The sequence below is a fragment of the Clupea harengus genome, chromosome 13, assembly GCF_900700415.2.
Source record: "Clupea harengus chromosome 13, Ch_v2.0.2, whole genome shotgun sequence".
Lineage (NCBI taxonomy): Eukaryota > Metazoa > Chordata > Actinopteri > Clupeiformes > Clupeidae > Clupea > Clupea harengus.
The window spans coordinates 16,354,509-16,498,687 of NC_045164.1; the positions used below are offsets into that span (position 1 = coordinate 16,354,509).

Consider the following 144,179-nt stretch of genomic DNA (forward strand, 5'->3'; position numbering starts at 1 on the left):
AAACACCACCTCCCCTACCAAGCCTTACTTGATGTCCTCAATGCATTCTTCCTGGCCACAATGCATTCAGTTCAAGAGCATGCCGTCATTTGTTTAGCGAGGTGCTTTTAATTAGGGTGTGAACACCTATGGGAACGCTGGGGCGCAGCAAGACTGGGAAGTCCTTTCATATCAAGATATTTTTGCAATAAAAAATCGAGCTAATAATTACTACAAGTGAATGTGTCCATACAGCAGCCTGAGTGTGGCCTGATTCACTACTATGGTTCACTCCCTGGTCAGCATATCTGTTATATTCATTTAGATAAAACATATACAGTAGAAACAAATATCATCATTGGTATACCTGACCTGCTAAATATCCACAATTTGAGTTAAATAGGCCCTAAACAGCAGTCATTGGCTAAATACATTATTTTTGATGTTTTGTTTTAAAATAAAATATATATGTATGTATTGTTATTGGTGGTTATCGGGTTGGGTTGAAATGTTCCCTTCAGGTTTGTATCTTAACTCCATTTACACTGCTACAGGCTATTTCAAGCCTCTTCCTGTCTTACTGAACCTGCACTCCATGTACTTGTCACCTGACATGGCGGGGCTACACAGTTTGGGCTTATCAGACCTTGCGGAAGCTTCATTTTGATCACTGCAGTTAAAACAACACTTTGCTTCTGAACAAAAAAACTAGGATGTTGTTCAGAGATCAATGCCAATGTCTCTAATCCTAACCCATTAACGGCCGTTGAAAACTGAATTTGGAAAATGGATTTTTTTGGATGATCAAAAATAAATTAGGGTGCTAATTCTTTTTCATTAAAACCTTTTATTGTTGTGATGGTCAAAGAGTAGCTGCCAGTATGCTCCACTGTTTACAGGATATACTATACTATACTATACTATACTATACTATACTATACTATACTATACTATACTATACTAGACTATACTAATGAATGCCATTAGTACTGGCATGGTTCCCAGGATTATAGCTCCACTTTATCGTATGATAGTAACCTTATGACTACAATGGGCCCTATGTTGTTGTAAAAGCCCTATTTGGTGCTGGGGTATATAAATGCTTCATCTAAATCTCTGCCTCCTCTCCCTTCTTTCATGCCCCTCCCCCCCTTCTTTCTACCGCTCCTGGGCCAGCCTCAAGCAGATGGGTTTCCCCCTTTTGTGCAGGGCTTAGCGCAAGTTTGCGTCCTGTTAAAAGGCAGATCTTCTTTGCCACAGTCACTTGTGTGCTTGGTGATGAGGCCTTGGGCTCTGTAAATAGCCCCGAGACAATGTCTATTGTTAATGGCACTATATAAATAACTATATAAATGAATCAAATGCTTTTGAATTTAATATCATATATACTATATATATATATATATATTGATTACAATAACTCATAACAGCAACTCATGCATGTTTAGTTTAGATTTAGTAAAATCTTGTAAAATCAATATGAACCTTTCTGGTCATAAATGGAGTATGGCCTATGGCGTGTATTATAATGGAACACACATCAGTTGTACCTGATAGAATTGGCTTTACCATTGCACTCCTTTCTCTGTTCAACTACAGTTATTCCTAGTTATTACATGAGCTGTACATGGAGAACATAAAGCACAAATCCATTAGGTTTGACAGAATGAATGCCTCATGGTGTCCGGTAACCCTTGACTTTGGAAGCTTTCAGCCCAGTTTTGCTTAAGTATACAGCTTCAGTTTGCATTTTGAGATGAGAAATTAAAGATTTAAAAGGGTCACACTTCACAGCTGCATTTGAAAAAAAGCTAGATGATGTCTTTATTTATAGTTTTTATGATGTGTGAGAGGTGTGCTTGTCCATAATACAAACACACAAGCGTATCAAATGTGGGTACCCGTAACACAGCCATCTGAAAGTAACCACTAATAAGGTACGAGGCGATTTTAATTTATTACTGTATTTCAATTATAATTAGAATATTAACAGCCTTGCCCATGAGTCCAAATACCGGTTTAGCTGTCGGCTCATCCAACCCTCTTTATGTTTCAGTCTTCATTAATCAGCAAAACTGGCGTTGAAGGCTCAATGATGAAGTTATATTAGTCATTATCTGTCTAATCTAACTGGGATTGAATGTGTTTGAAAGTATACCATATGTCATTCCCGTGGTCTAGGGGATTCAAAAGCGTTTTATTGGCCTGTACACAGAGCAAAGGGATAAATCCTGCAGTGTTTGTAAACACTGATACAACAAAGTGCTTATAAAAACAGTGCTTTAGATATTATGCAGCCTTGAGTGCAGAGAAGTAATTACAGGTTCTTGTGTTCATCCAAATGTCAGCCATTGTTGTATTTTAACTAGATAAATGATGTTCCAAATATGATCCATTATCACAATCTTATTTGCGATATAAAAAGTCTCGGCAATGTTATGACTGGCATTATCTTACCCCCATGTTCTTGAAGGGTTCCTTGAAGTTTGTCAAAATATCAATGTTGAGGTGAGGAAGCATATAGTCAATCAATTAGTTAGTGATTATTATTACTTCTGTTGTTTTTACTAGTCCCACCAGGCATATTGTTATGGTAACCCTACACAGAGCTTAAGACACTAATCTCTGCCCCTTCCCTAACCCCAACCTTTACACTTTTAATCAAAATCATATTGAGAAGAGAGGGGCAAAATATTTACACGCTATTTCTCAGTCTTTAGTGGGACCCGACCTTCAGTATATGTTGAGACTGCTTTCTCCTTTGCAGAGTAAAAACTTTTCCCTTGGATCGAAGGCACTTCTTCTTGGTTTCTGCCATAGACTTACAAATATATGAAGATAAAAAATATAACATATATGAGTTGTCACCAATATATGAAGATAAAAGATGTAACACATATTTGTTGTCACAAATATATGAAGATAAAAGATATAACATATATGAGTTGTCACAAATATTTGTTTGTAATGATAAATCTCCTAACTGACCCGTTTGGATGAAACTACACAGCTGAGTTATGATGTACAGTATCTTTCTCTTCAGAATGTACCTTTGTAATGTCTATGTGATAACATTGTATTGCTACATTTCTACATTTCCTGTCCTTTGTTTGGAGTAGTCCTATTGTGTCCTTCTGTTACCTAATTTTCATTTACTGTTGGTATGGGCTATAAAGCACTTCTGTTTCTATACTGGATGGATGCTATATACCTCTACTACTACTACTACTACTACTACTACTACTACTAATAATAATAATAATAATACAAATCATTTCATATTTTCTTCTTATTATAGAAGTAGTAGTAGTGGAGGTAGTAGTAGTAGTAGTAGTATATAGCACCTGTTTTTTTGTAAAACAACTTGGGAAAGACGGCAGACTCAAGACATAAAATTCCTATTCAATCTACATGATTCTAAATGAATGAACCACTGTCTGTTCACAAACTAGATTACTGAGGCTTGGTAAGTAGCTACCACCAGGCAATATGATAGCAGTTGCCAGTACATTAGTGTTAGACTACTACAGTCTATCACTATTAATCTAATCAAACAAACAAAAAAACATAAATAATCAATAACATGACATAAGGGATAATACCTAAAATACTGCAACACATTATGTTCAAGATGTAGGATTAGACTTTTTTAGTGTTTTTAAATTCCTCAGGGACAGGGAGTTTTACAAGTCACGGAAGTAAACCTAAGAAAATATGTAATTCAGACATGGTTTCTGGTCTTTACTTTTTTCACATTTGATTCCTGGATTTAACATTAGTTACTGAGTTACTGAGAAGACTTTGCTGTCAGATATTTAACAATAGGAAAATACTCATGGTTTCAATCTTTTCATTGATTCAGAAGCGTTTAGAAGAGAGAGAGAGGGAGAGGAAGAGAGAGAGAGGAAGAGGAAGAGAGTGCAAGGAAATGAAGAAAAGTACTGAACTGTCAGATCACTCAGCAACAATGCTAGCTGTATTTGCTAAAAACCTAAGACAGGAACACATTCACACATAAAACCTGTGATCTTGGTGATCAAAAAGTGTTCAAACATCAAGCATACTAGTTGATCAGATTTTAAAACTTTTAACAACTATTCAGGATGCATCCCATCCCATACTTGAAGGGTTTAAAGGTCATGTAGCTTACTGTCCCAGAAGGGGTTAAAGGTCATATAGCTTACTGTCCCAGAAGCAGAGTGTAGATGTCCTACAGAACCCTATAAAGGCTGCAGAATCAAATAAGGGTGGAACTCACTGCATGTACTTGAAGCCTAAAAGAAAGTCTCTGCACGAGACGAATTGGGAAGTTGGAAAAATAAAATACCATGAGCATGGACTCAAATCTTGTCAAAGGCCCCCTGTTTATGACAGAGGGGTTATTATTATTATTATTATTATTATTATATAATGACATCCAGGTGAAATTATTTTTCAAACATTGCAGCTAGGTGAGCACCTAAAATGAACAACGGTAGCAGGAAAGGTTGATGCCCTAGTGTTACCGTTTTAGGATTGTAAATAGCTCTAGAAGGAAGCTGCAGAGCTTTTTGTCAGTTTGGCGACTTGGATGAAGAGGATGAATACCATTACACACAAAGTACAAGGGTGTAATAACGTTCACAAAACATACCTATTTATTTCAAGTGAACAGCACTTACTGTAAAACCTCCACCAATGGCAAAGACAGCAATGCAACACTATGACACTGTCCGTGGGGTTGGTAAAGGATATCCCAGTGGCTGTCATGCAGCCGCACACATGAGGTCAGAGGCTGAATGCCACACATAATCACAGCTGTGGGGAGATCCTTTAACAACCCCAGAAACACAACTGTCATATTGTCACATTTATACAACACTTCTACTACCAACGTATTGAGTTTGAAGACACCAATTTGTGATTTTGTTTGATTCATTCTCTGCTCCAAAAAATAGTTCCAACTGGGGTATTTGGCGTTGGGTGTTGCCAAGCAACAAATACTGTCGCTCTGCAGCCAATGACTTGTTCATGTTAATGATGCTCAGTTTGGGCACGTTACACAATTGATCAGCTTGATCACAATTGATCATTGCCTGCCATTCTGTTCTCTATCGCTTTTCAAGAATGAATGGAATGTTGATGTGTCATCGCTAGAGGTTAAAGTGTATGAAAAGCGGAGCGATTCGATAGGTGAAGAGTCTGAGTGGGGCTGTGCCAGATATCCCCTCTAAGAGAATGCCTCTTGTCCAATCAGAAATGTGTTCAACTTGAACTAACTGTCGTATGATGGAATTCAAACACTTGTTTTATCAGCTACCTTGCTCACCCCATTATTTAGGTAAAGAAATCTATGTAGTGGTGCAGAATTCTTCTCGTAAATTAGCCTGCTGAATAAGCTATCACCCTCTACCAACCATAATAAACACTCAGATAAACAAAAGCTCAGTGTTTGAGTATTTGAGCGTTGAGATCACATTCATGAGTTGAGACCTGATGTCTCAGTCATCTCTCCCTTTTTTGGTAGTATCAGCAGCAGACTGCAACATCATTACCCTACTGAATTGGCTACATAGAGTAATTGTGTGGTGGAGACCAGTTGGAGAAAGAATGATCTAGAGTATGTATCTCACATAAATTTAGACTGGATGACTGTGACAGATTGTTGCCATATGTAGCACTACACACGCCTGCAGCGATGACAATGATCATTTACAGCACAGGATTTCCAACTTGAAAAGGTAGCATTAAGCAAAGGTAAATCTAAAGACTTCAGAGTACTACCCACGGGGTAGTGCTGGTGCTTTTGTGTTGGCTATATTAATTGCCCATAGTCAAAGATCTGCTAAGCCAGGCCCAGTATGTTTAAGGAATCAGGGGGTATTCCTTCTGTTGTCTTAGCAGATGCACCGAAACACAGGCCTGTTGTTACATGAAGCTGCAATACAAATGAGGCAGAAGCCTTTGAACTGCTTGACCACACAAGGCTGAAAAAGTCACAGGGAGTGCAACATGTGGCAGCAATAAGCAGGCTTCACCAAAACATGTGGGAAAGGCCACATTCCAGCAATACTCATTAAAATTATCAAATAAGCAAACCATTTATAAGCTGTAAACTTGTTAATACTGATAACTCAGACAAGGGCAAAAGGATGTTTTAAAAGTTTAGTTTAGTGGAACTACAATCAAATGGTCTTATGGCTTCATTTATAATGGACACGTATCCACTCAAGACATCTTTCTTGGGAAACAAAGTGGAGTCAATTTCAAATGAGGAAATTACAGTTGTGATGGAACAGAAAAGACAATGTTCCCCAATGTTCCGGTTTGTTATAAGGTTCCTGATTTTTTTCTGTCAAGAGTGGTTTGTGCATTTGTTTAAATTGACCTGGGCTTGAAGATTTATACATATGTAGTAAAAGGAATTTGTATCAATGGATGGCATTGGTTGTCAATGGTGATGGGTATAGGGCCTTTGCATACATACACAATATAGTAAAATAAAAAATCATTTTTGTGGTATAAGAGCAATTTCATCCATTTTTACAAATGGCTGACAGACCACTGCCTATATAAGAATATCCATCAACAATGAAGTGACTCTCTAACCGCCCGAGATGAAGCGCTGCCAAAGAAATGAAGAGAACAAAGAGAGTGGATCAAAGGAGGTGCAACACTCATTCCATGAAAATACTTCAGTGAATTACATAAATAAAATACTTCAGTGAATTACATAAATAAAAACGTGACATTTCCAGCCGCTGACCTTCAAACTATGGCAAAAATCATACATACATAGAAGCAGTCTGTTTTTCAAAATGAAATAATGAATAACGAAATGAATAATACAAGTTCCCAACAATTGGTCTAATGACAGGAGATGACACAAAGGTTAGGTGAGACGACATCCAGAGGCCTTTGCTGGATCAGAAGTGAAGTATGTGAGTGAGGAGGAATGTGGGGTAGGGTAAAGAAGGGCTGACTAACCCAACATCGATATAAAAAACATTTATATATAGATCATTCAAGGGAACATTCAAGCTGGTGCAACTAACAAAATGAATTTGGCCTGCAGTATACTTTACATAATTATATTTGACTTTTCTAATCACCCAGATGGCCAAAGGCCAGTGAACCACTGTAACCCACTAGAGGCAGACCTAGTGAGTTACAGACAACCGCTGGCTTTTTGCTCAATGGTGTTCGAGCGGCCCACTGGTGAGTTACAGACGATTCGTCGCTTGCTTTAAAAACAGTTTTTGTCTTCATTCATTTATGCTTCTTCATTAAGTTTCATCAACCCTCAACATTTATAGATGTTAACTGTGCGTAACATAAGTCTTTTATTGATATAGATGTTAACTGTGCGTAACATAAGTCTTTAATTGATATAGATGTTAACTGTGCGTAACATGTCTTTTATTGATATAGATGTTAACTGTGCGTAACATAAGTCTTTAATTGATATAGATGTTTACTGTGCGTAACATAAGTCTTTTATTGACCTTGTCCCTTTTCACCTTGAGAGTGCCATGTGCCATGACCTGATTCAGAAATTCCAGAAATGGCTTTTTAACAACGAAATGTATGCTTGCTATCTGGGCAGTTTTGTTGAGTTTTTGTTCTACAAAACCATAATAAGCAATTCTGAAATACATTTAAAATGTTTTCAACAAACATACTTTAGTTGAGTGAATCAACTAGAGAAAAGAAGTTGGTGGCCCAGAAGGGATCCTGAGTGGACCTACGTTGTCTCCTTTGGTGCAGTAGAGCTGTTTTACTGAATGTTTAGAAATCATCTAGCTAACGTCTGCTAACCTGCTAACGCAAGCAGTGGGTAGGCTAAGTTACCATTAATGTATTTCAACCAAGAACTTGAAAAGAGAACAAGGTCATTTTCTATTATCCAGAAACTCAGTATATTGACTTACCCATCAAGCTTGCAAGATTAAGTGATAATGTAAGCTGAACTCTGAAACTTGACTAGCAAACTTCTTTATATCAGTAAAACGAAAGTTCATTTGTATTTGCTTGTCGGTGTCACAGTGAACATGCCCTCTCTAGTTGGCTAATGTTAGCTGGATGTTAGCAACATTTGACCACCCTTCACACAATTGAGTGACAAAAAAGGTTGCCGTTGCTCTTGACATATTTGTATCTTAGGTTAGTTAATTAAGGATGGGCAACATTTGGGTTTCTTGTTCATGTAAATGTATCAAGCAAAATGAAATGTTCAGTTGGCTAGCTAGTTTCTGGTTGGGCTCTGAATGGAATTGCTGAGGGTTGCAACAAGGCAGGTTTTTTCGCTCTGTTTCTGCTTTTTTTGTTTGTTTATAGGGCAATTTGTCTTTGCCTGAGGGGTGTCCCACACTCCAATCCATGTTTCTGGAATGGATTATTGTCACGCATGTAGGTCCGGGCAAGCACGGGATGAGTGCAATGAGCACGATGAGTCAGATTGGAGCACAGGTGCTCAATATTCATAATATAAGAAATACATTTTCAATTTGACAATTTTGACTGTCTCAGATCAGACTCTCAAAACTCCTCCACATCAACTACTCACTTGTGCACAACAAAAAAGTAATTTCTCATTCTTTTGAACAAATTGGAAATTGCAAATGAGGAGATATGTTTGGAGGCCTCAAAATAATGGTGATTACTTAAGTTTCATCTATCTTTTCTTCATCTTTCATACTTTTCCATACTGAAATTGTTTTTCAAATGAAGGTGAAAAGTCTATAGTCAGTCTCATGATTAGATAAAATGACTTGGTTCAGAGGGAATGTTTGTGGCATGACATTGTTGTTGTAAACAGGTTGTAAATGTGAATGCTTGTCCCAAGTGATTTTCTACATCCTTCTACTACGTTCTTCTACAATCACCTGGACACTTGTGTCAAAATTTACGTGGATAGCATTACGTTTATACAAAATATTATTTAGTTAGCACATTATATTATTTAGTTCAGTTAGCTATTTATTTAGTTGGTGATTAATCATTGTGAGTGAAAGAGACAGAGATACAAATTTGCCAAAGTGACTGAAACAAACTAACAGCTCACTGAAGTGTCCTTAGTCGTTACTAAGGTTACAGCCTGCCCACCTATCTGTCTGTCCCTCTCCAATACACACTTCCCATGATAAACCAAATGAGTGAGAAAGGTAGAGATTAGGTGACAGCCAATCACAGCTGTTATATTGCAGTATCTGAAACACTGAGTTGGGAAGCATAGCATATGATAAATAATTGCAAACATACATGGCATAACTTCAATGTTTTTCCCCAAAACACACTTCTCAGTGATTCTAGCGTTTTGAAGGTAGTGTATACCTTTGAGGATCCATAGAAATACACAGAAATATTTAGTGAAACATTACATCTATAATCTCTCTGTCTACAGTCTACCACTCATAAATGTTTCGGGTTTCTAAGGATGTGTGCCGCTTATATATTCTTTGGCCTAATTGAAGTACTTACAGTACTATTAACACATTCATCAAAAGATAGAGTTACCTTGTAATATGGCTGGCAGTGAATGCTGTATGGCACGGGTCAAAGGCAGTATTTCAGCCTGCAGGCTTGAATATTATGTGATATTTGTGTAATGTGATCCTTTGTGTCTACCAAAGTCAAGTCAAGGCGTGGGCAGTATTGGTTCATCAAACAGAAGGTGTGTTCAGCCGAGGGCACGTGCATGAGCAATGGACCACACACAGGTCGCCAGTAGTCATCATTAAAAATGAATGTGCATCACAGAGGGAGATCAATGTCACCTTGCACGCGTCCATAGAGGGAGAAAATGACAAATTTACCAGATGGACGATTGGGTGGATGCATTTTAAAAGAGATTCTTAACCTGCCTCTTTAGAAGATGGAAATGAATGAATGTGAGTCCGATGTCATGGGCTACCTCTGACACACAGTCCACCTGTCTGGCCACCCCTTCTGTGGACAGTAAACTAATCTGGACAAGTACTTGCTTTATGACACCTCATGAAAGTAGGTGTCAAATGAGCCTCTCACCACAGAAAAGCCACCGTGTCCCTTTTATGTGTGTCTGATTGCTGCCACGTGTCGGGGATCACATGAACAATGGGCAAATGACATCATGCCAATGGGAGAAGCAAGAGGGGTCAATATGAAAGTCAAAGCTGTCTGTAAAAAGACCATTGAAAGTTCAAGGCCATCCAGGTACTCGCATAGTATTGCAGCATTCCATCTTAAATCAAGTATAATTTACAGTAACAGTGAAGTGCTTGAGTAATTTAGACATTTCTGCTGAAGCTCAAAGCACATTGTGTCTATGTATGCCATATGAAATGTGCCATATAAATAAACTTGACTTGACTTGAAGCAATGAATAATCTTGAAATACTCAGCTTCAATTCTAGCACCATTGGTTCCACATTATGCAAATACATTTCAAAACAGGCAGTACAATACAAGAGTGGCAGCAACAGCTGTGTCAGATGAATAGATGGCTGGACAGGGAAAAACACTGTCTTTTTTTACAAGCATTTCATTGAAACCTTTATTTCTCTTGCTTCCATACTGATTGCATCTTTCTATTATCTTGTAGCATTCTGATAGGTTACAGTTGTCATAGACTATGTGAAATGATATACTTCCAGTGGATAGACGTCAACACCTTCCAGTCTTCACCCCTCAGTTAAAAATGCTCACGTTCACAGTCACACATAATGTGAAATTTTAATATTTAAAAATCAAGTGAAACCTTTAAGGGAAAAAGACTAAAAATCAAAAGTCAGCCTAACTTGTTTGCATAAGTGTTCACCCCCTAAATTATATGTTTTATTAAGGCATCTCTGGATTTGTATTAGTGCTTTCATTCTTGTGCAGTCTTATCAGCTTGTACATCTTGACTTGGCAATATTTCCCTACTCTTCCTTGCAAGAAAGTTCTAGATCCATCAAATTGTGAAGGTATCTTCCGTGCACAGCACCACCTGGCTAGGCCATTCCAATACATTCATCTTCTTTTAGTGAATCCATTCCTTTGTTGATTTGGATGTTTGTTTTGAGCCACTGTCATGCTGAAAGGTGCCATTCTTCTTCACCAACAGCAGTCTCACAGATGCCTCAAGGTTCTGCATCAAAATGTACTGGTATGTGGAGCTATTGATGATGCCCTCCATGTTGACTGAAGCTCACAGTTCTAGCTGAATAAAGGTAACCCTTAAGCATGATGGGAATGGTTTCTTTTGATGATGTGCTTTGTTGTTTCTACGCCAAAACACACCCTTTGGAATTAAGACTGAAAATGCATAACACACCTTGCTTTCCACATGGTTTGTGTTAAATAATTATATGTACAAAATATAGCCAGAATTGGGTTTAAGAAAAGGCTTTTTGTCTTGCCACCCTACACGACAGCCCAGACACATGAAGAATAGAGAGGGTTATTGTCACATACAGCCCAGACACATGAAGAAGAGAGAGGGTTATTGTCACATACAGCCCAGACACATGAAGAAGAGAGAGGGTTATTGTCACATACAGAGGGCAGTCAGTACCTGTCAGAAATACCTGCACTTCCTTTTATGTTTCTGTAGGCCTCTTACTGTAAACAGCCTCCCTGACTAGTGTTCCTCCATGTCTTGTAATAAATTTTGGAGCTATGTCACTGTGTCACATTAACTCCACTTGATTATGATTGTCATTAAATTGTTCCATTTTTATATCTAATGCCTTAGAATTATTTTGTAACCCTCTTCTGATCATTACCTTTCAACAAAGAGATTCTGTTCATGCTTTGCGAGCTCTCGCTCTTGTAAGCACTTGCTTTTGCAGTAGGACGCACAAAGTCAGGAATATCTGAGAGGAACAACTGAATTTTGTTTAGGATTAATCATTAGTCATTTTAGGTAGGTTTACACTAATAACCATTTAAAATGTGATTGAAGCTGCTTGGTGCTTAACATGTGTTTGAAGCCATATCCCCAGTGGAGTAGAGTGCCTTGTGCCTTCAAATTAGAGCCCTTCAGGGAGGCCAAAAGTAGACAAATATGGTATGGTCATTAATTCCATAAAGAATGATGAACATCCCAGAAAATAAAAGTATTTATTTCTCAAAAAAGTACTCATTCTACTCACTTGGCAGTGTCTACTTCTTTGTCTGGTGATTAACAACATTATTATTATTTAAAAATAATCATTCTTTATTTATAAAGTTGATCATCGTCTATCATTGTCTTAAGTCAAATTGGAAATTATATGAGATCTGAGTAATAGTATGAGACTACAGTTGGTAACACTTTATTTGGATAGTCTGCCTACAGAGACTTTACAGATGGTTTGTTGATATTAAACTTCAGTCTTTCTATTTGTTCACAGAACATCACCTTTACAAAACCCAACCCCTAACCTTAACCATGAATTGTAGTTAACAGAGTTTCATATAGTTATAATCTGTAGACCATCAGACCATTAAGGGACCATCCTCATTAAGTGTTACCCTACAGTTTTGTAAAGGCCCCGTCACACCATGACGTTCTGGTCAACGTTCTCTGAACTTTCTAATCGTTCAATTTCGAGCGTTCTAGGGCGATGTGGACACATCTGGCGTGTGATTTAACGAAAGAATAGCGAAAGTTCTCCAGCGTTTAAATGAAACGTTGAAGAACGCTGATCTCCATGAGAACTTTTGTGCATGTTCAAAACTTTTTTTTTGGACCAGCGTTCTCCTCCGATCACCGACGATTACCGACGATTACAGCGTTCACCAGCTTTCACACAAAGCTCTTCTGGCGCAATTCCAGCGACCATGGACGATTACCAACGTTTCCTCTAACATCATAGAACATTGACCAGAACGTCATGGTGTGACGGGGCCTTAAAGGAAGGTAATATTCATGCCAGAATTAATCGTGAAATATTTTCAGACAAAGCCTTATAACAGGCACTGCTAAGGAATCTCTAGTTAATGTGATTGTGTAGCAATGTAAAGTAGCCTAGCCTAATCTCACTATTGTTATTCTCAAATTATAATATTCTTCAGTTTGATTATTATTATTATTATTATTATTATTATTATTATTATTATTATTAACACATGTTTTTAGTGGTGCTTTTCCTCCTAGAGTTTTAAAGGTGTCAGCTATTTCCCAAGCCACCCAATACAAACTCTCCCTATCCACTCTGTCTTTGTTTGCACATTCACATGAATCTTGACTGAGACTGTGAGCTAAATATAACCCAACATCAGCTGGCTTGCTAAAATTGGTTCATTTCTCACAAACCAACATTCTAATCAAATAGGGTGTCTGACAAATGATCCACTTTAACATCTTGCTGCTGTTGCTTGTTCTTGAAGTAGAGGGGAACTTGTTCAGATAAACAATGCATATCATAGCTAAATACAGTACCCATTCACGAACACTGAGCCTGGAAGACATTATGCCTTCGGTGAATATTTACATTGACCATTGAGGTATCACACGAAGAGCAATAGATTGTCAATAGGCCTCAATTATAGATATAGGGGCAATAAAGTCTACGTATCACTAACGATTCCAGTCTGCATGAAGGGGCATGTTGTTCATGTCAAACATGTGATTTCTATATAAATGTTAGGTAATGGGTGTCATCTATGGTCATACTGCTAACAGGTTTATTAACTCCACTCCCTTCACAGAAGTAAAGAAAAAGTTTGGTCAAGGTAGGTCATCAGTGTTTCGTTGAATTAGGCCCACAACACCTCCAGAAGGCTCAACAGTGGTGTCTGGCGTCCCAGACCCACCCCACTCCATACTCATGATGGCTTAGAATTCACTTAAATTAAATTACATTTTATTCATATTGTCACGCCAGAGCGTGATCCTGCACCTGCCACACCCCCTTCACCTGTCACTCCTACATTAAAACCCCTCACTCCCTTCACTCGGTGTCTGGTCTCGTTCAACAACGGACTAACAATCCCACGTCAAGCAAGTTCTGGACATTCCAAGCTCTTCTAACTACTCCTGTCTTTCATCTTAGTCAAGTTCGGTATTATACCCATCTCCTTAGTTCCACGCCCTTGCGCTTTTAGACTCGCTGTTTCTGTTCCTTGCCTCTGTGCCTAGTTAGTTTGTTTTCGTTAGTGCTATTTTGAGTTTGAGTTTTTTCCAGCGCTTAATGCCTGTGATTCTTTGGTTTTGTGATTACAACGATATTTTGAGTTTTCGCAGTTTTGGAAGCATCTCCGTGTTAGCCCTGTTAGTTAGATTGTCATCCTTGTTTATTTTCCATTCCCCTATTCCCCTGGCTGTGTCGTAAATAAACTCTGTTTGTGAATCAAATTCTACCTGAGTTTTGACGTCCCGTGACAGAAGGCCAGACCACAAATAGATCCAGCCAGAGCTTCCTCTCACCCGAGCAACCTATTCCAGGGTCTCTGCAGTTTCGCACCCAGGCTGTGGAGAGCGGCTGGAACGAGGCTGGCCCTGGTTACATCCTTCAGGCAAGGGCTCGAGCGAGCCTGCTCTTTGACTACATCTATTGGGTTATGACGCCTGGATAGGGCTTGAGGGTCAGAGAGCCAGAGCCCATGAACGTGGACACACTGAGGCTTTCCCCTAGAGGAAAGACGCCGTCGCCTCACTCGGGGCCTTTGTTTATACTGTGGAGCAGAGGGGCACGTCGTCACGGCGTGTCCCATCCGACCCCAGCGTTACCGGTGAGTGCATTCCAGGGTCAAGTTTATTTATGTTTCTTTGTCACCTTTACCCTGACTACTTCATTCGCAGCACAAGCCCTCATCGACTCGGGGCCAGCTGGGAACTTCATCTCCGGTCCCCTCTACAAGCGACTAGGCCTGCGTAAGACCCCGAGTCCAAACCCATACTCCGTTTACATCATCACCGGCAACCCACTCATGAAGCGACTGGTACGGTACGTCACGTCTCCGGTCCAGCTCGGGGTGGGTCTTCTCCACAAGGAGGAGATCCAATTTCTCCTCCTTGAAAACTCCACCGTAGAGATCATCCTTGGGTGGCCGTGGTTGGTATTACACTCACCAACGCTGTGCTGGGAAACAGGAGATGGGACCCAGTGGGGGCAGAAATGCTTCTTTCGGTGCCTACCAGTTGCTTTTCCACACCACACTACTGTCCCAGCACGTATCCCAATGCACGTCACCACCATAGAGAGCCCCACCAACCAGATCTGCCACGAAGTCCCACACGGTATCACCACTTCCGTAAGTTTTCTGTCCCCAGCGTGCATCACGCCTTCCACCACACCAACCTGGAGAATGTTCCATGGCCCTGTTGCCTGGTGAGCCAGTGCCCAGGGGGGGATTTACGCCCTCGCCTTGGTGAATTAAAGGCCATGGAGGTGTATGTGAAACAGGCTCTACAGCAGGGCTAGATATGACCCTCCACGTCTCCGGCTGCCTCGAGTTTCTTTTTTGTCAAGAAGAAGAATGGGGGACTTTGGGCCTGCACTGACTACCGTGCACTTAACAAAATCACGGCACAAGAACTGTTATCCTCTTCCCCTCATCCCGTCGGCCATGGAACAGCTGCAAGGAGCACGGGTGTTCACGAAGCTTGACCTGCGCACCGCGTACAACTTGGTTGGCCAACCGTGTTCCAGGGCTTTATGAATGAATCGTTATGTGATTGTGTACATAGATGCAATCCTGGTTTACTCCCAGAACGAGACCGAACACGCCCAACATGTTTCGTCTGCACCAACTTTTCGTCAAGACTGAGAAACACACAGACCACATTAAATTCCCGGGGTACAACATCCCAGCCTCAGGGATTAGTATGGTCGAAGGTAATCAACACCTGGCCGCCACCAAAAACGGTAAAAGAACTTCAGCGATTTCTAGGATTTGCTAACTTTCAACACAGGTTTATTTGGGGTTATAGCCTGATTACGGCACCCTTTACCTCTCTCCTCAGAGGACAGCAGAGGACTCTCCAGTGGAACTCCAAGGCAGCCACAGCCTTCGCCCAGCTGAAGAGAGCCTTCGTGACCACACTCGTCCTCACTCTACCCAATCCCAGTTTCCCGTTCCTCGTGGAGGTTGACGCCGCCAACACCGGGGTGGGTGCGGTACTTTTGTCTTCCTCTCCCAGAGATCCGGCACGCCTCCACGTCTCCATCCATGTGCCTTCTACTCCAAGAAGTTTTCCCCGGCAGAGCAGAATTACGACATCGACAACCGTGAGCTCCTGGCCGTAAAGCTCGCCATGGAAGAGTGGCGCCACTGGCTGGAGGGGGCACGGCATCTGCTCACCGACCTCACAGACCACAAATACCTGGAGTATCTATGTGAGGCACAAAGACTGAACCCCCGGCAGGCTAGGTGGGCCCTCTTCTTCACACGGTTCCACTTTACTATTCCCTATCGTCCAGGGCCCGAGAACATCCAGGCCACCATCACAAGGACATACCTGCATATTAATTGTCGTAGACCGGTTTTCAAAATCTTGTAAACTCCTCCCACTTAAACTTATCCCCACTGCTGCAGTCATCGCCTCTGCCCTGTTTGACCACTTCTTCCATCACTTTGGTCTCCCGGAAGACATGGTTACTGATCGCGGACCACAGTTCATCTCCCAGTTCTGGAAGGCCTTTACTAGTGCCTAGGTGTGTCCGTCAGCCTGTCCTCTGGGTATCATCCACAGACAAATGTGCAGACGGAGAGCAAGGTCCAGGAAATCAGCCGCTTCCTGCAAACCAGCACACCCTCCAGAGGTGCGCGAAGTGGTTCAGGGGGTACGCGGGGAGAAAATTTCCGCGATAACGGAAAACGGACGGAATTCGCAGAATGTACCCTTTGAAACAGAATTGCAACTTTCAGACGGAAACATCATTTTGTGCATCAAAATCGCCCAAATTCCCCTGTATTTTGTCCTGCAAGGCTGAATTTCTTTCTTATAAACACAACAACGATCGCAACGATGAAGAAGCATTAATTAGAAAACAAAACCACTGAGAAAATGTCACGTCTGTGCTGAACTCCGCTCCGGCCACGCCCCCCTATTCAACGGTTGACACACAGACCTCCATAGCCTGTCAAATTAATTCGCTCATCTTCCCAATCGCCTGCAAATAATGATTTTTTAGTCTTCTGTTCTGTTGATGGCTGGCAAACAACAACCTTAGAAGGTTTGGGTCACTTGTGGCACATATTATTCACTCATTTTAAGCCATCAATCTACCTCAAGGTGAACAAAATGAGCCGAAACGGAATACAACGGAATTAAACTAAAAGGTGAAAAGGAAAACTTTTTTTTTTTAAACGGGGGCGGGGGTACGTAGCTGGAGATTAAATGTCTGAAGGGGTACGGGACTGTAATGAAATGAACCCATGATCAGATGGGATTAGTAGGTCATTCAGAACTTCGACTAAGGCCGTTTCAGTGCTGTGATGGGCTCTAAAGCCAGATTAGAGGTCTTCTTGGATATTGTTTTTATGTAGAGAGGAAGTTACTTTGCTATTACTTAAGAAAAAGTAGAAAGGGAGGTTGGAGATTTTGTAGAGATAGGGTCTAGCAGGCACGTTGATGATTTAGATGAATAGATCAAGGAGGTGAGGACAGGGAGGTCAATGGGTATGAAGGATTCTAGGAGTGCACCAGGTTGTAGGGGTGTTACAGAGGTAGTCATAGTGCACCCTGGAAGGGCTATAGGGTCATGGAGGGGGAGAAGATTTCATTTTTTTCTCTTTGTTATAGAAAAAGGTCATAATACTGTTACTGTTACAGGTTATAGGAACAGAATGTTCAATTGCATTGTGGTTCTTCGTTAGTCTTGAAATTGGGTTAAAGAGAAACCTTTTATTGTTTTCCAATAATGAAAAGTAATCGTTAGTGCTTTTTTATAGCTTACAAGGCTATCCTTCAGTGCCTGGAGTTGAGGCAAGTGTGGCTGGTAGTTTTGACATGAATTTTGTTGTAGTCTTGTCAGATCAACAACGGTTGTATAAGTGGGTTAATTCCAATGTTCTAAATGCCTGTTGAATGTAATTAGGTGATGATTGGAAAAGGGCAGTATTTTGAGGTAGAACTATAGGGTGGTCAATTTCTAAGCTAAATAGCAGTCGTAAATCGGCCAGATTGTTCTTAAGGACTGATTTTGTGAGAAATCGTTGGTGATTGCGTTCACATCAATTCTACAGACATCCTCGGATTTAAATAATTATAATAATAATAAATATGAGAATATTTGTATCATTAAAAATTACGTTTCATTTATAGTCATGATTCTACAAGGCATCGTGATGTCCTAAAATAAATAAAAGCACTACACGAACACTGCAAATGTAAGTGAATAAATAAATAAGCACTAAACTCAATCGCGTGGATATAGCCATAGTGGAATAGAATGGACACATCTACATTCTGCGACAGTAATTCCACCTCTGCACCGGTGAAGTTAGGTCTGCGTTTACTGACCTGTGCACCACCGGTGTTTGCTTTCCGCTTTGACATGACTGTCGATTGTGTTGCTTTCGAGTTGCTTTCGCGTGGATTCTGTCAATTCTGACTGCACGCGTCACTACGGTTGCGTGCCCTTATAAGGAGCTGGCGGGGCGTGTATGTACGCAAATCCAGGTGTACGAGAACAGGCGTTCAATTTAAGAATCCTCATTCGGGGTAGCAGAGCTGAGAACACTTCAGCTGTGTAAGAACACATTTCCATGCGTTCATGAATCCGGCAGAGATCTTTTCTTACGATGGTCTTTCGAAGATCGGAAGAAGATATTTAAGAAGACACTTAAGAAAATGTTCGAGAATGAGGCCCAATGTTTGTAGATGGGGGGAACATTTCAAATGTGAAGCCATGTCAAACTACCTCAAAGGTGCCTGACAGTCCTCGGACTCCATAAGGTTAAGCGCTTTGTGATACTCTTTAAATGTAGGCTACCATGGTCACTTGATCGGATAATGAAGAGAGTCTTGATTGCCATCTCTTGCTGTGAAGAGAAGGCAAAGACAATAGACGTTCTTCAGAGGAAAAAGGGGCGAGTTCATAAGGCCCCGTCACACCATAACGTTCTGGTCAACGTTCTATGACGTTAGAGGAAACGTTGGTAATCGTCCATGGTCGCTGGTATAGCGCCAGAAGAGTGTTGTGTGAAAGCTGGTGAACGCTGTAATCGTCGGTGATCGGCGGAGAACGCTGGTCCGAAAACACATTTTTGAACATGCACAAAAGTTCTCATGGAGACCAGCGTTCTTCAACGTTTAATTTAAACGCTGGAGAACCTTCGTGGAACGTTTTACTAGCGTTTTACTACAGTCGTCACCCTAGGATAGATTGAGTACAGTTGAGACATGGGTACAGTTGATACACCCGAAATAACTTGCATGCGCAGCAATCCTGAGACGTGATTTTTAGTTTGCACATGCATACTAACGTCCTCTTTGAGATATCGGCGAAAGTTTTTTTACCTACCTAACATTTAGATTTTATCATGTCCCTTCTACAATGAATATGTTATTAAACATACGTCATCAACAAACGCAACTTACATCATAGCAAACGTTATTCTGTGCACTATAAATCTATATATTCCATGCTATCATGTCATGCAAGGTCATTGCATAATCTAGCGAAAAGCGTAGTGGAGGGTATATATGCTTGCTTGAGCCCAGCATGAAGTAGATGTACTGAACTTGAACATAGCTGAGCACTGTTATAGCTGGTGCTGTTCCATGGCAGATGGATATGATATGAAGACTCTTGTGACATGGACAATGTGTGTGGATGTGTTGATGTTTTCTAATAATAAACATTGAGAAACACAAATTCAGTGTCAAATTTAAATCATTTATTTTAATAACATAAAACCCCAGGAATAACGCCCGTTATTTCGTAAATCACAGTAATAATAACAGTAAATCTTCATCCGAAGACATTGCTAGTGAAAGAGGCTTTGTATTCTTCTTACTTTCAGCAGCATTTATCATCTTCTTACTTGCAGCAGCGCTAGTAGCAGAAGCCCCCCTCACACCTTTTCGTCGTCTTGGCGGCATGATGTTCACTGTTCAGATCAACTGAATCCACTATGTTGTGTGACAGAATGTCAGTAGGACAGAGCTGTAAGAAAATTGCTGCCTTGCACCTTGTTGGATGATATTTATCGCTCATGTGGTAGGTTCATCGCTCATGTGGTTTCTTTCGTACGGCGTGTCAGCATCAACATAACTGTATAGGTCATGGTATGCTGCTGTGGCGCAATCACTTTCGCATTTCTGTGTTGGAATGTATCTCTAGTTAGATCACTATTGATCTTCTTAAGTTTCATTTACTATTTTCTTTATTCCACTCGTTTTTTGGTGCCACTTCTGCTCCTCGCACTTTTGAGATATCGGCATTGCTCCAATTCTGACACATTTGTCTTGATCCCGTGAAGTGGTCTTGTAACCATGGTTGCAATGCCTTGTCGTTCTTTTGTTGTTGTCCTTTTCCTTCCTCCTTTTTACCCATTGAAATAAACGGTAGAATGTTCGCCTGTTGTGAAGTTACTTGCTCTGCCAGCTATAGACTAGGTAGACGGATGGAAGCTGACATAGCTGGCTTTGCGGTATATAATATTCCAACCATATCATCATGTTTACATATATAGCTGCTTTTTAAATTAAAGTTTTTAGAGGGTGAGGCGCGTCTTTATCTGCCTTTTCTATTACATTTACATATCCAGATATCAGAGATTTCCTGATATGTGTCATACCATAGTAAAGGGACAAACTGTTTATGTTCTGGGTCGAAAAAATTACTTTATTTCAGCTACCTGTCAGAAATTGCAGCCTGATTGCTAGCCAGCTAAACAAGCCAAGCTAACTTTTTAAATGACGTTGAACTTTTCAGCTCATTTCACACAATTAAAGATTGTCAATTCATTCTGAATAGTATTTTATTGATCATAAAGCCTTCTGTACACTGTATAGTCGTAATTAATAATCAGTGTTGGGGCTGTATAATCTGTCATTTAGCGGGCAAGGGTATGCTGCTGTTGAGCAATCACAATGCATCTCTAGTCCACACTGTTTGGGTCAAGCAATCACAATTTTTGCTTTTTATTATTTATTCTTATTCAATCCTGTGTGGTGCTCTAGTAAAAATGGTTGCACTGCCCCCTGTCGTTCTTTTGTTATTGTCGTGTAGTGGTAGAAAGAAAAATTGTCTACTTTGACAGAGATACAGTAGATGCCCCATGGGATTATATTGTATAGCCATTTGGCAGTTGCTGGTTATAGCAACATACCGGACTCATTTCGATCGTTAATTGTCCTTAGCAGAAGTTTGTACCCAAAAAGATCTAAAACTAGGGCCTATGTTGAAAAATCCCAGTTTCCCTTTAATGTTTACTTCATTTCCCTGCTCTGTATATCTTACTTAACTCACCAGTTGCACTTTTGATGAGCACATCTGATTTAGATAATTCATCTTAGACATAATAATTACACTGACTTAAAGCAACAGTAAAGAGTTTTCAGGGTTGCCTCACAAACACCAATAGTTCTTCCGTTGTCATGGTAACCACGTGGTGAATGGGCTTAGTGGCCTGTAGTAATGACAAGGTGGACACTAAATTAGCCACCAACAAAACATACTACTACAAAACAGTAAAACGCTGCATAATGTGCTTTTGAATCCGATATGCTGAGAGCAGGGATAGATGGGTTTTCAGTGCAGGGGTGGTGAGGGCAGGAACATGCTTTAGATCAGTGCAGGATTGCAGAAAGCCAAGCAAATTGATTCATTCTACGGGTGTGAAGTGTAGGCATTAGAGTCTATTCTAAAGTTATGTTGTAATTAACTTTTTCATGTTGTTGTTTCATGGGTATATAGTTAACCCATGCTGTGATTTGTTCTATGCATTTCTTTGCATATAAATCTGGGGCTAAGCAGGAGGTCTTTCAGTTCAACAAGATGGGTTGAGCTCCTCGCTGCTTCTGGTCACATGAGTAACATCCTTTTAGTTCCAAGGACTGTAGCCCATACAAGCTAGTGTTTCATACAAGTTTGAGTTATTGGAATACAACTGAAACAATCCTCCGCCTTGCATCCATTTTCTTACGTCAATCTTTAAAAAGTAGGAGCCCTGAACACTCAAAGCTGATCACTGAAGCATAGCTGTTTATTTATTTTTGCATGCATTTTGTTGAGTTTTTGGAAAAGTGAGTGGTAGAGTTACAATCATATGGTTATCCAATCCAGCAACTAAACTAATAAAAACACACAAGACTAAGAGACATAATGGCGGGTAAATGGTTTGGAACCTGATAACATAACCCGACCTGAATTACAATTCAATACAGGTACTAAATTGACAGCAATAAAAAGAAACCTGGGATACAAAACAACATTTGTTTGCAGATTATTGCCTTGAAAGGCCATCTGTTTGGCTCAGCGGTATCAATGGTTTCATATAATGCCCTTTCCTGAGCTACTAAGGGCTGAAGATTAATTTCAGCTCCTCTCCAGTCTCCAGTCTCTTACAGTCTTAATGTGTTTTAAGCTCGTATCGCCCAACGGCAAATGGCAGACCTCATCTCATACATCACACACAAAATGAATCCAAATGAACAATATATAAACTATACAAAATGTTCTAAATATACTTTAAAGTTTTTTTATTTGGAAAGATTCTCCAGTAATTATGTTAAACTTACAATAACATGCAATTATGACAATCTAACCTACTATGAAAAAAGCACAAAGTTGAAGTAGCATATATTAATTTATATGAATTGAAAGTGTTATTGTTAATATATTTCTTTAATCATTCACAACTTATACAATTTATACAGAATGCCTATAAATATTTAATTCATTTTAATATGGTTTATCGTCTCCCCTAGTTTATGCAAATTAAAATAAGAATAATCACATTTGACTGCATTCACATGCAACCAAAACAAAAGATTATGGGGAGTCTTTGGAATAAATGTGGTACCATTGCTATGTACTGAAATTTGATCTATTTTCGTATGTTTTTTTCCTGTGAAGTAGAAATCAATTACTTTCAAGTTCATCTCAAGCATACATTCACATAAGTGGAAAGAAATCTCCAGAAGGTTTAACATATGGTCAGACAATGTCAATACTTAAAAGTCTGTACACATATCTTTCTTTGTCTATTTCTTATTTGTCCTCCTGTGGGATCACTACCTGCCTTTGTTGGGTAGTGACAGAAACCTTAGGGCTAACATTTGAAACTGATGAATGTATCTGTTAGTAAATGACCAAGAGAGAACATAATATCCAAACACTTTAAGTGGATATAGGTCCTGTAAAAGCTGTGGTGAGATATCAGCATGGATAAAAGCATAACAAAGGACCATTATGTGGGGATGACTCTCTCCTGCTCTCTCCCTCGCTGTTGCCCCTCTGTCTGTCTACTTCGAATGTCAGAGGTTCTGTGGGGCCCTGTCCATAGGCTTGACAGGCCCCTGGAATGTGAGAGCAGGACCACTCAAGCCAATCTGACCTGCCAATGCTCCATTACAGCTGTGTAATTTACCTCTACCTGCAAAATGGGCCTCAAGTTTTATCTCCACCCGTAACACAACATTAACTACCAAAGAGCTGAAATGAATTATCTGTCTGCCCCAAAGCCTGGATAGTCTCCCTCACAAATAAGATCATTATACCAGTGGTAATCCCATTAAATGGATCATTTTGCAAATATCTCGATCCAATTAATAATATGTTTGCAGAGGGGGAGGCAAAATTATGCTCCCTTTAGAGGACTGACATGCTGTGACTCAAAGTCCTTTGTTGGATTTTACTGTTCCTGATACATGATGTATTATTTAGAAAAAAAATCTGCCTGAAGCGGCACATAGTGGGAAAGAGTCAAAAGCCTACAGACACTGTAATGTGCTCCCCAGCAGCTTTTCAAATCATTGCACGCCACATAATGCAAGCCTTTACAGCTATTTGATTGTACAGTTGCCTCTAGAATTACAAAACTTAATCTACCTGTCTTTCTGATGCTTGCTTTAATGGCTGGAATGAAATGTGAACCAATTCAAGCTAACCACTATGATATGGTAAAGATTTTAATCTGAAGATGTTTGTATCAAGGAAAGAACCAATCCAATTTGACGAACGTATAAATCAATTATTCAACACATTTATGCTGATCTTTCTTTTTACAAACACAAATGTGATTTATTTTGATTTCTTCCTGAAACTGAGGATTGCATTTTTAAAATAAAGACATTAACTGGAACAAAAAAGCCTGTACTGCATCACCGTCAATAAGTGTGGTTTCAGTCAGAGGCATACACAAAAGCCTACAGTGTTTGCAACACTCTGTAAAAACTAGTATTTATAATGTTATTAATCTCTGATCTGAGTGAAAACTGAGAGATATCTAAAATATAAATGACATCTTTTACAGAAAAGCTTACAAGCTTAAAGATCGTACCTATCCACTAATAACTGTTACACTTTAAATGGAAAATGATATGGATATTTTCCAACAACAAAAGATGCCCTGGAGTTTCCGTGGGACACACAGCTTTTTTCTTCTTAGACAGTATTCACATTATCCATGAAATTTATGTCAGTGTTTGTTTTGATCAATTAATGAGTGTGCCTCTTAGATAATTATCATTACTCATTCTCTAAAACCTGCCTGCCTGTAGCGCTGATGTCGCTTTTCTGCAACTTGTGCATGCCTTGTGAAGGTGACACTTTATATCTAAGGCTGGATTACAATTATGCCCCCCTCCCCCAGCTTCACATTTCAATTAGCAACGCTCGCAGAGCAGAAGAGATGCATGTTAGGATGGAGATTTGGTGAAGAATTATACTAGAAGGACTGCTTTGGGAGCAGCCCACATGTCTTCTATTCTTTGTTTAAGGTATTTTGCTGGTTTTGTTGAATCCATCCATTCTACATATTCTTGTTTTGATTTCCTCACTTCTGTAAACAGAAAACCTCCTTGACTTTGTCAGAGCTGTCTTTTAGAACATAACCTTTCCGCTCCTCCCAAGAGAAAACCCTGAGGCCATGATTCATTCTCTTGGATTTCTTAGAATCACATTGGAGACAGTTAAAATGAAGCCTCCTTGTTTCAAGAAGAACTTGATGAGGGCAAGTGCTGATTGTTTATGATCATGAGCGATCCAAACAGGATCTTCTCCGTGTTTTGGATCACATGAACTTTGTCATGCTGATCATCTTTGATATCTTGATTATTGACCCTAGCTCACTGTCAAAAAGTGAGAGAAAGCGATTCTGGACCGAAAATGTTTTTTTTTTACAATCTTTACAATCTCAAATCTTCAGACTCTCTTGAGGTTTTCAAGCTCCTACTCGTACTGGGGGCTATTTCCAAGAATACAAATAATATTTCCATGCTGCTGGTACTTCCTTTTCAACGCCATTTGTTCTTCTGTGAGATGCTGTTTGGTGTATTATAGTGTGTTATAGAAGTGTATTATATTATGTTCTTCTGTGAGATGCTGTTTGGTGTATTATAGTGTGTTATAGAAGTGTATTATATTATTTTGCGATCTACAGTGTTTGCCTTGTAATCTTATCGTGTGCCTAATGAGACATTTAACCTGGCAGTCTGTTTCTTACAATCTCTCTGACCTGCCACTGGTTGAACTCAAATTTTTCAATTCCTAATCACTAATCCTACTTCTAAAACGTACAGAATAATTCTGCCTGGTGCTGTTTTTTTATTCGGTTTAAAAATACAATACAAAAATATGACTCTTAAAAACTTAAAAATATGAAAAGACACATAAAACACACATAGGCTAAATATATCACAAAAGACTATCATACCTCCCTTAGTACATATTCAGCACACATAAGATAAGATCAATATTTATTGATATTATACACATTATACACAATATTTACATAAAATGGAAATTTGTCTCTGGCAATCTGGCCATTGTAAAAACAGAAATACACACGTTCAGCCGCAGCAGTGCAGTATAGTCATAACAGAGGGCACACATTGTGTGTTTGTTCGTATTTTTCCTGGCTGGTGGGACCTTGAGTCTCCTGTCAGATGGCAGCAGCTGGGATGATGACTGAAGGGGGTGGGTGGGGTCATTATAGACCTGGGTTGCCTTCTTAGTTTCGGACCGATTGTATAGGTTCTGGAGTTGCAGTTGTTTGTCCCCAATGATCTTGCTGGCTTAGTTGACCACCTGGGTCAGCTTGTTCCTGTGCTTAACTGAGAGGTTCACCATACCAGGACACAATGTTAAAAGGTGAGAGCATTCTCCATGAGTGACCTGTAGCTGTAGACCATGGTCAGGGTGTACCCCTATCCTATTCCCCCTATGTCTTGCTTCCAAAATATCTCAGAATGATTCAAGTTAGATTACTCCAATGCCCCAAGTCAGCATCATGAATAGCAATACATTGACAATACAGATAAATAACAGTCTGTATGTCAGCCTATTGGGAATGTATGGGTGAATGTAAGGGTGTGTTTCTGGGTTGCGGTGACTAGCGTGCTGTGACATTTATTGATTTTGCTGTGATCTTGTATGTTCACTAGTTATTGCGTGATCTTTTATTATGGTGTGCACCGTGTGAGTGGCATGGAGTAACGTTTCCCACACAGACTTCCCATGAGAGCTGGCAAATCACTTTCACCTGGACAAATTGCCGGGACAATCACCATCTAACCTATCAACGGGATCAAGGCGCAAAGTGGACGACTGTAAGAGGAGGGAGCTGCAAACATACTGGGTGCCCGTCGGGGACCACGAGACGGTGACGAACGAGTCAACGCACGAACGAGTCAACACACGAACGAACCAACGCACGAACCAACCCGCCAAGCTGCAACGGATAGAAGCAGACGAGAGCACGCCATCGTACCAGAGAACTCCGGTGGTTGGGTGATCAATGCTCATAATCCCTGAGCTAAGGGACGTAAGCTTTCCTATCTTTAAATGTTCCATAAATACTGTGTACGTGGCCTGCGGAGTGTTGATCCCTTGCCCTGGTTATCCGAGGTGTATCCAGTGTACAGTACTCGCGCCCTGTACCCCAAAGCTGCATTGTGCAATACCAGGTGCATCAGGAGTGTGTGCTGTGGCAGTAGCTATTTTAGCATTCTCCGTATTAAAAGTCAGTGTACCACCAACATTTTTTTGAAGCTGTTATTTTAATTCAAATTCTGTTCAATAAAACGCATGTGAATGTCAGCTCCAAATAGACTTTAGACCCATTATATCTCCAAAATATGTCTGTTGCTATCCCTCTGCTAACAGCTTAAAATAATGGACTACAAAAGAATGCGTCAAAGCTGAGGTGTCACTAATATGACAAGGTGTGCTGAAGCTAACCATAGCTAACTCATTTTTCCATGGAGATTTTTTCTTTGGAACAAGGAAGTATTAAAATGCTAACATTAAAAACTACAAACTTACGGTCTACTTACACACTCTACTGACATGCATCAGTCATCATTCACATTAGCTGAGAATGGCTAGAGGAGCTCTTGTCTACCATGTCCACCATTGAGACATATATGGCACTTTAAAAATAGACTTTACTTTGACAGACTACTATGGTGTGTAACAGGTTTAGCATCACTTAATTACCTCTATTCAAGGCTAAACATAATCAAAGATAAGCCTTAGTCTACTGACAACGTTAAATAACATTAGGTAATGTTAGGTGTCAACAAAATTACCTTACATACAATAGTGATCAATCATCATTCAATAGCATGGCATGTCTCTGTGCTGGATAAAAGAGTTTAAAAGTAGATCCAAACCTTTATTTCCCCAAGAATCCTGTTTTCCAGTGTATGTTGAAAACTGCTGAAGAGGACGGTTTGAATACCATCTTTTTTCAACTTGTTACAAAGCTCAAATAACCAAATAACTGAGGTAAAGTGACCCTGATTGTCATTTTCAATTCTGTTCAATGCATCACGCACCAAGAAATACACCTGTTTTGGTCAATCTCAGCGATTATCCCACAAAGTCAGCCTTGAAAGTTGGCAACTCTGCCTATAGCTCTAAAGGGCTCCAAAGTGAAAACAGAAGTACTCAAATTAGCCTTTATTTACACTGGCTGAAGTTTTTTTTATGGTTTTAAAGTAGTGACTTCAAAGTTGTAACGATTAATTCAGCAAACAAGGCTAACTTTCCCTCATAACATTAGTCCATCACAAGCTAAAGTTAACTAACGTTGGATAGAGGAGTACAGGGCATTTGGAATCAAATTAAGGCAATCTTTCACAAAGTATTTACAATGTTAGGACTAATCCATCCTGAAAGTGTCCAGTTTAGATAACTATCAAATTTCCCTTGTGAGTTGGCCTCTGCTAGTCTACTGAATATCCTTTCAAGTCATCTGTCTCAAGTCTAAGTCAAGTCTCAAGTCATATATACAAAGTCAAACTCAATTTGAGTCTTTTATCACTGTTGGTCAAGCAAGTCTCAAATCCTCAAATTTGCAAGTCCCCCACAATGCTTAAGTAATGGACCATTTAGTTGGCCAATGTGCCCATCTGTTTATGCCATTTGTCACCTCTTGGGATTAAGTTTGCCCTAAATTATGATTTGAGCATATATAAAAAAAAATAATAGGTAAAAGCTAAATGCGGGACCTACCTGTGAAGATTTCTGACATTCTTTGTAATTGTCTCATTTCATTTTCAATAATGAATGCATATATTTGCATAAAGCACGTATATCTTGTTAATTCCCATGCTGATAAAAGTAAAAAACAACGCTAGTTAGTAGGAGCTGTGGCCTTGCTATGACAGCCTGGAATCCTCGGCATCATTGCTGACAGTGGGGGGCTCTCTGTGCTGCTGCTACCAGTTTTGGAGGCTCCTGAAGGTTCTCTGTGCTGTTGCCAGTGGCGGCGCCAGACATATTTTTCTGCAGGTGCTATGGGGGAGCTCGGCATTTTAGTGAGGGTGCTATGAAATTAGGATGATAGCCTATGTGTCACATGGTTCTCTACTACAACAACCTTACATGTTTGCTCTCTGAAGCGTCTTTGGGGTCCTTGAAAAGCGCCTATCAAACCGATTGTATTATTATTATCTAGGCTTCTTCCGACAGACGCGCACATCTGCGACGGTCACTGACAAAAGGCATACAGCATGTTATAGAGTCCGCAATCCCAAATACCTAATTTACTTTAAAACACTTGTGGTTGTGAGGATTAAAGTTGGGCGACAAGTGACCACTACCATGTCAGATAGAGTGAAATTAATCTTGGAATAGCAGATAGAATTAACTAAAACAGTCAAAGAGTCAGAAATGCGTTAAAAAGGTATATATTATTTCAGTTCACAATCATCAGTAATCACATAGAACCTTATGTATAGCCTACCTAGCACACAGACAGACTGCTTGTCTTAGGCTAAAGAGTCTCTGATTTTTTTTAAGGCGTCTCCAAAAGAATCCAAAAAAGAGGAAAAAGGCAAAAAGTTAAAATCTTCGGCAAAAAAGGGCATCTTCGTTGCTAATCAACCGAAACGAGTCTTCAGCGACACAGGGCAATCAATGCATGATCAGACAGCTTTCATTAATGTTACACAGCTAACAATACCTTAGTTGCATTGTACTCCAACAACGCAAACTGTCCCAACCAGCTTTTACAAAAACTCCTTTGTTGGACTCCAAACTTGTTGGAGTTTTGGTCTTCTCGGACCATCCTGAGCGTTCATGCTAATGTCACTGATGCTGCTAGCACCATGGTTAGCACCCTCAGTAGTGGTGGAGGGTTGACCTCCTTGACCACAACGTTCCTCTCCTTAAAAATCCACACCAGATACCCCTGGCATTTCTTCTTCTTCTACGTCACTCTTGTTTCTTAATCGTTCTTCCAAACATGGCCATTTAGGTAGCAAAAACCGATGCATTGTTGATATTCACTTGAAACTACCACGCAGTAGTTCGCTTTCTCCTTCAACCGTCCAGTAACGTCAACATTCAAGCGTGCAACGTGAAAGTTGGGTCATAGGCTATGACAGAATGATTGCTCTGTGTCTAAAACAATTTAAATCTGTTATTATTTTCTTTTGTGAGTTAAATATTATTATCACACAATAAATAACGCAGAATTAAATTAAATAACAATAATAAATAAACCATTGTTTTCTTGGGGGTGCTATGGGGGTGCTATGGCTAATCCAGGGGGAGCTAGAGCACCCCCTAGCCCCCCCCTGGCGCCGCCCCTGGCTGTTGCTACCAGTTTTGGAGGCTCCTGAAGGTTCTCTGTGCTGCTGCTACCAGTTTTGGAGGCTCCTGAAGGCTCTCTGTGCTGCTGCTACCAGCTTTGGGGGCTCCTGAAGGTTCTCTGTGCTGCTGCTACCAGCTTTGGGGGCTCCTGAAGGTTCTCTGTGCTGCTGCTACCAGCTTTGGAGGCTCCTGAAGGTTCTCTGTGCTGCTGCTACCAGTTTTGGGGGCTCCTGAAGGTTCTCTGTGCTGCTGCTACAAGCTTTGGAGGCTCCTGAAGGTTCTCTGTGCTGCTGCTACCAGTTTTGGGGGCTCCTGAAGGTTCTCTGTGCTGCTGCTACCAGTTTTGGGGGCTCCTGAAGGTTCTCTGTGCTGCTGCTACCAGCTTTGGAGGCTCCTGAAGGTTCTCTGTGCTGCTGCTACCAGTTTTGGAGGCTCCTGAAGGTTCTCTGTGCTGCTGCTACCAGCTTTGGAGGCTCCTGAAGGTTCTCTGTGCTGCTGCTACCAGCTTTGGAGGCTCCTGAAGGTTCTCCATGCTGCAGCGGTCGTCAGGAGCTTTGGTCGGGACATGATGGTGGTATCGTTCCTGGATTAATGTAATTGTGCCTCCCTTTTGCGTCCTGGGTTAGTGTGAATAGCTGTTATTAGTTTGTCTGTGTCATATATGCCTTATCTTAGCCTTCTTATGTCAGGATATTTGCCCATGCAATAAGTGGCATTCCCATCGTGCAGTGTTTGGGATACAGGTTCTTGACATTTAATCAGAGATCTTTGAGTTCACCTCCATTTTCTGGGCTACCTTGCTTAAGCATTTTCGTAATTTTCCTCAAGTTAAAGTGTCATTTCAACATACTGTTCCAAAACGGTTCAAAATCAAAGCAGGTACAACAACCTATATCCGTCAGTTACTACAGAGTATTAATGCAGAGCATTCTTTTCTTCACAATTCAAAACAGTTATTCCCTCAATCGATAGAAAGAGGGGAAGATGGAACATGAACAACTCACAAATACTGACAGACTCACAAAACAGGTTTTCATTGGTTTTACTGTTCCATTGCATTTGTTTTCATATGTTTGTACATGATTACAGCCGAAAACATCATAGCTTTGGCACCAAAAGTGTACATACTTCAATTGACAGAGAATAAGACATACATGGTAAGGTCCCAGAAATGGATGAATGGAGATTTTAAAATAATTAAATGGAATATGTGAATTATATGGGCCTACCGAGTAGCTAAAAAGTTGAATAGAGAACGATACAGAGAGACCGAAAGCAATTAGAAGATGCAAAAATAGTCAACAGAATATGAGATACTAAGCAGATAATAAGATACTCTAAGCCCTAGCAAAAACAAACAAATATATGGCCTCACTCACACCAAGGGATGATACATAATAGATACATGTCCACCACTATTCCCGATGCAACAAATGTATCTCTCCAAGGCTTCTTTTGATATGAATGAATAGCAATGTGTATGAATATTTCTTCAAGCTGTGTATAAGATTTTTGCCAGTGACTAGATTTTCCATTCCTTTAATGATTTATCTTTGGTACACAGTGTTTGGATGATGTTTGTTAAAACCATGTATATAAAAAGGCTGACCCTCAATGTGTGTGAAGTACTGTTTCTCTCCGTGACCTTCCTTTGCTTCATTTGTAGATCTTCTCAGCTTTTCTCTTTGGTTCATACGGTGTTCTAAGGATGCTAGGTGTCTCCTCCATGACCCTGACCAGCAAATCATCGATGTAATCCTCAAGCTCACGTATGTGAGCGTCCTTTTTTTTCACTACTTCTTTCTGTTTCAGCAGCTCCTGCACAACTTCATCAAATGAGAGGTTGCTGTAAGATGGAACTGAGGCTTGGCAATGACCTGATTCCTGTGGGAAGAAGGAGGACATTCATTTCACAAACAATAACATACATTATTTCTCGTTTAAACCCCTAGATAGTTTAGATATTTTAGTTTCTCTGTGTTATGGTAGGTAAACTAGCTTTGTATCCCTTTTATTTAGTAGCATTTTCACAAGCTTTGCGTAGTAGGGAGGATTTGGGGTTGAAACAAATGGGATTAAATATTTAGTTACCTGTGTAGTGTGGTAGGTAAGAGTGTCAGTGTACTTGTGGTCTGTCTAGTGTGGTAAGTAAGAGTGTCAGTGTACTTGTGGATTTGATGATTTAGCTGTGTAGTGTGGTAGGTAAGAGAGTCAGTGTACTTGTGGATTTGATGATTTAGCTGTGTAGTGTGGTAGGTAAGAGAGTCAGTGTATTTGCTTGTGGATTTGATTATTTAGCTGTGTAGTGTGGTAGGTAAGAGAGTTGGTAGGTAAGAGAGTCAGTGTACTTGTGGATTTGATGAGTTAGCTGTGTAGTGGTTTGTAGTGTTGGCGCTTTGTTTAGCGGGCTGTTGCATTCACACTGAAGGTTTTGTGCCCATCGATGCTAAATCCATGTTTGGTGAGTGAGGCTCATTTATTAATTTGTGGTCAATTTGTCTTGGATGGTAACTCCTCCTTCGTTTACTCTCTTCACACGTATTTGCATACAGCCCTACTGTGGCTGAGTCTCTCACTTATGCACACATTTTGAGCCTTAGACATTTTCTTTAGACAAAGCATGTAGATTGTGAAGCTTTGCAGCTTGGTTGAAATGATGAACTTCCATCAGAAATGCGTTGAGTGAAGGAACGGGATTTTGAGGCAGAGCAGCAGAAAGGGACCAGGATTTACAGAGTAGAGTTACAGATGGTCCATGCAAAACCAGCAGGAAGTAAAAGGGCAAATCAAGACAATTAGTGCCAGTGAGAGCCAGATCAGACATGTTCTTTGAGGCTTTAGAGCACATTGGTGTGTAAAGATCCTGGCCAGAAGAAGAGTGGGTTACCCTTATTCTTTGAGAATATACAGGGAAGACCCAAGAGACCTCTATCTCTTTAGACTTTGAAGATAGTAGTGAGCACCAGATGATCAAGAAGGCTGTATACCAAGTGAATGAGTTGGTCTAGAATCTTGCGTTGATCCTTCAGACACTTGCCCTGTAGTGGTAGGCCACAGAGAAGGAACTCCACGGCAGCCATGTTTGTGCTTCTTATATTCCTGGTTCTCAATCGAATTCAGAGTCAGATGTCAATGTGCTAGTTGTGTGTTTCAACTCTGCATGTACTGTACATGTAGTCAGTCCTTGACACCATTGCACCTATGAAAGTGTGTTGACCCAAGCCTTATTTTCAGTCCTGATTTAAGGACAATATACAAACATTAAGACAAATACGGAGAGGGGCTGAACGCAAATGGAAAAGCACAGACTGCAGGTGTTACCATTGTGTTACAGCTCTAAAAATGATCAGGACGTTGTTAGAATAGCCAGGGATGAGTCTTGGCAGAAACTGTATCTTAAGACCCACCATAGGCCCAGGGTGGTGTTCAGGACCAGTAATCTTAAGACCCACCATAGGCCCAGGGTGGTGTTCAGGACCAGTAATCATTTTCTGAACGTTTCTACTGGCTGCACGACACTCCAACACTCTCCAGTGATGACTTTTTAAATCACTTTTGTATCTTCCTATACTCATATAGTTTTGGTCACTTTTTCTGCTTTACTGATCTGGTGGTCCATTAAAATGCATAACTTGCCCACTTTAATTTTTTTCCATCCTATCTTTCCAAATTGTATTCTATCCTATTTTTTAAAGGAGATGTTTCATGTTGTGGGTAGTAGTGGTCTTGACATTATTAACAAAACCTGGATCCAGATTCTGGGGGTTGGTCAGGAGTGAGTGTATTAACATTGCGAGGGCCAGGCGTCTCAACGGGCAGGACTCAAGGGTCAGGTGTCTCAGCGGGCAGGACTCAAGGGTCAGGCTTTTTGTGTGCTGTGATGGGAAGTGACTTTTGTTTGCTTTACTGGCATCTTTTCTACTTGGAGGCAGTGTGCGGTTGCCTTGCAATGTAAAGCCGGGATCTGTTTTCATTTCAGCATGGCTGTCTCACAAACTGGACAAAGTCAGAAAAGGGTGGATAGAGAACATTATGTTCTTTCTTATATCTTGTTTCTTGTGTAACCCACGACTCTTGTGTGGTTATGGGGAAGCTTTTCTACTATCAGATGTATTCTATTGTATTGTAATGTGTCAAGAACTTTGGTCAGCGTGAGCTGTTTTTAAATGTGCTTTATAAATACATTTGACTTGACTTTGAAGAAAACTGAGGCCCGATAAATGGCGCTCATTGGCTGCTTCTAGCTCAAGAAGAAGATCTGCAAGCTCTTACAAAAGTTGGTTGTCCTTGTAAGAAAGTTTGGGGAAGATCTCCTGTCGTTTGAACAGAGATGCTTCAATGACCTCTGATGAGCCGTAATTCTTGTCCAGCCGTTGCCATACACGCTAAATAAACTCCCATGAACTGCTCTAATCCTCAGAGCGTGTTAAAAAGACTCATCATAGCCACTTAGTGTGTAAACCAAGCTCCTCACTGGCTTCGAGGTTTAGGCCTTCAATAGTATTCTGGAACATAGACCCCCCCCAGGATACATATGTATATGGCCTATTTTCAAAACACTTGAACCCTGCTGTCAGAAGATCACTATGTGCAAGGTAGGCAACAAGATCTGAGATCTCAGTTGGTCTGGGCATTGATCTACCTCTTAAGTGGGGATTGCCATTTCTGATGTTAACATTAGGGGTGATTAGGCTGCCATCTGGCTGGTGAGTCTGTAGAACACACAGATGCACAGTGGCTGTGGCTGGTTGTTGCCCATACTGTTCCAAGTTGTGAGTATAGTTGCACTCATATTGGGATTCCCATCATCCTTTGGTTCTGTTTTTACAGCATGCTCATTGTAGAATTAGTATGGCCTCAGATCTTGTTGCAGTGGTCACCTAAATCAGTTGGGTCTTCAGCAGCTGCCTCTAGGACCCTGTTTCAGCCTCACCCCTTCTGCTTTAGAACCGTTAGTGTTGCCTCATGTCTATGATGTCTATGATGTCTATTTGCTGTTTGGCAAACTCAGCTCTGGTGTGGGCAGCTTCAGCCATGGCACGTGCTTGTGCCACAGACTGGCTTGCATTCTAGGTGTTTGATTCGACGTGAACATGATATACATGATCAATACTAATAAAATGGCCATATTATCTACTGTTTATTGTTTACCAAAATGTATCTCTTTATCTGTTTATCGAATCGATGTTAATAACCAAAAAAACAACATTTGCCCACTAATGCTGATGGCTGTAAAAACATTGTACTCGTACACATATATGGCAGCCAGGCTCTGCCCCCTCACTTTCACTCTTCTCTTCCCACTATCACTAAGTTAGCTGTCAACTAGCCAAAGATGCTACTCAAACATGAATGCGGTAATAGTTGAAGATGAAGCTCTAACTAAAATGGCTACCTTAATACAACTTACATGTGACAACACATAATACCGCCAGAAGGTGAGAATATTGACCACGATACTGGGGACAGAATAAGCGCCTTAGAGACATGCCATCTCTGCATAGGCCTTGTGTAAGAGGCCAAGGCAAACTACCTGAGACATGCCATCTCTGCATAGGCCTTGTGTAAGAGGCCAAGGCAAACTACCTGAGACATGCCATCTCTGCATAGGCCTTGTGTAAGAGGCCAAGGCAAACTACCTGAGACATGCCATCTCTGCATAGGCCTTGTGTAAGAGGCCAAGGCACACTACCTGAGAAGCTGCAGCCATCAGGCCCAGAAGGCTCTGACACTGGAGAGACTGAATGCTGCTTTGACCCAAGAAGTGTGAAAATCATTGTTGCAGAGCGGCGGTACTTTGATCTGACAGAGGTGCTAACATGGAAACTGAGTCCAGCTTTACCCCAAGGAAAACTATTTGTTGCAATGGAGTCAGGTGGCTTTTCTCTACATTGAGAGAAAGGCCAAACTGTTGTAAATGGTCCACCACAACTGCAATATCTGAAACAGACACAAACCTTGATGGTGAAAATATCAGTAGTAAAGGTAAAGGTCAGGTATTTAGCAGATGCTTTTATCCAAATGACTTGCAGCAATCGGGAAACTAACCACCACACAACACCAAGTAATGTAGCACTGTGATGCCCGTCTGCTGCTGAAGGCTTCAAGCTGCATCCATGCACTTTGTGAACGCAAGTCACAAGAGACAGGCCAAAGGGGAGCACATTGGATTTGAAGGCTTGGTCTAGTAGCGCGAAGCAGAACAACAGCAGATGGTCGGGGTGGACAGAGATGTGGAAGTATGAATCACTAAGATCTATGCTTGTTGACCAGTCCTCAGCCTGAACGGACTAGAAAATCTGTTTGAGAGAAAGCATCTTCCACCATAATGGGTGGAGGTGATGGTCCAGTGGTCTCAGGTCTAGTGTGGGGCTCCTGTGCTGGAGCAGCAGAGAGCTCCTCTATGAGATTAGATACAGCGTCAGCACAGACACAGTATTCATGAGCTGAGCTTGTGTTGTAGAAGAAGTCTTCTTTAGCCATTTGTCACTCGTGCTTGTTGTTTGGGCATGAAGGGTCTTTCCCACAAGGGCCGTTGGTAGAAGGACCAAAGCAGCTATGGCATCATCTATCGCTGGGCAAGAGCTGAATCCTAAACATTATCAACACATCAAATGTTCTTCATTGGTGTCATTTAAAAAAAAAAAAAAAAAACCTTCCAAGCAATTAATAGGTAACTGCATGCTTAAATATGTTTTTTAAGTGTAAACTAAATGATATGCCTGTAATATGATGATACACATCAATGCTGGTATTAAGATGGACAAAATCAGTCACAGGAGTCCACCCCCGCCCCGCCCACTTTCAGCATTTTTCCAAAAAAGACGCAAAAAAATGCATTTGCAGTTCAGGGCCACAGCACTGCACACATTGTTACATAAACATACAGACATGGGGAACATGGCCCTGGGTGTGGATGTAGTGCAATGTAGTCTCTCGCGGTGCCACATGAGCACAAGCCTGTGAGAAGGAGAGTCTTCACCTCACACTCAGGAAAAAAGGCTACATTTCGCAAAAACTAAATGTCCTAAAACCAAGTATGTTATGGTCTAGTGAGAGCGGGTAAACTTTTTGTTGATGACAAATGGCCAAAATAACACTGTACCCATGGTAAAGCATGGTGGTGTCATTATCATGGGTTAGGGCGGCTTTTATTAAGCCGGAACTGGGGCTTAAGTCGAGGTGGAAGGAATAATTCCTGATACAGTTCCTGATCTTGATGCATCTTCAGGCATATGTGAGAATGCTTTTGATGAAGAAATCTCACCTTTCAGGCCTGACAGTGTCCCAAAGCATTCATCCAAAGAAACTGATCATCATCCAAGAAATGGCTTCACCCAAAAGATGATTATTTTGGAATGAGTCTGCCAGATCCTAGATCCAAATGTTTAAATCTGGGATGACTTGCTGTGCACAGGAGAGGCCTTCCCCATTTGATGGAAGGATACTGTTTTTGCAAGGAAGAGTGGTAACATATTGCCAAATCCAGATGTGGCAAGATGATTCTTTCCAAAAAAAGACTAAAGACTAGCTGCAATAAAATCAAAAGGTGCTTCAAAAAAAAAGAATTAGTTTGCAGACGTGAACACTCATGCAACTGGGTTGATGTCAGTTTTGTATTTGTTTTCCCCTGATTTTTTAATATATTTTATTAAATCAATATTTCACATTAAAGGTGGAAAAACGTCCTGGTCTTAGTTTTACATCATAAAAATAAACTTATTTGAACTCAGGGTGTAGACTGGGGGTGGTTTGTTGGTGTTTGTTGGAGGTTGCTGTACCTGATTAAACATGTTCAATGTGTTTGTTGGATTGTTGTGTGTTATGATTCCCCAACCAACTCCAACAAGTTTGTGACCAGAATGCTCCATCCACAACGAGGCCCGAGTCCCAAGCAATGCCATAGAAACAGCTCAGCAGAAAAAACGCAACTTGATCAAATATTAATTTGTACCTTCATGACGTGGGAACCCCTCAAAATATTTGTGAAATTTAAATACATTCCCTGTCTATGACAAGGGACAACTAGGGCTTCACCCAAATCCTTTTCCATTTCAGATGCCTCCCTTCAATACGATGTGTAATTCGCAGGGATGACGTCAGCAGTAAAATCTTAAATGTGCTATATTATGTATTGGCTACAGGGAGGCCTGGAGACATTTCATATGAATACTTTTTGACCTTCTTTTTTTGTATACTGAGTGAGATTAGCTTCTGTTGTTCTTTTGCTTTGTATCGGGTAAGATTTATACCACTCAAAATATCTATTTGTATTGTAACTTATTGTTAGTTTGGCCTTTCCCCATCCTGAAGCCTTTTTTACCTTCCTCAGTTGTTCATTTATTGAATTAATTAATTTGATAAATCCTTGGATTTTTTGTGTAGTGCTGAGGCAAGAGAATGAAGTACTGGTTATGTTCCCCAGACCCATTTCAGTCTCAGTTTGTCTACTTGTGTCCCTAAAATTCACTAGAAGTCAACAACTAAGGGTTTATTTTCCAACATGTTCTTACCATTGCATGTCTGGGCCTACACATGTGTGCACTCATATATATATAATATATATTAGAAAAAAGGATACACCAGTGGCGGCTGCTGGTATATATATAAAATAGCACATTGATATTTGCAATCAGCTGAACCCGAGACTTTTTTACACAGCAGAGTGAATTTGTGTGAACCGCTAGTAGACGCTTTGTGCAACCCAGTAATTATGGAGTTAGTAGCTCTGATTTTTTTTTAGCTATGCAGGAAAGTTACACGTGCTCGGGAATTCTTGTAGTGTGTGTAGGTTACAAAAATGGTTCAAGACTGTAGCCACTGTACATTTTATAAATCTTATATCCACAACACAGCTCATATGCACAAACGACACGTAAAGACGAAATGAACAAACACGACTGTATAAGATGAGCAGATTTCATCATAATCATCTGCATTTCTATCAATAGGAAACCAATGAGTACATTAACATCCTCAATATGTTGTTAAGCCATTATATTTGAGCGCTGGCATTACACTTTGACCTTATTATCTTCCTTTCTAAACCCTGCAACCTATATGTATACATCTGTCCCATGTATGCCAATATGATGTATAGAAAAAATGAAAAAAATATATAGTGAAAAAAAGTCTTTACTAGATTTACTGCTGAATCAGAAGGGTAAGGAGAAATCCCCATACCCATGCCCAAAAATAGGCATGAGAAGTACCTCTCCATTCAAGACATCTTTGGAGAAGGGATTCATAATACAGCAGTATAATGACCACACACACACTTTAAAATGCTGTGCAAGTGCTGTCATGGACCTAACTGAGACCTGACCTCAACCCCATTGAACATTTAGGGGGACATTTTTGAAATTGGAGAAATTGTTGACCTATTCTTGTTGTTTATAATGAAATATTTGTTTTATCAAATTACAAAAATCAATGATAGCAACTTGGGTAATGTAAGACAAAACGTATAGATCCGTGTATATGATGATTATTCATAATAGAGTTTGTGGGCCATGCAAAAAACAGGAGAACATGGGAGGGTCCTGTCTGATGGCCTTGAACTATGGGAGAAACAAAGGAAAAACAAAAGTGTTGCGCAACTCAATCTCCCCCAACCCCCACCCCCCACCCTATCCCCATTTCCGAGAACCAGTTACACTTTGCTCTAGCTGTAAATCAGAGCCATTCCTTCTTACATAAGAATTTTACTTTTAAATTAAATTAAATATATTTGATAAACAACTGACAAGTAAATACTAAATAGTTGACATTGATTCACAGAGACAATTTGAAATGTGTTGTTTAATTGCTGGGAAAGATTCTGGCGGTGAACTCTATCTTAACTGCTTAAGTGCTGACAATCACTAAGAGATAAGGTAACCATCCAGCTGTCTCATTATCTTCTCTAATGAGGCTCCTTTTTATGTAGACTACAAAGGAGATCATTTCAAATTACTCGAATTACTTGGACAAATTGCCATCAAAGATAATTTTGTCAAATATATTTTCATTTAAACATTTCAACAATAATTATAAAGGAACAATATTTGAAGCTATTGCATATGATTGACTATTACACAGTAGAATTCTGGAAGAGGTTAGTGTTCCTGAATACTGGAGCAATTGAACTCTGACCTCTGCCTCCTTATCTTCATTGCAATTACTGTGCCAGAAGAAGAATATGGTCCCTTCTCCTAAACTAATGGAAACTCACTAATAATTTCACACCATCTCAAATTACAGGCAGATCAAAGACAATGAGTAACTATTTCTGTGGTTAATTTGGTAAATCGCACACAATCTGACAATGTTTAAGATGAAAATCTCTGACTGCAACTTCTAATAAAATGCTTACAAAGGTCCAATTAAAAGTTTCTGATGGTTCAAAAACTGTAATTTCACTACCTTTAAGGCAAAAACCCGTGAAGAGGAAAAAAAACACAACAAAGAAAGAAATGACAAAAATGATATGATATGGTGCACCATAATCAGGCTGTGGCTGTGGATTACATGCTGCAAACACAAAACAACCAAAAACAACACATCAAATGACTTACTTTGTTCTGGTTAATTCCTGTCTTTCCTGGTGAGGTCCTTTGCTTGGCACTGAGGTCACTCTTGCTGACAGGCATTCTCATATTATCACTGCATGGAGAAACAATAATTAAATTCCTGAACAGGGTTGCCTATAATACAAAATGGTCTTGATTAAGGAAACTGTTTTAAATTCCTAAAATGACAATCTTATTGACACAAACTATTCTCACCACTCACTACTGCTATCCTCTGCAGAGCAGAAAAAGTGTCAGTGTTTTTCCTTAATATTTTAGCAGAGTGCTGATATTTCTGATACTGGTGTCGCCTGCATTGTGTGTGTATATTAAGGTTGCCAAAAATTAATTATAGAAAAAAAAACGCAGATTAATCTCACTCTATGATGCCCCTTGACCCAATATGTCACTGTGCACCGCTCACAGGCAGTCATACGGCTTGAATATTGTGGTCAGTCAGCGTTGCGGTAATAGTTTGTATTTCACAGGGCCATCATGACCAAAACATCACGTCACCTCAACAGTTTTTTCCCCCAAGCAATAGCCCTCCTAAATAGCTCTCACACACGAACTTTATCGCACTTTATTTAACATTATTATTAGGGATGCACCGATACCGATACCAGTATCGGTATCGGTGCCGATACTTCGTTAAAATACTCGTACTCGTTGTTGAATTGCCGATACCAAGCACCGATACCACTCATCAGTATTTCACTGCATCAAACTGGCCGGGCTATGCTGACACAAAATGTGATTTATTGTCCTACCTGTCCTACCATTCTCTGCCAGACAAGTAAGTAGCTTATTTGCCGTCTTGTGTTGCATTTGCTTGATGTTTGACTGTGTTAGGAAAGTTTGTCATAGTGTCAAAGTATTTCAGTATACAGGTTTCGCTAAATTTAGCTGCTAGCATCTCGTTAGCGATTAGCAATTCCGTTGTGCTGACTTAACGGCGATTTGGGCTCATTTTAAGATAAATGACGACGACAGGAGTAAGGCACAGTGTAAGATCTGCACTGCTACGGTGTCGAGGGGCGGAAAGGAAAGTACTCTGTTTAACACAAGCAATTTGATTAAACATCTGAAGACACACCATAGTGCTAAGTACACAGAGTTCACTGATGCTAGTGGCGCAAGACCGAAGCAACCAATCTTAACTGACGTCTTGCAAAAGAAAAAAACGCGCACACACAGAGAGAGAGAGGTAGAGAGAAAGACTGTGCCACATAGGTTAAGTGATTGTTTGTGTACTTGAGCAGGAGATTCTTCTGATCCTTTTGTAACTGAAATGTGCTCTTGTGCTAATCCAGTAATAGTTCTGTTCACTTTTTGTTAAGCAGACTGTGTTGTTAACTATGCAGCAAATTGAATTGCCTTTATCTGGTTATATTTGCATTTTGTCTAATGTGATGATATTGTCTGTTTGAAGGCTTTTTTTGTGTGTTAAAACCAGAAAGCTCTGTTTATTTTTGGCTTGGGATAGCCTTCTGTTAATTTTGTACTATAGGCTTGACATAATCTGCAGAGGATACAATAAAATCTGCCTCCAAATTAATTGCACTTTCATGGAGACCAAATCTAAGAAGTATCGGTATCGGTACTCGGTATCGGCAAGTACACAAATAAAAATACTCGTACTCGTATCGGTTTGTAAAAAAGTGGTATCGTGCATCCCTAATTATTATTGTTGCACTACCTCCATTCTTATTTATTATTTTGCTCATACTGGTACTATCTGTCCTTGTATTGTTGTTCTGTGTTGTCTTGTTGTTCTATTTGTGATACTATAGCCTGCATGGAGAATACCAAAAAAAATTCCTAGTATCTGTATACATGGTGAAATAAAGTTGAGTTGAGTTGAATTGAATTGTTCTCCCACTGCGTGCTTTAGATGTGGAGCTAGCACCAATGTTTTGGGCTGTATTGGTAATTGGATCTTAGGTCTACAGCCTCATATTTTTTGTATACATCGCCTCCTTTCGTGTTTGAGATGGAGATTGGAGCAGTAATATTTCATTTTGTAATACACAGCATAGTACTCACTCAAACTGGACCAGTGATTTTGCTGAAAGCTTCGTTTCACCATTCTAAAAATAGTCTAACATCACTGTATGTAGGCCAGAAGCAATACAAATGAAGATATGAGAAGGAGCAGTATTCCTCTGTCTGCAAACAAAAAGGTTTTGCTTTCACCACACATTAATATATTTTATGCCAAAACAGACCCTATCATGTTGACATATTTAACCGTGAGCCTGTCGAAGTTCTTTGATATTACCCTTTGATATTATGGGATGGGATTGATAAGATTTTAGCTATTCCGATTCCATTTTTGATTCTGCTTATCGATCCGATTCCCTATCGATTCTCTATCGATTGATTCGAGGGAGAAAAAAAAAAGAGTATAAATGGGTTTAACATTAATTTTCTTTCATACAATATTCTCTGAATAGATGATGCACAGCATATACAATATGTATGTATAGATGTACATATTAAAAAAAAAAAAAAAATGGAAATAGAGATTATTCATACAGTGAAAGCTGGTTTACACAATAAAAAAAATGGCACTAACACAATAGATAGGGTCTGGAGCAGTTTACCTTTGATATTAACAGACGAAGCGTTAACGTTTACAGTTCTAAAACAAGAACCGGTTCCCGATTCTGAGGTGCATGTTTCTACAACTTAATTGGAATCCACCTGTAATAAATAAAATTGACTGGACATGATTGGGGATTGCCAACACCTACCTATATAAGGTCCCACAGCTGACAGTGCATGTCAGAGCAAACTCCAAGCCATGGGGTCAAAGGAATTATCTGCAGACCTCAGAAACAGGATTGTGTCATGGCATAGATCTGGAGAAGGGTACGGAAAAATCTCTGCAGCTTTACAGGTCCCAAAGAGCACAGTGGCCACCATCATTCGTAAATGGAAGTAGTTTGGAACCACCCAGAATCTTCCTAGACCTGGCCGCCAGGCCAAACTAGGCAAACGGGGAAGACGGGCCTTGGCCAGGGAGGTGAGCAGGAACCCGAGGGTCACTCTGACAGAGCTCCAGCGCATCCTTGTGGAGCACTCCATCAATCAGGCCTTCAGTACCCTTCTCCAGAACTCCATCAATCAGGCCTTTATGGTAGAGTGGGCAGATGGGAGCCCCTCCTCAGTAAAAGGCACAACACAGCCCGCTTGGAGTTTGCCAAAAGGCCCCTAGAGGACTCTGAAACCATGAGAATGAAGATTCTCTGAAACCAAATTTGATCTTTTTTGCCTGAATACCAAGCGCCACGCCTGGAGGAAACCAGGCACTGCTCATCACCCGGCTAATACCATCCCTACAGTGAAGCATGGCGGTGACAGCATCATGATGTGGGGATGTTTTTCAGCAGCGGGAACAGGGCGACTAGTCCTGATAGAGGGAAAATGAATGCAGCTAAGTACACCAAGATCCTTGAAGAAAACCTGCTCCAGAGCGCTCTGGACCTCAGACTGGGACGAAGGTTTATCCTTCCAACATGACAACGACCCGAAGCACACAGCCAAGAGAACAATGGAGTGTCTTCTGAGAAAGCCTGTGCATGTCCTTGAGTGGCCCAGCCAAAGCCATGACCGGAATCCAATTGAACATCTGTGGAAAGAGCTGAAAATGGCTGTGTACCGATGCTCCCCATCCAACCTGACGGAGCTTGCAAGGATATGCCAAGAGGAATGGGCAAAAATGTCCAGAAACAAGTTTGTAGCTTCCTTCCCAAGACGCCTTGAAGCTGTAATCACTGCCAAAGGAGCAGCAACCAAGTATTAGGCTAACAGTGTGTACAGATATAGAACCCCTAAATAACCTATTTTTGTCAGAAAAAAATCTAATTACATATTTTCTTCATTATTGGATATTGTGTGTAGATGTTTGAGGTAAAAAATGAACTCAATCTATTGTAGTACAAGTCTGTAAAGTAATGAAATGTGGAGAAGGTGAAAGGGGTGTGCAGACTTTCCGGCTTGACTGTATATGCAGTTCTGTATAGCTGCCAACTAGTGAGGTAAGTGATTTTATACCTCAAAGCAAATTGGGGTCAGTGTATCACTACATTTGTCCGCCCCTACTTCCTTTCCCTTCAAATAAGTAAACAAAATATGTGGTCAAAGATACAGAGACTAAAAGCTACATGTAACATCTTTACATGTATATGATTGAAAGATATCTAGCTGCCATTAGTGTCTACATCAACTCTGATAGATATTAAGACTAGGTCGAGGTAAATAGACTTTTTTTAAGCACTCAAGCTTTTGAGCAAGGAGATGAGCTAGCTACTAACTACAGGATAGCCTTGCCTACTTGGAGTGCGTTCCTAAATTCAATCAGGCACTCTGAAAATGGATTGCCGCTCCCCAAACGATCCCAAGCAGATTGGGTCGCCTTCTTATGAGCTGGCTTCTGCTCAAGGTTTCTTCAGATTGGGTCGCCTCCTTATGAGCTGGCTTCTGCTGAAGCTATTTGTGACGTCACATTGTGATAGACACAATGCATTGCCATATCAAGCAATGCATTGAGTATCACAGGAACACAGTTCTTGTTTGCAATGCATTGAGTATCACAGGAACACAGTTCTTGTTTGCAATGCATTGGGTATCACAGGAACACAGTTCTTGTTTGCCATATCAAGCAATGCATTGAGTATCACAGGAACACAGTTCTTGTTTGCAATGCATTGCGTATCACAGGAACACAGTTCTTGCTTGCCATATCAAACAATGCATTGAGTATCACAGGAACACAGTTATTGTTTGCCATATCAAGCAATGCATTGAGTATCTCAGGAACACAGTTATTGTTTGCCATATCAAGCAATGCATTGAGTATCTCAGGAACACAGTTATTGTTTGCCATATCAAGCAATGCATTGCGTATCACAGGAACACAGTTTTTGTTTGCAATGCATTGCGTATCACAGGAACACAGTTCTTGTTTGCTCGGCGAGGAAACCCACATGCCTACCCAATGTTGTGCACGTAGGTGAAACTGAATGTCCATTATAAGACACAAGGACATGGAGCCCAGGCCACTGAATGTCCATTATAAGACACAAGGACATGGAGCCCAGGCCACTGCGTGTAAAGAGGTGTGTCCGGGACTCCTGTCCTCCTGTGGATGGACCAGGTTTGGGGGCCTGCCTGGAGCCAGTTGCCATGGTGACCAGTTGCCATAGTGAATAATGCAAGGTCTGCTTGCAAAGGTACAATTGCATTTCTTCAATTGGTCAAAAGTCTAAGCTTGGATTGGTGGCACAATGTGTTGCCCCTCCTCTAAAACCCCTCCCCATTGGTCATGCATGTGTCCTCAGACATGACCAGTTGTTTATTATTATTTGTTATTATTTTTGCTGTTGGTGTTATGTTCTTAGGTAGGTTATATTGATTGTCTGACAAACATAAATGAATTACACAAATGCTTTTATTAGAAATTAATAAAATACAGTTTAAAATCAATTATTAGACATATAAATTAGCAGTATACATCTATGTACAATTACACATGACATGATATAATGTAACACAATATAATGTAATACAACATAACAGAGGCTTTTAGTGAGCATAAAGGAAACACTGATCACTTGTGAGCATTCTCAAGAGGGAGACAGCTCCTCACGCTGTGGTGTCCATTGTGAATCCATCCACATTAACCATGCATGGCGCCTCCCAAGGTACTTCTGGTCTGCATCCAGTATGTTCTGTAGCTCTCTCTGGTTCTGTACTATGGGCTGGAGGCCAGACCACCCACATTTGCCTTCAATCCAAGATGGAGTTCTCCTCATTCAACATCAGATCTGTTGTTGCTGTCCTCCATAGGGTAGCCTCTTCCTTTGATTGTAGAACACCAGCTCTGGTATTATGAATCTGCATAACACGGGACAAAGTTAAATTATACCACTAAAAACATAAAATGGGGAAAAAGCCTAAGAATTACTGGGGAGAATATAATTGTACATTCATAGTATGTCTTGAGATTTTATTTATTATGCAACCTAAAACAGTACATTGAACAAATGTATGGTTTAAGTTTAGGACATTAGACCTATTGACCAACAAAGATAGACCTGAAACTCACTTTTTATAACTTCAGCATCTACATTTGCAAAAGCCATCCACACGCCGTTCAGTAGTCTATGGTGTCATTACAGCCTTGTTGTGTGGGGAAGATACAGGGGAGAAAAAAGGAAAATTGATTAGAAGTTCATTTAGATTTAGAATCCAAGTAAGTGTTATGAAACAATCATGATGATATACCTACAAAACAGTTAGCCAAGCATACCTTGTCAGTGGATCATATTTGTCTGTGTTGTTTCAGTATTTTGCATAATTCTCCGCAAGGCTTCCTGTAAATTTAGATTCAACCACATTAAGACAGGGAGCAGGTAAAGAAATGCAAGCACACTGGAATGTGTGGCAGTCATGCAAAAAAACAGCAGACCACAGAAATCAACTTACTGCAGTAGTTTCAGCTCGTTCAGGCCCCTCTGGAGCAGGCCGCTCTTGCACCTCTCAGTCCTCTCATGTTCCATTCCATCCAGCCCAATCGCCATCATATGCTCTTCAGTTATATACTTTGAAAACGCATTTAGCAGGGTTACCAGCCGTTTGTTTTCCATTGGACTTGATGGAATATTCCCGGCATGTAGGAGTATTGTCCCCACTCTGCCTTTGTCAAATAAGCTGGTGGAAGAACCTCAAATACGCAGAATAAGCAGGGCACGATGTAGGCCTACAGTTCATTTTAAATCCTTTTACATACCGGGTACAAATCCAATACAATTTTGCGCTGCTGTGGCACTTAATGGCAGACTATTGGTTACTTTCACACTGCGCCATGTAAGCACACACAATTGATTGGAGTAGAGCCTCAATCAGAGATCTGAGTGGGTGGTTTTAGAAATGAGGGGTCTTTCACAATCAAAGCAAACAAGCAAGACTCCTAGCCTAACTTTTATGGTTGTTTCACCCCAAATAAAGGACAACTGTATATCCATCAGAATATGTAGCATTGTTGAGCTGTGATTGTGTTTGGGGAGTCTTTGATTTAGACCGTTTTTATTAGGTTTAGTCTATGTGTTTTAGTATGCTCAATTGAAAGAGTCAATCTTGATTTGGTTGTAGGACAGTGCATTGAAATAAAGGCTATTATACAATGTGCTACACCATGACGTATATTAGGCTAGGTCTATTATACTATACTCTTGTATTACACATGCATAAATCACCAAACACATTTGTGTAGCTATCAACATGTAAGCCTAGGCTATAAATGATTAGCCCTATGTTCAGGCTTATCTGAATGAAAATTACAGTGATCAGAATTTGTCTACATTACATCATGTTGATGGAACTGGAAATATTGCTATTCTGTTGTTGTAAGACATTAACTCCATATGTTGTATCTGCAACTCATTTTGGATGTGTACTGTACAAGTGGCTTCCCCCCCCAGATAGGCTCCTTCCTGCTAAGACCCTTTGTGTTCATGGTATCACCCCCTCCCCCCACTGTCTCCCCCTTCCTCTCACCTAAAGGGTGTGGTCATCCCCTCTGCTATTGTATTCTACCTGACTGAAATGTATAAATGCCTACACATTCTGCTATCAGGTAGGCCTTGCTCTGAGCACCAAGCTGAGAGGGGGTCTCCACGGCGAAAATAAACTCCAGAAACCTGACTTCAACTCTCCGGTCCCTTCTTCAACTTAAGCGTGCTTACAGAGATTCCATCATGGTCCTTCGAGCTGGTATAGATATTAAATCTATCCGAATACAGAAAGGGGATCCAAGCCGACGCTCAAGCATTGTGAACGGGACAGGTAAGCGATTTACGCTAATTCTATGTGCAGAAAATTAGTTTGAAAGTGAGAGACAGACTCGAGGGAGACCGAGTCATCGTGCCGGTACATCAGAGTTTCTCTGACCAGCCATCTGCCGGTCTAGGCATTAGCCTACCAGAGTTGAAATCCGGCGCCACAGCGGCGGCGTAAAGGCATCGTTGCCAAGCTTAGTCCCCAAATTCATTACGCGCAGCATCGACTGACGCCCTATTTTGTAAGGTGCAAGTGTCTAGACAGCATTGTGCCTGAGTCACGGTGGCCTCTGTTTATAACGCTGTATAAACTGAGATAAGTCTGCCATCGGAATCTCTCAAAAAGGGATAGCTAACTTGGTCCTGTACGGATGGAATAGAGCTCTCACATCAAACAAAGACTCTCCACATAGAATAGTCCCGTTCACTACAATTTACTTTATTGTTCATTAAAGGGACCAGGAAGAGTCAGTTTCTGAGGTTTGTTTCGGCGTGCTATATGTTTGTCTGTTCCATGTTTTATGTTCATTGTGTAAGCCTATGTGCGTCGATCTGTGTTGTCCTGTGTTCTTAAATGGGCAACTTTGACTATCAGTAGTGGCTGCGCATGCTCAAACAGCACTATCTGGCCCATGGCTGAAATGATCAAACTTTAGCCAGTTAGCAGGAGTGAACACTTATAAGATGGGCCTACATGATTTATTACTCCGAAATAAGATCATTGTATGTTGTGTTACAATTACGAGTAATTGTAAGCATATTAATGGAACAAAGTCTTCGTCCTGGGTGTATATGTTTAAGGTACATGGAAATAAGATGCCTTTTCGGAGAAACGTAAAAGAAATGATTCACATTAGCTGGGCCCACGATAGGTTGGGAAGCCCCTTTTAAATAAAAAGCATCCCCATGCTCGTTGTTCAAGTGACCGGCCGCTGTCTGATAGTTAAATCACACCATTGAATAGTGAGGAGGCAGACATCTGCTAACTCTTTGTGTTGTGTCTTGCATACGTGTGTAACCTAAATTAATTTATCTTGTCTTTGTTTCCCCTCGAGTCAGTCAATGCGTGTCCTGAGCGAACGAGTGCGTGTATGTGTGTATTGGCTGGGCAGCCGTTGTATGAATGGACTTAACACGACTCAATTCCACTCACCGACTGAGTGAGAATATACCAGGACATACTTTTGACCACTGACCTTGTTTTGTTTATTGTCTGGTATGATTTAAGTCTGACAATGCCTTGCTTTACCCTGTATATACTTTTCAATGGTGATAGCATCCAAGCTATCATATAGGGGGAGTTGAAGACTCTTTGTGACTTATCTACTGACAGTGCTTACACTATTGTGTGTTAACATTTTATTTTGTTGAAGTTTGTGCCTTTAGTGCTTACACAATTTTATTTTATTTTATCGAAGTTTGTGCCTTTTGTCTTTGTTTGTTCCACCCTTATCCCTGTAAGTTTGCCCAAGCCGTGTGCCTTGATTGTTGTCAAGTACTCTTGCACATTCCTGTTACCAAACACCCCCCCTCCCCCTCTCTCACAGTCAAATGCTTTAATGCTTGAATGTTCCCCCCCCCCCCCATACTGTGTTTGGTTTCTCATGTGAGATTTGATAAGTACCCACAGCCAAGAATTCAGACCCTGAGGTCACCCAACACTTCACGTCCATTCAGAGGAGAAGAGTACCCCTCCCCTAACCAACGGAGTGAGGGGAAACCGCATCAGCTGCCACCAACACACCGCATCTAACACCTCCCTGTCTCTGTGTGTCCTGGGGCTTTTTGGCCTCCTGGAGCGGTGGGCTCAGGCTGAGGTGATGGACTGTCCACCTTTCCCCCAGAGATACACACACTCACCCTAAACTAAAGGACTATTGACAACCCTATGACCACAATGGACACCTGTACTCTTCAACCGGCCATCCACATGCTTGGTGTTCCTGATTCAGCACTTGTCATCGTAGAGACTACCCACCCAGAATACTCACATATATGGCAGACGGACTCTGCATATGGGTTCTGGGTGTTTACATGATAATTCTTGTGTGAGCATAGAAATGCTCATATAGGGGACTGATGGAACCGCATATTGATGTTCTCCTGGCCTGATTTGTTGTTGCATGGTGGTTCTTGTGTGAGCATATAAATGCTCATATAGGGGACTGATGGAACTGCAAAATAGCTATTCTACTGTTGTTCTGTATCATTTGTATCTTTAACATATATTGATGTTTCCTGCTCTGATTGGCTGTTGCATGGTGGTTATTGTGCGAGCATATAAATGCTCATATAGGGGACTGATGGAACTGGAAATATTGCTATTCTGTTGTTGTAAGACATTAACTCCATATGTTGTATCTGCAACTCATTTTGGATGTGTACTGTACAAGTGGCTTCCCCCCCCAGATAGGCTCCTTCCTGCTAAGACCCTTTGTGTTCATGGTATCACCCCCTCCCCCCACTGTCTCCCCCTTCCTCTCACCTAAAGGGTGTGGTCATCCCCTCTGCTATTGTATTCTACCTGACTGAAATGTATAAATGCCTACAGATTCTGCTATCAGGTAGGCCTTGCTCTGAGCACCAAGCTGAGAGGGGGTCTCCACGGCGAAAATAAACTCCAGAAACCTGACTTCAACTCTCCGGTCCCTTCTTCAACTTAAGCGTGCTTACAGAGATTCCATCAATGTGAATTGTGTATTGTATTGACAGTGAATTGTGTATTGACAGTGCTGTAGCATTCACATGAAGCAGAAATGAAGTTGCATAAAACATGCTACGTCAACACCAGTCTACTTCTTCATGTTCGTTGATCATGCCCCGGCTCACTAATTGTGCTGTACAAGGAAACCATGACATCATTGCAATCATTCATTTCTCACCGCAGTTTCCACCTAATCCACCTAATCTAAGAGTCAAACAATATAAGCATCATAAACTACAAAGCACACTAACTTAGAGAGTTCTGTTCACTTCGGATTAGCCCATCACATCACACCGTGCATAAACTTGGTAAGAACTTAGCGCTCCGAAGTGCAGACAGTGAGTGTGACGCCTTCTGAACGCCTTTCTAAAATGTCAGTGTGACAACTGGCATTCATGACCGATAACCCTATCTAACAGCTGTATTCATGACCGATAACCCTATCTAACAGCTGTATTCGGACATTTCTGGGTCTTTGTTCTGCGGGCATCCAAATACCTCCGCCAAACAGTAGATGTGGTGGACGTTTACTCTGTCCAGATACTCCCAGATACACTACTTTTCATGCAGTGTGTCACCACAACTGAAGCAAAATGTATCAAAAAGTCATGAGAAGCACCTTGAAAATGACCAAATCCTGAAGAGAATAATAATAATTTTGGCAGAAACAACAGAGGGCTTGCACCTTGCTTTTGGTACTCTTCCATATTTAGATGTATTTTATTTAAATCTTAGTGATGCATTGTAGTATTGAGTCTTTTAGTATATCTGTTAGCGAATATTCCAAAACTGTCTTAAATGAACTAACCCTGAGACCATTTCACTAAATTCAAATATCTAGGGATTTCATTTGTACACATTTTTCACATAAAAATATAGTCACAAGGAAAATAAGCCTTACAGTTCATAATAAAGTGTGTTAATTAACCATTTACAAGGTATTGCCAAATGGTTAGCTAGATATTTACCAGCTCTTTCAAGACATAAGATAACAGTACAATCAGATGATTAACTAATGCATCTACTATTTATAATATTTATTTAAACTGATTAATGATAAAGGTCAGGTATTTAGCACCGTCATTGCACCTCTCAGCAGTGCCCATATTAGATGGATATAGCGCTCAGTCTGCATTGCGGTAATAGTTATTATTTCTCCAACTGCAAGCTTTTAATGTGGAGCTAGCATCAATATGTTGGGCTGTATTGGTAGATGTTAGGTCTACAGCCTAATTATTTGTATACATCACCTCCTTTTGAAGTTTGAGATGAAGGATTCCAAAACGTTCGAAACGTTCATGCAAAAACCTTTGGAAATCCCTGAAGGGAATATTTCATTTATTAAAGTTTAAATAGTACTCATGTTAGTTTGGGGTGCTGCAAAAAAATCTCAATAAACGGATAAAAAAGTAAATGCTTTAGTTATGCATAGTAAATGCATGAGTTAATCATCTTACTGTTATACACCGTTTACAATTAATGACAAAATGTTATAAGTGTCTTATAAACTAGTTGTAAGTAATATACTAATGTTATCTAATGTCTTGTAAGGGCTTGTAAATATATAATTAACCACGTGGTAAAACCTTGTAAATGCTTTATTAACCCACCTTATTATAAAGCATTTCCAGAAGAAGAAAGAATACATACAAAATGGTATAATTACGTACTTGGCTCTGTAGTGTGAGTTGAAAGGGTTGTGGTTCCCAAGTAAGTCTGTTCTGAAAGGGTTAGCTGATTGCAGGTTACCAGAGCTGCCTGAGCGCCCGTAATCTTTCATGTTCTTCCCCCTCTTCTTCCAGGCCTTTCGCTTCAGGACTTCAACATTTTCTTTCCTCTCACTCTGCTCCCGGGGCTCCCAAAACTCATTCTGATCCACTTCAAATGGGTTATGATTTCGTGGAAGTGTAGCATACTTCTGAGGCATACAATCCTTGACACAGCAGACGGGATCACTGCTCATCGTGTCTGAATAACCTTCTGCTTGATTGTGCCAGTGAGGTGAAACATTTTCTGTGGACAAAAGACCAACGGAGAGTTTGCATGAAACCGTCTAGTCTCACAGCAGACAGTCCTAGACAACACCTGTTTTAATTTAAACACTGGCCCATATTCATCCACCTGCCCCACTAATCATTGCAGATTTAAACTTCTCAACAATTGACTCATGAAATTGCTCTACAAGTTCTAAATGGTGATTTGAGCAGTTGCTTGAGCTGCCAAATAATATCTGCTTCAGATGTATTTCAGTCGCTTAAATCGAGTGAAACACAACACAAAGAAATGGAACAATACATAAACTAATATCATAACTAGCCATGTCAAAAAGATCAATGAGGGAATGCAATATGATAGAAAAATGTTTGAGAAGACATTTTAAAATAGGAAAAACATTTTCTTTACCAATATGTACAAAAAAAGCAAATAAATACTTACAGCAATATGGCCAAAAAAGTATTTTTCACTGCCCATGCACCAAAGCCCACGTTACTGTGAGTGACTTAGGTTCATATCGTATCATCTTAATATTATTGAAATTATTAGGATGACGGTTCATATCATCTTAATATTATTACAATTATTAGGATGAATGTTGGCTTGATAAAGATGCTGTATAATAAAACACCTGTAGCTATACTGTGCTAAAATGCCTGTTTATGTATTAGCTTTCCGGGGAAAAAATCAACAGGCAACAAAATTGTCCTATGTTTATTTTCAGCCAGGTATGGCAGTAACTATTAGGACAAACATGGATTACTGGCATTACTATCTGTGCTCTCCACCTACAGTAAGTTCAAATTGTTTGGTGCTGCTGCCCATTGAGCACTACTTTTATTGCATAATTAGAAATTATACTTTGACTTCTAGCTGAGCTTTTTCTTTCACAATTATTTGTGCTTCTGTTTGTATGGAGATTGCATACTCCACAGCCACCTCTGATCACCAAGGAGTCAGTCAAGAGTGAGTGAGCACCAGGGTCCACTTACACTTATAAGCTAACTGGTGGTGGTGTCGGACCAATTGTGGTGGGCTGTCTGGACCAAAAATGCCATGGCCATTTTGTTGTCCCAGTCCAGCCCTTCGACAAGGACCGCAAAGGCATGCACCACCCTTTCTGCCTCTGATTGAAGATTTGACTTCTTCCAATCAAATTAAATACTAATAAACAAGTGGTTATGTGAAAAAGTCCACCAGGAGGTTAAATCCAACCAGTTACCAGTTAAAGTTGTTAGTTTAGTTTAGTGTGGTGCTATTCCTGCTGAGGAACCCTATTGAAAACACTTGGCCTTTGCATTGTTTCCTGCCACATGTGCACTAAGTGGCTGGTCAGCTGGTGGCTAAGTATGCAGGGTTTCAAGTAATACAGTCTGAGGTCATCGTCAGAAAATATGACTGACCAACAGAAACTGAAGATTCACACAAATTGACTCTGGAAATCTAGAGAAAAGCCTAGGGAGGCACTGGCTCTGGCCAAGCATGTATTCGACCTACAGTCCACAGCAGTAAAGACCCGAGTGGCAGTTTATATCCCATGGGACCATAAGCTAGTTGGTTGGAGTTCAGTTGGTGCTCAAAGAAGTCAGGTGATGTGAGGGTACATGGCTTCCATTATGTTTGCCCTGTTCATGACAGGCATGGCTAGGGGTACTGGGGCCCCACATTGAGCACTACTTGTTAAAGTAACAGTATGTAGCAATTGTACTTTAGGGTTAGGTATAGGATTAGCAATTTTACCTTAAAATAACAGCTTAAAAAATGGCCTCTGTGCCAATGCCATACCAGGGTCCGTAGGCATATTACTGCAGCTATGTAATTTTTTGGAAGCCGCCCGGGTACTACTCTCTGCCGGACTTGTAAGTAACTTATTTGCCGTCTTGCTTTGTCTTGTGTTGCACTTGCTTGATGTTTGACTGTGTTAGGAAAGTTGTCGACTGACTAGTTTGTCATAGTGTCAAAGTAAGCAAATTTCAACAAATTTCGCTAGGTTTAGCCGCTAGCATCTCGTTAGCGATTAGCAAATCCTCCGTTGTGCTGCTTTAAGAAGTAGCTCAAATCAGTCGATTGAAGTCCAGTGGCAGGTTGAGCACCAACAACAACATGATATCAGTACCCCTGCTACAGTGGAAGGAGCACCCAACACCACAGAATGGTGGGCATCATGCAGCTGGCGAACAGCAAGGACAAACCAAGCAGACTAAGAAGGAAACATGTAGTGGGCAGAGACCAAAGGTTAGGTGGCCAGGGGCCTCTGAAGTCAAGGGATGGAACTGCTTCAATGTTGGTTAAAAAGGAATTTAGGAAGGATTGAAGGGTACAGCGGAGTATAAATTGAATCACATGAGTCATCTATAATTATGGCACGGAAGATATGGAATTTGTCAGAAAGCTAAGAAGGGAAAGCAAGGTCAAGCCAGGTCAAGATGAGATCTTGAGATATAGAAAGGAGGCAGCTGAAGAAGCAATGGAAATGAGCAGATGATGAACAGAGAGAGGGTATTAGTGGACTGCAGGCAGAGGTACATAGTAGACTGGCTACGTTAAGGAGGACGGAGCTCCTCAGACGAACAAGATAGAACAAGCTAGGGTTACATTGGACAAGGATCCATTTGAGTTTGTGAAGTCTTTATTCACTCATTTGAGAGTTGAAAGAAAGGAGCTAGAGGAGTTTACAGCTACATACCACAATCAGAGGCATGTGGATCTCGTGTTACTGGCAGACATTCCTTCAATTGGAGATACAGGTTGACCAATGGACGATGGGCCCCCAAAGAGGAAGAGGTTGTGCGTTGTGCAATGGCTGCATCATCTCCCAACCCTAATGGGGTACCTTACCACGTCTATAAAGGAGTGCCTGATGTTTTGAAATACCTATGGAAGGTCATGGCGATTGTATGGAAAACAGGAACAATTCTGAGGATGTGGCATCAGGCAGGTGGTATTTTCATTCCAAATGAGAACAATACCGTGAACATGGGACAATTCCGACCTATCAGTCTTCAGTCAGACATAAAACTGAGGTTATGATTGTAGGCCCTAAACATTTTAGATTGACACTATCCAGCCATCCACCCACACTCCATGGCATCTCACTACCATCCACCCACACTCGATGGCATCTCACTAGCATCCAACCCAAGTGTCAAAGATCTTGGTGTAATAATCGATCAAGACCTCGCATTCGACTCACACATAAAACAGATATCAAAGACCAGTGGCGTAAGGTAGTTACGACGGGCCCCAGTGCACGCTAGTTACTAGTTATGTTACCATTAGGGCGTATATTTTAACAACAATGTGTTGGATTTTACGGTCGAATTAGTTACTTCCGCTATTGTATTGGGAAAGTAGACAGGTCAAAGAGAACGCTATCATAAACAGGGATAGTGCTTTGACTCGCGGTAACGTAAACAGACGGTCAAAGTGCTGAAACGTTCTTAAAACACTGATGAAAGGCATGATTTGGTACGACGGCACACACATCAGCTTTACCCACATCTGAAAAACATACAAAATAAAACAGGCGCTCGGCGGCGACCTGACTCCGAAATTATAAAAACCTGTTAAATAGGGGCACGGCAGCTTGAATGATAGGAGTTGCGCAGGAAACGTTATTGCTATATCCCTGTTGTAGTGATCATCAGCTTGCAGGCGACGATAAGCTATATGACCAGGCAAACGTCTGTCTGACCACTACAACAGGGAAATAGGAATAACGTTTGCTGCACAACTCCTATCATTCATATCAGGGCCTGCTTTAGAGCAGAGATTGCTCAGCAGTCCTCAGTCTCTCAACTTGCCAAGATGCTGATTGTGGATTATCACTCCGTAAAATCCACCTTCGGTGAGGTGTGCACTGCCCTGCTATTGTTTCTGACATTACTTGTGACAGTGGCAACAGCCGATCGATCTTTTTCCAAATCGAAACTCATTAAGATGTACCTGAGAAGCAGGAGAGGCTGAATGGGCTGGCTATTATGTCCATTGAAAAAGCAAATCATGCATCACCACTTTTATGTTTGAAAGGCATCGTTCGGCTTGCAGGTGTGCTGTGCCTCTGGCTGTGCACAGTCAGCTTGTCGGTTGTGACATTCAGATTTTGCGCCTAAACTAGCTATATAGCGTATCTTCTCATCACATGATCAAATAGAGACTTGACATTGGACAACAACATACATATTACCCAGCAATCATCATTGCAAATCTGAATATGACAAAAATACCAAAGAAAATAAGAACTTAATCATTTAATTGAATGTTTTTTTTAATAGTTTCTATAGTGTATGTAGGATAAGCATATCATTTTGTTATAGATTGCTACTATCTTTCCCCCAAAATAATAAAAACCATGACGGAGATAGGTTTGCCTTTTCAAGAGCATATATAGCATTGCTGTCTACAGGGTAATACGTAATACCAGTTTATCTTTGAACATAAATATGTCTACGGGCCCAGGTGCAACCGCACCGGCTGCACCCCCTATAGTTATGCCCCTGTCAAAGACATTATTCTTCCATCTACACAATATTGCCAAAATCAGAAAAGTCCTATCCCTCTAAGATGCAGAAAAACTGATCCTCACTTTGTAGACACACCTCACTGAAGAGCCTTCAACTAATACAGAACGCTGCTGCACGCACACTTACTAAAACTAAACAATATGAACATAGCTCACCTGTACTTGTCTCTTTGCACCGGCTCCCTATCAAAAGTAGAATTGATTTCAAAGTACTTCTAACATACAAAGCTCAAATGGCCGAGCCCCAAATTACCTCAAGTAATTAATTGTCCCTTACTGCCCACCTAGATCCCTTTATTCCCAGGGTGCAGGTCTTCTTGTAATTACAAGAGTATCGAAAAGCACAATAGGAGGCAGAGCCTTCTGTTATCAAGTCCCCCTCCTTTGGAATAATCTTCCTGTCTCCATCCACAAAGTGATCTTTAAGTCTAAAAACTAAGACTAAAAACATTCCTCTTTAATGCATCCTATAGCCACCACTGTTCAGGGTTCTGTGTACATGGGTCTAGGCATGATTTACAACTTGTCCTCCACCCTCTCACCCTCTGGCTCCACCATAGGGAGGAGGCTGTGAGGAGTGTGTGAGATAAGACAGAGATGTCTCGCCCCGACAGGCATGCTCTCCTGCTCTCACTCACCTGCTTCACTCCTCTTCCTCATTGGCAAAGTCAGTGTGGTGATTAAAGCCCTAAATCTACCAGTGGCATTCACACCAATTCAGCAATCAAGTTAAGGAGAGGTTGGATCGCAGTCTTAACCCCCACCTGGGAAGTTAATCTAACCCAAATCCAAGAAGTCCACAATAAACAGAACAAGGAATTAAGCGTCTAAAGCAACTAAAATGAAGACATTACCATGCCGGGCAACTTCTCCCTCTCCTTCTACCTCTTCCTCTCTTTATATACCATATTGGACTATGTCCAATTTATTTATTATTTATTCAAATAAATATTTATTGGGTGTGTTTATGACGAAGTTTCTGATATCCCTGTTTCTGTCACTCTTCTCTCAAATATAGTAGGATCTTAACCTGCGAATGCTGATGGCTGTGACAACATTGTTACCCATCACCAGAACCCATAATTACATAAACACATATAAGGCTCATCACCATAACCCATAATTACATAAACACATATAAGGCTCATCACCATAACTCATAATTACATAAACTCATATAAGGCTCATCACCATAACCCATAATTACATAAACACATATAAGGCTCATCACCATAACTCATAATTACATAAACACATATAAGGCTCATCACCATAACCCATAATTACATAAACTCATATAAGGCTCATCACCATAACCCATAATTACATAAACACACATAAGGCTCATCACCATAACCTATAATTACATAAACACATATAAGGCTCATCACCATAACCTATAATTACATATACACTTATAAGGCTCATCACCATAACCCATAATTACATAAACACATATAAGGCTAATTAGTTTTGTCCACTCACTTTCCTTCCCCTCCTACTCTAGACTATCTCCACTGTGGGATACTGCCACAGCTTTTCCACCCGATCTACCTGCAGAAACCCTCTGCTTACAGCTGCACATTCAATTCAATTCAATTCAATTCAATTCAATTCAATTCAATTCAATTCAATTCAACTTTATTTCGCCATGTAAACAGATACTAGGAATTTTTTTTTGTATTCTCCATGCAGGCTATAGTATCACAAATAGAACAACAAGACAACACAGAACAACAATACAAGGACAGATAGTACCAGTATGAGCAAAATAATAAATAAGAATGGAGGTAGTGCAACAATAATAATGTTAAATAAAGTTAAATAAAGTGCGATAAAGTTCGTGTGTGAGAGCTATTTAGGAGGGCTATTGCTTGGGGGAAAAAACTGTTGAGGTGACGTGATGTTTTGGTCATGATGGCCCTGTATCGCTGTCCAGAGGGGAGACCCACCAAACTATTATGGATAAATCTTACTCAGCTTATAATACATACAGTATGCCAGCCTATTTACCCGTAATATAAACAAATGACATCAAATGACATCGTTTTCTGCTTCACTGCTATGCCTCTCCTTATAATAGGAACCCTTTGAGGACACTGTATACCCACTAAACTGTGCTACAACCGAACATTTGAATGCTAGCTCTCAATTTTGTATTCTGTATATTCATACTTTCCCCTGTGTTTCTAGGAATCATGCATGTGCCATGTACATATGCCACACGTGTGCTAATATGTCATATCCTCTAATACGTGTATGAATTCTTCTCCTTGCTCCTGATCCTCTCTTTTCATTCTCTCCTCCCTTCCCTACAATCTAGCCATCTACCCACACTCGATGGCATCTCATTAACATCCAACACTAGTGTCAAAAATCTGCAATTATCAACCAAGACTCCTACTTGACTTACACACAAAACAGATCTCAAAGACATATTTTTTTCATTTATGCAATATTGCCAACATCAGAAAAGTCCTATCCCTCTAAGATGCAGAAAAACTGATCCACACTTTTATTACATCACAGCTAGATTACTGCAATGCTCTCCTGTCTGGATGTAGACACAACTCAATAAAGAGCCTCCAGCTTATACAGAACACTGCTGCTCGCACACTCTCTAGAACTAAAACATATGCACATATCTTACCTGTGCTTGCCTCTCTGCACTGGCTCCCTGTCAAAAGTAGGATACATTTCAAAATACTACTTCTAACATACAAAGCCCTAATCAACTTAGCTCCAAATTACCTCAAGGAATTAGTTGTCCCCTACTGCCCACCGTGAATCTCTTCGTTTCTGTTCCGCACCCCTGCCCTGTCTCACCGAGAAGTGTTAATCTCTTGAGTTCGTGTTACCATCTCTTGAGTTTGTGTGTGAGTGTGATCTCTTTGTATTTTGTTTTGGTTTTTCTTGTCGACTCCAGTGTTTTGGTTGATTAGATTTATTAATACTTCTGGGCATTCGCCCCGTTAGTCTGTTGTTTTTCCCTGTTTGTTTCCTGTTTCCCCTGTTTCATGAGTCTTAATAAACTCTGTTGAACTTTCATTATCTGAGTCCTGACGTCCATGACACTGCCATCATACATGTACAGTATATCAGGGGTTCTCAAACTTTTGCAAGCTGGGCCCCCCCAAAGGGTGTAGTTGGGCCCCCCCCCAGCTACATCAGACATTCTTGGAGATACTAAACAGCCGCACTCTTACACCATCAATGAAGCAGGGTATCATTATATTAATTCCAAAACCAGGGAAAGACCCAACAATACTAGACAACAGACGTCCTATTACTCTCCTTACTACTGATTACAAGCTCTTGACTTATGTTTTTGCAAACAGACTGAAAACAGGTTTTGAACAATGCATCAGCAAGTCTCAATCAGGCTTCATGAAAAATAGATCAATTCATAATAATATAAGGTTAGTGCAAGATATTATAGACTACAGAGATATGATTGAAGACAAGGCACATATTTTGTATTTAGATTTCTTCAAGGCATTTGATACACCCTTTCAAGCTCTTGAACTATTTGGATTCGGGAACGTTTTTTGTGATTTCGTTAAAACATGCTATGCAAACACCAATGCCGCTATTTCATTAACAGGTGGTGCTACTACACGCTTTCCGATCCAAGTCGGAGTTAAACAAGGGTGTCCAATTAGCCCATATATTTTCCTATTGGCGGTAGAAATGCTGGCAATCTACCTGAAAAACTGTCCAGATTTGCAAACACTTACCATCTTTGGGTCAGACATTACAATTAGCCAACTAGCGGATGACACTACTATTTTCTTGAAAAATAAACACCAAATTCCAGTGGCCATTAAGAGGATTGATACGTTTTCCAGAGCTTCAGGTTTACGTTTCAATATTTCTAAATGTGAGCTCATGTCTATCAAGGAAAGCATCAATATGACCATAGACAATATACCAGTTAAAAATGAAATAAAATACTTAGGCATTCATGTAACCAAGGAGAAACAGAGAAGCATTAAACTCAATATAAGTGATGCATTTCATAAAGGGAAAACCAGTCTTGATAGGTGGCACCAGAGAGACTTGTCCATTTTCGGAAGGGTAGTTTTTATCTCTATCTGCTCCAATGATAGCAGAGTGCGCGTTTGGCAGCAGCACAAGCGGTAGACTTGCCTTTTGGCTAAACATTCAACAGACAGCCTGACAAACTGCCTAATCATTCAACATGGATCCAGAGTAAGCCTCGACCCTCTGATATGAGCCAGCCTGGGCCCTATTTAAAAGACATGTTCGAGTTCAGAGGCCACAAGAATGACTCGTGGAGATTTCAGTGCGTTTCCTGTCTGCCTGAAAAAAGGAGTTGCTAGCCTTCAAGAATTCGCCTTCAAATTTAAAGAAGCATGTCGAATAAGCGGAATTCTTGCTATGCTAAGTTAATGTCCCTAACTTTTGCATATTATATATATTTAATTTGGTTACTGACATGATATAATACTGTTATCTAGCGAAATACATGTTGACATACAGCAATAGCATCAAAATAACGATGATTGTATAATGATTGTACCGTCATTATTCATTTAACGTAGTGGTAAGATAACGCTGGTAGGTTAGCTATGTCAACCTAGCGTGAAGATCTGCCTTTTTTATTGACTGGTTATTGCCTGGCATGCAAACTTAATGCCTAGTCTTGGGTTACACATTATTATGTTTTTTCCTTTTCTGCAATCAATAGAGCATAAAACTCTGCATTGACCCGTTTTACAATTACATTTGTAATCGTTTACAATTAAATAAAAGATTTAAAGATTTTGCATGTTGTCTTCATTGGTTAGGCTTAACAGTATTCACTTTGCAGATAATTCCTGGTAGATAACTTGTCATCCGTAGAATTGTAAATTTGAGTGTGAACAGTATTACAGAGGGTAAGCACAATAAGTACACCAACCTTTCCAATAAACAAAAGTTGTTGCTTATAATTATTACTAGTAGTGACATCTGTAGAGGCATAAGTATTACCAGTAGCTATATCTGCATTCTTTATCAAAATGGCACAGCCTAGACATTGAGAGACAACCCATTGCGTGAGTACTTTTACTTTTAATACTTAAAGTACATTTAAAAGTAAGTACTTTTGACTTTTACTTAAGTAGGATTGTTGATGTAGTACTTCTACTTTTACTTAAGTATATATTTTGCTGGGTACTTGTACTTTTACTCTATCTGCTCCAAACAACAAGTTATGTTTGACAGTATGCCTTACAAAACAACTTGTGACCCTTGAACACTCATTATTTGTGTTTTGAGTAACACCCAATGGTGAAATTAAGCAAGAACACATAGCATTCTTTCACGCAGCGTATTTGTATGAGCAGTACGTTGCAAAATATAGAACTTGTGTTTGATTAAACTCGGTAGCCCCACCTATTATATATATATATATATATATATATATATATATATATTTATTAACAAAATAGCTTAAGACAGTAGAGGAATACTTCTCTCTCATTTCATATAAGGCACCATTAATCTCCATCCTCTTATGGGATGTGCAGACTTAACATTTTCATACATTTTTCATTTAGATTAAACTTTACACTTAGGCCTATATTCACCTCTCCTGGTCATGACATTAATACACAAAATGCAGATTACCACAAGGAATTTATATATGGGTTGCACTTTACAGGTAATCATGGTAATATGAGGTTAGTATCATCTAAGGCAGTGGTTCCCAAACTTTTTACAGTCCCGTACCCCTTCAGACATTCAATCTCCAGCTACGTACGAGGAGAGGACGCTGGCGTTGTTTGAACAGACAGAGAAGCGGCAAACAATTTTAGATTTATTTCTATCTAGCTTGTTTGATAGCTTTTTAACGTCAACTTCTTCCCCCTAATCCTAAATCTCTCCCGATTGAAAATTCTGACCGTTCTACCTGTTGATCCTAACTTTCTTACCTGCTAAGCCTGCTAGCTAGGCCAATTAACTCCACCGCAAGCTGTCAGTGACGTCGACGACACCTTCGGTGAAGGTAACGTAGGGGGCTTTGCTGCTGTTGAATCCGACCCTTGATCCATCACGGGCAGTGTGTTTCGGTCTCTTCTGCTAGATCTGCCAAAGGTCAGCCTCCCTGCTGTCCAGGTGCAGTTGGGCTCCGTTGCTAGGTCCGCTGCCTTTCAGAGGGCCACTTGTTGCCAGCGTAGTTGGCCAGCTTGCCATCTTTCGCTGCTAGCCTAGGCAACAGACTATCTGCGGCATTCTGATGTTTGGCACCCCTGTCCGGTATTCTGACGTGCTGTGGATTGCTCTCCTGTGCTTGTCGATTCTCCTCCTCTGGGTGCCTAGTTTGTCACCACTGGCTAGCGGCGCTGGGTTGCTGGGTGTCGGCGACGCTGGGCTGGTTTCCTCTCTGGCTGACTTGGTCGCTGGGATACTCCATTTCGGAACTCCTTGGACTGTTAACTCAATCAACCCACCATTCCTGGATGCATGGACATCATCAAAAACATTGGACTTCTGCGTCGCCCTCGCTATATTCACAGAGGCTGCCGTCGAAAGTTTTGTTTATTCAGAAAATTCCATCCCGTCTCTGTGCAGGGTGTGCAGTCGCATCTAAACAACGTCATCACAACAAACAACACCTGGGCACTTACTGTCTGAGAGCCTTGGCCAAAGTGCTCATCGGAAAACAGTCCAATGTAAAACTTGCACTACTCAACACATATTCAATAAATAACAAAGGTCTCATCTTCAGTGAATTTATAACGACAATAAGCTTGATTTCCTCTGTCTCACCGAAACTTGGCAAAAACCTCTGGATTATTTTTCATTGAATCAAACCACACCTGTTGGATATTCATACATGGACAAACCTCGCCTGGACGGTTGCGGTGGTGGAATTGCTATTGTCCACCGTCAGGAAATCAAAAAACAGTATGCTATCACTCAACACAGAGATTTCCCCACCCACAGTAGAGGCCACACCCTAGACCTTGTCTGTTCTCAGTCTTCACCCTCATGCAGAACGCCTCCCCCACCAAACTGGTCAACTTTTATAACACCACACTCTCCTCCTGCCTGGACCAGTTTCCACCCATTGAAACAAAATCTGTCTCCTTTACACACTCCGCCCTCTGGTTCACTGAGAAGCTGCACCACTTAAAATGTAAAGGGGTCAGCTTGAGCGGCTCGCCAGGAGAACAGGTCTTACTGTTCACGCAGAGGCATACAAAGAATACCCTCAACTCTACCCATTCTGCATATTACTCAGGAATAATCCAGTCTGGCTGTACTAACCCAAGGATATTATTCTCCACCATCAACAAACTCCTTAAACCTATGGACAACCTCTCCCACTCCTTCACCGTTGACAAATGCAATGAATTCTCATGTTTCTTCCAAAATAAAATTGACACTTTCCACAACCAGTTGGCCTTCTCCACCCCTCCTGGAACCGAACCTGACCCCCCACTGCTGACAGATCACACCTTCTCATCATTCAATGAAATCTCTCCGTCTGACCTTTCCTTAGTGGTAGCCGGTATGAAGTTATCTACCAGTGCCTTGGACCCGTTCCCCTCCACCCTCGTCAAGGCCTGTCTCTCCACACTCTGTCCACTCTTCACCAAAACTGTAAACTCCTCCCTGTCTTCTGGCTAGGTCCCCTCCACCACAAGCTTGCCGCAGTCACCCTGCTCAAAACACAGCACTAAGATTGCTCTGATCAAAGTCACAAATTACCTACTGTTATCCTCAGACTCTGGTTCCATCAGCATCCTCATCCTTCTCGACCCCAGAGCTGCCTTTGACACCATTAACCTGACTGTTCACAAAAGTGCGTGGACGCCTCGCGGACCCCCCCCCCACGTTTTTAACACGTGTTCGAATTCCCCTTAACCAATCGCGGCCAAGATAAATATATTTTTTCTGAAACAAACCTTAATAATAAAAGCCATATATGTTGTCTACGAAACTGTGTTGTTACAATTCGCCAAAGTACATTTAATTCCTTGTGCTTCGTTCATTTTCATTTGTACTACAAACTTCTACCTAATTTTGGTATCGCTGCTGGTTTTACGAAAATGGCTATTCCTCCTATCAAGTTACTAGAAACTGATTGACACTTACTTTATCCAATAGTACTCATTCTCAGGTTTAAAATGGTACCTCCTTTGCCTGTCGTTGAGTAATGTAAAGGTCTGATTGGATAATGCGTAACCGAGTGAACAAGATTCATGACCCGCGCGTAATGACGCAGCTCATTGCTCTCTTCACTCTGACAGCCTGCTGACGAATTTGACGCGACACCGAGATACGAAATACGAACTACGAGTTTCATGCGAGTTTAGATAATAGTTTATATTATAGTCCTATAGTCTTATAGTTTATATTATTTTATATTTTATATTATTGTCTATATTATTGTCTATTCCTTCATTCAAAAATGAAGAAATATACCACCGAACAAGCTTTGGAGTTCATGTTTGAAGACAGTGAAGAAGACGATGTTGGAAGCTGGGCAGATGATAATTCCGATGGAGCAAGTATTGATTCCTTCGATGAGTTGGATTGGGAAGAACGCATTGACCGTGTCCTTGACATGTAAGTACATATCTGCATTTACTACTATGAGCATGCATTTTGGTATGTTTCCACGATATTATTACCAAGTATTATCTGACTAAAAAGCATGAATGCTAGCAAGCTGGCTGTTGTTATGTTATGTTGAGCGTCTTATTTGTTTGCTGTTTACATAGTAATAGTGTTGTAATAGTAGTAATATAATAGAACTAATATTGTTGTTTACATAGTAAGAAATGCTCATAAAAAGCACGAATGCTAGCAAGCTGGCTGAGCTACTTAGGTTATGTGGGTGGATGCAGCCTTCATCACGCATTGCTTATTTTATATTGACGTTTTCCTGGTCTTATTTGTTTGCTGTTTACATAGTAATAGTGTTGTAATAGCAGTAATATAATAGAACTAATATTGTTGTTTACATAGTAAGAAATGCTCATATGACTGATTGAACAGAATATACTCTTGTCTATAATCTTTGATTTACGGACACGCACCTGACCCATTCGCACCTCGATAAACCAGCCGCATTCCTGCTATCAAAACCCCCCTCTTTACCCTTTGTCCCCTGATCTCATCCCATCAACCTTAGATTATCCTCATTAGTATGTATTATCAGACTCTGTGACCCAGACATCTAGATATATACTCTCTTTTGTCTCACAGATAAATGAGCAATTAGCATCTAGAACTCTATAAACCAGCTCCCTTCCTGCTATCAACGACCCCCTCTTCATCCTTTGTCACCTGTTCTCATCCCACCAACCATAGAGTATCCTCATTAGTATGTATTATCAGACTCTGTAACCCAGACATCTAGATATATACTCTCTTTTGTCTCAGACAACTGAGCAATTATCACCTAACCCCACCCCATAGCAGGAAGGAATAAACCAACCCCATGTTGCATATATCTTATTTTTAGTTGCATATTGTGTTTTGTTATTTTACAAAGTTGTTTTGGAGATGTTCAGTTGTGCTTACTCAGTAATCTATAGTTTTATTTTCGCTGGGTTGTTTGTATAACATTTGCCAATTGATTTTTTTTTTCAGAGATGTCCCTGCACGAGACACACCTGTCCTCTCCCCTCATCCAACACCCCTCAGCTCTTCTGACCTGCCTGGACCGTCAAGGCCTCCTCCAGCTCGAAGGCAGATGAAGGCCAAAAGGAGAGTGAGGTCATCCTCCAAGGCAGCAACAGCATCCACACCATGGCTGCTTCCTTCAAAGAGGAGGAGACCTGCCCCACTGGGGGATAGAGGGCATGCTGGTGGTTCTGAGGAGAACGTGTGCCCTTCACAGATTTCTGCAGGGCAGACGAGGGCCAAAAGGAGAGTGAAGTCATCCTCCAAGACAGCAACAGCACCCATACCACTGCTGCCTCCTTCACCGGTGGACAGATGGCATGATGGTGCTGAAGAGGACGTGTGCCCCCCACAGTTTCCGTTCTGCCCTAAGAGGATGCCTGGACCGCAGCTTGATTCCCAGAAATCATACAAGGAAATCTTCGACCTGTTTTTCACAAACAATGCTGTGTATCAACACAAATAAATATGCTGCCCGGAAGATTGCGGAGGGTGCAAAGATGCGGTGGAAAGAGGTGAAGCCATCTGAGATGTGCAACTATTTGAGCATTGTGCTGTATCTCGGCCTGGTCAAGGTGACCGCTGCAAGGGACTTGTGGAAGAAAGAAAACTTTTTCAAGTTTCCCTATCCTCGCAGTGTCATGAAAGGCTACAGGTATGAGGCCATCACAGCAAATTTACACATGAGTGACCCAGCTGCTGATGTGGTAAATGACCAGCTCCGTGGTCAGCCTGGGTATGATGGCCTTTTCTGCCTGAAGCCTCTTCATGATGACATCCTCACGGCCTGCAGGACACACTACCACCCACACAAGAACCTGTCAGTGGATGAGCGCATGGTAGCCACAAAGGCAAGGAACGGGATGAAACAGTACATGAAGGACAAGCCCACCAAGTGGGGCTACAAGCTGTTTGTCCTGGCCGACAGCCAGAGTGGTTACACGTGTGACTTCACCATTTACGAGGGAAAGGCGCCGTCTCCGAGTGGCAATGGACTAACTTTTGACGCAGTTGTCAACCTGCTCAAGGTGCCCTATCTTGGCACGGGGTTCCATGTTTATGTAGACAACTTCTACACCAGCACCAAGCTTTTCAGCCATCTACACCAGGTGCGCTTTGGGGCCTGTGGGACCATCCGGGAGAACCGTGTGGGGTTTCCACGGACAACAGACAATGCGCTGGGCAAGAAGGCTGCCAGAGGGGACATGCACTGGATACGTGAGGGCTCCTTGCTTTATGTAAAGTGGAAGGACACACGTGACGTTACCATGTGTTCCACGATACACAAAGCGAACAGTGGGCAGAGTGTGCAGCGCCGTGTCCGCAACCCCGATGGTACCTGGTCCAGGAGGGAGTTTCCTGTGCCTGATGCAGTCAAGCAGTACAACAAGAGCATGGGGGGGGGGTGGACCTCTCTGATGCTCTCATCAAATATTTCTCTGTTACCCGGAAAACAAGCCGCTGGTACCTGAAGTTCTTTCTACACTTTGTAGATAATGCGGTGGTGAACAGTTTCCTCATCCACAAGGAGATGGCAGAGATGAAGAACCAGAAACCCCTCACCCAGAAGAAATTCAGGATTGCACTGTGTGAGCAGCTGGGTAAAGTTGGGAAGGAGCTGGCATCCAACGAGGCATCCACGGACCACGTCCCATTGGAAGCCTGCGGACTCTCCAATGATCCACACCTGAAAGCCACCAAGGGGAGGAGGAAGTGCCGAATCTGCAAGTCATCCACTATATGGCTATGTGAGGCTTGTGACGTGCCCCTGTGCATTATCCCAGGGCGGTGTTGCTTCAGATTTTGGCACAAGCGTGTCCGATTTAAAAAAAAAAAAAATTATGTATTTTTTTTTATATACATATTTGTAAAAGTCATTTTTTGTGTGTGGTTCATTTTCTCTTTGCCTCCTAAAATCCAACCCCTCATCCACGTTGTAGGAGGTGGTAACAGCACATTACATGTGAGGCATTTGTAATTGTTCTGGCTAACGGGGCTCTGGTGTTGACATTTTTTTTATTTTTATTTTATTTTATGAAAGACTGAGACCACTGGAACAAACATCAGGACAGGCTTCACTTCAAATAAGTACAAAACCACAAAAAACATTTCATGATAATGTGATAATGTACTTCTAAATGGATTTGGATAGGTTTTGGGTATATTTTGGGTAGCCTATACACCATCATGTATATTCTCACAAGAAAATACAATACAATGCAAATTACTACATTGAAATTAATTCAAATTGGTTTGCTGTAGTACAGAAGGCAAGAAAAAAGTTTGAATGCTGGATATACAGTGACTTTTGTATTTGGTGATTTTGGAGAGGTTAGGAGACACTTGGAGACGTCTAAAAAGACACCATATGGAAACTGATGTGTAGCACTTGTAAACTTTTGTCTATCTGCTTCAAATTTTTTACACACACTGTCAAGATGTTGTTGAATCAGGAAATAAAGGTTTTGGTTTCCTCTGACATTCAAAACCCAGTTCTATACTGAAGAAACCAAAAAAAAAAATAGGTTGTTATGTTTTTTCCTGACAAATCCGTACTTTTGCTGCTCTGAAATGTAAACTAAAATGACATAATAAACACTTTAACGAGTTGCAGTTGATGGCCCAAGTGTCTTCTTTAATTTAAACCATGAATGGTTATTATGCAATGTGTAGAACCAGAGATATTCAAGTTTTAAATGAAAGAGAGAGAACAGAGAAAAATAGGCGGAAATTGTCAAAAAACACCCTGCTGGAGAGAGGGGTTAACCATTCCACACTCATCTCACGCCTCAAATCCACCTTTGGTATTACTGGCACTGCCCTCTCCTGGTTCAAGACCTACCTCTCAGACAGCCATCAATTAATTTCAACTGCAAATCGACCATAGTTCCTGTCACCCATGGAGTCCCCCAGGGTTCGGTGCTTGGTCCCCTTCCCTTCATCCTGTACATGCTCCCACTTGGACAGATCCTCCGCTGCCATGGCCTCCAGGTTCACTGTTATGCCGACGATACTCAGCTCTACCTCTCCTCCAAGACCATCACTGCTGCCACCCACTCTACCCTCAACACTTGCCCAATGGACATTAGGATGGATGCAAAGAAACTTTCTGAAACTCAACTGCAATAAGTCTGAAATCTTAATCATTGGCCCAAACTCCCTTACCCACCACACTTAGGATTTCACACTCAATATTGATGGATCCATTGTCACCCCCTCCACCCAAATCCATAACCTTGGAGTCACCTTTGACTCCACCCTCTCATTCCTGCTCCATGTCAACAACATCACCAAAACAGCCTTCTTCCACCTCCGTAACATTGCCCGCCTCCGACCCTCACTGTCACCCACTGCTGCAGAAACACTCAGTAATGCATTTGTAACATCCATCTACTGCAACAGTATCATACCACAAACAAAGTCCTTAATAAACTCCAGTACATACAGAACTCTGCCATCCGCCTACTTGCCAGTACCCGCTCAAGTGACCACATCGCCCCAGTCCTCCATGACCTTCACTGGCTCCTGGTTAAACTTCAAAATTCTACTCACCACCTAAAGGCCCTCAATAACCTGGCTCCCCCCTACCTCTCCGACCTCCTGCACCAACATGCCCCCTCCCGATGCTTCAGGTCTGCAGATGCCAACCTCCTGCAAATACCAAAGACCAAGTGCCGAACCTGGGGTGACAGGTCGTTTTCAGTCGCCACCCCCTCCCTGTGGAACTCCCCCCACACTGTCAGCATTCAAAAAGGCCCTCAAAACCCATCTCTTCAGCTTTGCCTTCCCCAACTAATCCCCCCCCCCCCCCCCACCCCATGTTTTTATTTAGTTTGTATTCTTTTCTTTTATCTTTTTATGTCTTTATTAAAGAGTTTAATGTTTGTTTTCTTTTATCCCACAGTATGTTAAGCATATTTAAGAACTTTGAAAAAAGCGATATAAATCCGATTATTTTTATTTATTATTATTATTATTATTATTGAGTGAGAACGCTATAAGCGGCAACTGCAAAACGGCTATACAATGTAATGCCATGGGGCATGCATCCCCATCAAAGTAAACTGCTTTCTAATAATGTTCATAATGTAATGATAAGTGTCTGACCTTTAAGATGGTGATCATCTCAGGACGCTAACTAATGGAAGTCAGGTCTGTCAGGGAGGACATGTCTCAGTCATGTGTGGGACTATAATAGTGAAAGCCGTACAAGTGAATAGATGGTAAATTCAGGTAATTCAGGCATTTTGTGGCATAGATGTTGAGCTGAAACTCAAGCTGGCGCAACACAACAACGCAGTTGGGAACTGATTCTGATCTGTGCACCATCCCAAAAGAGACTGTGCACTCTGTGAACTCAAACATTCACATACACAATATAATCGTGTAATTCCGTCTCGCCTGCTTCGGCAGAAAGGTCGTACAGGTACTTGAGACGTCTAAAGACATTGGCTCTGATAACAAGACAGGCTCCAATGAGTATTCATAAAGACTTTGAAATCGTTTTGATATGGAGTTCTGATGCAACAGGGACCAGGAGAGTCAATCATTCTGGTAAGGTAGGCTGAGTTTCATTCTTTTAACCAGGGTTGGTTACTGTTGATGCATATACTGAGCTAGTGACCAATAAACACATTGGCTTCAGGCCTACTGATCTGATCAAAGCTATTGATCAATCAATGCTTTTAAAATCTGTGGATGCTAGCCCTCTGTCATTGGGCTCAGTGCTAGCAAGTTAGCTAGCTGGCATCTGAGTGATCTAAAATAGAAAGAGAATGTGTTCGTACGTACGGCTGAATTTATTCAGTCAAAATGAGAGCCAAATCATGTTTTGGCTAGAGCAGTCCATTAAACTACGATAAAGTTGTTTAAGTGAAAAGAAATGTGGCTTGTTTCGCAGAGTACTCTTTGTCACACTGCCCCATGCTGTTCCAGACACTTGGATTCACTTCTGTTTATGTCAATAGATGGTTTCTCTGATTTAACAGAAAATGAGCTGCTGCCACTTAGGTTCTGTGTCACGCACTCTATGGGTACGAACACACCAAACGCATTTCTAAAAACGTAGACGGTTCAAAAACATCTTGGCAAAGTGTGGCCGGCAAAACAGCCGCAGGCGCACCAGGCTGTTTTGCCTATGGTTTTGCCCGGCGCCTATGAAGCGGGGCTGCGTGCGCAACCAAATGAGCCGAGTGTGACATTGATGAGTGATGCGCCTCCGCGTCTTGCGGACCTTTAAGCGCACCTTGCAACTTTTTTCTTTTTAGACTTTTCCTTTTGGTGTAGCACTACAATGGATTTTTTCTTATTCAAAACCCTTAAAACTGTGACTTATTCTTATTCAAAACCCTTTACACTATGATTTGTTCAGCACATATCAGCACGGACGCAGCACAAATGATCAACAACACTTGGATTAATTTTCTGAAACCATCAAGTTAGAACATTTCAGCACCAGGACCACACCATCTCTCCACTGTTGAATCATTTCGATTTTTGTCAAGCAACTCGGGGTACCTGGATTAGACAGATTTACAGTGCAAACACCCATTACTTGAACTTTAACAAGACAGTCACAATGGACCTTACCGCTCGCAGAATCCATTTTAGAGCAGAAGTTGGAGCCAATGAGATCTGATAGGGATTGGGCAGCCGAAAGTTTGTGTTTCCTTACTAGTAATGACTGTATAGGCTCGGGTTCAGACTGAAGTTGAGTAGGATGCTCTGAGCCTTGATGCTGTGGCTTGGCTATAGAACTACATGGTCCAAAAGATGGTAAAGCTGAAGATGAGTCGGAGAAGTTTCCACTATGCTGCTTGCAGCCCTTCATTTTATCCTTGAGCTTGAAGAAAGGTGAGCGAGGCTTGGACTGCACAGAGAGTTCAAACATACTGCTGGTCTTGTTGTTGCGCGTGAACTGGATGCTCACCTGGATCCTGCCTCTTTCTTTGCACTTCTTCCCAGGTTTGGAGTCCAACGTATACCAGCTGAAAGGAGAGATTCAGACCTTAGTCAAACAATCTAGCGCATTAATGTCTTGTTTCATCCAACGCTATTTTCATTTTCAAACTAGCAGCTTTTACATACAAGTTCCAGCACATTTTGACTTCCTCACAACTCTCTATGTAACAACCCTCTTGGTACCTCCAAATTAAGCAAGTTTTACCGGCATCTCCAATTTTCAGAAGTGATACTTCCATACAACAGTGTTTTAATAGTGCTTTATTAATTAATCAAATTGAGTTGTTGACAGAAAATAAAGATGTGTACATTAATACATGTTTAAAATAAATATATATATGACAATTCATGTATGACTGCATATTACCTACTAACTTACATTCTGAAAATAACGGGTCTGTTTCAAAGAGTAGTAATGCTACCATTGTCCTAAATGCATACCAGTGTCTTACTGTTGTTTTCACAACACTGTGGTGAGGATATGGAATAACTTTCCAGAGAGGTAATTGCTTTGCTCATCAGTCATTTCTACATATACAAATGCTGTGCAGTGCTATTTCAGCCTGTTCATTGAAAAGAAAACCGTACTTCTGATCTTAAATGACACCCTTATGTCTCTCTTGTGTAGAGTCTTGACTGAACATACACCATGTATAATTTACAACATAAGAAGACGACATGGTACCAGCCTAAACCTGAAAACCATATATTGGTGGAAAAGAAAAATCACAGCAAGGGTAAACATAATTCTCTGCCTTCTGCATTTATTCAGGTAACAAATAATATTGTAACACACTCTGTCTAGTTCCTCATCACCTGTTTGTTTAACCCTCAGGCACCTCTTTGGCTGTAAATGGAATTGAAGCCATCACCATGACATTTGCACAAATCTTTTATTCATGGCTACTTACACACATGAAATTATTAAATAAATATTCCTATTTCACTATGTAAGCTCATTCAGCCATGCAGCTGCCCAAACACACACATACATAGTGGTGTTAGATACTAACACCATACTAGTCATTTAAGTCGAGCTTGACCGACAATCAGTCTTTTGTCTCTCTCCCTATATAAGGACCATTGCTTGCAATCCTGCTGGTCGTAACCACTGGCCTCCACCATTATAACTTACCTATACATACACAGTACGTATACAAGGCAACCTACTAAGATACCTAATTCCATTCTCTCCCAAGATGTCTTTTATTCCCATTATAAACCATCTCCATTGCAAGGTTCAGCTGCAGCCTGTCCATGGCTCCCCTTCAAAAGTCCCCTGCTTCCTGCTGCCCATTGCCACCTAACTATCAAGTCCAACGTTCTACTAAACATTACATTACAACAATGTATTACATACCCTAGCCTACCTTCCCATTACTTTTCTATGATGTACCATCACAAGCATCCACTCAACCTAATCATGGTAGCCCTATGAGTACAATAAGACCCTCAGTATGTTATACCACAACTATTTTTGTATGCTTCCTGTACTCTCTTCGTTTCCACACCCCGCAACTTTTATGTACGCAGATACATCTGCTCCACGTATGCCAATACGACGTGTGTTCACAGTACTTCCATGATTCTATGTGTGAATGATCTGCTTGCCTCTCGATGCTTCTGTCTCGCTTCCCTTACCTCCAACACCCCGCCCCATCCCTTTGAATCTCTCTACTGGGCCGGCCCAAGCAGATGAAACCTCCTCCAAGCTGGGTTCTGCTCAAGGTTTCATCCTGTTTAAAGACACTTTTCCCATGCCACCATCACCTTGTGCTTGCTCTAGGGGGATCAGACCTTGGGCTCAATGGCGCAATATAAATCAATATAATTGAATCGACATACACCAACGATATATTCCATACACCAATTGTATTGAACACAATCTTAATACAATCTTAGTTGTATACACCTTTGTAAACACCGGATACACGTTGGTTCTGCATACTCACATTAAAAACTCCCTATACACAAAAGAGCCATTTGAGCTCTTGACTCTGTTGAGGAGTGGGAGAGGTTCACTCATGCCAGAATAGAAGCTTACATATTTTAAATAATATCCTTTCAGATTACAGGAGGGGAAAGGTTCACTCCTGCCAGAAAATAAGATTACATATTTTTAATAATATCCTTTCGGATTACAAGTATTGTATTGATTACAGGTATTTTTAGTGCTTCTACAGATTTAGGTATCTGGTGTGCCTCCCAACACAAATACGCTGAATAAAGACAACCTAGTCCAGTTTGTCATGGGCTGTCTTTGTCAGAAAAGATGTGATTCAGCAAGCCCTTTAGATTTTCTCCCCACTGTGACGTCCCAAGGGGTGCTCATTAGAATTAGAAGAGTGTCTCTTCATGGCCTTGGACCGCCCCCTTACCACCCGATCTGACACCATTTTGTTCTTGCAAGCATTGGATACGCTGGGATACGCTAGCTAGCTCCATGAGAGAACTCACAACTCCAACAACTGCTCTGTGGTCGGCTGCACTGAGCAGCACACATGCTTGTGCGCTAACCACTTTTCATCTGACTGTTTTGCCAACCTGGACAGTATAACACTGGACTCTCGATGAGATTGTGCCTAAAAGGGGGATCAGTACCAACTGTCCATCGCAGAACTGCAGATGAGGAAAATGTAAAAAAAAAATTGATGTATGCTTACTTGTACAGTAATGCCTTTGGATGACTATGGAGTGTATTTTGTGTCAGAATTTACGGTTGCATATGTAGGTGTATAGTGGCTACCGCAAACAGCATGAAGATTTCTGTGAAATAGTTATCTTCTCCAAAAGGCATTCCCTTGTGAAACGGGTTTGTGTTAGGATGGTAAGAGGTGTTAAACCGGCCCCCTTGCATACATTGATACCTTTCAACACTACAATGTAATTGTCATAAATGTTAGATGGGGCCCCCTATTTGTTGAATTTAGAGACTCACCCGAAGTTACCAAAACAATGGCACTGTGGGTCAGTTTAGAGGTTTGCACATATTCCAGCTGTATGATTATTTGATGGGGGTTTTTGAGAAAAATGTAAGTAGGGCATACATAGTATGTCAATGTTATTGTACCTAAACAGAATTCAAATAAAGGTGACTTTTGGAAACAGTATGATAGTCGATCTAATGGTACACATCATCATACCCTATGTTGTATGCTTGGGAATGCAAGGATAATTATCTGTCAGATGATGATGCAAAATCAGCTTACTATTCTTATAATAAAAACAACCCAACCCTGACCTTTTTCAATGACACAACTGAAAAAAAATCAGTCTCCTCCTCCTCCATGACCCTATAGCCCTTCCAGGATGCACTACCTTTGTAACACCCCCCGTAACTCCCGGGTACAGCATATAGCATCCCAAGGAGTGCCTTTACAGATCCCGGGTACAGCATATAGCGCGTGTTGCGGCTGTCGCCAGCCAGTTGTGTATCTTGCCACCCTTGCTATCCTAACTCAAATTTGCATGTCAGCCAACCATAACTAACATAACTCATCAAAACTAAACTGCCGTCTCCCTCTCCTATATCATATTACTAATGCTAATACTGATGCCTACATTTATCTCCTTATCCGTTTATCTAATTCATGTCTACTAACCAAATTTTCTCTCTTTTATAGCGTGACCTTTGCTTGCAAAAAACATTGTTCCTCATCACCATATCCATTAGGTATATATATGCGTATTGGCAGCTGAACTACCCACACACTTTGTCTTTCTTCCCCTCCTAGTCTAGACTCTCTTCACTGTGGGATGCTCTCCACCCAATCTACTACTCAGCCTACACCTACCAACCCCCACCACACTGTCATACACTTATTCTTCCCCATACTCTGTGCTAGAATTTTTTTTCCCAGTGTTTGTAAAGTAATAACCTACTAACTTAAAATTTCAAGCAATATTTTCCTTCTTTCAAAATTTTGAAATGGCCTCTTTTGTTTCATAAGCGGACTACAACTCGAGTCGCATGCCCTTGTCACTGTAGCATATACCTTGTCCTTGACGTTAGCCCTGACACCACCTGTCAGCCCTCCATGTGAGTAGCGTCACTGCTCCACATGCCGTAACCAATAATGGTCATCACCACGCTGTATGCATCTTTTTTGTAATTACAAAAATATCCAGCCAGGCAAGCAATGCAAATCAGTATTTTGATCAGCTGGGTGAGGCATGCAAACCAGTGATGTCACCTATGCAACATATTCATTGTAGTTCCTTATCACCTTGTTACAAAATGTTTTAATTCTAAACAATTCAAATTGTGGCTGAAAAACAACTACGATCCCAAATCAATAACGTTTTTCTGAAAGCATATGTCATGGAAGCCATTCCACTACCCTTTCGGCAGAGATATAATTTTTTATAAACGTCTCTATGGAGACGCTAACTTCGCTCAGTGTTAAGGCCCCGTCACACCATAACGTTATGGTCAACGTTCTCTGAACTTTCAAATCGTTTAATTTTGAGCGTTCTAGGGCGAGGTGAACACATCTGGCGTGTGACTAACGACAGAATAGCGTAGTCCTACGCATGACTAGCGTGGGACTGACGCATGAGGAGCATGTAACAGCGACCAAGTGACGTGTCACTGGTGTGCGACAAACGTGTGCTGACGTGTCACTGGCGCGCGATGAACGATAAGTCAAAGTTAGACGAGCGCGTTGAGCGTGTGATTAACGTGTGAATAACGACAGAATAGCGTTTTGCTGGCGTGTGGGTTTTATTGTCAAACGGGTATAAAACGCTGGAAAATCATAGTGGATTCAGTTGATCTGAACAGTGAACATCATGCCGCCAAGACGACAAAAAGGTGTGAGGGGGGCTTCTGCTACTAGAGCTGCTGCAAGTAAGAAGATGATAAATGCTGCTGAAAGTAAGAAGAATACAAAGCCTCTTTCACTAGCAATGTCTTCGGAAGAAGATTTACTGTTATTATTACTGTGATTTACGAAAGAACCGGCATTATTCCTGGGGTTTTATGTTATTAAAATAAATGATTTAAATTTGACACTGAATTTGTGTTTCTCAATGTTTATTATTAGAAAACATCAACACATCCACACACATTGTCCATGTCACAAGAGTCTTCATATCATATCCATCTGCCATGGAACAGTACCAGCTATAACAGTGCTCAGCTATGTTCAAGTTCAGTACATCTACTTCATGCTGGGCTCAAGCAAGCATATATACCCTCCACTCCGCTTTTCGCTAGATTATGCAATGACCTTGCATGACATGATAGCATGGAATTTGTAGATTTATAGTGCACAGAATAACGTTTACAATGATGTAAGTTGCGTTTGTTGATCATGTATGGTTAATAACATATTAATTGTAGAAGGGACATGATAAAATCAAGATCTTCCCTTGGTGAAAAAACTTTCACCGATATCTTCGTACGAGAGATGGGTTAGGTGCTCAAATTTCCCGGGATCAAAGAGGACCTTGGTAGGCATGTCCAAACTAAAAATCACATCTCAGGATTGCTGCGCACATAAGTTATTTCGGGTGCATCAACTGTACTCAGTCTACCCTACCCACATGCATGGACGTTCGGGAAACGCTAAATGACGCTCATTAGACGCCATATGACGTTCGTCACACACTGCGTGCGCTAGGGGTCCGTTCAGTGGTCGTTGACAGGTCGCCAGTGAGTCGTTCACTGCAAGGCAAACGATTAATAACAACCAAGTAACGCTAGGGTGATGACTGACTACGACAGCCAAACGCGTGCAACGTTAGTAAAACGTTCCACGGACGTTCTCCAGCGTTTAAATTAAACGTTGAAGAACGCTGGCCTCCATGAGAACTTTTGTGCATGTTCAAAAATGTATTTTCGGACCAGCGTTCTCCGCCGATCACCGGCGATTACTGATGATTCCAGCGTTCACCAGCTTTCACACAACGCTCTTCTGGCGCTATACCAGCGACCATGGACGATTACCAACGTTTCCTCTAACGTCATAGAACGTTGACCAGAACGTTATGGTGTGACGGGGCCTTTATGAAGAAAACCAGCGGGGGTGACTTGATTATTTTTCCTCCCAATATTTTTTTGTATATATCTTTGCTGAAGGTGATGCAAATGAGTAGTGTATGTAAGCTGCTGTATATATTTTGTATTTCTTCTCTGCAATTTACAGTATTTTTGAGTGTTAAGTTACCATGGATTTTACTAGTAATAGTCGTGGGTACTTGGGAGGGGGGGAGGGGCCTTCTAACATTTAGTAGTCCAGGTAGCCCTGTGCTAGCTGGCAGTGGCTTTGTAATTTAGGATAGGGTTGAGTTTTCTTCTCTTCTGTCACAGAGTTTACTGCCACTTGAGTTCGCTGAGCCTGATATCCCTGTTAAGTTGACTAGTGAGAAGGTTAAGGTAATCAGTGCTAATATTAGTCGATCGGTAAGTGCAAGCCTTTTGAATAACATCTAGCCAGGTTCGCCAGCACCTGATGACCATTCATCACGTTTAAGTCAAATTGTTAATCGATCCCCTGGTGACATAGTATCATGAACGATAATCTTTTTGGCACACTTGCAGTTAGAATCGCAACCATTGACTGCTGCACAGGTGTGTAGTTAGTAAGGCTCCAGAACCTGAGGCTAGGGCCCCTATCATTTCCATTGCTATCTCAACTCCTTTAGAATTAGTCTGCATTGATTTCTGGTCAGCAGGAGATTCTAATAACAAATCTATCAATGTCTTAGAAGTGACTGAGAACTTTACTAAGCTGGCATGTGCTTATCCCTGCCCTAATCGGTCTGCTAAGACGGTAGTTTGTGTTCTTTGGGTTTCCTGCATGTATTCATTCTCAAGGGGCGGACTTTGAGAAGTCTTTAGTCGCAGAGGTGCTCTTGGTAACAGGGGTGGAGAAATCAAGTAAACGAGTACTCTCAAGTGACAACAATGATCGATCATGACAACATAATAAATTAGTGAATAAACATTTATGGAATATACGTATGTGTTTATACAACAGTCAAACCTGGTTGAACTATTTAGCTAAGACATGAGTAATGTCTTTAACTACAGACAGACGTACATGCGATGCTAGCAGAGTTGACAGAAAACCTCAGCCAATAGCCAAAATGGTAGCCTAAGATTTGCTGTTGATCTCGTTAGTGATCTTGTTGATCGCTACCCCCAGAGTACTCAAATACTTGCTAGTTTTCTCCGATGAGTACTCAAGCTGTCAATATCAAAATGCTCAAATGATCAAAATGATCAAAAGGCACATCCCTACTTCTGAGTTTGGGTGCAGCATAGGAGAAAGCCCTTGCGCCCATTGTGCTGAAGTTGATGACTGGTATTGCCAGTCTTGCTGATGTATTGCTGATGATGACCGCAGGGAACGTCTGAAGGAGATCTGTTAGGTAGCTATGAAGCTTTAAATGTAATTTATAATACGATTTTACAGTCAATCCGTTGTGATACATGATGTATGATGATCCAGCTGCTCATGAATTATAAACATTTTGGAGTTGAAAAACGTTAAAAAGGTTACTGTTCATATGCGGTTCAGGTGGGTTGAGTTCTAGTTTTTCCCTTAACCTGTACTATTGATATTTGCATAACAGGAGGTTTTAGGTACATTTTGGAAGAGGAGTATGTGTAGGGCCAATGATTTTCCGTTTAAAAAAAATGAGTTTTCCGTTTCACATTTGGTGAATTCCGTTTTTTTTCCGTTTCGGCTCATTTTGTTCACCTTGAGATAGATTGATAGCTTAAAATGAGTAAATAATGTGTGCCACAAGTGACCCAAACCTTCTAAGATTGTTGTTTGCCAGCCATCAACACAACAGAAGACTGAAAAAAAGATTATTTGCAGGCGATTGGGAAGATGCGCGAATTAATGTGACTGTAGCGTCAACTGTTGAATAGGGGGGCGTGGCCGGAGCGAAGTTCAACACAGACGTGACATTTTCTCAATGTTTTTTTTGTTGTTCATTTTGTTCAATGTTTGTTCATCCTTGCAATCGTTGTTGTGCTTATTTGAAATAAATACAGTCTCGCAGGACAAAATACAGGGGAATTTGGGCGATTTTGATGCACAAAATGGTGTTTCCGTTTGAAAGTTGCAATTCCGTTTCAAAGTGTACATTCCGCGAATTCCGTCTGTTTTCCGTTATCGCGGAAAATTATTGGCCCTATATGTGATCATTACAAATACATTTGTTTATGAGCTGCAAGGCCAGTTTTGGTACAGAGCCTCTCCAGGTGCTAACCTAAATCCTTGAGCTTAGGGCTGGACGATTTAGGAAAATAATCGAATTGCGATTTTTCCCCCCCAATATTGCGATTGCGATTTAATATGCGATTTTTTTTTTTTATCCTAATTTTTTTCCCAACAAATCGTAATGAATTATTTAAATATGACCAACACAATATTAGATACATTTAGTGTAAAATATTATTTTACATTTTTATTTAACTGCTCATTACAGAATCAATAATAACAAATCGGTGGCTTTGCCACTGTAGATTTAAGTAATTAAACAAAGTAATTGTAAGAATAAACACAAGGCATGCACTTTTTAAATACTGTGTGCAAAATGTATTTATTTTTTAGACCACGTTTTTAATTGCGAACGTTGCGGTTAGAAAATCGCGTTCTAGCATATCACGATTAAATCGCAAATGCAATTAATCGTTCAGCCCTACTTGAGCTTAGTTTAGGTGTGTACCAGGGAGCAGTATGGGACTAAGGGCCTCATTTACTAACATTGCGACCGCAGCTTAATCTGCACCTTTGCCAACTCACATATAGCGCACGGTATTTTGCATCGTATTTATCAAACAAGAACCTCATCTGAATGTGTCGACGCCTTACCAGCGTAATCAGCGCCTAACCCCGCCCATTAGTGTTATTTAGCGCGCAGCTAAAATAGGGAAGAAAGAGCCTGCGTGTTCCTTCCACCCATGGATGATGAGTTAAAAGAGAATTTAGAATTTGAGCTTTTGGTTCACGAGGTTACAGCAAACTAACCCGGGTAAATATAGAAACTCATAAATATTTCTCCATTTAGCCCTTCCGTCCACACTTAAAGTTTTGATCACTTTGAATTAATTTTATTGGTGAGCTGATTTGGGGAAATTAAACTTTTTGAGCGAACATTGAGTTTCTGGGTTACTATGGTTACCCCTCAGGGTGCCTGTGCAGCTTCATATTAACGAGTTTATGTTCACGAGTTCATATTCACACATATTAACATGAGTTAATCACACACAGGCAACTGCAAACTGTTAAGATGGTTCCCTAAGATAGAGATAGCTAGGATAGTTAATATCCAGGTTAACTGCTCCAAAGCATCCCGTTAAATAGTCTGGTAGGAATACACGACACCTCTTACTTTAAAACGGCGTATTCTAACACTGAAAACCATGCTTTTCAAAAACGCTGCCCGATACATTTGAAAACTGTAGTTGTTGGTTGCCATGGCACTGGGTGTAGCTTGCGCTTGAGAGGCTATAACGTCTAAATAAAAATGAAATGAATATGCTGCTCTGTCTCTACAATTTACTTACCGGTAGTTTAGTTAGTGTACTTCAAATACAAGTACTTTTCCTGTATAGATACGCGTTACTCCTACGCAGAAGGTGTGCACTGTACTCGGTGTGCTTGAACTATGAGTGAAATTACCGTTTAAACTATACAATGAGCGGCGATTCTGGGTAAGACGTGGCCGAACTTTTCCCGAACAGCTAGCTGGTGGGACAGTTTGTAATTCTATTTGTTTGTATGGCTATTAAATGATATATCAAATATAAACATTTAAAATAAAAAGAACATTTCTCGCAGGCACATAGTTTTCATTTAGCAGCTGATATGTCATGCTAAAACACCTCGTTTCGTTACTAATACATAATTAGGCGCACTTTACGCCTTTCCTCCCATCTCTTTGCGATGAACACCCATTTTCCCACACCCACTTCCAAGCAGCGGTAATCTGCGCTTTTACTCAGGTGCGCCTCCTTTGGAAATACGGTTTTATGTCTTTACCCGCTATTTTACGCCTGAAATGGGCGCAATCCTGTTAGTAAATGAGGCCCTAAGAGTATTAAGTTCAGAAGATAAACTATCATTATAGTATTCCAGTAGATCTGCGAATGAGAAGGTGGGAGCAGGAACCGGGTTCGAGCATAGGCATTTGAGTTTGACATTTTTAACTGATGTCAGCACACAGTCCACCCGAGGCATGGAGTTTTATGCAAATACATAAATAGTGCCAAGCAGGGGCCTTCCTAGGGGTTGAAAACATTAGGGGCTTATGGTGCATTCATGAGCAAAAGTGGGAAAGTACCGACCTCGGAGTGGGATAATACACACAGGAGAGTGGGAGATTTTAGAGAGCTCCAAGAAGTAGGTTTGACATCACTCTACATGGCAGCGTTTGTGGTGAAATAAAGAATGTACATGCTCCATGCCCAAATTAGTCACTTCACTGTTAATTTAGGTCAAACTCGTTAGTGCAGGTGATTGTGATGTTAAACGATACTTCACAGTTTACTTGTGAAACTAAGGTAATGTTAGCTTTCTGGCTAGCTAGCCTACTTTACATTACCTAACTGTTTCTTGTCGTTATGTGAATGAAGTGGTACATTCCGAAATGGGAACCTTCCCCAATTCCGAGAGGCCTGAAACCACGATTAGCCCAGACCTGTTGGGGGGGGTCCTCACTTCTGACTTTTTTTTTTTTAATTATGGCAGCTAAATGCCCCATTTTCACACAGTCTGAGACCTTAGCAGGGCTTATCGTCTGTCTGAATGACATGAACATTACCAAATCCATTATACCATACTGCTTGTCTACGTGAAATATATCAGAAAACACAACACCAGCCTTTGTTTGAAAAACCAAGGTTGATATAGGCCTACAAGACTGCCGTCTAAAGATCGATTTTGAATTGGCAAATGTTAGAGGTGAGTCTCAACAGTTCTAATCATTTCATTCCCTTTTACCTTGCTCTGCTGGCTGGTAGACTGAGGCGGCTCTTGTTTTTCTGTTGTTCAAGCTTTACTTGACATTGGACGTTTTAGAAATTGCTGAATATCCATAGCTGCTTATTGCAAATAGAACAGAAAAGAATAGAAAGATAGCTAGCTGAATCACTGAATGCACAAAAGAGAGGGAACTCACAACTAACATCACAATGTGCCATGTCACATGACATAAGTGCTCAAAAATGTATTACAACATAATATAATTACAATACAATTCAGATAAATTATTGCATTACTTAAAAAAGACTATAGACTGAAATATTTTTCTATTTAACCAAATTTAGATTCCTTTGGAGTCTTTTAGACTTCGCTTATGGGTTCAAGGTAATTCAACTGATGAGATCTTCTGTCTGACATGACACGAAGCACCCTTGATTTACCGAGCGCTAGGTTATCTACACCATATACAACAAACAACAACAGAACAACAAACTAAGTGGGTTGTAAAGTTGACATATTGTGTTAGATTTAAGCAATCTAACATCGCTTTAAAATCTTCCGTGCACATGTCGGATCAAAATATTAAAATAAAGTGTGATCAAAATAAACATAAAAAAATCATCCATTAGGAGGATATTAAAAAACAGAATACTAAGGGTGGTTTAAACTATCAAGAGTTCAGTAATGAAAGTAATGAATACCAGCACTAATGGTAGGTTTGGGTCCAGAGAGCTTAACAGCCAGCAGTTCAAAGGAAGACTGATCAGGCAGAGAGCATGGCGTCTCAACATAGATCAGCGCAAGGCCACCTCCCCTGCTTGAAGGACTGGGTCTGCATATGTAAACACATCCTGGTGGGGCTGCTGAATATAGCTGTAGAAAATCATTTTGTGGTTGCCAGATCTCTGTGAGACATTTATCTGTGAAAGTCCTGTGTGTGTTGTGTCGGATGCGTGTGCTGATGGATCCCTGTCTGCTGAACCCCAGTGTGCAGCCCACTCTGGTAATACTGCATCAAGTGTTTCACCTGTTGGTCATAGTGATGGGACACGCACTAGGTGGGGTGGACTGGATAAGCTTGTGACTAGGCTCATACAGACTGTGTCTGTTCAATGGGCATGGAGTCTTTTTGGAGTGCATTAGAGTGCATTAGAGCATATTTATTATATTAGACAAGAGTTGTATGCATTTTTGGCAAATTTAAATTCTATATACAAACGTGTTTCTGTATTTCTAAATCTAAATGTGCTTTTCTTTGTGGGAAAAGGAGTGTCTATTGTATTAGACGTTTTGTTTGCAGTTGTGGGTGTGTTCCCTGATGATGAGGTGTACCTGGCACCTCTGCTGTAGTTGGTGTGGGGAGGAGCTGCCCCTCACCTCCTGAGTCCATTACTAGGCAGCTTTTATTTACTGATGGACTTTTGCTTCTCATTTTGGATGACACAAATCTGCACTCTGTTTGTCATTGAAGGTTTTCTGTATTGGTTTTTATCCTCATTTCTGTTATTGTATATTTCTGGGCCTGTGTTTGTGTTCAATTTGCTTGTTGTATTTTTTTTTTTTTAGTTTGCGGAAATTCGGGGTAAGTCAGTGGGGGTGAGAGTAGCAGGGCTGAGCGTTTCCCTTGGTTTCCCCACTGTTGGGTCGGGGTGTCTTGTTGAGTTTGTGCAATTCTATTCCTATTCTCCCATCGGTAGGGATCAGGGGGTGTGGAATGGGTTGAGCATAGGTTGTGTTCCCGTGTTATGGACTTTAACTGGGGATGTTTCCCCTCCCTTGCTCTCTGTGGCGAATAGGCAGCGTGAGAGCGTCCTTGTGTGTGAGCGAGACCAGTCATGTCATGTATCCACTTTAACAGAACACAATGTAGAGATGGAGAGCACCCCGTTACACCTTCAATTACACCTGCTCCACTACCACTTATTATTATTATTATAGAACAACAAAAATAATAATAACATCAGATTATAATAGGCTACATTTTGGTTATAAAAGTTAAGAAAAGCAACACTTACACAGTTTTGCCTCTCTCCTTGTTATTAAAAAAATCACTGAGGTTGATGGTCTTCTGTCCCAAAAATTTATCCAAGCCAACCAGAGACCTGTGCATGACCACCAAGCATAGTTGAAATACCTCTGTATTGCCCTCAAGAAGCAGTCCTGGTAGCTCAAATGAAGCCTCCTCTCTCCAAATAGGGCTTAAAGTTTTTTCCGCCACAGAAGTTGAGTATTTCTCTTTGCCTAGCTGGATAATGGTATAAACGTCGTTGGTTCGATTTTTTCCTTTTGGCTGTAAATCTGCTGCTCTAACAACAGTGACTTGCACTTGTGTTGGAAAGCAAATCTCAGATTGTTGTCCCAGTGACATCGTCTCTCCTGTAGGCTACTAGAAATAAAATCTAGATTAATGTTACAGTTTTACTAACCAAGTTAACTAGTAGACCTATAGACAGCACATTACTCTAATTTCCGTCTGAATTCATTAGTCTGGAAGCAAATTATACGCAGCTTCATTTATTTGAAATTCGCAGATTTAACAGGACACAGCCAGCGATTACGTGGCTAAAACGGCAGTTACATTTAAAGATGAGTGGGCTACAATGTGTTAGCGGTTAATATAGCTTATTGAATAGCATACACGTAGCCTATTGAGACAAAAAGAAGCTAGCTTCTCTATGCGACCTTGTAGCCTAGGCTTCTATCATAGGCTCCTGGGCTACTGCAGCTAGAGATGGCAAATTTACGTCACGAAGAAAAGTAGGCCTAAGTAAAGTAATTTTAAATAGCCTGTTGCTTAGTTATTTTTACAATTCGGTGATGTGGTCATCCCTGACAAACTGAGTTAACGCTAGTGTTCTAATCTATCTTAGTCCAAACTGTGGTATTGTAAGGCAGCCTACTAGTTCGTGTGCATGTAACGCTCCTCCTTTATTATGCGACACCGTTTGGTTAACCCTCTCGCTGCCGTAGACATAACCTGGACAAGTTAAGGCATTATGGGTCTCTGCAAGTTTGCTGTCCTCTACTCCTCGTTTCGACTGGCTCTGTGTCACCTACGTATGCCAGTCAACCGGAACTCCATTCAGGAATGACATAGAAATAAAGGTTCCTTCACCGTTGCGTTCGTTCCATAATGACACCAACACGAGTGAGAGTCATTGCTATTGCTTATCTGTGTAAACTATGTCCTGGGTTCGTTTACTGGTGGATGTCTCAGTCTTTAAAGAAATGAGCTAGAAGGAGATGGAGCAACAGAAGAATTTTTCCAAATCATAACATTTTCCAAAGAGTCACTGCTTTCTTTTTACCTGTCAATTAAATTACATTGTATTGATATAGCGCCAAAACAAAACAATTGTCTAAAGGCGCTTTGCACAGCCCAGTGCCTGAACCCTGAAGTGGTAAAGTGGTAAATGTACATAATACATACAAACATCATATGTTATATACATGATACATACAAAACAGCTTAGTGGGTATACAGTGTGCTCATAGGGTTACTATTACAAGGGTAAGTAGAGTAGGAACAGAATACTTTGCCGATGGTGGCAATTATTTATATTGCAGGAAAATGCTAGCATAGAGTATGGGGTAGAATAAGTGTATGACGTATGGTGGAGATGGGTACGTGTAGGCCGAGGGTTTTCTACAAGTAGATCGGGTGGAGAGACAACAGCAGCATCCCACAGTGAAGATAGTCTAGACTAGTAGGGAAAGAAAGAAACAAAGTGAATGGGTAGAGTTCGGCTGCCAATATGCATAGATGTACTTGATGAATATGGTGATGAACAATGTTTCCACATCCATCAGCATTTGCAAGCAAAGGTCACGCTATAAGAGAAAGACAATTTTGTTAGTAGACATCAATTTGATAAACAGATAAGCGGATACATTTTGGTAAGCAATTAACAGTAGGTAATATGGCCACTTTATCAGTATCAATAAGGATTAGCAAAAGGATATAGAATGAGAGAGAGAGAGGCTGCCTGGCCAGGTGTAGAGGAAATGTATTTGTTTAGTTTTGATGAGTGATGTTTAGTTGTGGTTGGCTGACATGGTGCATGTGGATTTCAGTTAGGATAGCAAAGGTGGTGGGGTACACAACAGTGGCCAACTGGCTGGCGACAGCCACAACCTGGTCACGTTCGTAAAGGCCCTCCTTCACAGTACAACATGCACTGTCTGTAGCCCAGTTTTACTGATATTGGGAATTTGATGTGTTTTGTTGTGATGAGTTATGTGTAGTTACATTGGCTGGCTTGGTGTTTGGGGAATGTTAGTTGTACAAGCATAGTAAGGGTGGCAGGATACAATAGAAGTGCATAACTGGCTGGTGGTGACAGCCGCAACACGCGTAGCCCACTCCTGCTAAACACTAGAGGTGGAGAATGTTGCGACAGGTGCCGTGTTTTCGATGCAATTATTCATGACTATGGGATGCACTAAAGAAGAATGTCTTTAGTCTCAATTTGAATATGGAAAGTGTGTCTGCATCTCGGATGGAGGCAGGAAGGTCTTGGTGGGCAATAGGGGACAACTAATTCCTTAACAGCCATTTAGGGCTTTTTATGTTAGAAGGAGAACTTTGAAATCAATTCTACTTTTGACAGGGAGCCAACACATAGAGGCAAGTACAGGTGAGATATATTCATATTTTTTCAGTTCTAGTGAGTGTGCGAGCAGCAGCGTTCTGTATAAGCTGGAGGCTCTTTATTGAGTTGTTGCTACATCCGGACAGGAGGACATTGCAGTAATCTATTTGTGACGTTATAAAAGTGTGGATTATTTTTTCTGTATCTTGGACTTTTCTAATTTTGGCAATATTGCGTAGATGAAAAAAATATGTCTCTGGGATCTGTTTTATGTGTGAGTCAAGTAGGAGGTCTTGGTTGATAGTTACACTAAGGTTTTTTGATGCTAGTGTTGGATGCTAATGATATGCCATCAAGTGTGGGTAGATGGCTAGATAGTGTCATTCTCAATTGCCTACAAGCATAACCGCAGTTTTATCAGAGATGAGGAGCAGGACGTTTTTAGCCATCCAAGATTTTACATCTTGTAGGCAGGCTTCTATCTTGGGTAGATGTACAATTTCATTGGGTTTCATGGATAGGTAAAGTTGGGTGTCATCAGCATAACAATGGAAGTTAATGCCATGTTTTCTTATGACAGCACCTAAGGGCAGGCCCGGGGTGGGTAATCGGGAGAATCGGGAGAGTTCCCGGTGGGCCGCTTCACTTCTGGGCCGGTCGAGAATTAAATGTTTTGACATTTGTCACGTTAGTCCTTTTTCTCAAAGTAGGCTACACACGTTCGGCCATAGACATAGTATGCTATAGTATGCCAAGGCTACTATGTATATGCGTTCGGCATTCTGACACCGCAGCCTCTGCGTGGGTTGTACCATGCGAGGAAGTCCTCCCCTCCCAAATAGAGTTGGTTGGGTCCATAGCTCGTCTTTTCCAAAAAGTTTTCTCAGATAGGCTAGCTTGGCCGGCCCTACCGCAACGATACGCATCAGGGAGGATGGATGGGAGGCAGAGGCCAGTAGGGGCTGAAAAAGCCAGGTTGAAAAAAAAGAAAGACACTGGAGTAGGATGCTGCCAAATGTGCCAAGCGTACCGATTTATTTTCAAGAGGACAAACACAAGTGGCAACTGGTAAAGAGAGACATAGGCCTAATAATTAGCAATGTAACTATTCGGCTAACGTTATAGCGTTGGTTAATATCGTTGTAGCGTTGTCAACCTATTCGCAAGCAAAATATTAAATTGAATTAAAATATTACTGTGCCATTTGTGTCCAAATACTCTCACAGTACAACCTCCTCACAGATGCTTATCATGTCATTGGGTTAGCATATACGTTTCTGTTGACTTTGTCCATCACACAGGTTGCATGTGAGAGAAGCTTCTCAACCTTAAAATTTGTGAAGAATAGGACAACTTGGAGGCTTTCATGTTAATGTGCACAGAGAAGGAAATCCTCATGTCTATAAGCAACGACACAGTTATAGATAAAGTGGCTGAAACCAGTGCACTGCTTAGTCGGTTACTGATGCTGCAGATGCTGTTGGTGCTATTCGCAATGTAACTGTATACTGCACTGTGAGTTGAACTGTAAACATTAGTTCAATATGCTTCTTTGTTGAAGAGTGGGATACTTTTCAAATGCTTTATTTATTTATTTTTGCTTTTGTTAATTTATCAACCTATCCTTGTGGAATAGAGGAATATTTTTTGTTAACTTCTCAGTTTAAGTGGATTATTATTTAACCTTTACATTATTTGTTGAACCATGGTATTAATACAAAAAAAACTACAGGATAGTAAGAGCTGAACTGTTGCTTCATTTATCCAATTTCCACTACCATAGAAAAAGTGGGCCGGTCTTGGGCCTGAAATTCCCGGGCTGAAAAGTGGCCCCACTCCGGCCCTGCCTAAGGGTAGCATGTACAAGAAGAAGAGCAGTGGTCCAAGGACAGAGCCTTGGGGAATACCGTAGCTTACTCTGGTGTGATTGGAAGACTTAATTATGGGCAGGAACAAATTGATGCACAGCCTTTGATGCTAATATGATATTCAAGTCTCTGTAACAAGATGACCTATAGTGTTGAAAGCAGCACTCAAGTCTAGAAGAACCAGTATTGAAGAGCACCCATGAACAGACCCGATTAGTAGGTCATTCAGGACTTTAACTAAGGCCATTTCAGTGCTGTGATGGGCTCTAAAGCCAGATTGAAGGTCTTCTTCGATAGTTATCATGTAGAAAAGAATTAAGTTGCTTAGCTATTACTTTTTGAAGTTTTTTGACAAGAAAGGGTGGGATATGGGCCTATAGTTAGCCAGATTATCAGGATCAAGGCTAGGTTTTTTGAGAGCTGGTTTGAACACTGCTATTTTGAATGATAGTAGAACATATCCTGAATGAGTGAATTGTTCATTACTTTAAAGCAGCAATAAGTAGTTCTGTTCTATTGTGTTTTTTTGTTAGTTTAGAAATGGTGTTAAAGACAAACCTTGGGGTTGTTTTTATTATTTTCAATCGATGAAGAATAGTAAGCTGATTTTGCATCAGAAAGTTTTAAGTGCACAAGTCTGATCAGTGTACCATGGGACGAGTCTTTTCTGTTTTCTTATTCTCTTTTTCAATGGTGCAACAGTGTCAAGGGTTGATTGAAGCACACATAAACCCCTCAAAAAAAGTTTGGAAACGTTATTTCGGTTATTCCTCCCCTTTAATAATACCAATTGGTATTGTATATAGTTGGAAAGCCTGATTAGTCACTTTTACAACGAGGTACAACTTGTAAGGATCATGCATTTGTGGAATGAGCAACACAGCTAACCGTGGGTAGCGGCCCCAAAAAATGTGCCAAAATCCCCTGCAATATTCTTTTGTTGGTATTCGTACATATCCTTTTTTTCAAACCGTGGTTTTACCGTTTGGGCCTTCAGTGATGTGTTTTTGTGAAAGGAAAAACTACAACAATTTAATTGAATGATCAAACTGATGTGTCTGACAATCAAAATAATTGAGCTCCACTGGCTGCCAGTAGCTGCTCGCATTAAGTTCAAGTCACTTATGCTTGCCTACAGAGTGCTTGCTGGTTCTGCTCCCACCTACCTAAATGCAAATGTTACACCCAGGACGCTGCGCTCGTCTAGTGAGCGCCGTTTGGCACTGCCGTCTGTGCAAGCACGGCAATCCAGACTATTCTCATTTGTAGTTCCACGTTGGTGGAACGAACTGCCTAGTACTACCAGAGCAGGGGCGTCCCTCTCTACCTTCAAGAAGCTTTTGAAGACCCAACTCTTCAGAGAGCACCTCCCTTCCTAACTGGCACCTGACTAGCGCTTAACGTGCACTTCAGCAGTTACATTCCTGCACTTCTTTTTCCTTTTTTCTAGGTCGTTGTTTTCTAATTCTCATGTAAAGTAGTATTTATTGTTACACCATGCTTTTTATTGCTCTTAGCTTGACTGTTCTCTCCCTTGTACGTCGCTTTGGACAAAAGCGTCTGCTAAATGACTAAATGTAAATGTAATGTAAATGTAAATGTAAAATTGAAGTTCTTATAATGTCTATGTACCAAAGATGCTTAATAATCTAAGTTCTTATAATGTCTATGTACCAAAGATGCCTAATAGGCGAAACATCTTTGTATGCAGCCTACTGACACTGTGGCGGAGCTCATACTAAAGCTTCAGAGAGAACAGAATGTGACTGGATGAAACCAGCTCTCCCCCTCACTGTATGCCCCCACAACCGTCAAGGGGAAGGGATCAAATGTGATAATGGGCGGATGCAAATAGATGGTTAACAGTGAACTAAAATGCTATTTGTATGGATAGTTTTTTGTTCATTTACTTATTTTTTTCTTTTTCACTTACCTTTGGGTGGGAAACAACCAAGATGGTTGCGCATTCACTGTGCTAAAACCCCAAGAAACTGGAGATTCTTTAAAAAAAATACTGAGTGAAAAATAAGAGTAACTGGATATTTTTTATATGCTTTATGCCAAGTCAAATACTGAGCCAACATTTGCCTCATAGTATACTGTGTTCAGATACATCTTATATTGCATACACATTAAAATGACTAAAATGTGTGGCCAATAACTGATCCATTTAATGTGAATATCAAAACCAATCCAGTGGTGGATTTTATCAGTGCATCACTGGTAGATATATGTCCAGTTAAGACTCTACATTAATGCAAACCATTGTAATGACTGGCATTATGTAACAGTGTTACATGGCATCACACATAATGCTTACTGTCCCTAGAAAGTTTCAGCAGTTACTTTGTCAAGTCACCAGCATCTCTGTCAATCACACACACCATGATAGAACCACTTTTCTTATTTTAGGTGTCTTACCTTAAAAGTGGAATCCTCAGTGGAGTATGAAGCAATAAAATGTTTCTCAGAAAGAGGTCAAATTGAATGCCCGATTTTGTGTGAAGTCTTGTCACGTACACCACAGAACAGCTGGTCAGTCCAAGCAGTTGATATCTTCAGAGGCTATCACATGAAGCACTATGTTGGAGAACAGTGTGTGTTCAACAGTTGGTTTGAATAACAAATCTGCCAACACATTTGTGATATTAATTTGCAGGATAAAGTTCCTTTGCACCACTAATGATGTACTTTTCACCTTTTACACTTTTCGAATGATCTCTTGTAAAGTAACACGAGCCGAGTCATGACATAATTGATATGCTAATCCTTCACTGGGATTCTTGGGATAAAACATGAAAGACCCGATTCCTGCATCACATGGATCTTCTTATTGGTTTCATATGTTGGGATATATTAAAAAAAAATTCAAGCCATAAATTAGTGTCCAGTGACATATGGTCTCAGTTCATTTTGTGGAAGAACAATGCTTTACCCCATAAACTGTCCGAAATACAGTGGAAATCTGCTGCATATTGGCAAAGTCCATATGGTGGAGGGCATTAAACTGATCCTTGACTGCTAGCCATTCTGAGATTCCTGTAATGCTCTGACAGATGGTCCTACTTTAGGCTCCTTTATTCAATGCTATATAGGTTGTATTACATTTATTAAACACATTCAAGAATGTTGGGTGGCAAGATTCTCCACATGTTAGTGTAGGAAAAAAAGAGATTTTCCTATGATGTCAGTGTTCATAATAGAGTTCAGGTTTGAGAAAGGTGTAAAGGATTGATTTAAAGCCCAATTTTAAAGTATGTTTTTGGCATTTTCATTTGGAAAAGCTGAAAGGTACATAAATCAGCATGACTTTGCTCTGTGGACTATTCAGGAGTGTAACTCTCATAGATTGCAGCACATGTTGATAAAGATTGTAGCAATGTTGAGAAGACACAATGGGAACACTGTATATAAATAACTTTAAATAAGGGCTTGTATTATCCTAATGGGTCTTAAGACAGGCCTTTCCTAAAAAACACTGAATGTGGAGGAACTGTTTTAAAACTGATTTCTGACATCCAATGTTTTTAACAAAACTGCATTATATCTTACCTCATGTTTTACCTTTAAAAATCCAATTTATAATATACATAAGATGCATAGGATTCCTATCCATTCATAATATATTTGCTCTATTATAAATCAATGATTTGTAATACATAATAATGTGTGCGCACACATACACACACACACACATCACGCACACAGACATGTTGATTTATATATTGGGTTAGGCCTAAGCGCCTATGTTGCACTGAGGTTGGGTTACTGCTGCTAAATCAAAGTCAACGTTGTGTTCTCTGTCATGTGACATTATATGAAAACAACCAAGGAATTTGTTCTGAATCTGCCTTAACCATGGCTTGGTAAACGGTGTGGTTAGTCGTTGTCTTTCTGTAACATTCAACCTCTGTTAAGCTTCACTTCGCAGACAGTTGACAGTTTGCTAAAGAATTTCCTGGCACAATGCAGTATTCATAGTTCTGTCAATGGTGTCACTGTATGGTGTCAGAGGGGTCAACTGTATATCATCAGCTCATCTGATAGGTTCTAATCTTTCTCAGAAAAGGAACTCCATCAGTCCTTGGAGCATTTGAATTCCTTTGTACTTCCATTGTCTCATTGCAAGGCTGTGTTCATGCTCCCATATGTTTTTATTTGTACACAGATGACCGCAGCAGTAAATATAAAAATCATCATATTGTAAGATTCATGGCTGATGGTCTCATGTCTCTACAAAGTGCGTAAGATAAATTCGTTATTTTTAGACTTATATACTTATATACCTGACAAACAGCATATGAATGAATAAAAAAATAGATAAAAAAGATATTCCATAGACAACATTGGAGAACTGTAACAGTGTACAAGTTTATTTTTTTACTGTTTTTACAACAATTTTGATGTAAGACATTTAGGGCCTCATTTACTAACATTGCGACCGCAGCTTAATCTGCGCTTTTGCCAAACCGCATATACCGCACGGTATTTTTCCGTGGTATTTAAAACCTCGTCGTAATCAGCGCCTAACACCGCCCATTAGTGTTATTTAGCGCTCCGCTAAAATAGGGAAGAAAGAGCCTGCGTGTTCCTGCCACCATGGATGATGAATTAGAATTAGAGCTTTTGGTTCACGAGGTTACAGCAAACAAACCCGGGTAAATATAGAAACTCATAAATATTTCTCCGTTTAGCCCTTCCGTCCACACTAAAAGTTGTGATCACTTTGAATTCAAGACTGTCTTTTATTGGTGAGCTGATTTGGGGAAATTAATCTTTTCAGTGAACATTGAGTTTCTGGGTTGCTATGGTTACCCCCAGGGTGCCTGTGCAGTTTCATATTAACAAGTTTATGTTCACAAGTTCATATTCACACATATTAGTTAATCACACACAGGCAACGGCAAACTGTTTAGATGGTTCCCTAAGCTAGAGATAGCTAGGATACTTAATAGCCAGGTTAACTGCTCCATAGCATCCCGTTAAATAGTCTTGTAGGAATACACAACACCCCTCACTTTAAAACGGCGTTTTCCAGCACTGAAAACAATGCTTTTCAAAAACGCTGCCCTAGGCAGATACATTTGAAAACTGGAGTTGTAGCCTGGACAGGGGAAACTGAAGTGTTCAGACGTTTGGTTGCCATGGCACTGGGGGTAGCTTGCGCTCGAGAGGCTATTACATCAAAATAAACATGGAAGGTGAAATGAATATGCTGCTCTGTCTCTACAATTTACTTACTGGTAGTTTAGTTAGTGTACTTCGAGTACAAGTACTTTTCCTGAATAGATACCCGTTACTCCTACGCAGAAGGTGTGCACTGTACTCGGTGTGCTTGAACTATAAGTGAAAATACGGTTTAAACCATACAATGAGCGGTGATTCTGGGTAACAGCTAGCTGGTGGGACAGTTGTATATGCCTATATTAAATTATATATCAAAAATAAACATTAAAAAAAAAATAACATTTCTGATGTTCGTTTTTTTTCTCCAAATTTCTCGCAGGCACATAGTTTTCATTTAGCAGCTGATATGTCATGCTGAAACACCTCTTGTTTCGTTACTAATACAAAATTAGGCGCACTTTACGCATCTCCTCCCATTCTCTTTGCGACGAACACCCACTTTCCCTTATACCCTCCCAGCAGCGGTAATCTGCGCTTTTACTCAGGTGCGCCTCCTTTGGAAATACGGTTTTATGTCTTTACCCGCTATTTTACGCCTGAAATGGGCGCAATCCTGTTAGTAAATGAGGCCCTTAGTGTCTGGTGATTGCAGGAAGATAGGTGCCAGTCTTCGGGTGGAGGATCTCTGTATGCTGGAGTCATTCATTGTGGCATTGTGTTCATTGAGGCTTGATGTGTTCAATTCTGCAGACGTGTGGAAATAGACAAAACAAACTGCAAAGCATATATATTTTTTAGAAGTCTTTGTTTTAAAAACCTCCTAAACAACACACCAAAAATAGGAGGCCACTGTCTTTATAACTGTGGTCTGAGGCTAAATGACCACCTGTTGCAGGATTGTTATTCCCTAAGAACCTCATGGCTCTCCTCTGCATTCCTAACCACCACACGTGCACTTTACTCTTAAGTCGGCTGTTTTCAGTCATGTAGCTCTTGGCTGCTCTGCTAATGGAGGCCCTACTTGCCCACTGCCCAAGTCCACTGATATCAGGGTGGTGTGTGCCATTCCCCAAGAAGTGGAAGATTCTTTCATATTTCGTGAAGCACGTCATGTTGCAGCAATTCCAAGAAGTGTGTAAATGTTCACAAAATCCAGAAGTGTGCAAATGTCTAGTGCCTTAAATTCTGAACGGTATGGTAACTTGAAACTCTATCGTTTACTCCAGCAGACCTATTATGAGAAGAAAAGTCAGTTTAGTGAACTGAGTAACAAGGTCATAACCAAAAGAAACTGTATAACTAATATTATCTGTAATTATGAAATGTGTCACTATCTAGTCTAACTAACTAGTAATTTGAGCTGCTGTTATGATACTAAAAGACAAAAATTCATAAGTTTCAGGCGCGCAGTCTTTATTTATCATTGCGGCTATTTACCACTACTTTAACTTAACGCACCAACCACAATCAAATGACCGTTGGCTGGCTTGTCATAAGAGCTGCTGTACCACAGATACCGCAGCTGTAACCTTGCTATGTCTGAGACAGTATGCATAGTAGTTCCTGACCAGTGGTCCAGGAAAAAGAAGAGCACCTCAGTGCCAAGGATCCCTTCCTTTACATTTCAGTTTAGGAAAGACATGGACATGTTTGTAGTTAATGCGTCAACAATTGCATGTGAATATTCCAAGGATGGCCAGTATTTCTAATGTATGTATCAGATGTATTTGAAATACAAAATAGTATGTTGCAATGTGTATTTGATGGGCCTTTGTAAAAATGTTACATCATTTATATCAAAAATGGAGGAGGTAGGAGGAACCAGCACAGATCCAACAGTCCTGCAATAAATCCCCCTTCATGATTATTAAAAATGTTTGTATCAAAAATGTCCAGTATTTTTGCATACTGTGTTCTAATAATTATAATTAAGTCCCCCTTCATGATTATTATTATGTTCAGTTGATGTTGAAGCTGTATGATCATTTTGGACGATGTAGTTTGTGGTGCTATTAAACTGTTTTGTTTAATTGTTTGTTATTTAACCTAGCCTCAATGATTGGAATTGGGTGGTCAAAATAATAGAAACATTGTAAGTAGGCTTGCAATGCAATATAATTCAACAATACGCCTAACTGCAGCCTCCAAAATGAAAACACAGAATCAACATGTCTCTAAATTAGATCAAACAAATACTGAATGTTGTAACCTTCATGAAGCTAAGATTTGTTGCAGGACTGGTGCATTTGTTTTATCTCAGTGTTCCTAATACACTGGCAACCGAGTGTATGATAGTTTAAAGTGTTACTGGCACCTGTGGTCATTTGTCTGGAAGAATAACGTGGGCTAAAGCATTTCAATTAAAAACGCTTCCACATAGGATGCTCCTGTTTCCTTGCTTATAGGTCATATGTTTTAACTTTGTTGTTGATTTAAACATTTTTACAGACGGCCTTTATTTTAGCCAGCAGAGATTCAAATATGCAGGATTTTACTGCTGTAACAACTACTGCTCTACACCTGCGTCAAGGCCGAAATATGCTTCTACGACTGCGTTACGCAGTTGCTTCGACGGACTCGTGAACCTTTTACAGTTCTCCGACGGTTGGTGGGCGTCGCAAATCAATGAATTGCCAGAACAGTAGGGGCGCGACGTTAATTAATTTCCGAAGAGCAGACAATCAAATTGCGACGCTGAAAAAAAAAAGATGGCGGACCAAACTCTGTAGATGGTCGTATTTGTACATAAAAGTTGTTTGTTTGACTTTTTTTTGCTTAGATTTTTTTAAAGTTAACGAGAAATAGACACTGTGCAATGTAAAAACCCCGTTATTGTAACTGAAAAATACGTCTGAGGGGATTTCGTGGTGTCTGAGCCAGCTATCTAATGTTAGCATGTTACTCACACAAGGTAAACAGCGATGTATTGACGGATTGATGGAGACGAATAGTTAAAAACTTTGGGAGATGCACGTCAGGCCACGGAGAGGTGCTTGGAGAGGGTTTGTTACGACGGAGAGGGCTCTGCGTGTCTGCGTAAAAGGGGTACCCCAGCGAACACAATCCAGAGCAAGAAGATGGCTTAAAGTCTCATGTCCATCATGTTGACGCAATCACACTTAAAAAAACTCAGAAGAATAGTGCTGTTATTGTGTCATGCTGATGTGACGGTGGTCAAACAGGGGACTGACGAACACTGCGATTGCTTAGTCCTTTTATTCCTGTATCATACACAAATACAACAGTTGGCGTACGCAGCATCGCAGACAGACAAACTTCTTCTGTCTCATTCTATACAACAACACATTAATCACATTAAAGTAAACCAGTGCATGAACAATTCAAACAACAATGCACATATTACACACACATGTCGGTATTGGAGCAACATACCTGTATCATACACAAATACAACAGTTGGCGTACGCAGCATCTGCACAAGTAAAATAAAATGACAAAATACGTCAGGTTCAGTATGGCAGCACGGATAGCTAGCTAACGGAACGTGAGGAATGGGAAGTCCACAGTGTGTATATATAATGAACCTTGTGGTCAAGTGAAAAATACAATTAAACTTTCTGCCCATTGACAAAACTGCTTTACAACCAACGGAATGCATACTAACATAGAAAAATACACGTAACATGTCGAAGTTCTCGACATTCACTGCATCTACCAATCTAGAAGTTTACAAATTGTGATGGTCATTTTGCATAGTGGACCTACTGCAGACAGGCAAACTTCTTTTATCTAGTTACGGCAACAACACACGAATATAAGCTGCAGACCTGCAGTACACCACAGCTCCAAAGGTGGCTCCAAAACACCAACATTATTTAAACCTGCCCAATTACAGCAAAACTCATTATACAGTTAGACTGATTGTTCAACTCCGTTACACCGATGCAATCACACCAAGGAGTCTTTGTTTACATTGTAATGCTTCCTACCACCTACCAAACTTTTGTTTTGAAACTTAATTTATCTATACCATCTATACAATTTGTAAAATCAAAACGGCGACCTTTGGAAATGTTTTTTGATATGTTACCCATACGTTTCTATCTTTGTCCAAAGTAACGGTTGCTATGCATTCATTTAAATGTACATATCACACTGGTTTTCCCAGAAACTAGATTTCTGCTAAACTGATGATATCACATATATTTGTTAATTTCTCTGGATTAGCTGATTCTATTTATTTAGAAGGTAATTGTTTGTAGATTTAGAATACGTTTTCATCCATCTTGAATGCAAACCCATCTGGATTGTATTGTTTGTTTGAGCCCACACACCATGAATTTGTATTTAGCCTAACCCATTCCCTGTGCGCTTAAAAATAAGCAACAAAGCAGCGCAGCTACAGAATGTACTGTGAAAATGTATAAATAAGGCCCCGAGTACCCGTAAGGATTATAATTAGTATCATTATTATGGTCCTGAGTATTATTATTAATATTTGTATGGTCCTGAGCACCTACGGTGCGGCGTCTCAGGTGTCCAGGCAGTCTCCATGTGTAAGGCCCTATTATTATTATTAGGACCCGAGCACCGAAGGTTTCCATTTTAATCAAAACTTGGCTAATTTACTGGTGGTTTCCAGGGGCAAAAACTCATGGAGCTTGGTACACACATCAGTGGTTGCAACAGGTACTTAGGGACAGAGGTTGTGTCCAGGGTGTGGCTTGGGAAGTCCACGTGGAAGGCATATAGTTTCACCTACACTCACCAAAACTGGCAGGAATTTGGGCCTCCCCGAGTCGACTTTTGTATGTACATTGCATTAGCTAGGGTGACCAGACGTCCTCCTTTACCCGGACATGTCCTCTTTTCAAGACCTAAAATCCGGCAGGGATTCTAAAACCGTCCGGGATTTTGCCTTGTCGGATATTTGTGTTTCTCTGGGTCTTTCACAAACTAGTTATTACGCCCTTACAAGTTTTGGAAAGGGTATATCCCTTATGTTCCACCTTCTTGCGCGAGCTCTGACTGTAGAGAGAACTGTCGATAGCCTTCTCTAAAATCAATCCATTTAGCTTTTGTGTCTTCTGAGGCTGGGGTCAGTGTAGGTCTATGCAGCCGACCACGGAGCAGTTAGCGTGCTGACTTTGGTACCTACTGTAGATAGCTTATCCGAGCTTATCCAATGCTTGCCAGAACAAAATATTGGACGTTCGCAAAAATTTGTATATAACCTGTAGGTGTATCGAGGGGGTTGGGGGTGGTCCAAGGCCATGTAGAGAGACTCCCTCACAATGGGTAGGTGTAATTCTAATAAGCGCTGTGACTAAAACCAGGAGGAAAATCAGTGCTCGCTCAAGCGTTTCATTTCTAACATAGAGAAACCATAACAAACCGCCTGGGTTTTTTTTTTTGGGTCGGTAGACATGCCAAATTAACGTGTAGAAGCACTAAAAAAGCCTGGATGCTTAGCTTCTTATAGTAGCAGTTTGCTGGTTAGCTTCCTAGGTTTATTAAACCATGGAAATTATGACCATCATGCTACCTGACAAAATGAGAAAATATGTTTTTATTTCCGTTAAATTGTTGTCTTGCTTACCTAAACTCACTGTAGGTATGCTTTTCTGTAAAGTACGTTAGCAAGGCTGCTAAATCACAGAAGTTGGGAACCATTTGCATGCTTAGTAAAAAAAACTTCCTATAAGCAGTTTGCTGGTGAAATTGGTTTACATGAATGCGAAGCAATGAAATGACTAACCTACATTTAAGTGATTCCCCTGTATCTCAGTCGACCTAAGTTCTTTCTTCCAGACAAAAGACCACAGGTGCACTTCAGATGTTATCTTCCACTTGGTTGCCAGTGTATTAGGAACACTGAGCTAAAACTAAAGCACAAGTCCTGCAATACATCTTGTTTGAACTCCTTTGGAAAGCTGTTGATTCTGGGTGTTCATTTTGGAGGCTGCAGTTTGACGTGCTGTTGCATTTGATTGCATTGTAGGCCTACTTACATGTGTTTCTATTATTTTGACCACCCTATTTCAATCAGTGAGGCTAGGTTAAATAACAGAAACCCCTTTAATACAGTTACAGCACCACAAACTCCAAAATGATCATACAGTTGAATATCTCTTAAACTGTTTCAACATAAACATAAACATGCAGGACTGTTGCATTGGACTGCATTCGTTTTCACTGAGTGTATCTAATGAAATGGCAAGAGTGTGTGTTCTCTTGGTTAATAGCAAACCACAAAAAGTTCCTGCTCCCTCCATCCCCATCCTCAAAATACACTGATAGAATGGTTATAGTATAGTATGAGACAGTACTAGCCTGGATGCCAGACGAACTTAGCCACGCCCCCACACATTTTTTGGTCGGGAAGATCGGTCTGGTGTCGCTCCGTTGGGGAGAAATTATCTCCTCACAAAAATCTGTGAGGAGATAGATAGACCAATCAAATTGTCAGGGCGGGCTTTATACGATGATGGACAGATGATCAACCCTAACGTAATCAACCACGTCACCAAAGAGCTTTTGGGGTGAATTCGTTTTCAACAAACATGGCTGCCGTTGGAGAGCTGAAATGTGGAAATTCGAGTCTGTTTTAGAAGACATTGACAACACATTAATTTTGAAAGAGGAACAGAGAAACGCGATCAAGGCATTTGTCGATCGAAAAGATGTTTTTGCCGTCCTTCCTACGGGATCCGGTAAAAGTTTAATGTATCAGCTGGCCCCATGGTCTACGTTATGGTCATACTACGTTGCTCTGATTGGTTCTAGATATATCCAATTGAGCGAAGAGGCATTTTTTTTCCTGGTTCGGTTGAAACACGCCCCATAATCACAGTCCAACGGAGCGGTATCAGACTCATATTCTGACTAGAATTATGAGTATGACATCGTCAGGCTAAGACAGTACACTATTTTGATACAAATTTCATAACCATCGTATAAGGCCAATTAAAGTAACACTATGGAGCAATTTGACTTTAAAATATCAGCTTCAAAAATGTGTTGTTGCTACAATGATGTTTAATATGGAGAATGGCCTGTGCCATTGCCATACCAGGGTCCGTAGGCATATTACTGTGCTATGTACGTTTCTGGAGCCGCCAGGTAGGAGACACAAGGGGATACAAGTCAAATTCAGAGCTGGCTGTCTTTCTGCTGGACAAAACTTATTTGCTGTCTTGCTTTGTCTTGTGTTATACTTGCTTGATGTTTGACTGTGTTAGAAAAGTTGTTGACTAGTTTGTCATAAACAAAGTAAGCAAATTTCAACAGGTCTCGCTAGGTTTAGCCCCTAGCAAGACATGTCGTTAGCGATGTTGCAAGCTTGTTGTAACACGCTTGGACATCGAAGCTAGTAATAAGTGCTCTCGAGTCGGCTTCTTTGTAATGTTATTGTGATAGCTATGTTGGCTAGCTTGCCACCCAAGTTCCACTAGTGTCAGGATATTCCAGGATTTGTAAGGAATTTAGCGATAGTTGACCAGCGGTCCGTTTGCATTCCCTTACAGCCAGGTGTTAGCAGCATATTGTCTCTGGTTCAGGTTTCGTTAGCTTATCATGCTACTTCACTTGTGTGCTGTGATTGTGCAAACCTTTGTACAGCTGTAGCTGCAAACATGCTGAATTGGTCCTTTTTCCAGCTATCAAAAGCAGCAAGTAACATCTACGACAGCGACAGCGGCGTAAACGTTAACTACCGTAACTACCTTAAAGGGAGCTCCATGACAGCGGCGTAAACGTTAACTACCGTAACTACCTTAAGGGGAGCTCCATGCCAATTTCTCCGTTGTGGGGCGTTAAATATAAATTACAAAATACTTATTTTGTATTTCAAATGCATCTTTAAAATACATGTATCACAACAACTGTCCATCCCTGGTAGATCCACATATCACCTTGTAAGATGAGGAACCACCATAAGTGCTGTACAGAACCAATAACCTGTCTAGCCTATTAAAATGGCTTCAAATTAACCTCTCTGTGTGAAACTCCACGTCAGATTTTATACACTCACCTGTCACAGACCCATACTAATTTGTGAAAAATTGACAAATGACCTCATAGGTTTCCACTGCCTTAAGTGCTGTTGAACTGTTGCTGAAATGAATCAATCTGATTTGTACAAGTGTATATAAGATGCTAAATTTACCCAGAAATGTGTTCTGCTTATACTACTGCATTCCATATACAAAAACTGCTTATAACCTCATGACCCTTACCACACACATCTTAAGTAACCGTATATGCAAACATATAATTTATCACATGCTTACAAGATTTAGCCTGCGTTGAGTACGCACGGCAGAGAATAAAATTATGTAATTAACGGAACACAATGCATGATCAAATGATGAACTTCAAACTCCACAGACTTATTTGCACACTGAGCATAATGTCAGCTGTATGTGAAAAGTGTTTCTATGTTACAGCGCCACCATCTGGAAACAGGAAAATAGTGCTTCCAATGTCAAAAACTCATGCAGTTCCACAAACACATCAGATGGGAGTTCGTTGTTTGATTACCGAGTGTCACGGGTGGCGGACTGAAAGTTCCAGGGCCCTTCATTGCAGCTTGTGGCTATATTAATATTTTGTTTTCAATTCAATTTTTTCTTTTTGTTGTTTGAATGATCTCTAATCATAGACAGTCTCTGTTTGTGCATGTGAAGAATTGTACAAAAGATGTAAAAGTACAATGTTAAATTTGTTATACGTTTGTCTTGTTTGAAAACAATCAGAAATGCAATGCGAAATGCAAATCTGAAAGTTTGAATATGAAAGTGCTGAATGCCAGTTTTAAGTGATAATTCTAATATATGACCACTTCTAAAATTGTCAGCAGAAAACACCAGCGCACCTAGTGAAGCCTGGAGAAACTGCATTGCTATGGCCAGAACAGAGCTCACTAAAATTCAGCAGAAGACCCTCCACATAATCAATGCGAAAAAGGCTGTTTATTGCTTGGCCTCAGGGGAGAGAAGGGTAGAGGTCTTAACAGAGGAAAACATAGAGCTATGCTAGTGTACGGTGACTGTGAAAACCTACCATACCACAGTAGAGTGTCAGGGGCTGGAAACATCAGACGCTCTTTCACAGACTAGCTGTTTTGTTGCCCTTGCTTGCACCTCTGCCATTCTCTTCATCGACTGAGCCTTACCAATATCCATTCTTATACACGTGAAGAGAGGAGGGATGAAACATGATTGGTGGAAAAAAGAGTGCTTAGAAATTCTATGGATGTGGGGATGGCTGGATAACCAACCAAGCCAATAAGAAGTGCACGTGACCAAGAAAACAACAGTTCTTCTGTGATGCACATTCGTCTAAGGGAACCAATACACACAACTGGACAACTGGCCTGCTCTGGTCTGCTCTCACTTCACATTGCCCATGAAAGTATACTGTATGTTTTATTCTTTATTTATGTGGCACTGTTAATAATAAACATTGTCTCAACGCTCTTTACATAACCTTAGGTTTAAACACCAAAGTGAAGCAATGTTTAATCTGAAAGTTGATGTGGATGATAGTTTTAATATTATAAAGAGTATAAAGAGGGTGTTTATACATTTTTTACAAGTTTTTACATAAAATGTAAATTAATTTTAGACAATAAAATGCATCAAAGCAGAGTAAGCCTTAATATTTACTGCCACACATAATCCTGAGAAGTTGCAGTGTGGATTACTTAATAATGGCAGAAGGCATTAAATATTTCAACATCTTTCTAATAATGTGTGAAACACTTAATTATTTCAAACCCTCTCTATGTGGATTAGAGAAAATATGATGAATACGGTGCCTAACCTCTTACATATTGTCAATGATATACACTAAAGTGTGCACGTCACCACTAAGCTATGCTTCTTTTAACTCTGTTCCCTTGAATGGCTAATCCAAGAAATGTGTAGGTGGACTGATTAATGCACACACAAACATGATGGAAAAGGCTTTGAAACTCTAAATGTGGTTACTAATATCAAACTATGAATAATTGGCTGAGAATGGGAGGCAGTTTGAATTAAAAATTCAAGATTCAGCTCATGTCTAACTGTGTTAAGTGAAAATAAAGTGGAACTTTTGTTCCTAGGATAATTAGGTTTTTAATGTTTGCTGGAGTGATTGTGAGGTTTTGCTTAGTCTGTCTCTTTTTAAAGTGTGCCCTCTAGCTTGCCTAAAAGGAAGCATTTATTGCTGCATGAAGAGCAAGCAAGAGCAAGAACTTAATAGTTTTAGAAGGGAAAGAGGGCATATTGTTACTGCAGAATACATTGCTCATTTGACTTATGTCAATTTGCAAACATTTGCACGTTCCATGTGCGCATATAATATGTATTCTTGCTTTCTAATCAGTTTCTTTGTCTTCATTGTCAGGAAGATTTCTCTTTGTTTTGGTGCTGTTCATGTGTTTTGATCTCCTTATCTTTAAATGTCTTATATTTATCATCACTGAAATGACAGAAAAGCAAGATCCTGTGTCAATTCTGTTGACTGTACCACAGTCTAACTATAAACCACTACAGGTTGAGAGCATGACTCATTAATATCTATGTTAGACAGTTTGTGTTTCCATAGCGTCAAACATTGTGGGAGCTGTAAAGACAATTTCCTGTTGTGTAAGGTGATCCTGACTGCATTGGTGTTACAACATTAGGAATCGTATTAACAAATTAATTTCACTAATGAATGAACAAATTAACTTAACTAAACAAGAGAGAAAAATAGAAGAGAAGACAAAAATTGGGACTGGGGAAATATCTGTACTTATATATACAACAGGACCGGATGGTAATATTTGTGTGAGTGAGTGAGTGAGTGAGTGAGTGAGTGAGTGAGTGTGAGAGAGAGAGTGTGTGTGTGTGTGTGTGTGTCTGTGCACAAGTTTAGAGCATGTATGTCGAACCCCAAATGGCATGACTATATTGTATGAAGTTGTCTGCAGAAGTAGGATGTAAGGCTATCCATTCCTCTGTGCCACTCTGGGGTCAGTTATGCCACCAGCATCATCACATTGAGATACTAAAAACCATGTCACACTGGCACGTTTAGGCCTCTTACTCTACAGCTCAGTCTAACCCTGCTTTAGGCCAAGTTGTACCCTATAAGTCAACCCAGACACAAGCCATTGGACTGTATGTGTATAATGTGTATTATACACATGTGTATAAATGTATAATTCCACAAAAGCATATAATGATTTATTTTTGTTTCCATCATGAAAGGACTAGAGGAATTAAAAGGGGCACTGACTGACACACAAGGGGTATATTATAGATAGTACTGGTGTTGAGAGGGGTACACTCAAATGTATAAATATACTCTATGATCCCAACACAAACCATGACTTAATAAATGGTACCACAAAAAATCAGAATGAAAACAAAACATGAACTTCAAACTATAAATCAATGAATAAACAAAACAACCACACTCAAGAAAAATGATAAACAGGCAGGAAAAAAATGAGGCCTTAAAGTAAGGCTCCAATCACTTGCCTCGCTGATATAATTACCCTGAGTCTGAAGAGGGTTTACAGTGCAAACAGAATACATAAAATACTTTATTGACGATAAATCTCAAGAATAGGACTAGCTATACAAATTGGTAGACAATTGGTAGTACCCTATTTAAACACACACACACACACACACAAATCATACAATGGACCACACACACACACATCACACTAACCTTGCACTCAGAAATCCATGCAAACCACAAAGGATATGATACACACCACAACCGGACCGTGCACTCCAAAAGTTAAGACTCCAGTGGTCTAAGCCATGGCCAATGCACCAGCATGGCAAAACATTCCCGCAGTGGATAGCAACTTCAGGTTGAACACACTGAAGTGGGTCAGCGCGATCAAAACAACAAACTGTTAGCTACTTGTTAATTTATGGGTGCATGTCTATTGTGGACAATCAGGAGTCAGTTTGCTCCCATAAGTCATATTTCACTAAAACAATTAAAGAATGCGAATCAAACTACTTCCAGTCTTGTATGACCTTGCTACCATGTAAAATACTTTGTGTTTTTCTGACTGGTCTAATTAAAGTGTTTTACAGTGTAATTCAGAGACAGCTGTATATGTGAATTTATTGTCAAGCTCAAGGATTTAGAACCGGCAATGTCGTCCTTTTGGCTGGTTCCAAATCCTTCTGCTTGTCAACAAAGGCACATGTTTGGCACATGCAAACATTCCACAGAACTCAGAATGGTAGCATGCTAATCTAGCATAACTAGAACAAAAATCACCTAGGTATAGCAAAGGAATGTTGAGGGATTCAAGCAGACAAAGAATAGTTACCAACCTTACAAAAGTTAGATTCCCAGGATACAAAGCATACACACAAGGAGAGCTTAAATCAACATTATGTATTAAAATAACAGCTTCAAAATGATTTTGGTGGTACACTGACTTTTAATACGGAGAATGGCATCTGCGGCAGTGCCACAGCATGCCTGGTAGGCCTGATATTGCACTGTGTAACTTTACGTAACAGGGCGCAAAACCTCTCACAAAAACTATGTAATGCTTTATGGCACTACCTCACACAACAACTAGACACTTCTGTTAGCCTTAAGAAGAAGCTAGCGCAGTATTTTCTGTATGGACATCATGGCAGAGGCGACAAAGAAACGGAGGAAGACATTGTCAGAGGAAGCGAGAAAGAGAAAAAGAGAGCGTAACCCAGCAAGATTTTTACTCGTTAGCGAGAGCTAAAAGAGACAAAAGGATGCAAATCAGATGTCTTTCTGTTGGACTAGTCAGTAATAAACTATCAGCTGTTATTTATGAAAGAATGCGACGTAGGCTCTAACCTTGTCAGTGTCATCCCTGTTTCTCTGAGATTTGTAGTTTTTCCAGGTGCCCAAAGTCATTGACCTCAGTACTGTCTCAGACTAGCATCCAAATAAATGAATCTCACACCAAAAAGTTTGATCAGTCTTCATCAATCTCACGCTAGCTTGAAATAAATCTTCATCATGTCACCAAACAACATTTTATTAGATTACACATACTCCACATTCAAAGACTCAAAATGCTCAAAATATTGGTCATTCTTTTTTGTTATTATTTTGGTTATGTTAGTGTTCATCTCCTGTGTCACAATTAATAACTATCTATCTCAAAGCGCGATTTGTATTTACAACAGTGGTCTAAAAGTGAACTACACTCTGCACTTTTAGGGAGAGCTCAGTAGCAAAAAAATACCAATTCTCACATAATGGGGTTTTAAGACAAAACGATGTCTATGATAACAAGTGATGGGAACCTGGGTTGCTACCTAGCCAACATAGCTACATAGCTGGACAGCTACAACACTTTGGCTTTATTACCAGTCACAATGTCTAAAAGTGTTATGTAGCAAGTTTGTTAATGTTACCTAGATAGCAAGCATTTCTATGCAAAACCAATATATTTGCTTACACAGCCAAACAGCAAGCTAGTATAACACAAGACATAGCAACAGAATGGCAAGACATAGCAACAGAATGGCAAGACATAGCAACAGAATGGCAAGCTAGTATAACACAAGACATAGCAACAGAATGGCAAGCTAGTATAACACAAGGCATAGCAACAGAATGGCAAGCTAGTATAACACAAGACATAACAACAGAATGGCAAGTAGCCATAAGTGCTCACAGGTTTTCCTCCCCGAATCATCCAAACCATGGTCACTCTGATTTCCTCAGGTATCAGTCCTTGGGACTACATGTATTACGTTGTTCCAGGGTCATGAAGTACCTCAGCTAATTGTTGTAAAGCTTGAGCCTGTGATGTTGTTCACATGCGACTACTGCGGCATACATTCATGCCAGGAGAAGGCGAGGACGGATGCATACTAATGCAAACTGCCACTAGATCCACTCATGACAAATGCAATATTACAAAAGTATAGCGACGGTTGTTGAATGAGTTGGCATGGGAAAGCAGGGAGACATGGAGAGAGGTGGCTTTTAATAGCCCAGACACAGGAACGTGTTCATCTCAATTCAATTTACATGTGTCACTTCAAGGGAATTATGTATACAGTTGCCATTATAGTGTGCTTAATTGATTTATGCTGTCGTGTTTGACCTTATTTTGCTAATATTTCCATTGTAATAAAACCTTTCCATTCATATTAGTGTGCCTTTGTGTTTAGAATGAACACAAAGCTGTAAATGGTCATAAAAATATGAGGGGTACCAGGGAGGAGAGAAATGGCCTGAGGGAATGGCATATTTATTTTGTCCTAAGGACAGCATATACAGACGTGGACAAAATTGTTGGTACCCTTCCGTTAAAGAAAGAAAAACCCACAATGGTTACTGAAATAACTCGAAACTGACAAAAGTAATAATAAATTAAAAAAAATCTGGAAATGAACTAGTGAAAATCAGACATTGCTTTTGAATTGTGGTTCAACAGAATAATAATTAAAAAAAAATAATGAAACTGGCCTGGACAAAAATGATGGTACCCTTAACTTAATATTTTGTTGCACAACCTTTTGAGGCAGTTTGAGGCAGATTTCTGTAACTCTCAATGAGACTTCTGCACCTGTCAACAGGTATTTTGGCCCAAACTGCTCCAGCTGTCTCAGGTTTGAGGGGTGCCTTCTCCAGACTGCATGTTTCAGCTCCTTCCACAGATGTTCAGTAGGATTTAGATCAGGGCTCATAGAAGGCCACTTCAGAATAGTCCAATGTTTTGCTCTTAGCTATTCTTGGGTGTTTTTAGCTGTGTGTTTTGGGTCATTATCCTGTTGGAGGACCCATGACCTGCGACTGCGACCAAGCTCCAGAATGCCTTGATAGTCTTGAGATTTCATTGGACCCTGCACAGATTCAAGACAGCCTGTGCCGGATGCAGCAAAGCAGCCCCAGAACATAACTGAGGCTCCTCCATGTTCCACAGTAGGTACAGTGTTCTTTTCTTTTTTGCGTCTGTGAACATAGCGCTGACGTGACTTGCCAAAAAGCTCCAGTTTTTTCTCATCTGTCCAAAGGACATTCTCCCAGAAGCCCTGTGGCTTGTCATTGCATTTTGGCAAATTCCAGTCTTGCTTTTATATGATTTGCTTTCAACAGTGGTGTCCTCCTCGGTCGACTTTGGCTCAAACAGCAATGGATGGTGCGATCTGACACTGATTTACCTTGACCTTGGAGTTCACCTCTAATCTCGTTGGAGGTTGTTCTGGGCTCTTTGGTTACCATTCGTATTATCCGTCTCTTCAATTTGTCATCAATTTTCCTGTTGTGGCCACGTCCAGGAAGGTTGGCTATAGTCTCCTGGACCTTAAACTTCTTAATAATAATTGCAACTCTAGTCACAGGAATATCAAGCTGCTTGGAGATGGTCTTATAGCCTTTACCTTTAACAGGCTTGTCTATAATTTTCTTTCAAATCTCCTGAGACAACTCTGTCCTTAGCTTTCTGTGGTCCATGTCCAGTGTGGTACACACCCTGATACCAAACAGCACAGTGACTACTTTTCACCAGTGGCGGCTCCTGAAAAAATTCTCAGGGGGGGGCAATTTTTTTGATAATGATTAAGGCGACCCATTCAGTAGGTACATTAAGTTAGCTGATTAACTCATACAGCAATACCTTTTTGTCCACTATTGGCAGCACACAACAGTAATATTTCCCCTCTTGGTACATAGCAAGAGTAGCAAGTTACAGGTGGAAAGCTATGGAAGAAAGTTGCATCCAGGAGCCTTCATAAGCAAACATGATGCGGCTCCACATTAAATGATCCCACTTTTTCATTATCCACATGTCTCAAATGTTGTATGATGTAACATAGCTTAACAGGACACATGATGTGTCCAGTAACAACATAAAGAAGGGGGCAACATATAAGTCAAAACCAACAATATTTATTGACTGATCTTGAAAGTATTGGCTTACAAAAGCAAAATAAGTCATCACATACAAAATAATTCAGTGTTAGTGCAAGAAGCGAACTGTGAAACCTATGAAAAGTGACAGTGGTATATAGAAATACAGACCGCGTAAGCCACTTCACGACCGCGATTTTCTTTCGTTCCAATTCTTGGATGTAGGATTTCCCTTCCTTTGTAGAAACCTGTTGAATGGATACATTTGGTCTAGGAAGTCCTAATTGTTTTGTTGTCAATTTATCTTCATTAGTACGCCGACTAAGAAGGAGTTTCTGTCAAAGAGCGAATCCAGTTGTTGCACTGAACAGGAGCCATCTTGACAGAATATGCCTCTGTCGAAGCTGTATGACGTTCTTATAGGCTTTTACGTCCATTACTTATTACACGGCATGGAGGGGCGAGCCCTCCCGTAAGCCATAGAGAATGCATTGAGAGCCCTGTTTTGTGAAAAAAATGGATTTAACATGGGAGTCAATGGGAGAGGTCTGGGGCGATTTTCATTTCGCCCCAAATCGCCCAGAAGGGGCGGGGGCATTTGAAGCACGATTTTTGCCTTGACTGCCTGGCTGTTACCTGATTGGACAATGACTTTCAAAGGCAGATCAGACGGTCTAGTGGTAGAATCCGACAGAAAAAAAATATAACATTTACATTTAGTCATTTAGCAGACGCTTTTATCCGAAGCGACTTACAAGGAAATTGCATTTATACATCAGGATTTTTTCTTTCCTTCCCTTTTCCCGTAGGCAGTGCGTCGCCCCAATCGCCCTTATGGACAAGCCGCCCCTGCTTTTCACCCTTTAAATAGGCAGACTGACTGATTACAAGTTTGAAGACAGCTGTAATGCTAATTAGAGGACACACCTTAGTTTATGTCCCTATGGTCAAATTATTTTCAATCTTTTCTAGGGGTACCATCATTTTTGGCAAGGCTAGTTTCATTACTTTGTTTTTTTTTATTATTCTGTTGAACCACAATTCAAAAGCAATGTCAAATTAGTGAATTTTCAGTACATTTTTATTTATTATTACTTTTGTCAGTTTCAAGTTATTTCAGTGACCATTGTGGGTTTTTCTTCTTTCCATTATGGGTATTTCCATGTAGAACCCTCTCAAATTCAGAAGTATAGCCTTCATCAAAGAGCCAGTGAAGCAATAACCTTTGACTGGCTGCCATATGTTTGGAGTAGTAGAGCGGCTACATAGATCATGTATTCATCTCTCACAACTTTACACTGGCATGCAGAAGGATACACTCAAGAAGATTTCACACCGGAATGAGACACATTTCTATTTGTTGTTTGGAAAATAATCAGTATTTAAATAAATCTCTATCATAGTGAACTGCAGAAATGCATTGCAGGAGAAGCATTATCTATCAATTTGTGTACCTCTAAGGACAGGATTTGGGGGTATTTAACCATCACTTTGCAATGCCCGATTGCAGTTTTCCTTAGTTGCTCGATTTCCTGAATGGTTGTCCCATCAGAATAAAAGGTCAATTGACAACATGTTGTCTATGTAATAGTATACACTGGGCGTGTATTTCTTATTGCCAAATTTGCATTGCACTCACACTGAGAATAGACAGTTCCCACATTTACAACCTGTTAAGAAACAATGAGGAAATCTTCTTGCATGCCACATACATTTCTTATGATGATCATAGACTTGTGTGTAGCAATAGTTTACATTTTCCAAAATAACTACATAATTTGACATGTTACTTACTAAACTTATCATCAAAGGTAAAAATCAAGGTTCAAATTCATAGTAGTTGAGCAGACAAACAAAAAATACTGAGAAACTATGCTTAATTAATAATGTTGACTAGTTTAACCATTTTGTGAGTCATGAGACATTAATAGATGTCTAGATGTTTGGGCATAATACTAAACTGCAGACAGTTGTAGACCTAGCATAATATATCTGATGGTGTATAATAGACCTAGCCTAATATATCTGATGTATTGTATAATAGACCTAGCCTAATATATCTGATGGTGTATTGTATAATAGACCTAGCCTAATATATATGATGGTGTATAATAGACCTATAGCCTAATATATCTGATGGTGTATAATAGACCTATAGCCATTTACATTTACATTTACATTTAGTCATTTAGCAGACGCTTTTATCCAAAGCGACTTACATATGTGCGACTTACAATGTATACACATTTTACATTTACACTGATGGCACACTGCACATCAGGAGCAATTAGGGGTTCAGTGTCTAGCTCAAGCCTAATAGCCTAATATATATGATGGTGTATAATAGACCTATAGCCTAATATATCTGATGGTGTATAATCATGGACGGATTAAGAAACCACGGGCCCCTGGGCCTGGACATGTTAAAGGCCCCCCCCCCTTCGCGAAAAAAAAAAATTGGGCACCCGCAAAACACGCACGCACACACAAACACCATTTGGATTTAACGGTCGAATTAGATACTTTGGCTATTGTATTGGGAAAGTAAACAGGTCAAAGTTTACTCCGTAACATCCACCTTCGGTGCACTGCCCTGCTATTGTTTCTGACATTACATGTGACAGGGCAACAGCCGAGTGATTATTTTCCAAATTGAAACTGATTAAGACCTACCTGAGCAGCATGGGGCAGGAGAGACTGAATGGGCTGGCTATTCTGTCCATTGAAAGAGCAAATCGTGCATCACCACTTCTATGTTTGAAAGGCGTCGTTCGGCAAGTGTACTCTGCGTGTGTGTACTGTGCGCCTAAACTAGCTATATCGTATCGTCTCGTCACATGATCAAATAGAGACTTGACATTGGCGAACAAGATACATATTACCCAGCAATCATCATTGCATATCTGTATATGACAAAAATAACAAATTAAATAAGAAATTATTCATTTAATTGAATCAGCTTTTTAATAGTTTCTATAGGGTATGTACGATAAGCATATAATTGTTTTATAGATTGTTACTGACGATTTCCCCCTAAAAATTATGAATACCATGACAGAGACAGGTTTGCCATTTTGAGGGAATATATAGCATAAGGTATCACCAATGGGTCATAATATATCATCCTTGATCACTGTCGTATTAAACTAGCGACACTTTGACATCCCTATGGTCGATAAAACGTAGAAAGCAGGGTCTTCTTTGCCTATGAACCTTCCGCGCTGGCTGCATTGTTTAGTTACGCCCCTGGCGCTGCACTTTTTCTAACACAGCACAGGTACACTCAATTAAAGCCATTAGCAAATGAACAAAATATGCCTTTTTCAACCACAAATAAGAGATACATAACAGCGACTTCACGCAGAGGCTCTGGCTTAGGGGCCCCTTGAGCTCATGGGCCCCCTGAGCTCATGGGCCCCAGGGCCTGGGCCCGGTAGGCCCGTTCGTTAATCCATCCCTGTGTATAATAGACCTATAGCCTAATATATCTGATGGTGTATAATAGACCTATAGCCTAATATATCTGGCCTATTGTCACGTTCCTGCGGAGCTCCGCTCCGGCCACGCCCCCTTCAGCTCACTAACTCTCCCAGCTGCACGCTCATCAGCTGCATTCAGGTCCCCAATCACACAAGCACATACACCTGTTCCACTCTCTCGCCTGACGGAGCATTCAGACGTGCACGTTGGAATGCGTTGCACCAACGGATGGCGGAGGAGGAGTCTGGCGCTTGGGGTTCTGTTGATACCAGAGACGTTATCGTGAGATTGACAGGTCAACAAACCAATCACGCCACTAGCAAGCTGCTTACCTTGTAAGCAGTAGCATGCTAACATTAGGTAGGGTGCTCACACACCTTGCAAATCCTATCAGACGTATTTTTCAGTTACAATAAAGGGGTTTTTACATTGTACAGTGTCTATTTCTCGGTAACTTTTAAAAAATCTAAGCAAAAAAAAGTCAAACAAACAACTTTTAGGTACAAATACGACCATCTACGGAGTTTGGTCGCCATCTTTTTTTTTTTGAGCTTGCCGCTTTCTAGACGTGAGCATATATGATTGGCTAGCGCCTGTGCTGTCAGTTTTGCATGAAAGGCAATTTGATTGGCTGACGCATGCATTGCCTCACGAAAAGTTGAACATTCTTCAACTCTTGCTGCAAGCAAAGCATGAAACGCAACGCACGGGAACCCAACGGAGCCACAATTCAGTTCGGCAAAGGATGACGTCACCCCATTCAAAGTGAATGGGGATCCGTTAACCCTGACGGATCAACGCATTCCAACGGAAGCGTGTGAATGCTCTGTCACTCACCAGCACCACGCTCAGTCACCGGAGTACGGATCATTCACACCTGCATCCTCACTCACCTGCACCACGTTTGCACTCACCTGGTTCCTAATCACCCACACCTGTCACAGCACCTACATATACCTCACTCTCCCTTCACGTGGTGTCTGGTATTGCACTTCAACGGATAAACAACCTTGGATTTCCCGCGGCCTGACTTTCATGTAGATTACCTTCGCTCCCGTCATAGTTTGTACCAGTTACGTGTATCGCCTTAGTTCCAGTTTCGCGTATAGTATTAGTTCTTGTTTAGTAAGTACCTTTCCGAGTGTGACTCGTGTTTTGTTTGCCGCAGCGGCGTTTTACTCAGTACCTCAAGATATTGGCCATAGAGTCATTATGAGCCACACATTCAAATGTGATTCGCGTCTAACTTTGAAAAGGTTTGACAGATCAAAATTACTTTTTGCTAGGTCTGGACATGATGTAAACTCAATCAATCAGATGAAAGGCCTCAGACGATTTCGTTATACCGCCCTTTTCATGAAATTGAAATGGCGAGAATGTTTTGGCAGGACAGGCGTTGTCCCATTTCATTCAGGAGATTACAAGGAACAAATTGTTGTTCTAACCAATGCAGTTCCTGAGATATGAGCCAACATGTAAATGTCCTTAATGCAGCACCCCGTTGGGGCCAATTTGTTCAATTTCATAAGGATCGGCAAATATTAATGGCTAAAATTTGATTAGCTGTTGGGGCAAGTATAAGTGTCAGCCGTATGGCCGCCTCCTTAAATTTACGAGTGCCCAGGAAGTACCAACAGTATTTAACTATAAAAATAGTTTTATTCGTTATAAAAGGTTGAAGATAATTTATGTTTTAAAAGCAGTCTTTTAAAACAAGGTAAATGTCCACGAGGAAAGTCCATTCACAAGCTGTCAGACAGCTGGGGTCCGTTCGCAGTCACGGCCTCCCGGAACAGCCACCAACGCCAGAACAAAAGAAATAATTATGACAACTCAGTCGGTTCCATATACAACACAATAGGATTTGAGTAGATACTTTACTTTCCTTTATGCTGCATATCGTGAGCGTTGAGTTGTAATCCATGTTGGCTTCTCGTCGTACGGATGGATGTCAGTGTAGTTCCAATCCGGAAATGGTAATCAGCAACCCTCGGATCAACAGGCAAAAGATGAACACTCTACAGGCCACATAGTCAGCAGCAATGGAACGTTTAGAACGTCAGGAAAAGCTTACGTCCCTTTACTCGGGAATTGTGAGCATTGATCATTCAGCGATCGCGAATCTCTACAACGTCTGCCTCCTCCTGTTGCAGCCCAGTTGCAACCTAATTCCGTCTGTCCGTCTGTTGGTCACGGTTTCGGGTCCCCGCCGGGCCTCCCGTACGTTTAGTTGTTTCCTCTTTTTGTACTCCCCCTCTTTGCCCTCGCTCCCGCAGATAGGTTGGTAAATCAGTGTCCCGTTAATTAGTCCAGGTGAAAGCAATGGAGTGATCAGTGAGCCCCAATGGGAAGTCTGTGTGGTGAACAGTGTTCTATGCAATTTCACACGGTGCACATTAATGGAGGATCACACAGTACACACAGTGAATATAAAAGGGTGATACATTTCACAAGCACAGCACTCAAAAAGGCACAACACACAATATTCACAGCAAGCTAGATACACACTAACCCATTCACCTAGTCCCAATAGGCTGACATAAGCATACCAAATTTCAGATCTTTAGATTAAGTGGTTCTTGAGATATTGGCATGTGTCAGTTTTAGCACCCCCCATGGATGAAATTTCATAAAATGTGCTGTGCGTCCAAAAAATGTTGTAGTAATTGTGTATGTCAAGTTTACTTAAGTTTGCACCCCTGGTTATCTGTGTCAGAGACATCATTAAATAGATACCCAACAGCTGCAAAATGTTTCTTAATTTCAGTACAAATCTCTGAGGTCTCAGTCAATACAACAGGGCCTGTTGAGATGCTAGGGGCCTAAACTCCTGTGAATGATGAGTCCCAATCAGCAAATGAAAATGAGAAATGAGGGCTGGGGGAGGTGGGCCGCCAATTTCATGAAGTACTTTTTCCCACAGTGGACTATGTTCGCATCGGCCTTTAAATTTTTTATTATTTACTTGGAAAAATTAAAATCATGGAAGAGCTATATTAGATCTTCGGATACATCCAGTGAGACAATCCAAACAAAGTCCCCCAACTTTTTTTGGGAGATGAGTGATCACCGATCTGGAGCAGAACAGCATCTGGTTGGAGAAGATCACCGATCTGGAGCAGAGCAGCATCTGGTTGGAGAGGAACACCGATCTGGAGCAGAGCAGCATCTGGTTGGAGAAGAACACCGATCTGGAGCAGAGCAGCATCTGGTTGGAGAGGATCACCGATCTGGTGGATGACAGCTGCCTGCTGTAGATGAAGGACTCTGAGCTGCATGGTCATGGAAATCCTGGAAAAGTAATTGAACAGTTATGAAATTCAGTAACTTCATTGAGTCATGAAATTTGATTTTGCTGTATGTAGGCCTAACAAACTTAATTATGTTATTGTAGTCGTCCATGGATAATGTCACGTTGTGCAAATTTCTGCCACGTGATACAATTCCACTTCAATTGACATTGCCTAACTAGCCCATTAGAGAAGGAATGACAAAATATTGTTTTCATTCTATAAATAAAGTACGCAATTTTGTAAAGTTCATGGAAATTTGTATTAATCCTTGAAATGGATGAGAACCCTGACTCTCCTGATGACCCCAATACTCAGCTAAACTCACTTGTTCAATGTTGCTGTTCCCAGAATTATTTATAATAAAAAGCCATGTAGAGGGTCAAATTTCACTCAGCGTATTCTACGGGGGAAAGGAGTGAAAGTATTCATAAGCCTCCAAATCTCCATCTCAACATTTATTTTCATAGAAAATACAGCTGGCTTCTCCTGATCCCACAAGTCACATAGCAGTGTGTGCCAGAATGGCTGCTGAAACATTTAAAATCTAAGCAAATGTGTAAGCTACAATTCTTTTTTGTTTCAGTACCTGGCTCCGAAAGTTGCGAATGTGTTTCATTAGATGAGTTTGGATGACTTAACTGTGTATCACTTGTTGCACATAATTCAATGTTTTACATGCTAGGCGTAAATACATTCTCTAGAATTTATATATTGGAATTTAACTGAGTAAAACTGTGACACTTTTTTTACAGGCTCAAAACCACACAACCCGATTATAAATATAACAGTCAGTTTGAAGGAATGTTGCTTGGGCATATAAACATGTATGACGCTCAGATTACCTTAGTTTTTATAGTTAGAAAGGCACACCTGGTGAAAGCTGTCCAGGAACCACAGCGATGTTGCCATCTTCTTACATTGTGATTTCTTCATTCAGTTTAAAGGGATTGCTTGTCAGTGCTATTTGTCGGCTTTAACCAAATCTGAAGCGTTTCTTTTTTGGGCAACAGTGTGCATGTGTCTTTCTCTCAAACTAGGGGCCTTAGTCTTCTGTAATTTGTTATCTTCCTCTGCCAGAATATACAGCAGATTTTTCTTGAGTCAACTGTTATGAAAGACGGTTCAATCTTCTTCATGTTCCCTTTGACAACTCTTTTACCTTTGGATATATAATACATCAAGTCTTCAAACTGATCTGGTTGGACTCCCATATCAAAATGTAGTCTTGTTTGTCTAGCTTACTGTTCCCCATTACTCATTCCAGATTTTCTTAAGTTACAGCCCAAACGGCCGTTTCTAATTATGAGTGGACTCTTGCTCTTGCCATTATGACCACTTGCCCAATATGCTGTTGGACTCTCCAAGACCTCTGGAGGCACCTGGCGCCAAGATGTTAGCAGCAGATAATTTCATTCCAGTAAGTTGTAGCAAGTGGAGCAACCATGGATCAAACTTGTTCCACCTGAGATCTGGGGAATTATGGATCTAGGGCAACACCATTGCCTTTGTTCAGTTTGTTCAGTTCTCAAACCACTCCAGAACAATTTGTATGTAGGTGGCCTGAACATGGATACGTGGACCCAGGGTTTCCTAGCAAAATATTGCCCAAAGCATCACACTACCTCCACCACCTTTTCCTTTTCCAATGGTTCATGAGAAAATATGACTCACTGGACCAGGCGACTTTCTTCCGTTGCTCCAAGGTCCCATGCTCAATGGGCCATCGTAAGTGGACATGGGTAAACATGAGCATGTGGACACTACTACGGCTATGCAGCTCTCATGCAGTGTTGCCAACTTTTCTGTAAGGAAAGTAGCTGTTAGCTCTCCCAAAAGTCGCTAGAAGTCGCTAGATGACGTAATCAACTAATTTGCATAATATGCAAATAAGCTGTGCATGCGCACATTATGCATTTCTGGGAGAGGTACAATTTTCGCGCGAATACAAAGTTCTAATATTTTGCCCGCGAATACAAAGCTCTAATATTTTGCTGCTATCTAGTCAGACTAGACTGCAGAACGGGATATGTGAGATGCTTTTTCAGTGCTTTGTCGACACAATAATCCAATAATAATGACAGAAAAAAGTCGCTAGATTTGTCGCTAGTCGCTTTATGCTAATAAAGTCTCCAAGGGGGTCTGGAAAGTCGCCAGATATAGCGACAAAGTCGCTAAGTTGGCAACACTGCTCTCATGAAGATCAGAGTGTGTTGTGACAAATTCCTCTTATAACCATCGTTTCTGTACTTGAGTAGCCCATCTGTCAGTTTGGATCAGATGAGGTGATGTTGTTGCCCTCACACATTAGTGACTGTTGAGTTCCCAAAAATCTGCTTTTACTGAGCCTGCTTGTTATTGCTTTGATGTACTAGAACTATCTCCGTGACCTTCAGGAAAGAAATAACCCGTTTGCTGAATGGCTGTGATCTTCTACATTGTGTATAACCTTCATGCACACGCTACACAGGTATACAGTACTTGTATAGAAAGGAGATCTGTACCAACAACCCTACTTCAATGATCCCAGCATCCACATTAAGTCAATTGGGCATTGGTCTTCTGGAGAAATTTTGATATTTATTTGCTCAGAAACAATCTTATGCCGTTATTATGGATGCATGATGTACTGTATGTCTTCTGTACAGGGGATACTGTTAGACTTGTTTCATTGTTTCTAATTTCATGATTTTCGTAAGTTGCTTTGGATAAAATGTAAAAACCATGTGTTAACTTAGCTCGTCTCTATGTTCAATAAGCTGCTCATTCTGTTCTGCTTGGAAGAGACTGAATCTCTCCATCTAGGCTTTTTCATCCTTTTACTCTGGAGATTTGCTATTTATTTCTCTGCTCAAACTGGGCAGCAGTAGGGCCACTCAGCTGGTCTGCCAGGGAGTGTACTGCCTCTCTGCTTGGGAGACGAGCCATCTACCAGCTGCTTCCATTACACCTCTACACTAGAGATCTCTCTGCTAACTGGGAGACGTGTGTCTCAGCAGAGTATCAAGGGGAAAATACCTTTGACTGTTCTGCCCAGAGACACTACCTTATTAAGTTCACTCTACCCAGGAGACGAGTGTGTCTCTGCATCTACAAAAAAGAATGTGTTAGAGACGTGCTGTCTTGCTAGCCTATCATTGTGGCTGCTGCCTCTACTCACTCTATCTCCCCAACCGAGGGATGAAGCCTTTCTCTTGGTCTACCAAGGGGAATCACCTCTATTCAATCTATCCCTCCAATCAAGAAGTAGTGTCTGTGCGGGTATACCCAGGGACTGCTTCTTTACTCACTCTCTCTCCAATCAAGGGGCTGTGCCTCTCTACTGGTCTACCTCGGGCTCTAACTTCTACCTACACTATCTTTATGATCTAATGCTTATGCTTTCTGCTGGTGTATGTATCTACTCACTCTGGGAGATGCACCATCCACTGAACGGTGAGCTAACTTCGTCATACCTCTAATCTACACACAATATGTCTGACTCTGTCCTTTCCAGTTCCAGTGGTCTATCTGCAATATTTATGGGAGCTGCACTCATCTGGTGTCACCCTCTTTCGATCCACTTCTCACTGCCATTCTCCTTAGGTCCTTTGCTGTAATGAATTCCCTAGGTAGTAGTGGCAAATGGTTAATATCGAGAGCCTTTTATGATATTGTAACCTTTTCCCTCTTGTTCTCACTGACCACCTTTGGTGGAATGTTGTCTAGGGAGTTAAAGCCACAGTACCATATACGTACTTATACGTATCAGTAGGATGAGCGAAAGTTTTCCCTGAACTAGATAATTATGAAAAGATAATTGCTATGTGCTTCTCAATACTCTAATAAATTGTTGCAAGACAAGAGTGGTCCTAACTGAAATCAAGTGTAGCATTTGTTCAAGCAGGCCATGATAGTCTGCCTACTGCCTAGCTCAGGGGCTGGTGCTCAGCTTCTGGTTTACCAACACCAACTCTGAATGAAGACATGCCATTTAAGACAGTCCTCAGCCGTTCCAGTTCCTCCACCACACCAGCTCCAGCCATTTAAGACAGTCCTCAGCCGTTCCAGTTCCTCCACCACACCAGCTCCAGCCATTTAAGACAGTCCTCAGCCGTTCCAGTTCCTCCACCACACCAGCTCCAGCCATTTAACACAGTCCTCAGCCGTTCCAGGTCCTCCACCTCCTCCCCACCTCCACCTCTTTTCTCTCCTTCAAACTGCACTGCCTCTACTGCATGGCTTTCTGCTGTCTTTATTACTGGTCATTTCTTCAGTTAACGCTGCCCTGCATTTTTTTTTGTTTTGCGCTATTCTTGCATTTTTGTTATTTGTATAATTGTATTTATTATTATCGTTCATTTGTATTTACTGTCCTATTATGTTATTGCTCTAAAAAAACATCTGATGTGCAGCTAGCCTTTTCTAGGTGGAACAGAACCCAAGCCATTCCACCAAAGACAATTGTTATGCACTTCTCAAAACACTAATACATTGATTTGATTAAAACTACTAATAATAAAAAGGCAAGCACTGAGAATGTGTTGTTTAGCAGGGACTTCCCCCACCCCCTGCATACAGTTGTGTGATCACCCAAAGCACTAAGAGAGCATGCAAGTGAAACTTGAAGTTGCTTTTTAAGATGTGGGAACAATATAAAACTATGACACTCTTTGAATTAGGAATGCATTTTGCCATTTATCTCTGTTACAATGAGAATTGTGTTAATACTAATTAATGGATGTATCATGTTCAAATTTAAAATGTCATCATTACTCATTTATTTTATATGTATAAAATACTTCGCCTAATATTACTTATTGACTGCCATACAAGTCTTTTTTTCTAAACTATGGAACACATGCTCTCATACATTTGATAATGTGGGCTAATAAATAAACAAATATTTTAAGATACTAAATATCAATAACTGATATACAAATAATGTCACATAATTTCAAGTGTTCACATGAATGCAAGTAATTCAGCCTATGAAACATTTAAGATATTATGAACGACCCATACATATCGTGTAAATGATAAATGTATCACTATTCATTCATTCATTCATTCATTCATTGTATTTCTACTGCCACCATTCCTAAACGACATGTTTCAAAATTCCTGTTGTATGTAATACAAATATTTTGTGTAGATTACATAGAATTTCTTATCACTAACAAAAAATTATCCGGGCGCTTATTATACATGGACTGCAACTGAAAGGATAAATTATTCTAAATTCATATTTTCCTGGTGTAACTGCACATTGAAACATAAAGTGTATGTTTTTAAAACACTGGAGAGTGACAGCTGACATGACAATGGAGTCTGACAAACCTCCTATTGAAAGTGCATGAGGGTATAAATATGGTATTACATTTGATTTTACATCATGATTGCTATGTCTAAGGCATTGTTGAAAAATGTTTGTCAAATCTGTATTCAACAACCAATATCTATTGAATTTCCACATTATTCAATTATTAAATATTTGCCATTTATTTCAGCCTTTCCCACCAAATTCCTTAATAATTAAAAAAGAGTAGCTAAACAATGTTCATCTACTATTACATAGCCTAATATTTTGTGATTAATAGCAGCTTGTAATGATAAAATGTCAATGAAAGGTCTTTGGAACACACAATTTTTAGTTTTAGTGTCATCTCATAGTATTAGCTCTAGAAAAGTTTTTTGTTATGGAATTATTAGAAAGCATGGTGTTTAAGACTATAGGGGGAAGGCTTGGATTTCTTTTCAAGGTCATGTTCAGTGTGGTAGCGCCGCCAGTGTGTGGACTAATCCCCCCTCTATTAACATGATCGGACCCAAGCCCTATTGCTCAGCGGAGGATATGGGGCTCAGCCTTCACTTTTACGCCACTACATTAGCCCTCTACAAAGTAATGGATTATGTGACAAATAGCAGCAATTGTAGTCAAAGGTTTTGATGTAATGTGTCTTTGTGTTTAAACACCATTTAATTTCTCTCTCTACAAGAGAACGACGATTGTCAAAACTTCCATTCCTTTGCTCATTTAAAATAAAGGCACTGTTTGCTCAAATTTGGCATTAAGGAGCAGCATGTATGGAGCTGCCATTGGGTCAATTATCAGATGGAGAAAGGAAAGAGCTGGGTGGAAGGAGATCATTTAAGGGAGCCAGTGTGAAGGATACATTCAAACAGACCCCCACACATAGCAATGAGGTGCTAAGACACTTTTAACCATTTAACCAACCGTCATATCCTTCTACACGGCTGGAGTTTGGAAGAAACAACGTCCAGGTGGATAAAAGGATACCTTCAAGTGCATAGAGATAATATTAATAGGGCCTCACATAGCATAGTATATATACACAAAGCATAGTATACACCCTTGCATTCTGAGGAGGGTATCTGTTTCTTTTTTTTTTTTCAGTTTTTCTGATTATTTAACACAGAAACATGAGACTACAACTGCACTTATAGTGGCCAAGTGCTGTCTTATAATATATGGCTCTGTCAGTTAGCAAATAATGTATGGATCTCTCAGTTGGATAGTCACCAAGGATAGGTACTACAGTACAGGCACAAATGTTTGGCAGCAGAGTGCAGTGCTTCGAGACATACTATTATTGCATCAAGACAAAGTGGTTTAATTTCAATATATATATATATATATATATATAAACACATACTCACACACAATTGATGTTCATGCCCACCTCATACCAATACCAATTAGAAGGTTGCCTTTGTTCCTGTAAAACTGAAAATGTATCTGCAGTCAGTTCCATACAAATGAATACATATGCAGGTGTTGCTATTAAAGATTGAGAATAATGCTGTAATTCAATTGTAATGAAGAAAGCTCATTCTCGTCTCATTATTTAATAGCCACACCTTGTATAGAAACCTTTCATCTACAATTCACTTCCAGGGCTGTAAGCTGTGAACAACACGGGTCAAGAATATTTATCACACATATAATTATAATTATGTGGTGATTCATTCGAATGTATGTTTTTACAGATGTACGTGTATCCATTTCATTATGTTTTGTCTCATTTACATGGGCCTGCATGTCTCAATAAGGTTTAAGGCATCAGGCATGACAATCATTAACTGTACACTCAAGCTTCACTTCCTAATGTGATTGCCATCTCAGGTGGTGTGCAAACAGGCCTGCGGCTCCAGCCGCTGCCTAGCAGGGTTGCAGCCATCATGAGAGTATCCAGCTGCAGTAGTTCCGTCATATAGTTTCAAATTGTATAATGGACTTTTAGAACAAAACACAAATGTAAAACACAAATAATGTAAGTGCAGTTGATCAGCTTTATAAATATATATACAGTATATATATATATATATATATATATATATATATATAAAAGTTACAAGTTACAGTTTTGTTCAACATACCTGATAGTAAAAGTAATTGTCCATTACGTTGTGTCATAAATTTGTTAAATTCTGTATTTCATTTCCCATTGTCCATGCATTTCTGTGTTTTCAACTTTTGCAATGAATACACATTTATGAAGGGTCCTCCTCCAGCAGCAGCTCCTGAGTCTGTGAATCACCCGTCTGTGAATCGCCAGTCTTTTTCCACTTGCTTCATGTGCCGTTGGTAGAGAGTGCTAAATAAACCTCCACCTGCATTGGGGTGCTCAAGAAATTGACTTACTTAAAAATTCCCCTCACCCTTGACCTCTGGGGTCAGTGAGTAAATGTGCTGATGTAATGCCCTCCTGTGTGGCCAGCTGCCTTTTAACCCCCTAATTATTACAAGGCAGCTCCTGGTGTGCTAATACGTGGTTTCCGGAAACCACTCTTAAAGTATCAAATAAACACATGCACAGAATTCACTCTGGCCTGGGCCTGGGAGAGACCACATGGACACCCTCACACATCTGGTGTTTGTATTTCCACTATTAGAAGTCCTTTCTGTTCAACTCAGTTTTTCTGTATAAAGTCTTATTTTTCTGTAAAGAGCATCATGTTTTCAAAGCAACAATTCAAAGAAGAAAAAGAACACATTCTGCTGAGGTTTTGTAGGACTGTAATATATAAAACTATCCAACAATATCAAACTGATACTTATTGTGTTATCAGTGTCATTCTGTATTCACTATTACAACAGTATCTGCATTAAAAAAATGATTTAGGTTGCCTTGTAGTTGCAGGAATGTGCTCTGAGATATCCATCCAGGGAAACACACTTGGTTATCACTATGTCCATGTATTATCTTCGTAATGGGCCTCTGGACTTCAGAGGATGAACTGAGGGACCTCTGTGGACAAGGTCTACTTTATATCCCCTATTGTTTCTGTTCCTGTCAGGTTCAACTTTCTTGCTGAAATATATCTCTCAACATAAAAGTCAGTTATTGATTTCCGAAAGCGGGTCTTTTTGTGCTTTAGACTTTGGTGAGGTAATGTAAGAGCATACAGATTCCAAGCAAGCCTTCAAGACCAGCAAATTAATTTGGGACACAGATCTAATGAGGCTCCAAGGTCAATACTTCTTAGAACTCATGGATGTGTCCAAAGCAGTGCGGAAACAAGGTTCAAATCAAAGGCTAGAGGAGCCGCAGAGGCCATCATGAATCCATTTAAACTGGATCATGTGTCTACTCCCTGTTGAAGGATCTCCACTGGTCGGTGCCCAACAACAGATGCTTTAACGAGCAGACTGCTTTACAAGAGAGTATAGTGTTGGCTCATTCATATCATGAATGACAAAATGTGTAAAAACTCCTTTCTAATTACCACAGAGGGGACTGGATCAATTTCTGATAATTCCAGGTAGCTATTTCCTGCTGATATATAACTTCAGTCCCCAGGAAAAAAAAATTACATTATGTTTACGTTTTATGCTAATGAAATGCAAAATATAGAAACTATAATTTGATCAGTCATTGTAAACTATGGAGATTTGATATAATGACATAGCAAGAACAATTGATGTCATTTTATTGATGTCAGACTGGCTCTTTTGGAGTGACCAGCATGCAAAAAAATGGTTCATTGCATTTTTAGAGGTATTTGTTGATCTTATCCTGTACACACTGAGGCACCCAAGCCAATGATGAGCTTCGGATGAGGCACTGGAATGTATTTGAATAATACTGTATATCTTCTTTAAACTTCAGGTCAAACTAATTATGATGGTAATTTATAGTAATTTATAGTAACTGAGAAAATATTTATAAATGTCAAACCAGTGTTTTAATAATCACGCAAAACACAAATACACAAAACATATATATGGGATGGTTTATGAGAGATATTTATTTTCTGTCCTAATATCCGGTGTTCTAAAATCACCATAGCATATAAAACTAACTGAAATATAGATGTAATTGTAAAACACTTGATTTCTTTTATTTTACAGATTAAGTGGGCACACTACCAGAATGTAAGTCTTTGTTTTAATACACACAGATAACTAAACATGTCATTCCACTTTCATAAAAACATTCATACATCCATACAATGTTATTTCTAAACATACATATCACTTACCTATTTCACCTCAGAGCTGACTGTATGCCTCTGTATTTTAATATAATTACAATCAATCATAAGGGTAAACAGAATTACACACCAGTAATTGTGAGTACACACTTTTTACGGAATAGCTGACGACAAATAATTCAGTTTTTCTCCGTGCCTGTCCTAGTGGACTTAATGCTAGGCAACAAAATCCGTGTCATATCTCAACTACAAAGGATGAATTATACGCATGCTCTAGAAAGGTAAGCCATGTGGGGTTGTGAGTGACTAAGTTCAACACTCTGACTCTAAAACCCTGTGCCGATCTTGCTGCTTCTGAGGTCAATGAGATTAGCCTTGAAGCAGGAATGCGGAGGACTGGAGGGTGGAAGGAGCCAGGACACCCACTCTATCTTCTCGGTCCCTCTCCCAAGTGATTTGAATGCAATCGGGAAGTGCAATGAGGCGGCACCAGCCAGGGGGGCCATTAAGTGGCCTGTTATTTACACATCATAAGCCTGTCTATTACATTGGCGTCCAGAGGACCCTCTTCAGCACTGCTCTGAGCTTAGTGTGGGGCACTCCCCTGTTCAGTGTTTGCTCTTAAGACTAGCATGCTGATTGGGTGATTTTCTGGGTGATATGCCATTTCATTGCGATGGATGGCATGTAGGAACATCAATCTGATGTAGCCAGAAGGCAACTATTATTCAGAAGAAGTAAAAAAAGCAAGGAATAGGAATATAGAATAATTTACGCATTTTTCAGTCAAACACCTTGAAAGGGATGGATTCATTTAGATAGGACCATAATGTTTTGATTCATCTTGAAAGGAATTATTTAAAAATGACTGGCACTTGGAACATTGAGATCATTAAACAAGAATGTTCCCTGTCGCACATCTATGAGTTGTTTAAACATTTAGACTATAAAATATTAGATGCTTGCCCGAAAAAAATCACTCAGAAAAGATATTGACACCAACATAGGATTTCAGGAGAATTAACCTAATATCATTATAAAAGCCAGAAAAACGTAAGTGAGAGTTTTGCTACAAATGTTTTCAAGTCAATTTATTAATAGGAGGATTTACATGTACAGATTTTGAATGATGCTCTGTGAGAACGTTGGAAAATCGCCATCTTGAGTTGTCTTCTACTGTATGTAATTTCTAACAAGTTATTTTTCCATGAAAAGCATGTTTTCTGCACTGGACTGTGTACTAAACCTGAGTCATTTAAAACAAATTATAGATATATTTAACAATATTTACTAGGTATATTTAACAATAATGTATGTGTAAGTCAGTTTCACCAAAATAAAGTATAATTCTACTGAATAAAAATGGGGGGCATAAAAACTGTATGAACAGAGCTCTCAAAAAATCTCAAGGGTATAAATTCATAGGAATATTACTTTCATATATTTATCATATATCAAGAAGATGCTTGTACCATTTCAATTTTTAAATGTATTATTCTAAAACAAGAACTAAACTAACCAGTGTCCAGTGTTTTTGTGTCTCTGTGTAAAATTCTTCTTTTTTCAGTGTTTGCCTAAAAATGGCTACTACATTACATCATTGAGTGATAGCTTAGGTAAAGAGGTTTAAATTCACATTAATTTATTGAGATATAATGAAACTGTTTCTTAAGTTACACAACAAATGATGTTCTCTTTTCAGTTTCTTTCCCCCCATCCCCCTCTCATTACAATGGTTACCATACACCACCTAGTGGTTGTATTGGGTTAATAAAAATAACTTATTTACTGGTATTTAGATCCAACCAAATATCACAGCTGTCTACTTTCCGTGTGTGTGCTTATTTACACATAATTCAATATGGTCATTAAACACAAATGGGCTAATACCAACGTGGGATCTTCACAGAGATGTTTGGTGATCTAATAGTCGACTATAGTACATCATACCTCCTCATTAATAATATTGGTGATATAGAGTATAGTTAAACAATCCATATTCATGAATATTATTTACTACTGCACAATTTTATGAACATAATATCCTGTGTAGTATAGCCTGATTTCCAAATGTTCATTTACCAAACATATGCCAAACCTAAAGTCTTCATCCTATGGTTACAATATAAAGTGTATTTCATTCCATTCTTTTTTATTCTACCCTTCCTCCACATTCTCTGGATTGTAGAGAAACATGGACAGTATCTGGTGGTTGTGCTAGTTTAGTTGTGGACAGAGAGTCCACAATTGCCTTTTTGGTATATCAAAACATCCATCATGTCGCTAATGTCTAAGGGAATGTTTGTATATTTTGTTTAATGTTTGCAGTGATTGGATTCGTAGCCAATTAAGCAGTGGCTGCTATCACATTGAGCAGGTAAAGGATAGAACTACCTGAGTTTGCCTCATAACAGAATGTTGAGAGGTGGGTACTCCAAGACTGATGAAGAGAGCTTAGAGAAGCCATTTATATTTGGCCCAGAAAAGCTGTAAAGCTAGTGAATTTGGCCCAACCCTCGAAGAAATGAGCGTATAAAGATGTGAGAGACTACTAACCCCCCAAACTCCCTCATATCACAATATAGTTGTCGCATTGAAAACTTGGTCTTCTGCAAAAAATTACTGTTTCAAAAGTGCTTCTAGCCTTCTGAGATACACATGGGATCATTTTATTCACTTCTGGAAGCAATTTAAACACACAAGAGGAAAACAGCTTTTCCACAAAACCTGCAAAACAGAAGTCTTCCACCTGCTCTGTAACCCTCCCCTTGGCAGTTACATAGTCTGACTTCCAATGTACCCCTTGATAAATTGCTTAGAGTGGCATGGCCTTCTAAAAGCACGTCAGCAATTCATTCATTTACAGTAATCATGTCAAGATGAAAGAAACACCAGTTGGTAGATATACTAAGTTGGAGTGACTATTGCTGTCAACAGTATCATTCTGCATTGAAGGATTCTTCAACAGTCTGTTCCTTTTTTCACTCTCTCTCAACGTGCAACCCCATTTACATGAAAGTAATAGTCGAGTAAATTGGTGCCAGCTGATTTTCTGTTTCTTTTTCTTTTTAGTATGAACTAGATGTAGGAGCCAGATGTTGATACTGTGCTGTAGAATACATTCTGCTCATACATACAAACATACATATGTACATATAAGAATCATTTGACCTGAACACTTTAATCTATAATCCCCACCCCTTCCCCTGCAACAGAATGGCTTTATCAATTGATTGATAAAAATTGCGCATCACTGGAGTCAAAAACAGCCTCTGATGTATCACTGTCTATGGAAGTGGTCTGGAAGACAGTGTAGTCTTCCACACACTGAAAACAAAAGAGTTTTATGAGTTAGTCGAGGAATGAAGGTTTTTTTTAGGGGTGGGGGTGGGGGGGTTCTGTATTACTGCCAGATGTGGAATGTTACACAGGCTCCTCTTGTCTCCTTATTTCTCAATTAAACTGCAAACATTGAAACATGCCAAATATAGGAGGTGGAATCATTGACGTGTTTTATCTAGTGTGCATGATAAATCTTGCTTGTTCTACCTGGATTTTTTATTTGATGGCATCTCATGCCTTTTGTGATGATAGTTCTTTTTATGGACAATTCTACAAGCTTCCACAACACATGGCCTAACTGGCCGCATTTTAAATCATACAAATACGTGTCTAAAATACATTTCTACATTGCACACACTTAACAATACAATTTCTGATATATAAAACAGTTATTATAGCACTTAACAGTGTTTGTTACAGTGATATTCATCACCCAAATGCATTGTGTAATTGAAAAGCTTTTATATAAAGCCATTCATATAACACATGTTCTCTAACTGCTGTCACTAACAAAACTATATTGTGATTCATTGTGAAGCAATTTCAGAGTCATTCATTATATCTGCCTGATGTGATTGACAGCTTGCCCAAGTAAGCACTGTTGTACAAATAAGAGCTGTTATTGCTAGAAAGATAATCCTAAATCCATGTCCGGCCATACATTGAGTCATTCGTGCTGAAACTTTTATCCATTGCACTACCATAGGTCTTTCAAAGGATTTATGAATAACGTCTAATAGCGTCTGAATCAGTTACAAAATATACTGTATACTGACTTTTATTGCATGAATCAGTAAAGTGAACAATCTACTTTTGTAAGACTTTTGTTTTCTGATGGATGATCTGATCCATGTGTTTGTCGATGGGGTCTGGCTCTCAACAATAAACGGATCGTTTTAATGTGAACCTTCTGTGTTCAAGTGTGCAAACTGTTTGTTTGTACATTGTGTTTCAGCTATGTTTCATGGTTAACTTGGTTGGGTTAACATCTTCAGTGTGGAGTACACACAGATGGAGTGGAACCATGTCAATCACCTTCACAGGTGCTCATAATTGTCTTTCTAATTGCTTCATTATTTCTTCTGGGTTGAAGGCCCTTGTGTGTTTGTGTTTTGTTTTTGCCCTCTGTGGTATTATCACATCTGCATTTTCTGGTGTCCCATGTCAGCGTCAATGAGCTATCTCTCAAGAGTGTTAACATGTATCTGCTTGTTGCTGTGATTTCCCAGGGGGCAAGCTTTTATTTATTCTTTGATTCTGTCCTAAACTCCCTCTAATGGGAATTCCCAGGACAGACTGTGATCATTGTGCTAATGACAAATTGTTGTCAGCAATCTTATTAAGAACTGAGAGAGAACTCCCACACCAATTATGTCATTCAATCCCTTGTTTCAAATGTTTAGAGTACGGTGTTCTTATGAGGTACAGGAAAGTGAAGATCTCATTTTGGTTACAAGTTCTTCTCATGGGAGCTTCGGAGATTTTCCATAGAGCTTTGCCATCCACACAAATAATCAGCTTACATCATAGAGACTATCTGCAGCATTGTCATGTTCTTCATGAAACACCAACCCACTGCCACGTTAGTTTGTTATAGTTTGTTAAACTGATATATGATCATCTTGTACTTTACCCTGCCCACAGAAGTAAAGGCAGTTGTGTATGCACAACAACACACCGCATTTTACCACCAGTAAAGGATACCATCAGAGAATACCGTCAGACCTTGTAGGCAAATATTACTGAATTCAGGTAGATAGGCAGGTGTACATTTACTTTTTTTTTTTGAAATAATCGTATACTTACCTCAATTTATTGAATCATAGCTAAGACGTCTTCTTACAGCATACTATATTATGTGATGATTCATGCTTATACATGTAATAGCTGACCATAGCTATATTCTCAGGATGAATGTACACATGTAGATGACTATTATGCATGTCTCTATGACAGTAAGCTAATATTTATGTTAGCTTACCGAATGGGCAAGATAACAGATAGCCACAACTACAGTGTTTTGATGAGATGTAGACTAACGATGTTACAATGTTGGATGACAGGATGACATGAATCAACTGTAACTGTAGATATTTTCAAACACATACACATGACTGATGTTTACTTTGTGTTCCACTTTCAGAACAACCATGGAGATGATTGAATATCGATCGGAACAGTGTAATTCCCCATTCTGTTCACAATGGAAAGTAGCCCATTAAGTATTTCTGTGTAAAAATATTCCATTGTGTTTGATATTAGCTATCTACATTTGGCCAACAAATTGAGCAATTGGGAAAATGTAACGTTATTACTTGGCCATCATAGTCAGATTTTCTGGATTTAAAATGTTGTGTGGTGGTGTTGAGGCTGTTGGAGCTGTCTGAGATCTGGTGGGTGAATCCGAGCTGCATTTGGAAAGTGGAGGACCATACTGAAACAGAGCTGAACCAGTGCCGGCCCATATCTGTTATGTGGATCCACGCCAATTTTGGGCCGATTTTTTTTGTCAAAGCAAATAGATATCTGTACAACCTTATGCGTATAGGTCCTCTACTGTATCTTTTGAGCTAGCTGACAAGCTAACTGTTAGAAAGTGATACAATCCTGCCTGAATAGCAGAGACAACATTTGATTAAAGAGTCTAATCAGACAAACCACTTATGCTAACTATAACTATGGTGACTCTTATTGTCATGGATATCAGGCTAGACACAGACTTCACGAGGATGGAGTTTATTCAGTCAACCAGAAGAGTTGAGACAGAGAACACGCAAACAGTAAACTGAACAGACTGGAGTAAAATGGCTAACTGAACAGACTGGAGTAAAATGGCTAACTGAACAGACTGGAGTAAAATGGCTAACTGAACAGACTGGAGATAGACTCAACCGTACTAAGAACAAAACACAATGCTCAGAAGATTATACTTAATTAACAGAAACAGTCCAGGGAAGAATGTAAACTTAGGAGTTACTAGGACACTAGGAACTCAGAAATACCAAAACCTTGGAAATACGAAGGAGTAGGACCAAACACAGGGATCTAATAATCCAGGGCTTGCCGAAGGTACAGGAAGATAAGTCCATACACGACGTGGCCACACAGGGTTGTGAGGGTAGTGAGGAGTTTATATAGTGGAGTGGTGGAGGGAGTGACAGGTGCAGGTAATCAGGCAATCAGGGGACTGGGAATGTGACTGAGGCAGGTGAGTTGAATCAGGAGCACCTGTTAGGAGCTTATGCTAACAGCCAGAGCGTGATCTGAACTTTCCTTGACTGACCTAACATTTACTACTGCAGGTTGTATTTACAGTTTATTTTTCAGAAATGCTGTTCTACACTTGTCTACATCTGTTTTAGGGATATTTATTAGTGTTATTACTGAACATTGATTTTGCTTTGGAGTGTTTGCAGTGTCCACTTGCTTTGGAGTGTCTGCAGATTAATGTTAGCTAATGTTAGTTAGCTAAAGATAACTTAATGTAAGCTATCAAAAGTTAGCAAGCACTTCAAAGCTTAGTTTAGGAAAGTTTTCTTGCTAGACAAATACGGTCCTACACAATAGATAATACTATACAATTGCCTATTAATATAGTGTTGGATGTTCGGATTTATATCTATACAGTGAGGAAAAGTACAAGAATGGAATCCGTGAGTCCTTCAAGCGAGCCATTAAGGAAAGCGGCCAAAAGCTTTTATCTTCAAGGTACAGTCTTTAAAAAAATCTTAATGTTGACATACGAGGCATGATATTTCAGAATTCCTCAGTTATCAGTGTCTTGGTTTGTGGGCTAGATAGCCAACTCTTTTAGATAACCTTAGAAAGCTAAAGTTAACCAAGCTTACTCAATGCACATAACATTCAAAACAGTTGGTGACAATCCTCTGAAAACTGGCTATTTAACATCAAATGCACAAAAATATTACACGTTATAATTATTATGACATTTTCTGTAGTTTTACCTCAGAATTCACCTGAGGGACAAATATAAGTTAACATCAACTGTTTGAGCTGATTAATGTTAACATTAAGTTAGTTAGTGCTGAAGAAAAGAACTTACACAGTTAAAAGAATTGTCGGCAGAATGACACCTCCGTTAACTAACCAAAATCACACATAGGCAACAGAAATAGCGTTTGTAATAGCTTGTACTTCTTTCACTTAGGACTAAATAACTTTCAACAAATGTAGTCAATCCACATCAATCTAGATAACTAGTTCAACCCATTTGCATGTCATGACTTACACAATGAATAGAAAGTTAGAAGTGTTTTTGGGGATGATTATACATAGCCTTTTGCATGAATGCGCAAGAAAAATAAATTGCTGTTATGATGTGCAAGTGAATAGATGATGTTGAGGTTGAGCAGTTTTCAGAATATTAATTCTTATCTGATAAATGTACCGAAGCAAGTAGGTAGGACTCAGTTCCTGGTGTATACTATAGCTGTATAAAGGAAAGCTTTCATTGTGCGTTTTTTGCATTACAATAGCCTGTTTAAACTGATAATGAACCAAACAACTACCGTAATTTCCGGACTATTGAGCGCACCTGAATATATGCCGCACCCACTGAATTTTTCAAAAATAATAATTTTTAACATAAATAAGCCGCACATGTCTATAAGCCGCAGGTGCCTACCGGTACATTGAAACAAATTAACTTTACACAGGCTAAAATGAATATCAAAAGTAATACAATAGTGAAGCATATTATTAGTTTTGCCAGTTACGATAAGTGCACTGTTGCTTTAAGAGAGCACAGTTGCAAGAGTCAATCAGAAGCTAGAACGTTAGAGTGAAGACAGCAGATAGAAGAAAGACGCTAGTTTGAAACCAGTGAGCTAAAGAACTTGAAAAGACTGTTGTTGTAAACTTTTATTTTATTTTTTTGAGTTTTGAGTTGTGTTCTGTCTACACCGGTAGACTGTGGTTATTTTGACATTAGTTAAGTTATTGAGAGATACTGAGAAATCGCGTGGAGCTAAGCATCCATGCGGCTGCATCCATGCTAGCATCCTAGCTCCACAAAGCCACCGTATACAGTCACAGGTATCATAATCCATAAACTAGCCGCGTCATTGTTTAAGCCGCGAGGTTCAAAGCGTGGGAAAAAAATAGCGGCTTATAGTCCGGAAATTACGGTAATCTATGCTGATATTGTATGGTAATAGATAAATGAGTGATGATTATACAGTACATGCTTTGAATTCCTTAGCTATGCTGTGTTCTAAGCAGACTCAATGGCATGCAGCAGATGAAAGAACCAAAAGACTTGAGACTTGACTTGGACTTGCAAAAAAAGACTTGTGAGCATCTCTGGGTCATGCGACCAAAGTCGCTCCCATCTGCATCTATTAAATCTGGAGAAAGCTCATGGAAAGAACACAACAGCCACCAAGTCCTATGGAGGGAAGGGTTATTTTGATCAAGCTTTTGTTACATCACTAGTTACTGTGCTGCTAATACTGGTTGCTTAGCTAGATACCTAGCTGATCCATCCATTTAGACCCAGTTTTGTACGCTACATGTACTTGTTAGGTCTGTGCTCTGTTTTTGTCCCTTGCTTTTACTTAGTTTCCCCTTCATCCTTTTATGTTACTTCCTGTCTGCCGTTGTTTCCTTCCTGTGTCTAGTCCTTGTACTTCCTTGTTCCTGCCATGTGCTCCCTTGTTGCTGTCCGTGTCTCCACCCCTCACCTGTTCCCAATTAAAACCCTGTTTAGTTGCTTGATTTGTTTCACCTGTGTCTTGTTGTCTAGCTCCCCCTTTGGTATTTAAGTTCAGTCTGTCTTGTATTTCTTGTCGGTTCGTAAGTGTAATGTTAGTCTTCAGTCCCAGTCTGCTTTTGGAATCCTGAGTTTTTGCCCTGATCTTCTGTGAATAAGAATAAATCCTAAGTTTGTCTACTTCTGGTCTGCGATTGGGTCCTTTTCCAGCTGGAGCGTAACAGTACTGTACTATATTCTCTTATTACTGTACTGTACTCAACACAGACAACACCAAGCTTCACTGGAGGATGCAAGGGTCCAGAAGGGAACGGAGGAGAAAAGGAGAAGAGAGAATCAGGAGCAAGCAGCACAACATGAGCTCAAAATGTTGTCCATGTTCACACAGTTTCTTGACTGGTCAAACCACCCATCCAGCCTCCACATCTTTACACAGCCTCCACACCATCAGTATCCCAGCTAAAGGTTACATTTACATTTTACATTGTCATTTAGCAGACGCTTTTGTCCAAAGCGACGTACAAGGGAGAGAACAGTCAAGCTAAGAGCAATAAAAAGCATGGTCTTCACAAGCTAGAGAGGGCGTCCCTCTCTACCTTCAAGAAGCTTTTGAAGACCCAACTCTTCAGAGAGCACCTCCCTTCCTAACTGGCACCTGACTAGCGCTTAACTTGCACTTCAGCAGTTACATTCCTGCACTTCTTTTTCCTTTTTTCTAGGTCGTTGTTTTCTAATTCTCATGTAAAGTAGTATTTATTGTTACACCATGCTTTTTATTGCTCTTAGCTTAACTGTTCTCTCCCTTGTACGTCGCTTTGGACAAAAGCGTCTGCTAAATGACTAAATGTAAAATGTAAATGTAACCTTTAGCTGGGATACTGATATCCTGTGGTCTTGAGAGCTCAACCTGATTTGTGCTACCTCCTGCTGCACCTGTTTCTTTTCCATGCTTTGAATGGCCAGCCAGTGGACACTGGTTCAATTACTCAGGTTACCACTGCTGTCCAGATAACAGTGGGAAAGGTTTACTGAGAGAGTCAGGTGTATTTCTGCAGGGTGTTCCAGCCCGTAACACAGAACTACCTAGGGCATATCCTGGATGGCTAGTGGGAAAGACATAGATGTTAATCTGTCCTTCACATCACCATATGCTATCAAAATGAATTTGAGGATGGTACCAAAACTAGTTGCCTATAAAACCATACCTCAAAACGTGTCAAATTGTTGCATAATGTTACTTTAATTTCACACTGTCATACCATCCAAGGTCCAAAAACACTAAGGCTGATTGCCCTCTAAACAGGTCCATGAGGAGGAAGCAACCCCTTCAGCACCAACCACTGTTATCCATCCCTCTCCCATTGTGGCTCCAGTCCTTTAGGATGTGTAGGGCCCTGATGGAAGAAGCTACACCTCCATCATGTACTCCTACATACCATCATATACTGTTCTGCGCACACACCTCACCAGTAATGGGTCACCCTGGAATTTCCCGCAACTATCAAACACTAAATGAGAAGTACTGGTGGCAAAGTCCAAATCACCCATGTTGATACGCCTGCCATTCGTCCATTGTGTTTAAACCTACGTAAAGTCAGCCGCTTCTCCAATCAATCTGTAACTGTAGCCTGATGTCACCTTAACTACGCCCCCTTGAACTGGACTACAAAGACCAAAAGTTGCGTACATTTACTCTCTCTCCCCTTCCCAGCACTAACGGGGACACACGTTTCTTTCCCCTCAGCTCCCCAAGAGAGCACACTCGTCCCTCTGCCCGCCCAAGAAGATCAGGCCCCCGCTTTCACCTTCAATGCAATATACTCTTTGTCTTACGGCAATGACTGCCTAAGATTTCTTGTTAGCCAGGAACGCACTGCTAACCGAAAGTAAGCAAGTCTAGCGCAAGCAGCTAACAGAAAGCCTGCTAGCAAACTCTGCGACGGGAGCAAGCAAAGCAAGTAATCACACAGACGACGCACGCTTTGCAAACAGAACAAACGGTGCAACCACGTTCCTAATTCCTTCCTTTAGGACTGATAACTCCAATTTAACTGGGCATTTAGCTATCCTAGCATACTCACTACCCGGCTAAGCATAAGCCAACCTACTCCATTCAGAAGACCTTCAACCTTTACTTGCTATTAAGAAGGTAACTTTAGTTGTAGTTTTTAATTTCATTATTAATCTCCAAATTTAGAGTTTAATATATTTTATGACATTGATTTATGATACTGTTTTGTGGCAGATCTTTATTTTGTAAACACATCTTTTTTTTTCTTGAATCTTGGTTCAAATCTTCGCCTTATCATACAAAAATGATGATAGCATTGATATAAACCTAAATGGCCTTTACTTCTGGTCAATTTACCCTGGAAATAAAATAATCACTTTAGAAGTACCTAAAATAAGTTAAATGTAGAGGTATGCACATTTCTCAGTCACAGCACCCCTTCATTAGTTGTTCAGTTCAGATGAAGACTTAGTAATCACTTGTGACTTGAGGGAGGAGACGACACAGGACAAAGTCCTTTATTTTGAGACATGCCATTCCAGGAACGCCTACGTGATTACCCTGCTTTCAGACAAGGCCCTGGCATGGGTAACTGCCATCTGGCAAAGACAGGGTCCTGAATGCTCCCATTTTAAGACTTTTTTCGAGCGGACATGCTGCAGGTTTTTGATCAGGCTGCTGCCGGCCCGGACGAGGCGAAGCAGTTAATGTCTCTCCACCAGGGCAGGGGGAGCGTAGCGGACTACGCTATTTTTTCCCCCACACATGCGGCAGAGAGCGGTTGGAACGAGAGGGCTCTAGTTTCTGCCTTTCATCATGGTCTTTTAGAATCCTTGAAGGACGGTTTGGCTTCGCTGGGGTGTCCCAGTGAACTGGAGCCCCTGATCGCACACTCCATCTGCCTTGACAATCGGATTAGTGAGCGCCCAGTCGAGATCAGGGTTGCTCCCAAAGACCCCACGAGGCTCCTTTCCCCTGTCTTCTGAGGTCCCTGAACCCATGCAGATGGGACGCATCCGGTTATCTACTGCAGAGGGGGACCGCCGAAAGCAAGACAGATGCTGCCTTTATTGTGGGGAGTCAGGCAACTTCCAGGGCATCCTGTCCTGAGCTCTCGGGAAAAGAGCAGGTCTGTCCAGCAGAGGGAGGATTGTGACGGGCACTCTCCCGGCCTAGCTGTCTATGTCCCAATCAACATCTCTTGGGGAGAGCACAAATACTCTTGCCAGGCTCTGGTTGACTCCGGAGCGGGTGGCAATTTCATGGACAGCAAACTAGCCAAATGACTCAAAATTCCTCAGATTGCTCTCAAGACCCCACTCCCCGCTCTCCTGATCCCTCCGAGTTGTCCCAGGTCCCCGCTGAGTATTTGGACCTAAAGGAACTATTCAGCAAGAGTCGGCCCGCAACTCTCCCACCTCACCGACCTTATGATTGCTCCATCGAGTTACACCCAGGCACTAGACCTCCTCGTGGGCGGATTTTTTCCCATTCCCGACCAGAGAGGACAGCGATGGATGTCTGCGTTAGAGACTCCCTGGCTTCAGGCTCCATCCGGCCTCCTCCTAAATCCATCAAGGAGGTCCAACACTTCCAGGGGTTCGCGAACGTCTATCGGAAGTTTTTTCAGGTGATTCAGCTTGGTGGCGAAACCCATCTCTGCTCTCACCAACCATCTTTTCAGGAGCTCAAGGTTAATTTCTCTTCCGCACCCATCCTAATCTTACCCGACCCATTGTCACCTTTTGTCATCAAGGTGGTTGCTTCAGAGGTGGGAGTGGGCGCCATCCTTTCGCAGTGAACCCCTGATGGCAAGATCCACCCTTGTGCCATATTTTCTCACCAGTTGAGCCCCACAGGGGGTCCGGTACGACATTGGTGACCCGGAGTTGCTTGCTGTCAAGATGACACTCGAGGAGTGGAGGCACTGGCTAGAGGGGGCCCAACATCCTTTCCTGATCTGGACCAACCACAGAAATTTGGAATACCTCCAGCTTGCGAAGCGCCTCAACCCACGCCACGCTCGGTGGTCCTTGTTTTTCAGTCGTTTTGATTTTACCCTTTCTTATCGCCCGGGCTTCAAGAACACTAAGCCTGATGCCCTGTCCAGACAGTTCTCCTCCGCATATCAGGAGAAGAAGAAGTGGCCCGCCATCCCAGCGTCTCGGATCATGGCCCCTATCCGCTGGGGAATAGAGGCAAGAGAAAAACGGGCTCAGCAAAAGGAACCAGGTCCTGGACCAAGACGGTCCGGACTACTGTTTGTCCCTCAAGCAATGTGATGCCAGGTGCCTCAATGTGATGCCAGGTGCTTCACTGCTCACCCTGGATCCCAAAGGACTATGGGGTTTCTACGGAGACGTGTTTGGTGGCCTGGTATGGCAAGGGATGTTATGTATTTTGTGGGGGCATGCTCTGTGTGCACTCGGAGTAGGAACCCACACCAGCGACCCCAGAGGCTGCTGCATCCCCTGCCTATTCCAAGCCAACCCTGGTCCCACATATCCATGGACTTTGTTACCGGCCTGATAGAGTCTCAAGGTAACACTTTTATTATAGTAATTGTTGACAGATCCTCTGAAGCTTTATTCCCTTACGTAAGCTCCCGTCTGCTCTTGAGACTGCCAATCTTACATTTAACCATGTATTCCGAGTGTTTGGTCTCCCCAAGGATATTGTATCAGGTCAAGGTCCCCCGGTTCTCCTCCAGGGTGTGGCAGGCGTTCTGTAGACTCATCGGGGCAACTGCCAGTCTCTCTTCCGGCTTTCATCCCCAATCCAATAGGCAGACGGAAAGGCTCAACCAGGAGCTCAAGACCACCCTTTATTATTTTAGCTTGTTGTTTTCTGGTGGTCATCCTTGGTCGTGTGCGTCTTTGAGGGGAGGCAGTTGGCTACGCAATTGGTCTGCTGCGCACCTACGAGCTGACGGATCAATACCGGGCAGGGAACCCACTGAAGATCAGCGAGAGGGATCAGTGTTTCTTTTTGTAGGTAGGGGTTGTGGTGCAGCGCGAACCACCCAGTCACTCCCAGTTTAGTGTGTCGCTTTAGTGTTAGGTAATTGGCACTGCGCGATCACAGTGCTACAGGTAGGTCTAGACAGGTAAGACTTTAGTGAGCTCCTTTAGTGAGTTTTTCGGGTTGTTGCCCATTCGTCCTTCTAACCTTGGATCTACCTGTTAAGTGTGTGCCGTGTTTTGGCACGGTTGAGAGAGCCTGTGGTAATTTTTGTGGAGAATTTAATGGCCACTTTGTGTGTAGTTTTTTGTCGTCCTGTAGCAGCCAGTTCAACTTTTTGTGCGTGTTTGTTGTTTGTTTTGTGTAACCATAGCGCAACAGTTCGAAGATGATCCGTCGGAGGAGGCTTTCCATGGCCTCTCAAAGGATCAGTTGCTGGAGGTAGCTGATATATTTAAAATCAAGGTATCTTCTACTGAGAAGCGCTTTAAGCACACAATAAAATCTGTGTTGCTACCTTTTCTGATGGAAAAGGGAGTCTTGCGGCGGGTTCGTTACCAATTCCAGGCGTAACCTTTATTCTTGGGAATGATATCGGACTTGGGAATATTTGGGGTAAATGCGGTTCTGGAGTGCTCCCACAGGTGGCCGAGCCTGATACGTTTATAGTCCACAGGTGCGTTCAGCAGTATCCTCAAGTTTCCCCTGCCTGTAATGTTACTCGTGCTATGGCCAAGGAAAACTCTTTGGAGGGTGAGGAGCACTCGTCCTCTTGTGACTCTGGTTGTTTGGGTGAAATATCCGATTCCGTTTCCACTCTTGACGAGTCCGTGTCTCCGAAGTCGTCCCCCAGTGTTCGTCCCGCTAGGCCTGACGAGCACATTGAGAGTCACCAGGGTGTCCGTGAGAAGCGGATGCTGAGTGAAGGTCCTGCAGTGACTGCAGTCATTTGCCGTTATTATTTGTTCACGTGTGCGCTCCACGAGTGGATATTGGTATCTGCTGGCAATGTGGGCTGCTACTCTTGTAGTTACTCTCACACTGTTCTGCTCCTGTGTTGGCTGCGTCTGGCTTTTCATAGCCTTTCTTTCTGGCGGTTGACGCGAGTGATCAGGGGGCTGGAGCTGTCCTTTTTCAGTTAGGTGCTGATGAGATCCAACTCCCCGTTTGCTACTTCTCAAAGAAGTTTAACTACCAGCAACGCCGGTACGCCACTACTGAAAATGCGACGTTAGCCCTTATACTTGCAGTCCAGCATTTCGAGGCCTATTTCAGAACATTAGAGAAGGTCGGCATATGTAGTGATCACGACCGTCTTACGTTTCTTTGCCGTATGAGAAGCGCTTACCACCGGCTCACGCGGTGGAGTTTGATCTGGCAGCCCTTTAACTTCGGTACCGGTAATGTCTTAGCAGACGCTCTGTCAAGGGTACGTTAGTCTGATCTTCATGTCTACGGTTAGAAATAATCGTATGTCATGTTTTCTTTTCTCTTGTTTTTGTCATGAATGTGTGTGTACACCTGGAAGTGTTTCTCGTGTGTTTGAGTGTTTGTTACCAATTTTTGTGAGCCTGTGTGCATGCTTGCACCAAACTAAGAACCTGAGCACCTAAAAGTAAATTAGAGTCCCATCTCTGTGACGTAGTCGGTCCCCACTGCCCGCTCTCCCGTTACAGACATTAGGAATAACTAAACTAAACAAGTAGGCTAGATGGTTAGTTCGGGGCTAGCTGGTTTGAAGCAAGCCACAATGACCACTAGCTGCAAGTTTACATTCGTGAAAGTTTTTTTGCTAGCCTGATATGAACAGCTAGTTAGCTACCTAGCTGTTTGTCTTGAATTGTGCTGAAGTGTTGCTGTTCAGTTTAGCTGTCCTAGCTAGATATCACTAGGTAGCTAGGTGGTTGTGCCATGTTTTGAAGTTTAAGCTTTAAAACCGTGACTGTCTGCACGTATTTATAATTTGTTTCTGCAATGTGTCTCAAGGGTTATCAACATGCCCATTCGCTCGCAAGTTTTCCAGACAATGACCAGCTCTATTCACACATGGGCTCTGTCGAACATTACACAGACTTTCTTCTAGCCCAACAGGTTTGTTAACTGAGGAAGTGTGAGACGTGTTTTCCATAAATTATATATATGTTTTATTTAATACACCAAATAAAATACAAAACAGGAATTTATAGCTGTAGAGGACAGGCAAGGGGCAACACAGACACGTAACACCA

At 40.7% G+C, this 144,179-nt stretch overlaps 1 protein-coding gene and 1 long non-coding RNA gene across 2 annotated transcripts; both read right to left on the bottom strand.

The window, feature by feature from the left end:
- Positions 1–31,151: 31,151 nt before the first annotated feature.
- Positions 31,152–87,331, bottom strand: LOC105892723 (rab11 family-interacting protein 2). The gene is made up of 5 exons (XM_031579470.2): positions 86,308–87,331; positions 72,975–73,372; positions 52,894–53,236; positions 40,682–40,769; positions 31,152–32,009 (listed from the first exon to the last, which is right to left on the bottom strand). The coding sequence occupies exons 1-5, from the start codon at positions 86,658–86,660 to the stop codon at positions 31,782–31,784; spliced, it is 1,410 nt and encodes a 469-aa protein (XP_031435330.1). The 5' UTR covers positions 86,661–87,331; the 3' UTR covers positions 31,152–31,781.
- On the bottom strand, positions 46,115–48,042 carry LOC116223314. The gene is made up of 4 exons (XR_004165037.1): positions 47,168–48,042; positions 46,992–47,055; positions 46,788–46,861; positions 46,115–46,576 (listed from the first exon to the last, which is right to left on the bottom strand). It is a non-coding gene; the product is annotated as an uncharacterized LOC116223314 (long non-coding RNA).
- Positions 87,332–144,179: the final 56,848 nt, after the last annotated feature.

Coding starts and splice junctions, on each gene's coding strand:
- LOC105892723 (XM_031579470.2), bottom strand. CDS start 86,660: ATGTCACTGGGACAACAATCTGAGATTTGCTTTCCAACACAAGTGCAA. Junction 73,373..86,307: donor AAGGAGAGAGGCAAAACTGT/GTAAGTGTTGCT, acceptor CTCTCCTTTCAG/CTGGTATACGTTGGACTCCA. Junction 32,010..40,681: donor CAGGAATTAACCAGAACAAA/GTAAGTCATTTG, acceptor TTCTTCCCACAG/GAATCAGGTCATTGCCAAGC.